Source organism: Perca fluviatilis, chromosome 12 (genome assembly GCF_010015445.1).
Source record: "Perca fluviatilis chromosome 12, GENO_Pfluv_1.0, whole genome shotgun sequence".
Classification (NCBI taxonomy): Eukaryota; Metazoa; Chordata; class Actinopteri; order Perciformes; family Percidae; genus Perca; species Perca fluviatilis.
In genome coordinates, this window is record NC_053123.1 from 7,649,155 (window position 1) to 7,793,333 (window position 144,179).

The 144,179-nt window shown below is 40.4% G+C and overlaps 1 long non-coding RNA gene across 1 annotated transcript; it reads left to right on the forward strand.

Annotated features, from left to right (window-relative positions):
* The first annotated feature begins 57,339 nt into the window (after positions 1-57,339).
* LOC120569329 lies at positions 57,340-109,132 on the forward strand. Its single transcript, XR_005640864.1, has 3 exons — positions 57,340-57,460; positions 82,234-82,335; positions 108,450-109,132. It is a non-coding gene; the product is annotated as an uncharacterized LOC120569329 (long non-coding RNA).
* The last annotated feature ends 35,047 nt before the right edge of the window (positions 109,133-144,179 follow it).

The window sequence follows — 144,179 nt, forward strand, 5'->3', positions numbered from 1 at the left end:
TAACTCGTATAACTTATGTCGTCAGTTAATTGTAGCATTGACCGGCATGAAATCGGCATATGTCAGACTGACCTGGCGGTCGCCGGTCATGACCGAGCACGTGAAAACCGGCCAATTCCGGTCGCCGGTCTATCAGTGCATCTCTAGTATGTATGTATACTTGGCCAATAAATCTGATATGATTCTGATATTCACTGCTCTGGAGGAGAGGCTTAGTGAGTTTGAGGCACGGCTCCGCACCATGGAATCAAAATCATATACTTCCGTAGCTAGCCAGCGCTCCGTAGCTGGTGCAGACCAACATACTGTAGCTTCTGTTAGCAGTCCCCCGGCAGGCCCCGAGCAGCCGGGCGAGTGGGTGACTGTCCGAAGGCAGCGTAGCACTAGCTCTAAACCGGGGAGCGCACGTGGCGACGGTCGCTCTAAACTGGAGCCTATGGCTTACCACCAACATCTTCGCCTTTCTAACAGTTTCTCCCCACTCAGTGATACACCCCCTGAGAAGCCAACTCTGGTTATTGGGAGCTCTATACTGCGGAACGTGAAGTTGGCGGCTCCAATAGCTGCGGTCGTGTGTGTCCCTGGGGCCAGAGCGGGCGATGTAGAATTCTATCTAAAGCTGCTGGCTAAAGATAACCGTAAATACAGTAAGATCATACTTCACGTAGGTGGTAATGATACCCGATTACGCAAATCAGACATCAATAAAATGAATGTTGAATCACTTTGTGCATATGCAAAGACTATGTCGGACACAGTAGTTTTCTCTGGACCCCAGCCAAACCTGATCAGCGATGACATGTACAGCCGCATGTCATCCTTCCATCGCTGGTTGTCGGGGTGGTGCCCAGCTAATGATGTGGGCTATGTAGATAACTGTAGGGATGGCAGAAGTGAAACTGACGTTCCGAAGTTTTGTCGAGATCCCGAAGCGCAGATGTTTTGAAACGCTGATCCAAAGCGTGATTCAAAACACCCATGTCATGTGACCAAGGCTAAATGAAGCATCGGAGTGTTTCAACAGGTGGCATGAATCAGTGTTTGATTGACAGGGTCGGGAACACACAATCGCACATCAGTATAAAAGTGAACGCATCTTGACCTCGTGGGTTTTTGTGAGAGGAGTTTGATTTTGAGATAGCGGATTTTTGGTGATATAGTGACATTCATAGTGCAATTTGTTTAGTTATATTTAGGCTTACATTTAAATTTACACATTGACTGATAGGCTAGAGACAGACAGAATATACATAGTGACACATTAACATATTGATAGGTAGATACATATATAGATACACAGATAGATAGAAAGAGAGATAGATAGAGATAGATATATATATATAAATAGATAGATGCTCCACAGAAGAGATGCCGTACATCTGTGGTGTGGGAGCATTTCCATTTGGAGACCCCAAATAAAGTGAGATGTATGTATTGTGATCGGCAGCTAGCCTTTTGCAACAATACATCATCCATGATGCGCCATTTGAGGAGCACTCATCCTGCCATCATCAACATCAACACCAGTAGAAACACAGGACAGTTTATGGGAACTTTTTGAAGATCGCATCCGTGAAACCCAGACGATGCACAATGCTACAGCCGATGCAAAGTGAAAAAAATACCTCAACGATGCGTTTTTCCCCAGAGCTCATGATCCCCTAACTTACTGGAAAGAGAGAAGTAATCTTCCCTCATTTGTATGTCCTTGCTAAAAAATATCCTTGCATGCCAGCAACAAGTGTCCCTTGTGAGAGGATTTTTTCAAAAGGCTGGAGAAATTCTGTAAAAAAAGAAGTAGGCTAAGTCCTTCCACAGCAGAGAAATTATTTTTGAATAAAAATCTATAAAAAAAAAGGAGACTTAGTGGCTTGATTTTTTATTAATATTCTTTTGTCATGACCAAAATAACATTATGCACAGTGAGGAGCCTACAGGTTACAAGCTTCACATATTAGAAAAATACAATAATAAAAAAAATTGCTCATTGTCAAGGTTGTTTCAGATCAACACCTGCAAGTGACCACTAGGTGTCATCGTTGAGACGGGTGTCGAATTGTTTCGAAACCTCAACACAATATGGCACATTTGCTTCAACTGTTTCATTGTTTCACGAAGCCTCGATCTGCCCACCACTAGATAACTGGAGGGCGTTCTGGGGAAAGCCTGGTCTGATTAGGAGAGACGGCATTCAACCCACTGTGGACCGAGCCTGTTGCCGCCGGGATTCTGGACGGCTGCTAGCCAGCTCGGGGACACTGGGCAGTGCTGGGACACTGGGCAACTCGGAGACACTGGGCAATGCTGGGACACTGGTCAACTCAGGGATACTGGGCTGCTCGAGAGATGGCATTCATCCCACTCTGGACCGAGCCTGTTGCAGTGTAGCAGGGAGGAGTAGGGAATGGTGGACCCAAGATGCAGAGGCAAGGCAGGTAGGCAGGCAGCAGGTTAGCAGTAGAGGATTTATTAAACAAGGAGTCCAAACAACAAAAAGGAGTCTAAAAAATCCAGCCGGTAAAACAAACAAAAGAGAGTAAAAAGAAGCAGGCAAAAACTAATGTCCAAAAGGAAGCAACAAAAGAACTGAATAACAAAAACAAAGGAAATGCAGAAACAGAAACTGACAAAACTCACGGACGAGAAGACAGGACTGAACACGGTTTGGTAACACACAAAATAATCTGACCCTGGACAAGGGGAACACCAAGACTAAATACAGAGGGTAATGAGATAACACAAGACAGGTGACACAAGGGCTGGGAAACACATTAGGCTGGGCAGCAGCAATCAAAAAAGGCGGGAAAACACAATACAGGAAGTAAAATAGACAAGACAAGACAGAAAACCAGAGACTTCAAAATAAAACAGTAATCCGAGCAAAATACAACACAGAAAACAGACTACCAAAATAAGACAAAACACCAAAACCATAACAGAGCTGCTCTCATATCAAGAAATCTGACCGAGTCTATTATCGGTCATAAATCATGACAACCCAAGGATGATATTAGTAATCAGAGGTGCAATGTTACGCGCTTCTCTGTGCTTCCATTGGAGCAGTCGCCCACTCATAGTCCCATAACCACGATGTCTGTCCCCCTCAGATCAGTTAAATCAAAAGTAAACAAAAGAGGCGCTATACTTAACAACCTAATTGGAATTAAAACTACCACTGCAATGATAGAACAGAATAGGAAAATTAGATGTGGGCTATTCAATATTAGATCTCTGTCTTCTAAAGCAGTATTAGTAAACAATTTGATATCAGATAATCAAATTGATCTATTCTGTCTTACTGAAACATGGCTGTGCAATGAAGAATATATTAGTCTAAATGAATCCACTTCTCCCAGCCATATTAATACTCAAATTCCACGAGGCTCTGGCCGAGGAGGGGAGTTGCAGCCATATTTGATTCAAGCCTGTTAATTAATCCTAAACCTAAACTAAATTATAACTTGTTTGAAAGCCTTGTTCTTAATCTTCAACATCCAACATGGAAAACATTACTGCCAATTATATTTGTTGTTTACCAAGCTCCAGGTCTGTTTTCTGAGTTTTTATCATGTGTAGTCCTTAAATCAGACAAAGTACTTCTTGTAGGTGATTTTAATATCCATGTTGACGTTGACAACGATAGCCTTAGTATTGCTTTCAACTCACTACTAGATTCAATTGGTTTCAGTCAGAGTGTGCATAAGGCCGCTCACTGTTTTAACCACACCCTCGACCTTGTACTGGCATATGGCATCGAAATTGAAGATTTAATAGTATTTCCGCAGAATCCTTTATTATCAGACCACTTTTTAATAACTTTCAAATTCTTACTACCCGACTATACAAAATTACTTTCTGCTACTCCCTGCTATGCCCTGCAGTACCCTGCTACGTCCAGCTACATCCTGCTACGCCCTGCTATGCCCTGCAGTGCCCTGCTATATCCTGCTATGCTCTGCAGCACCCTGCTACACCCTACAGTGCCTTGCTACGCCATGAATTACTACAACTACTATTTCCAGTCTTAGTTCCATTATCTTTATTGTGACTATAATTGCCACTGTTCATCACACCCCCAACCGGCACCGTCAGACACCGCCCACCAAGATCCTGGGTCTGTCCGAGGTTTCTGCCTAAAAGGAAATTTTCCTCACCACCCGAGGTTTCTCCCTAATAAGAAGTTTTTCCTCGCCACTGTCGCACTTAATGCTTGCTCTTGGGGGAATTACTGGAATTGTTGGGTCTTCGTAAATTATAGAGTGGGGTCTAGACCTACTCTATCGATAAAGTGTCTTGAGATTACTAATCTTGAAACCTATTTTTGTTATACTATACTGAAGTACAGTTCACAGAATTAATTGCGAAATTTCTCTATAAAACCTTAAAGAGTCTGGGCTTTTTGAGAAAACATTCGAAGCTGGAGCTCCAGAAGCCACCCCCTCGCTACGCCACCACTGTACATTAAACTTAAGTCATAGGAACTGGGTTGGCAATTGGCACGTGAGAAAAATATTACCATCCTGCCTCACAGCAGGCACTGCTGAGTAATGGGTTTGATCTGCGTGGGGCCAGGGTTTGCATGGTCTTCCTGTGTTTCTTCCGGGTGTTTCGGTTTCCTCCCACCCCCAAAACCATGTATGTTAGGTTAGTGCCCCTGTCAGTGCCCCATGACCAAAAAGGCTCTGGCAAACAGAGTGGAATTGGTCCCTGTGTGCCTGCCCCATGCTTCCATGTAGGCCTATACAGGATAGATTAAATGCAGATGGAGAATTTCATTTCTCCGTGAATAACAATAAAGGCACCTTTAACATTTAACCTTTATCTTACCAACACAGTACAGTATATACTGCCACAAGGAAGATTAGGAAAAAGGCAACAAACAATGCAGTGATACTATATAATATATTGTGTTTCACAATATACAACAATGATAACAGATATACAAGCAATAGTTTCATGTGAATAAATTCAACATTTTAATATCTATGAAATAAATAATAAATTCTTATCTTTCAAATACATAAATGCCCATCTAAAAGGAAATGATCTTCGCCACAGAAACTTCTCTAAAGTGGCACTGTAATTCCCTGTATTGAGAAAAAGTGTTGTGCACTAATGGCTCGTTGAAGGTGGGATCCTATGAGATACATTTTCCGAAGAGGTGGTTACATTTCCAGAATCGGATAGTGGCTTCATTGCTCATAATCACAGGGTAATTGCTTATGATTTATGACATATTTAGATCCAGTATACATTTAATAGATTACATACATATACATCAGGATACATACATTTCTAACCGGATTATCCTGGTTAGGGCCATGGTACTGTAGACTGCTGCACACATTGACTAACAGGCAGGGTACACATATTTTTGCAATAATGGGCCTCAGTATACCATAAATAAATGACAATCGGCTTAAGCTTGTAAAAATAATAAAAAATGTAAAAGCTTGTTCTCAACTGTTATACAATAGTGGAAATGAATTGATCTAGGTCGAAAGGTTAATGTTTTATACAAAGATGCTGTCCCCATTCAAAATGTGTCAAGAGAAACACCAATACTACCAAGAAGAAAAGAAAACAATGAGAAAAAGAGAAGACTAGCCATCTGAAACCACCATAGCTATTTTCACAGCCTCCACTCTGTCAAGCAAAGTGAACTTGAGCATCAAATATTGAGCACCTTTCTGAAGATGTCCTCGTGGGTATTTTTTGCCACCATTAGAACTGCCTAAGTGGCAAAGGTCAAAACACATTAAGAACCATGCCTGTCTTTATGCTGTCATTGCAAGTCTGCACAGTGAAGATTTTCTTTTGCGAAAATGCACCTGTCCCGTGTCCCATTGAATGTAAAAAGGATTACAATCCCTATGGGAATGAAACCTCAGTCTCTTCCTCTGCTTACCAGCTGTCAAAAGCTGAGGAAATCATTTATTCTGAGAGAGAAATGGGTCCTCAACTTAGTGTCGGAGACTCATGAGTTATTAAACAAAGATTCCATTGATTATTGATTGCAGATCCTTCCACACTTATATGTCTATAATGTCGCAAGAACTTTGGAAATACTGGGTCATTCAAGCTCTTGAGAGAGGCACTTTGATGTTTGGGGTGCCGCCTTCTTAGTAAGGCCGGCTAAACACTGGCTGCGTCGCATGAGCGTGTCAGCTGCGTGGCGTGTCCGTTTTTATTTCGGCTCCCATGTTAACAGGTTAGAGCTTACACACTGCCTGCGTGACACGCACGTCTCAGCCGAGCCGAAAATGCGTGCATGCTAGAAATAGAACCAACGGCTATTTTTCACGCGACACGCAAGCGTGTTGGAAGCGTTTCCAGGCAAAATAGAATAGGAAAAGATGTTTATATGATTTTGACACAAAAGCATATTAATAAATGACATGTTGATGTTCGAAAGTCTATAGGTTTTGATATAAATGCAGTTATAAATGTAATTAAAAAAATCGATTTTCTAATATTGCACCTGTCAATACAGAACGAAATATTTTTTGCTATTTTGCCGTCAATACTGCCGACGTTGGGAAACATACATGTGTCCAGAAAAGGCTAGCAGCAGCAGCACCGCGTCAGACATGTTTCTGGTGTGTAAAGACATAGAAAAATCCACGCAGCCACCACACAACAGAAACGCCACGCTCACGCCACGCAGGCAGTGTGTAGCCGGCCTAAGGCGTGAACGAACATTCAGGAGTTATTTGTTGAGATATTTCAGTCTGCACCAAAGTGGTGGACCAACAGACAAACCAACAGATAGTCCTACATTGCCATCCCCAGAGCAACGCCACTGGCTAAAAAAAACATGTTCAGAGTACAGTCTCATCTTTGGCTCAACAGAAAATGCTTCTTACCATTTTGCTAAGAAAGTGCAACTGCTTGGAGGCAGATCGACTGGCTCGGCCAGCGGGTAAACAGACACAGACACTGTGAGGTTTTGGAGATGTGCTTGAAGTGCCAGCTGGAGGCAGAGGGGGAATAGTTCCCTCCTGCCATGCCGGCTCAGACACCTGTTCGTAGCCAGATGAATTTGGATGAATTGGCTCAGGACAGGTTAAAGTGTACACACTCAGAGAGAGAGAGAAAGAGAGAGAGAGAGAGAGAGAGAGAGAGAGAGAGTGGCAGAGCAGGAAAAGAGCTATCTAGGGACAGTTACACGGCCACTCTCTCCATTTTCCATTCCACGGAGGTCCATGTATTTTATAGCCTATTCTGAATGTGTGTGAGGTACAATGAGGCTGAAATATCTACATAGCTGAATGGTGTGAATATAATAATGGTTTTTAGACTGTGTGAAACCTATGTGTGTCAATAAATGTGTAAAAATCCCATTTTCTCCCTGTGCCTGTGCTAGAAAGCCCTGTTAAAAGCCACTCAGGCAGCTCTGTGGCACATTTATTGGCACTGAGATTTTTGGCTTTACCAGAAGGCACTATAGACTAACGTCAAGGGTAATTCAACCTTGATTATAAAAGCCAAGTGCTTGTGATTTATTGTCCTGGGATTTCTGCAGATCAGGGTATCTTTAATGATCACAGTTATGATCACGTAAATTGATTAATTGACTGCAATCCAGAGGTTTCAGCTGAGTGAGGTGCTGTAGGAGAAAATAGTTTCAGTTGGGCTTTAAGGCCATCTTCTGCTCCTTAAAGGTATACTATGCAGTTTCCCTTTTTTGTCAAACAGCTACCCCTAGAGTTGCTGTGGAGTACTTGTATTTAACGTTACTACCGTAAATACCACTCACGCATAGGGTTGGGTACCGTTTGGATTTTTACGATTCCGATGCCGAACCGGTACTTTTAAAACAATTCCGATTCTTAACCGATTCCTAAACCGTTTCTTGAAAAACTGAAAAATGACATCAAAGAGAGGCTCTTTTATGGAGTTTTTTTTTTTATTATTATTGAAAATTATTTTAATTTAACAATATATTAACGTTTTAAAGTACTTAAATATATAATAAGTAAACCTAAGTCGAACACATAACTACAATAATTTAACAAATAACAGTTACACTATTAACAAGTGACAACAAAATAAATGTTGAGTTGGTATGCCAACCAGCTTCAAAGTTTAGCAGTTCTTTAGCAGAAAAATGACCATATTTGCCTTCTCTGGCAAGATACTACACCTCTCCTGACTTATGGCATGTACTGCACAGGAGAAAACTCTCTCAGACGGTGTCCAAGAGGTACAGGTAGGAGTTTGAAAGGGCAGACAATTTGGGGAGGCTGTCCTGCCTCCCCCACCACCAGGCTACAGGGTCTTGTCCTGAACAATAGACTAGCAGAGCAAGTGTAATATGTTTACTAGCGATCACGTGCAGTGAATGGTTAATATGCTTTATGTCTGTTTTGGTGAGCAGGAACATTTAAGATAGCTAGCTAACGGTAGACTACAGAGAATGCGTGGTATTTTTACGTCCATTTTGGAGCATGTACAAAAAGCCATCTATCAGCTATGATTGTAGAATGATGTCAGAGAATAGCGCGGATACGCGCTTCACACCGCGAGCAGGCACGTGTGCCACTCGGCAGATAAGGGAGAAAGAAAAAAAGAGTCTGCCGCTGTCCAGAGTGATAGAGGGAAAATATTTCAGTCGGAACTGAAATAAGGAACCGCAATTTGCGTAATCGGGTCCGAATACTACCGTTTGTAGGAACCGGTTCCATAGTGAAACCGGTTTCGGTACCCAACCCTACTCAAGCAGAGCTGTCTTTGCACTCACGGCCTGATCCCCTCCTCCCTGTAGGGACTGGTCTTATTATCAACAATGGATGAATCAACCACTTTTGTAAAAACTGACATACAACAAGCAAGCGCAACAACATACAACATAGAACGCAATGGACATTGTCAGTGAAATGCCAACCACCTTGGCAAGGTCCACATCTCTCTGCCATAAACCTTTCTGGTTTGACACCTGTTTTATCTGTATTGTCATAATTACATGATGTCACATTTAGCAGTGTCAGTAGTCATATTAGAGGACCTGAAACAATTTTAAAATATTAGCAGAACAGCTGTTAAGGACTTGTTGTCAGAGCAGCGCTGTACTGTGACAAACATAAAGAGGGATTGATTTCACATAACATTAAGGGTAAAATGAAAAAAAGTCTAAAGCAAAGCTGTGCATGACTAATATGAGATTATCATATTTAATCATATTCAAACTCCAGATTCATACAGATTAAGGCAGTATGATTTCAGGTCAAATTAGGGAAAACTATCTGTAGATGACTCAGCCGACAGGTCTGAACCACTGTGTAGTACTCATTCAGCAGTACCTGGCATGTGTCCACCCAGGGACCAAATGTGACAAGACTGCTGCTTTCCTGAAGCGATGACGCATGTTGAGGCTGGGAAATAGAACAGTGGTGTATCTTTAAGCCCACAGACTAGTAGAGGTCACCAGTCTGTGGGCTTACAGAAAAATAGGCATTGGTGTTTTGACCCACATAATATGTTGTCTGTGTTTCCCCTTAGGCACTCGATTAAGGTTGAAACCGCTCATAACCGCAACCTGAAGAGACAAAAGGTGGAATGGGTTGTGGAGGACTGTGAAAAACAAAGCACAGATGGGAGAACGCCGTCTCAGTATAAAGTCAGTAATTGGAGGCTGAGAGGAGTTAATCGGCCCGAGGTCTGGTCCTTCCGCCTGAACTTCAGTTATTATAATAACTCCATATAAACTTTAGGCAAAAAAAACTTCTGGTAAGAATAGCCAATTGCACCCTGGTGGAGCCTCTTGGTCTTTCATGAGTTGTGAGCTGCATTGTGGTCGCTTTAGTGCATATATTAGCCTTAGTCTTCCAATATTCTCACAAGGAATTGGGGGTGGAAGACTCAAATCTTTATTTTCCGCCTGATATTTGTTTTATGTACACTGATTATAAAAAGGCAGTGACTGACAAACCTCTGATAGCCCATATATCGTAATTAATGCTTGGAGACAGTCTTTTAAAAAAGTAAAACCGATTCCTCTATTGTTTTACTGAGGGCGGATTCTTATTTTAACACCAAACATGGACCTCAAGCACTTTCACATTGTTTCATTTTGTGCACACTGCAGTTTTTAGTTATTTAATGAGCTTTTTAGTTATTTAACGAGCATTGTTGGAGGTGCCTTAGGCCTACAATTTTCATTGCCAATGACTGCTTCTGTTATTGTTGTGCACATGATTAATGACCAGAGGACCTACCAGAGGATATAAGGTCAGCTGAGTCAGTGATCTCTTTTAAGTCCCTTCTTAAGACATACTTTTATCGGAGAGCCTTTCCTGATTTTATTTGAGCTTGAACCTCTAAGAACCGTCTTTTATTTTATAAACTGTTCTTTTCTACCCTGTACAGGTTGTTATACATCACATATTTTGTATTTGTTGTTTAAAAAAACGTGATGTTGTTATGTTTTGTTGTTTTGTGAAGCACTTTGTTACTTGGACTTTAAAGGGTGCTCTATAGATAAAGATTATTATTATTATTATTATTATTATTATTATTATTATTATTATTATTATTATTATTATTATAATGAAGAACCTGGAACCAAAGATTTTATAAAGCATGTATGATATTGTGTTTTTGTTTAGTTAAGGGACTCATTACTGTTCAGTAGTATTGATTGGTAGTAGAGTAGGTCTATAACTGATTTGTATGTAGAACTTGTGTATAGGTAGAACATGTAATATCTCAATGATTTGCATTATATATATATATATATATAAATAATATACTGTATATATTTCATTGAATATTATTTTCAATTAAATGTCTTGACAACTACTGGATGGATTGCAACGAACTTGCTACACACATTCATATCACCCCCTCAGGATGTTTTGGCCTCTCTTCGCTAGCTCCCAATGCAAGCTAGAGCTGATTTTATGGTTCTTCTTTTAACATACAAGGCCCTGCATGGACTCGCACCACTTTATTTAGCAGAGCTTATTAAACCATATACACCGGCACGCCCTCTCCGCTCCCTTGATGCTGGTCTCCTGGTCATTCCCCTGGTAAAATCAGTTAGAGCATTCTCCTACCGTGCCCCTCATCTATGATATGGACTCCCACTACATGTCAAAGAAGCTCACTCAGTTGACATTTTGAAATCTAGATTGAAAACCCACCTCTACTCATTATACTCCAGCCAACCGTAACACACCATCCTTTCTGCGTCCTTCACAATCCTTTTCACTCATTCTCTCATGTTGCTGGTTTTGTATTGTTTATATATTACTGCTCTAATGTGGTTCAATTGTTTTATTTCTGTTTCTTTAACTGCAAAGTGCACTGAGACCATGTTGAATGGTGATTTTACACTTTAAAAGTAAATTTGATTGATTGATTTGTAATAACTTTGGTGATGCCTAGCGCCATCATCAGGTCATTATTTCACCTTGTCCAATACTTTGGTTTGTGACCAAATACCTGCAAAAAGTAATGGCGTTCCTATCAGCCTCAGCTGTACTTTGTGTTCAGTGCTAATTACCAAATGTTAGCATGCTAACACGCTAAACTAAGTAGGTAGGCAAACAAAGTAAACATGGCCTGCTTAACATCAGCGTGTTAGCATCGTCATTGTGTAAGCATGTTAGCGTGCTGACAGTCACAGAGCCGCGAGCATGGCTGTAGTCTCTTTCGTTTCTTGTGGGGTAGGAAGAAAAAGAAGTAAAAGTAGTTTGCATTCATGGGTAATCTGTCCCATGAAGCAGTTAACCGCTACTCACCCTGGCAGCAGCTGTTTGGCCCCTGCATGTGATTCTTCACTCTGACAAGCAACGTATTGCATTTGCATATCACCCAAACATTTTAATTGCATTTCAATACTGTAGAAAGGGTTCACTTTAAATGCCACCATTTTGCAACTTAGATAGTTTTAAATAAATACATCAGTAAATAATACAAAATTCCCCACAGCTACATATTCAATCACCATGTTTGCTGCCGTTCACATGATTATAACTTTTTGCCTTTGGCTTTATAAGCCTCCAGTGACTCATTTCTACCATGCCACCAAATGCACACATATTCAAATGCAATGTTAAAGGATGAGACTCGCATGATTACATTGAGACATTAGTGTCGTTTAATTTTTTCCATTAGGGTTCACTAGGCAAGTGGGGAATTCCGAAGGCAACATAAAAGCTAATTTACTCAAACCATTAGGCATTGTATTATAATGGTAATATGCTCAAACATGTCTTCAACACTAATTTAAAACCGACCAGGCAGATTAAACAGAAATAACACCCATTGGCCAATACAAGTTGTACTGTATAATTAGCATGTTGAAATCCAGAAACAGATGGCACTTCTAACTGGTGTGTCTGTTCTTGTTAGTAAATGTAACCTCATCATGTTTGATTGAGCTGTCAATGGTCTCTGGGTTTCCAAAGCAGCAATAGGTCATCTTACTACTGTACTTTGCTGAATGACCACAAGTGTGGCAATGACCACCTTTAATACCTACAACAATGCAGTCGTGTTTTTTTGAAAATGAACAGTTTGCTTCTAAACTTGTAATCTCGACAGAATAATCTTAAAACATTGCAAAGCAGCATGCAACTTTCTTGAAAATGAGTGTTCAGCTAAGGGAACTGAACAAAAAAAACTAAATCTAACCTTATCTGTTGGAGATTCTTGTGACTACATGCTGTGATACAACATTCTTATGGCAATCCCTTTATCTGACACTAATAGATCTTTTACAAAAACCACTCCTGCCAAATGTGAGTGCAGAGACTGGCAGACACACTTTTACATGAGATTTTTACTCGGGAGACTTGACAAGATCCTGACAAAATTAGCTCTGTATTTCCTTTGCCCTTCTTCTACAAATCTAATTTGTGTGACAGCAGCGAGCGAGCTTGGATTTGTAATTAAACTATAGACTGGAATATAATTGGTATTGCCTTGCATGACAAGAATGTCAGCCTCAGCCATCCAAAGTGAGCAGGTGGATGGATCCCTATCTTATCATGTTTTTGCTAAACAAACCATCTAAAACAGGAAAGAGTCTGTCGATCTGAATATATATCCTTATTGATTTATTGCGTTATTGGATGTCACAAATAATAGATAATTAGTTATTAAATGGCATTAAGTAATCTCACTCCCTGTTTCCAAGCCATTCTCACTCCCAACTTGTCACATAGAGAAATAGCTGATCTCAATTCAAATCAAAGGGGCTTTATTGGCATGTGAAACAGACGTTAAGTTTAAGTAACAATTTACTGGCATAAAGTGTACAACAACAGTGCTGTGTACCATTGCAACACTGTAATCAAATATATACATGAAAAATAGGTCAAGTTTAACTAATACATACACATAAGCCTATATAAACAGATCGCTCTCTCTTCCTCTTTCACCCCATCTGAGGGAGTGTGTGTGGGGGGGGGGGGCTTGAAAATATTTATATCTACAAAAGGGGGGGCCCTGCAGAAAAACTTAGGGAACCACTGTGTTAAGTTATCTTCCCGTATATCTGTTTATGGCACTGAATTTAACACACAAAAAACTACTGACAACTGGAGTAAAATCACTTGCATGTGTCAGTGTACTTTGCCAATACAACTGGTTCTCATTTGGATTTAAATGTTTCTACCTGTGGGAAAAGGAATATCTTTGAGACTGACCAGACTGTTCATGTGGCATTACGTGGGATTATTTGCCTGCTACTTTCTTTCCTGTTTAAACATCTCTCAAGAGACTGAATTTATGTCACAAGGGATTTATTTGCAAGCATACAAGCTTAATGAATGCTTCCATCATTTGGTCATTCCACATTACACACTGTACCAATTATCAGCCTTATGGGACGTGTCTGAAAATAATAGTGACATAAAACTGACACTACCATCGTGCCTGCATTATTTTTTTCTTTAAAAATGTACCCAATTGTTGTTCTGACTGCCAATGATGCTGATGTTTAACTCAGGCGTTTCCCCTTTCCATGCTCTGCCCACCAAAGCTAAGTACTAACCCCAATGCCTGCCTCCAGGAGTGGGCCTCATCTCCTTATCCTGGGCAATATTCTCTCTCTTGCTTTAACTGAACATAAGTCAACATCTGTGGTGGTCCTACCTGGAAACTAGGTTCCTGGAGACATTGTTACCAGGTTCTCTGAGAGACCCAATCCACTCCAACAATAATGTGGTGAAGGGAATTGTGATAGGATATGAGAGGAACTCATGCAGAACCTCATGCATGATCTGTTTGGAGGAGACCACAAGAGCCAGGAAAGGGTTAGGGGGTTGCAGGCGAAAGGCTGGTGATGGGGGGAAAGCCAGAGCAGAACCAAAACACACTGGTTTGTCTTGAGATCACCAATAAAGAACTAGAGGCTGTAGGTAGGGAGAAGGGTATATGGGCTTATTTGCTTAGCATTCTACTACTGTGACCAGCCAGTTCTGGAACAGTGTGTGCTGCATGGTGGAATTATGTAAGGGTTAATGCCCGACAAGATGTCCATTGTCTGGTGTTAATGAACGACGGTGAGGCGTGAACCGTATGCCGAAGTCCATTAATACCTGACAATGGACACCTCGAAGGGCATTAACCCGCTTATACCATGGTCACTTGCCAAATAACATATTTTTAAAACATCAGTTTATATTTTAATTTGTTTTACAATCGAAATCTAAAGTTTATTCAAACAATAACTCTGTTTCCCTGGTTACGCCTGAGGGGTGGACTAATACCTGGAACAATCAGTCCCATCCTATAAGATTCTTATGCAATGCAATAGGAAAGACCTTAGATACGACTTGCCACCCTTAGCAACAGGAGATATTTATAGTCCGCTCTGCTTGTAGAACCCTTCAGCTGAGCTACGAGCCAGAAACGCTAACTCTATGCTAGCAAGATCCAAAGTCAATAACATTGTGTACAATTGGCAATCAGTAAAAATAATTTGACAGTATGTTGAACAACAAGACAAGCTAGCTATCCAGCCATGTCATTGTCCCCCAAACAATATAACGACTTTTACGAACAATGTTATCCACGATGTGTAACGTTACTGTCGGCTGCAGCCTGAAGTAGCGACCTGAACATTGAACGGGATGTGAGATAACGTTATTCGCTGTGAAACAAGGTCAGTTCAGAGGGGCAGTATAACTTACTTCTTGCAGCCTGTGTGTTAGCGCCATCCTGTGGTGTTCAGAGCCAGTGTTGGAAATAACAGATTCACATTTCCTTTTTGATTTAATGTAGCACATTCATTTAGAACAGTAAACAGTCAGTTTCACCAGAACTCCTTTATTAGGTGTCCTCCATCACTTTTTTATGGACACCCTGCAGCCAATCAGAATCGAGTATTCACCCAGACCATGGTATAAATCAAACTGTAGAAAATTCCCTAGAAACAGCCCTGGCTCTGGGATGAGCTGGAGGAAATTGCAAGGGAAAGGAACACAAGGCTGCTCTACTGCAACCCTGACCAGGACAAACAACATTAAAATGGATGGATGGATGGCTTGATGTCCTTTATTTAACTTTTGTGGCATTGGGTACACTGTTATGCAATACAATACAAAATATTGGTACATCTTGGCCAGAAGGTCCTTCTAACATGTACACAGACACAGCCACACTGCAACAAAAATCAGTCTCGCTACACAAGGCATTCTCAGTAATGGTTTTGTATATCTTACGGAAAGTTATGCACAACAATTTGTTAGGGTATCTTACAAATAACAGCGACCACCGACCAGTCACGTGACAAAGTTTAGACGACCGGACACATTACAGTTAAGTTTAGTGGGCGTTAAAATTACATTTAGCCGAAAAAGGGGACTGTGAGCGGGGTACCGGTCACCATGAGGTGACAGCGGCCGTTACAGGTTTAGCTGACAAGAGTTGACTGTCAGGCACCAAATCTACAAATTAGGATTAGAAAAAAATATTGGTTTGGGTTAAAACATAGGCCACCTTGAGTAGTTCTCCCGGGACATGAGCACCCGTTTTCCCCTTAACATCTGCCGGGACACAAACTTCTCTCTTAGCTTCACATCCCTGTATTTTAGGACCCACCTTCCACCCCAACCTTCTCCCTATGCGGCTCTTCAAGATCTTATAGAGCGATGTGGGGCTTACAGTAATAAATACGTGGCATACAGTGCTTTACATTTAATAGCTAAATTTACAAATGGTTCATTAAAACAGAGACACCTGCACAGTGAGTATAGCCAGAAATGCTCCATCATCCACAAAGAAAGCGACGATATGTGCAGATTCAAAGACTCTCAGTGGCTGTTGGTGCTAGATACAAAGATAAAAAAAAACACTGAGGAAAGTTACCAGCACACAGAGCTCCCTTACGCATCGTTGGCAATGCTCCTACTGCTCTGATTCCAGTGTTCAATTACCTTTCTTTTACGTTTACAAGGCAACATAATGTGTTTGATGTACTTCTAATTCAGTTCCAATTCTGTACCACTGTCTAATTTGTCATTGTCTTAAGAACCAGCCAGTCAATATATGAACACAATACATGGACAAAAGTTCAAAGGCAACCAAACACTACACCCTAGACCAGGGATCTTCAACAGGGGGTCCGGGACCCCTAGGGGTTCCTCAGAGTCAATGCAGGGGGGGGGGCTCCAAATTATTGTTAATTTTTGAAAGTTTTTTCAAAAATTTAAAAGTCTTAACATGAGTCCAACATATTATTAGCAAATATAACTCAACACTGATGATAGGCTTACTGGCCTATAGGTAAGGTAGTCACTAAGGCCATCCACAGATACAGTTCATCCCAAAGGATTCACTGTGCCACATGTATGTTTAACATTAAAACATGATTTATAAAATCAGGCAAACAATTATTAGGCTTTTTAATAGCTTAGGATTATATGCAAAAAAAAAGGTATGTATAAAGGCTTTTGGCTTTGAAGACCCCTGCCCTTGACGATGTTTTAACAGCCTAGACTCTTCTGGGAAGGATTTCAACCAGATTTTGGAACCTAGCTAAAGGGATTGGCTCCCATTTAGCCTCAAGAGCATTAGTGAGGTCAGCCACTGGTGTTAGGCAAAGAGGCCTGGCTCGCAGTCCAGTTCTTCCCAAAGAGGTGTGATGTGGTTACGATCAGGGTCCTGTGCAGCCCAGTCAAGTTCTTCCTCGCCAAACTGGAGAAAAAAACATGAACATGATTTTTTTCATGGATCTGGCTTTGTGCAACAAGGCAATGTCATGTTGAAACAGGGAAGGGTCTTACCCAAATGGTTGCCTCAAACTTGGAATTACAATATCGTAAAAAGTATTGTATGATGTGTATGTGTGCTCATAGCATTAAGATTTATCCTCATTGGAACTAACCATGAAAATCAAACCAGATAACAGATAAACACATACTGTAAGTCTATGTCTTAAATGTCTGCATACTTTTGACCATATAGAGTAAGTTACTAATTTACATTTTCAGTGAAGCTTTGTTTCTAGCCATTCAGCTTGCAATCTTAAAACTATATTTTTTAAATCAAGCATATATCAGCTCATGGTTTTTGATAGTATGACTGCACTGCCATTTGATGACAAATGTATCTAGGACATCAGAGACATTTTCCTTCTTAACTTTTCATTCTAATTTCAGAATGACCTGACAGTGTCACAAAGAGGTTGTTTGCTGTCTAATATAAGCCTTATGTGACTAATCCAAACCTTGTCATGTAGTGACAGTTACTATATTTGATGCTACCTGTGCCAATAGTTATTCATTATTTCTAGGATTGCTCTACAAGAATAAATAAAAATAAAAAACTAATACTAACTGAGCCTGGATTCTGCCTGTTAAAAGACATTATATCTATTTATCTGGAGTTGACATATTTCATTACCCTCTCTCCCTGCTCTGCAAATGGTTCATTTTCATTTATTGAACCAATGGCAAATGTGTCTAACTGGATGTGAGCTCATATGATTACAGAAGTAAAAATAGAAGGCAAAGTGTGAAGAGCAGATTTTTTTCTCTCTATTTTGTCACAGTCCCCCAGTTTTATCATTGTGGAAAACAGAAAATAATCATATTATTCAGAAGGATGCCTGCAAAACTACTGTGTGTGAGATGGAATGCTGTCGAAATAAAATACTGTATTATTCATGCCCTGGGCATATCAGTAATATCCTCAGTAGCTATGATTTTAAATATTCAATTAGGTAGAGGGAAAGGTTATTTTAGGTAACTTGGATAAATGGGCACACAAGATTTCTCCAAGCAAAATTGCAAATCACCATTTTTTCACATGGACTAGATAGACAAACACAAAGGGCCCTATTTTAACGATCTGAAACGCAAGTATCAAACACGAAACGCAAGTAGCTTTGTGGGCGGATCTCGGGCGCTGTTGCTATAATACCGGCGGGATAAATAACTCTTGCGCCCGACGAAAATCTGAAATGGGTTGGTCTGAATTAGCTAGGAGAGGAGACCGACGTTCTCGTCAGGGTCGTAAAAGACAGAGAAGTCACATTGTATGGGGATGGGAGAAACCCACCCAAATTAGCTTCCATTAAACAGGCGTGGGAGGAAATTGCCACAGTTGTTTCCACGGCTGGCATCCTCAGGACATCGCACCAGTGCCGCAAGCGCTACAACGATGCCAGAAGACAGGTGGCAACAAACGAACACACAGTACAACTGGAGGTGGATCTGCCTCTACTCAGGACATCGCTGTGTCCACCCTCTCCGCTTAAAGCATTGAGGGATTTGGAGGCTTGGAAATCGGCACCCAACCCCAAGGTACACTTATAAATCTAGTTCACATACATAGAGATTTGTCTTGAAAATCTTTCTAATCATTATTGACATGAAATAAATGTAACACAGCCATACAATAAATCAAAACAATGTAACGCAGCTTCGCAGGAAGAAGACCCTGGCCTCGGGAGCAGTGTGCACGGCCATGTTGGTCATCTTACTTTAAAAAAGTAATTAGTTACAGTTACAAATTACTTCTCCCAAAAAGTAATTGAGTTAGTAACTCAGTTACCACATTGTAAAAGTAATTAGTTACTCAGCAAAGTAACTGTGACATTATTTTTTATGTTCTATAACGCTATTACGTTCTATAACATCTTTAACATCAAAGATGTTTATATTAACTGATTGAAGAATAAAAACACTATATACAGTATCACATGTTGCTGACCCGAAAAATCGAGCGTTGCTTGTTTTAACAGAGTGGCTCCGTCTCCTTCGCTGGAGCTCACGCTAGCTGCATTTGGGCTTGGGGTTGGGTTGGCAGCGGCAACAAGTGTCGTGTTAGCATGTGTTGATGTGAGGTGCTTCATAAGATTGGAGTTGCTTGGGGCAGACGTAGATAAAGTCTTTTTTCCTGGGCATAGCGTGTATGTTACATAAACATTCTTGCCTTTAATTTCAATGAGCGAGAAGTAGTTCCGGTACTTCCAGTTCGAGAACGCTACCTTTTGAATTTCCCTGGCTCGTCGCTGTCTTGTGTTTAGTAGTAGTCAGAGCGTCCAGTCATATGCAACGGTGTCATCATCCCCACCCCTGCTCTCTCCAGGCAGCTGATGTCACCTCGCACTTCATTCGACCAAATTGTAGTAATGCGCCACTTTACATTCTCAGTAACTGAAAAAATAACGCCGTTAGTAACGTCGTTATACTTAAACGCCGTTACTCCCAACACTGGCGCACGGGCCAAGCAGTGCGCATGGGCCAGCTGAAGAGGGAGCAGCGCAACCACCAAGGTGCAGAGGAACCAGACCCACTACACGCAGCATCGTGAGACCGGAGGACCACCCGTTCCTGCAGCGAGCGGGAGCTGTCCGGGATGCGGCCAAGCAGAAATGCCCGTCTTGGGTGGCGATGTTGCTGCGGCCTCTCAGGCGCATCTCCTCAAGTCTGGAGAGTATTGCTGCAGCCATGGAGCATGGGCCTCCAAACGCAGCACCTCCTCCTGTTGTGCCCCTTCCTCCTCTCCTCACTCCATCTCCGTCCACCTGCTCCACCAGGAGCACATCGCGCGTTGCCACTCCCGGACCCTCACATGTCCAATCCCACTTATGAACATTAGTAATGTTCGTCAGAAAACTCTTTTAAAGGGTATCACTGTGGCTTAAGATGCATGCATGATTGATTCTGACATGGGATCGATAGTCGTAGATTAAAAGCAGATTAATGGGCCTTTAAAATGACATACAGGCAGTTACAAAAAAACAACAAAAGGTTTCATAATCACTGCTGCCGTTGCCTATATCTGTGTAACATAAAATACTTGTTTTTACTTCCCCAATTCTAACACAAAAAGAAAACAAAAAGAACACCAACTGGTTTAGGATTTTAAAAAAAGGGAAGGTAACTTCCGCCAAGAGCACAACTTACTTTTCTCTTGGAGATGGTCATTTTTCATCCACACGTTTGCTTTTATTTTCCCGGAGTGGTTAGACTAAAACCAATGCTTTATTTTTCAGTGATGTAAGTCCTGATCCACACAGGTTCACACTTTCACACCTGAAGGCTGCCCAGGACAACCACGGTCTGATCTGCGGACTAAATGGAGTGTTACTCAAAATGTCTGAGCACTTTCCATTACTTCCACTAGCCTGTGTGGACAAGTTGTAAGTAAGCATCTTTCCATCATGTTCAAATATCGATCCGTGTCCCTGGCTTCTCTTCGGAAACAGAGCGCCCCTTAACACACATTACCTATTTTTGCTGAGTCTGTGGTCATGAACTCTTCTGTGTATGTCTGTTTCTTGTTTGTAGATACACTTACTGTAAGTGAATATCCTAGCTCCTGGAGGAGAAATGCAGGACATGAAAAAAGAGCTTTGTTGGTTGAATTTCTCTTCAAATGAAAGCACCTAGAGTTCTCTGCAGTGAGCCGATTGTTCTTTACTACAAGGATGTGAGATGTAGGTAAGCTGCAGGAAGAGAAGCCTGTTGTCATCACTGTAAAATGTCTTAAATTACATATTTCTAAAGCACTAACATAAGGGAAAGAGAAACCTGAGAAAGCACAATGGCATTGTCATACAGTGTGTGTGATCTCTTTGGTTACAGCACAAATCCTTTTAGGGTAATGATGATTACGTGTATCCCTTACATACTTCTTGGATAGTCAGAAATTGTAGCGGTTTGTTTTTTGAAACAAAATAAGTCTCTAACTGGGCCAATGACTGCAACCAATGAGGATCACACAGATATAAAGTGGATATTAATCTTGTCATCTGATTTATTTGGACTCCAGGCAGATGGAATGGCAGACATTTGTGCAAGTGAGCAATTCTCATGCTGTTTGCAGTTTGTGGATTATTATATGACAGCACAGAATGTGTCTCTTGGATTTTACAGTGCATGCGACTCATCAGCAGAAACGCTGTTTTCATACATGTGCAGTACATTTTCTCCGTTTAAACGTACCTCTGAAACAGCTGCACATATATTGTTTTGACGGTGCATCAAACATGTCTGGACATTTGCATGGTGTCCAAGCGAAACTAAAAGAGTGTTCAGGCCTCCCTTTATGTCCATTACAGTAACCATTCATTGGATCAGTTCGGCACAACACGTCCTCACTCATACCTAAACGACAGAATAGGTGGATTGCCAATGACTCCCAAAACAACATATATGTTTCTAATTAACGCTGTGATCCGGCCGCACGGTGGCCGTTTTAAACACATGACCGTAACACGTGACCGCTCTGGCAGTTTTAATCACTTGATGGTTTTAGCGTAGCAGTTTTAAACCTTTGAAACACATATTTCACTTTGATAAAAGGAATTAGTTAAGTTTAGGCAACAAAAATACTTAGTTAGAGTTAGTAAAACATCAGGGATTGGGTTAAAATGACTAAAATTATGAGGTAATGACGTCACAGACTTTCACACAAACACAAACCCAATGAAAACATTGGAGCGATATAGGACGATGCAGGGTGAGACGAGGGCCAAGATATCTGGATTGTATAATCAAGCCAAACAAATGAGGACATATTTCGGCCTGGACAGTTATTGAATTTGGCTATTCACGAATTCTCAGAGTTAGATAAGTACGATTACCCCCTTCTCATCTCTTATACTGCGGTAAGGCTGTCTCACGGATTCAAGGTACATCAGCCCATCACAGAAAATGATACAGGTGAATGTTCCGTAATCCTACTGCTCTGAATAAGTGAATAACTGATTAATATATTCCTATTTACATGTTGTGTTTTGTAAGCTGTGGTGTATAAAAAAAAGCGTAACGCATGAGACACAGCCGTCTTCTAACCGGAACAAACCGGAACTATATTCTCAGGCGGAAGAATATAGTACTTGGGCGGAGTGATATGCTCGCGCAAAGCCTGTCTGAGAATATAGTTCCCAGTTTGTTTAATGTTAGAAGATGGCTGTGTCTCATGTTACGTTGTTTTTGTACACGCCGGACTCTACTAAATCACAACATGTAAATAGAAACATGTGTGGTTATTTTATCACTTTTGTCACAATTCGGAGCAGTAGGCTAGTTGGAACCAGTTACCTGCAGGATCTGTGCTGGGCTAAGCTAATGCTGGAGCCGTCAGACAGCGTTACAGCACGCACGGAGATGAGAAGGGTATGTATGGACTTGTCTTACTCTGGGGGTTACGGTGAATAAGCTAAATTCCCAATAAGTCGGCGTGTTCCTTTAAGGGAGAATTATTTGGTATGGCAAATCATGGATAAAGTTACTGTCAGAATGTGACTTTAGGCAGCTTTTCATTTTGATCCCAACTTTGCATGTTTTGGTTAATTGCCCAGTTTGAGTTTTAGCAGTGGGTGTATTTTGCATTTGGTTTTATAGGTAGATGTGTTGTATGTTTTAACATTATTATTAGCATTATTTGGTGGATTTGCTATGTTTTCTTAATTGTTTGTTGGACTGGGAATCAATGTTATAAAAAGCAGCTGTGATTGCCTGGACCACACCCCCTCCACATCTCAGGATTGGCCACATGATAGTATGATGTGCTTGTTAAAGATGGATGTGAAACCTGTGCAGATGAGAAGGAGGACAAAGAAAAAGAATCATGGGTGTGACCGACTGGAGGAGAGTTTGGTTTTTAGTACTTGTTATGCTGTACAGAAGTAGTCTGTTTTATTATAAATAAATTATTGAAGAATCATCCTGTGGAACACTTTTTTGCTGGTAAAACAGGACCTCACACAACCATGTGACATTACCAGCTGTGCAGCCCTCAGCCATCTCGAAATGGCCCCTCCAAGATGAGCAGGACCCTGGCTTGCCTCTACAGCACCACAGAACCTGAAATTCTGCTGTCGGACTCAGGAGAGGCACAGTGGAGGTGCCAGTTCTTTGAAGCCCTGGACTTAGTTGAAACAGAGCTAAGTTAAAGATTTGGTCAGGAGGGAATGAGAGTGGCTGCCAAGAGAGAAAGCATTCTCATCAATGCTGCCAACTGAAACTTTTCTGGACTGAATAAAGTTTAACTCTCAAAGTATCAGGAGAGATCACGCAAATGCAAACAAACCAGATGATGTGTCCTTTACAAATGCAGCTGACTTTACTGGGTGACCCGTCAATCTGCTCCGTCCCAGAGGTTGCTGAATTCCATTTAGTGCTGCATCCACAAACCAGTGGGCTGTTTAAATGGGTGATAGAATGATTATATAGGGTATTTCACACTGTTCCTTATGGTCTCCTAATGGGATATGTAACATTGGTTGGGCTGAAAATGGCTTGGTTGATGTTTTATTAACCCTTATGCATCCCTGTGTTTTGGCCCTATTTGTAACAAGAACTTTTCTTCCAAATATGGTATGCTCATGAATATTTAGATGAGCTGCGCGCTGATTAGTTGAGCGAATCCCCCATACACATACATTAGAGACGCGCGCTGATTGGTTGAGCCAATCCCCCATACACACACATTAGAGAAGCGACAGAATCTCATATTCCAAACACTGCAATGTTTCATTACCAAATTCACTTCTGAGACTTTTTTATGCAAGAAATCAACTATATAAAGCTCAAATATGGGCCATTTTACGAAAATGTATGGCTAATTGCAAATTTGATAAGACGTGTTGGACTTTAGGAGCTCCACACAGTCTGACGAGAAAGCGGCAGCCTGCTGGGCTCCATACCCAGGGCAAAGTCACCCTTTGTGGATACTGCACTACCGGGGCTCCGCGGCCGGCTGCCGGCATAACTATAATATATTTACAGTTTGAATTTCGTCACGGCAATTATATCACAGCTACCCCAAGGTCTTACAAAGCTAACGTTGTGTCCGTTTTCAACGTAAGGCATTTTTATGAACGTCAGGCATTTTGTTAGGAGGAGCAGCTAGCTAGCTATATGTCCCATTCAATACAATGGGAAAAGATCGCTGCTAGCTTGCTACACTTTTGGCATAACTATTGTAGCTATATTTACAGTTTGAATTTCGTTATATCACAGCTATCCCAAGGTCTTACAAAGCTAACAATGGTGTCAGATTTAAATTTAATTAATTTTTGTGAACACTAGCTAGGGGTTTCATTAGCTGTGACTGTCCCTTCAAACCTATGTGTACAGTTAGCTTCATTTTCGGCGTAATTCGAGTATATTTACAGTTTTAATTTCGTCACGCCACTTATACAACATCTACCTAAAGATCTTATAAAGCTAACAACGGTGTCCGATTTCAAGTTAATGAATATATGTGAACTGTAAGGGTTTCGTTAGCTGTGACTGTCCCTTCAATCCTAGCTATGTGTAGCTACAAATCACGGATAGTTAGCTTCATTTTCGGTGTAATTCGAGTATATTTACAATTTGAATTTCGTCACGCCATTTATACAACATCTACCTAAAGGTCTTATAAAGCTAACAACGGTGTCCGATTTCAAGTTAATGAATATTTGTGAACATTAAGGGTTTCGTTAGCTGTGACTGTCCCTTCAATCCTAGCTATGTGTAGCTACAAATCACAGATAGTTAGCTTCATTTTCGGCGTAATTCGAGTATATTTACAATTTGAATTTCGTCACGCCACTTATAACCTCTACCCCAAGGTCTTATAAAGCTAACAATGGTGTCCGATTTCAATTTTTGATTTTTTTGTGAATTTCAGAGGAATTCTAAGAGGAGGCTAGCTAGCACTCATTGATAGAGTTAGCTCCATCCAGCCGCAGGCTCTATCAATGAGACTCACGGACAAGAGGCGTTTATTTCACCGATCATTTCTTTAAATAACTCAACACATAATTACACACATTATAAGATTAACTGGAACCTGTGGTAAGAGATTGCTGGCGTAACAAGCTCGCTGACCACGCTCTCACTCACACACACGGGGCATTTAGCAGGAAGAGGGGAGCTGCAGGTCCTGTAGCTCTGTCCAGGCAGCGGCGTTTGGTAGTCCATTAACCCACAAAACGGTGACTTTGCGCAGGTATGGAGTGCCGTGGGCTGCCAGCCCTGACAGAGCTCAATCTACCTCACAGCAGGCCGGGGTCTGTGAAGGAAGGCAGGCCAGGCGGCGAGGCAGCTACACAGGCAGCACCGGCCGTTGAACTCCGACACACAGTCTGACAAAATTTGCAATTAGACATCAATGTTCGTAAAACGGCCCATATTTGACCTCAACATAGTTGATTTCTTGCATAAAAAAGTGTCAGAAGTGAATTTAATGGTAAAACAGCAGATGAACAATGTATACAATTTCTGAGATCTGCCCGACCTAGATTCAGAAGACTACCTGATCTCAGGTCAGTTGTGTAACCTATGCAAATGTTGGGGCGTGACAAAGAGAGAGACTAGAGCCAAATGAGGAGGAGCCGCCGAGTTGACGTCAACTAGGCGGCTTGTTGAGATTTGCCCGTTTTCAGAGGCAGCTTCAAATTGTGAGATTTGCAGAGGAAAGAGGTGTCAATGGGATTTAGAGGTTCTATGTATGTCCTAGTTACCCACTAAACTGTCATTATTCAACTATGACAAGGTAAAATCGGTTTTGCATTCTATCACCCCTTTAAAGAGGTTGAGACATTTGCTGAATTTTGTTTGTGTCTACCTGTGTGAGCTGCGTCATCACAAAGATCATGCTCTGCCCTCAAATGACAACCTATGGCTGCGAAGTACTATGAGCCAGAAAAGATTGACACATCTGGCTTTTATGCACATGCACACAACATTCTGGACAGACTGGATAAACCATCTCTTGTTAGGAGCTTAATAAGCAGCACATCTGAGCGCAAGCCCACATTCGGTGCCCTGTATATTCAAGATGTGGTTTTAATAATAACACTGCCTAATTTTTTACAGGCAGCAGTACAACGACACATACATACAAACACAAAATACATAAAAACATAAAACAACTGAAACAGCAAATCCCTCAAAGTAAACCACAATCCTAAACACATCAGGCAAAACATCTGCAGCCAGATGTAGCTGCCTCCAAGTCAATCAACATCTTCTTAAAAGCGACTTGTTCCATGCAGAGGGAGCAGCAAACTTAAATGCCTTTTTCCCCAGCTCAGTTCTAACCTTTGGAACAGACAGAAGGAAAAGATCCTGGGAACAAAGATTGTAAGTCCCGGTACTATTTACATTGATATAGGTCAGAAGGTAGGATGGAAGTAGACCTAACATAGCCTTGTATATGAAGATATGCCAGTGTTGAAGTCTCCGTGTTGATAAGGAAGGCCATCCAACACGTGCATACAGTTCACAATGGTGATTGAGGGCTTTCATACCAGTGATGAACCTCAGAGATCCATTGTATACAGTGTCCAGTGCATGTAAACTTTGAGATGAAGCATGCATGTATAAAGAAAGCGAATGATTCGAATGAAAGGCATGATTTGATTCTGAAATAAAATTTGAATCTTTTTGCTGAATATGAAGGGTAAAAAAAAGAGCACGGCTGGTTTGCATTTACTTACTTAATTACGTGTGTGTGTGTGTGTGTGTGTGTGTCCGTCCGTGTCCGAATAATGTGTGCCAGACAAAAGTACAACTTGATTAGATTATTTTGCTTTGAGGCCTTCGTTAACTGTAAAAACCAAAATGTGTCAGTTGTTATGAAAAGGTTACTTGATGTGCAACCATAGGTTACAGTCACAAAAACAACTGTTGCTTAGTTTGAGCTCTGATAGTAGTAATAGTAGTAGTAGTAGTAGTAGTAGTAGTAGTAGTATTAATAGTAGTAGTAGTAGTAGTAGTAATAATAGTAGCTTCAAGTGTTAGTTTTATTTACTGAGGGAACATCTTCAGCACCAAGGACAGTCCCAAGGCTATATTTTGTTGATACTGTGGTTTGTAACAGGCTGTTAACAGAGCTTTGAATGTTGGCCACAGATTATCATGCAACAGGTTTCTTTGTACAAAACATGGTAATAAAGTTTGCATTTGCGTTTGTTTCGTGCTTTGTGTGTGGCTTATCGCGGCCAGCCTCGTGGTCGGTTGTTGCAATGATGGTGACCGACATTACTTTAGAGCCACATATGCTGTAGTGCTCTATATTATTTTCAGATTTAACTATAAAAAATAAAAATAAATCTCTATCAGTTGTTTATACTTAAAATAAATATGCGCATGTGTGTGTAAACTGTTGCGCGCCTGCATATATCCAGGGCAGCAGGCACTGCTAAAAATACTTAATACTTAATGTCCTCCCAGACCCCGACATCCAAACATCAGTGAACAGTCAACTTGTGCAGGGCAATGTGTGAAGCAGGTTTCTACCTTTTTCATTCCACGAAGAAACAGAGGCTTGTGGTTTTGAAGAATGGCCCAATATCCTTTTTGCACACAGTTTTAAATCAGAACCATAGTTCTCACTATATTCGAGGCACTGAAGCTGTTCTGATATATATTGTCAAGTTTTTCCATTCTTTTATCCAAACCTGTAGTTCCCTGGTTACATGCTGGATGGTCAGCATATTGATTAGTTACAGTTTTAATAAAGGACTTTTTGACCAATCTGGAAGGAAAGCATCAGGAGACATAAGTAATAAAATGAATAGGGGCTCTATACAAATATAACAAACCCATCCATCACCACCTTTAAACAACATATCTTGTTTGTTTAATTCGTACTTCCTGGAGTGTTTAGGTCACTCAAAAAAACTATCACGCACATAACTCACAGTAAAAATCCCCATCTTTACACTTTCACTTTGTAAAACCATGTTTTTTTTACATGTCAGATTTATTAAACAAATTAAGTGTTAATTTGTGATGAATTAACTGTTAATTAGTGAGCCTTAGAGATGCAGCGAGACAGTATTTGTGGACGGAGCCAGGCAAGATGTTTCTCCATTTCCAGTTTTTGTGCTAACCTAAGCTAACCGACTGTAGCTTCACATTTAAATTTTTTAGCAAGATTCAAGAGATTTGTCACATCGTCAAGTAAATATCGTGAAATGCCGTTGTGTCAAACTCCTATGCAGTGCACAATGCAAGTAAATAAAATACCATTCTTTTTAACTTCACACTCCCAGATTTTATTTTTTCTAGAATCCCCAACTGACATCAAGTGACATCACTGGAGGACATTTATCAGACATCACCACAACGTTTTTCCACATATGCAGTAGAACTCCTACCTTGCACGAGATCACATGAAAATTGCCGGATCATGTATCGCAAAAAAATCCATCATGTCTTGTCAACCTCGTCTCGCATTGCCAGACCTTCCTCCACAGCACTGCGGAGGAGGGTCTGGCTAGTCCACACAGCCAATCACCAATCAGCGTCCGGTCAGGAGCTACTGACAGCTACGGGCGTGGTTTAGGTGTGTCACGTCCGTGACTGTTGATTCAAAACAGCAGTGGCGGACGTGATAGACAGATGGTTCATTACGCAAATAAGTTTATTTTTAAGATTCTATTCATTTAAAGTATTAGGCTTGTGTGAGTTATAATAATACATACAGTTTGTATGAAACCTGCTGTACTCCTTTCAGTGAGCAATTAAAAATGTAGAGACATTATTTTACATTCATGAACTGATAGTCATCAGTGAATTGTTTACGCTGTTCAATTTTGCACGTCAGACTTTGTAAAGCTTGAATTTGGTGTCAACCTTAAAGAATCTCCACTCCTCTATTGTACAGCGCTGAGCAGCAGCAGCATGTCATTTCTCTCTCAGCCAGAGACAGGCAGGAATATGGTGTGCCCATGCAGTTTCATCATCCAAAAAAACAATCTGTAGGGTATATTAATGATCCAGTGCTTGTCTGATGTTTTCAGCTCGAAGGTAAAAAGTGAGCACAAACTGCAATGACATGTTGCACTGTGCATTAACTGAGCCAAGCCTCCGAGGCGTTACATGGATCCTGTTAACAGAAGGAGCTGAATTTTAAACTTGACAATTGGAGCACCTTCTAATGGCTTTTTTGTGATTAACATTTTTTTATTTTTTTTATTTGTAACACATCTAATGGCTTTTTTGGAGTGGGACGTGTGTGTTTAAAGCAAGCAGGTGGCTTTTGTCCTGATGTCCTTTTTTTATTTTCAAGAACTATCCTGCTGCCCTCCAGCGTGTCTTTAAAGGCATCAGACAAGCAGAGCTAAAAATGACTGTCAATGACTTTGCAGTGGGTGAAGTGACTGGTGTTAACATCAATTTCTAACAGAAGCACCTCTATGCTGTTCGGACTTGGCTGTGTCAGGTATTAGATTAGCCTGCACGCCTAGCCCTTTAGACAAGAGAGTGTTTGCTCCCGCTGTAATGCTCTTATCTTCCTTTCTTTCCCTCTTCTAATCTGGACACCACAAGTAAGCGGTTCTGACAAGGGCTGTGCACAAATTGAATTTTTCTTCCCCTATCCCTTTCGATTTATAATTCCCTTTCTCGCCCGACGAGCAAACTCAATTTCTGACCCTTTAGACAAAAGGCTCAGATAAAGCAATTAGTTTGTGATTCTGTGTGAGCTCTCGGCCAACCTGAACGGGAGTGTGAAGCACTAAAAGCAGCACAAACGGGGGCGATGACGGTCACTGGCAGACACACTCTGCTCAACAGAGATGAACTCAGAGTCACTGGTAACAAAGAGGTAGGAAGGTAAACATAACTGTAGAGTCCAGACAACCCTTCCAATATGTCTGCAGGTCTTTGATCACTGCAATTTCCTCCTTTGACTTCTTCAAGCTTTCTTAGAATGCATCCAACAGGGTATTCTTTAATTTCACTGCTTTTTCAGACCATCAGGTGACAATTTATCTTTAAGGACTAAAAGGCAGGCTTATACTGTATTAGGTCAGTACTTTGAGATGAAATGCACAAAGCCAAGAGGTTGAATTTTCTTCCAAGTGAGACAATAGAGTCCAATAAGGCATGCACATAACGTCATCTTAGAACAGAGAGCATGAGAAGACATTCTTCTTCACTGTCACTTCTTTTACTCTTGATAACTACGTTGATATGCACATTTTATTGCTACTACTCGTTAGGCTTTCCATAATTTGGAATTTGGAATGATCTTACCTTTTGATGCCATATTTTTCCAGTATTTTAGTCTTTCTTCCAGCACTGTCATTTTCATTTGCTCTGTAATGTCCAGTCTTCCTTCTTTCCAAATAAGTACAGGCAATTTGAACTTTGGACAGTTTTTAAAGTCACCCTGGCCATATCTCCAGCGTAAGAATTCAATTTGGCCATTGCAAGAAAAAACTGAAAACCGTAAAGGAGGATTTAGAGTGGAATACATGGCATGGGAGATTCTTTAAGAAATATAGTTATCTCGCAGTCTGGCTGGGGAGATATGGACGAGGCAGAACTGATGAGGTTCTCAGTCATTATCCTCTCGGTGATAGCACGTTATACAGTATGAAACCTCTTATCACTATAATTGCCTTAAGGAAATACTTTGTTTTCCAATCAATTCTGTAGTTTCACAAAGGTATTCCTAATCATTTTGCTCTGAGATGATGTCACATTTTTATAAAGGCTATGTTTCAGTGATGGTAGAAAGGTTGATACTTGTATGGTGCTGTAAAACAATAAAATGTTTTGTTGTAAAAGTGGTGAAGTATGCTGTGCCATAAGCTAAATGACTTTGGTATTAAATATTGACATTTTTCTCACTGGCAGCATTCCCCTCTCCCTAACTGCTCACTGTGGTCTGGGGCAGCATCGGTGTCAATGTGCAGTCCAGTCAATAGGAAACCTCCATGCAGATGTTGGCAATTGAACCACACAGTGCAAATCCTGCTTGTTCTGTCCTATCTGCCCTGGCACAAATGAGAGTCAAAAGGATGGGCGGAGGGCCATGCTGTTTCCCCCTGCCAGAGATTCAGGCCTTGAACGGAGAGATATCATGAACCGAGGCACTGTGCGATGACCCATTTGCACAGATCCAAGAGCAACCGCCAATAATACACTGACCCGTGTATTCTGTGTACTTATTTGTGTGGTTAAAATGAGGCTATTCTTCATCTTTCCTGTTTGTCCTTTCACAATTTGAAGTTGCCATGCCCCTCACAGAAAGGCTATCCACATTGTGTAAACTGTTTGTGTTGCTCTGTGGCCCAGCAGTCTGTACACTGGGATTCTCCAGAGATGCAAGCTAAGACTGAATCACTATGTCAACTCAGCAGGGAGCTGGGGAGAGTACAATTGTCAAATCCCAGGCGTTGGAATATCAAGCCAGCAGTCAAACAGCACAATGCTCTGCTAGTCTGCTAGCTTGGTGTTTGCCCTCATAGCACACATACAGGTCACACTGGGACACTTGGAAATACAGTAACAAATGCAGTATCTACATTAACAATACTTGCCCGCTCAACTCTTTCAATCTTTCTTTGACAACCTTTCATCATTCTTTGTTGGGGTTATTTTAAATGTTGCATTAATGGCTCTATAGTATGAGTCATAAATACATACAAAGAAAATATTTTTCCTCCAAAGTCATTTTCCAACTTGTTTTTATACTTTGATGGATTACCTCGGGTGTGGGTGCCTAAAAGGACCCTTCTCACTCCTAATTAACTATTGGTGAATGAGTTGACATCACAAACATATCAAGGACATATATGTGTGTTATTGTTGTCAATTATATAAAGCTTTATTGCAGACCCAGGTCCATATAACACATAATACAGTATACATAGTATAAAAAGTATAAAAAAGACAAAATACAAAAATACATAATTACATATTAGCCTATAGCAATATTACAATAATACATAAAAATTGCATATTAACCTATAGGATATACAAACTATTGCACCAATGCTGTCTTAACCTAGAAGTGTATAACAGCTTTTCACAGGGCTGACTAAAGCTTCAATTATGTGGTTCTCTGACTTGTCCAGGCGACACATGAAACTAAACATCAATTGTCTTAAAGTGCCCATATTATGAAAAAAACACTTTTTCTGGGATTTGGGGTGTTATTTTGTGTCTCTGGTGCTTCCACAGACATAGAAACTTTGAAAAAAATCCATCCATGGTGTTTTGAGTGAGATACGGTTTCTGAATGTGTCCTGCCTTCAGTATCCGGGTGAGCTGTTCAAAATCGGCCCGGATTGTGACGTCACAATCCGAAACGAGCTGGCTAACCACAACCGTTAGCTCGTAGCGTTAACGTTAGCATGCGTTAGAGAAACAGCCTTTCTTTTACTGTCTCTAGAGTTAGCTAGCTGACATGATCTACATCTGAGCTACTGCGCATGTGTGAGTGCAATCAAAGATAGTACAGAAGAAGAAGAAAAGAGGTCTCACTCTGTAGCTAAAACAGAAACCAGGTGAAAAGAGGATCTGCAGCAGTGAGAGAGAGCTGTGCAGTACAACACAAATATGGTGTTTTTTGAAAATTAAACTATGTAAACCTATTCTGGTACAACCTTAAAATACAATTATGAACCTGAAAATGAGCATAATATGGGCGCTTTAAGAGTGCCTCACAAGTTGGCACGCTAGTGGACACAAACAAATGGCTGGCACTATGCCATCTAGGGACAGAGCAGCAGCCTAATTGCATCATTGTATGTACCTTGAGCCTCTGCATACTCTTTTTCTTATAATTAGACCACAATTGAGCAGTATATAGCGGTGTGATGTAGGTTTTAAACAGAGAGCACTTCACAGAGTCAGAGCACATGGAAAATTTCCTTATAAGCATGTTAGCTTGAGAGTAAAGTTTACAGCGCTGTCGGTAGAGGTCTTTGTCATCCGTCCAGTCATCAGATATGACATGACCTAAATATTTAATTTCCTCACACACAGCAAGAGGACTATCTGACAGATAAAAGGTCGGAAAAGTTGATTTCCAGTCCTCGTCGCTTCAAACTATCATTATGTGACTTTTCTTAGCATTAGACTTTATGTCATAATCAAGGCCATACTGAGAACACACCTTCAGCAACTGCTACAGCCCAGCACTATATGGACTAAACCTGAAGATCTTTGCCCGAATCCGATGGGTTCGGTCGGGTTCGGTCTTAATTTCTATTATTTTACACGGGCTCGGGCCGGGCTCGGGCTTGCGCTTCGGGTTGCATGATAAATGAGCGGTCAGCTGATGCGTTTCGATTAGCATGCAAATGGATCCTGAGGAGGTGAAACGGAGGCTGGTCTCTGGAGGACTTAGCCTGTTTCTTTGTTCCAACTTCCAAATGGCCTATAGCCTCCGTTAGTCATGAATAAATGATGTTAAAACATGTATAAATGACAATTTTTTTACGAAAGACAAAGGAGCTGTGTGCGTGCGGGGCAGTCTCTTTTCTTTCTCTCCCTTTTCCGCCGAGTGGTGCGTGTGCTCGCTCTCGGTGTGAAGCGCATGTCCGCGCTATTCTCCGACACTCTAATGACTGCTGATAGACGGCCTTTTGTACAGTCGGGCTGTAAACGGGTTCGGGCTTTTAAAAAGCTGTCAATCAAAATGTACTTGTCGGGCTCGGGCCAAACTCTGTCGGGCTCGGGCCTTTTCGGGCCGTACTTTTAAGGCCCGATTACAGCTCTAATATGGACAGAGCAGGACCAGATCGTCTGCATACATGAGATGATTAACAATAATGTTGCCCACAACACCGTTTTTTAACCTATTTAGCTGATTTGATAATTCATCCATATAAACATTAAATAAAAAAGGAGACAGAATTCCTCCTTGCCGCACTCCGTTACTAACACAAAATGGAGCAGATCCAACAATGTCCTATTTAACCTGAAACGTTTGATTAGGGGCACCTCCATCTAGCAATTTTACAAACAATCGTTCATGATTAATTCTATCAAATGCCTTTGACGCATCAATAAAACATAGGAATACAGATGAATTTAGGCTTGTGTACCTGGACACAATCTCTTTAAGAGCATAGATACACAGGTCAGTTCCATGTTTTCTTTTGAACCCAAACTGATTGTCAGTAGTAAGGACATACATTTCTAGCTTTGTTAACAGTATTTTCTCCAGCACTTTTGACAAGATACTGGCTAATGCAATTGGTCGATAATTGTCAATACTGTTGAGCTTACCAGCCTTGTCTTTAAGCACGGGTACTAACATTACAGACATAATAGCATTTGGCAGGACACCATGAAACAGACAACCATTAAAGCACATGGAGAGCAGAGGGCAGAACTTATGGCTGGCAATTGTAAGTAAGTAAGTAAGTAAAATTTATTTATAAAGCCTTTTTCACAGATAAAATAGGTAAAAACAAACAATATAAAAATGTATATACATATGTAAAATTAAAGTGACACTAATGAAAACCTATCAACCAAAAGCTTTCCTAAATAAACATGTTTTCAGATCCTTTTTAAAAGAGACAACCAAGTCTGCCAGACGCATGGACAGGGGCAGGGCGTTCCACAGTCTGGGAGCAACAGACTGAAAAGACAGGTCCCCTCTGGTATTATAACGAGTCTTAGGGACTACAAGCAGGTTCTGGCCAGAGAACCGAAGAGTCCAGCTAGAGGAATACGGTTTCAAAAGGTCCAGGATGTACTGTGGGGCCTGACCGTTTAAGGCTCTGAAAGTCAGCACTAAAATCTTAAAATCAATCCTGAATTTTACAGGGAGCCAATGGAGAGCCGACAAGACTGGAGTGATATTAGACCTTCGAGGGGCACCTGTTAAAAGTCTAGCAGCAGAATTTTGAACAATTTGCAGTTTGTTCAGCGCAGACTTATTCAGACAGATGAAAACAGAGTTGCAGTAGTCAAGTCTTGTTGATATAAAAGCGTGAATTATTATTTCCAGATCCTTCTTTGACAACATTTTGCGAATTTTAGAGATGTTCCTAAGATGATAAAAGCAATTTCGGACGAGCTGTTTTGAGTGTGTCTCCAAAGACATGGCCTGGTCAAACACAACCCCCAGGTTTCTGAGGCTGGATTTGACAGAGAATTGTGTCCATCAATGTTTATTTAGGAGATGGTTGTTTGTTATTTATTTATAAATCATGGGTTAAAAGTTGATAATCATTATTTAGCTTATTAACCATTAGCTAGCTTTCAAATATTAAACGAGCATTCATGTTATCTTAAGCTAGTAACTTAATATATATATATATATATATAAATATATATATATATATATATATATATATATATATATATATATATATATATATATACACACATTTCTTCTTTAAGTGTGTGTGTGTGTCCTCATATCTAAACGACACAACATCACAGTCGCAGCTTTAATCATGTTAACGTTGTGAAACGGTCGCAGTTTGGTTACATCAAGGCACCAAAACTATTTAGTTAAGTTTAGAAAAAGATTGTGGTTTGGACATTACTTCACTTCCAGTTACATATGTGATGCAGAACGTGACATATTTCCGTAAAGTAAAAAAAAAAAATTGGCATTTTATTTTCAAACGGGACTTGAACCCCAGTCTCCTGGATGAAAGTCGTGTATTTGTTTGACCCATTCACCACCCACACCTTTTACCTTTGTCACAATACTTCCCCGTTCGGGAGGCTACTGGAGGGCGCCCCCACTATAAATGTCAATATGATTCGCAATTACTGATTGAACGACCTATGCAAGCGTTTTTCAGGGGAGGACAGCCTCTCCAACTCTGAATAAAACCAGGTCATTCCTGAATGTGCCCTTACCAGTGTTAGCCAAAATTAGCAAGACAGCTAAAAATACGCACAGTAAGGTGAGACAGCTTTGGTACTACCAGGAGTTGCGTTTTTGTGTCTTTTGGCAAAGGCTAACTCAGATCATACTAGAGCCTGATGTGATATGTAAGTAAATGAATATTTTTTTAACATCTTTCTGGACCATAAAACAGAAGACAAGACAAAATACACGTGAATATGTAGAATAAATGTTAATATACGCAAGTCAAATGTGAATGAAAGTTCCAGTTTTCTCCGTGTTTGTAGCTACATGGTGAAATTGTCTGAGCTATCCTCAATCATTTGGCAGAATAAAAAATTCCCTCACCCACTTTGGTCTTTGGCTCCAGTGCTCCCTCTCTAAAACTCCATGAAGCATGCCAAGTCCATGTCCCTTTGCATTGAGGGCTGGCAGTGATGTAGTAAACAGTCGCCAAGCTCTTCACTCAGGGATTCAAAGGTTCTTCCTGTGAACTGCACCTTTTTAGCCTAGGTTTCAGATCCCCTCATTTTGCTTAAGTCATGTTCGGTCCCTACGGCTTTGTTCAAAGCAGAGGTAACCAGCATCGGCATGGATGCAGCTCTGTTCCTAGTCAAATGTGATATTTAATCAATGCTCTAAACACAAAAGGCTGACGCTGACATAGTGGTAGTGAACTTATCATTATGTAACACTTATTCCACAGAGACATTCAGACAGATGGTAAAACCTTCAACATGAATTCTGATATTCCCAAAGTTTAAAGCCAAACATACTTCATTCCTAATTTAAAATTGTAGTCTATTCAATTTCCCTTTTACTCTATTCAATTGGGAGCTGGGGGTTCACAATGTTGAGGAAGAGACAGGGTCGGACTGGGAACTAAATTTGCAGTATCTGATTGTCGTCAGCAGCTGCCTCCTCGTCTGCTTCTGTTCTCTACTGGAGTCAGTGTGATGCTGCCCATCTGCCCACACTATTTCCTTGTCTTCATTTTGCGACGGCGAACTGTTAATGTTTAACTGCAGGTAGCAGGATGTTGCATGGCACCGGCATCTGTAATGCTATTTTTGAAATTGAAGTTGGTTAACATTTTGCAGCATCTGCCTCGACAATTTATTTTTGGGTTTTCTCTCTGACCTTTTCCACTCCATCTTTTATACTTTTTTTTGGTCCTTTATCCATTTCATTTGTATTTTCGACTCAAACTCTGCCCTTTCTGTCTTGATTTCATTTGATTATTTCTGCTTGACTGACATTATACTGATGAATCCACTTGAAAGGGTGGGGGGACGTAACAGCGGTCGGTACCACTGCTCCTGCCTCATAGATAGCTATTGACAATTTTGGGACAGTGTAATAGCTAATCGGATGGGCTTTTCGGACATCAAGTGGGCTATTGCCGGCAGGTAAATTTTTTTCAGCACGATTTTTTCCTGCACATTGCTGGTGGTGATCTTGCGTCTTACTAGGTGGGCTGGCCCATCTGGCATTTTCCAGATTGCCAGTCCGAGCCTGGGAAGAGGTTTGGGTAAATTGCAACAGGGCTTCTTCAAATGTTGTGTGATATGAGGGCATGGACCTGTGCCTCCAGTGGCAAACATTGTGATATTCTTCAAATAAAAAAAATAAAAATACCAATTCCACTGCCTAGTTTCCTTCCTCTCACATGAAAGACAAGTGAAATCCAGTGGATACAGCATGGATTTTTCCACAGTCTCTCAACCACATCTATAAAGGGCTCGCTTGCGGTGCTGGCAGCGTTTAAGAGCCATTACTTTCTCATTCAGCACATGTTCCAAGGTTGTCAGACGGGATAATGAGGTTTTAGCATCCAATGACTCCCTTCAACACTGCTCTATTAGTTATGGAAAACATGCAGGTTATTGTCTTTACTGAAGGCCTTGCGTTACATTTTGGAAATTTAAAAATGTTCTTGCATGCTCAAGTATAAAAGAAAAAGTTGGGATAGATGTCCTCCCCTCTTCTTTCTCCTGATTTCAAGTCAACTCACGTGATTATGTGAATGCAGAATATGTAGTTGATATTTGGCATCCACACTCTGACCTTGTAACTCCCCACAAAGATACACTAACCTCAGCAAAGCAGGGATTGGGGAGTGACATTAGTAACTTCTCCCAAGGGGGAACTTAGAGCCTAGAGGTAGATGCTGGGGTCGAGATGGGGCTTATCAAATACCCTATGCAGCAGTGGCAGAAACTAATAACCGCATTAGCTATAGTATGTAGTTTATGTTGCCCCCACGAGGAATTCTAAGTAATGACAACAACACTGTTTGCGCATCCACATGATGCACCACCCCCACGCCTCCTCCACGCAGTTGCTAGTAGCCAAGTAGGACACGGAGGATTAAAAAACATAAAACTCTTTAGAAGAGGTAATTATCTTGTTCTTTTTATGTCCTCTTTGTCTCCGAAGCTAAACATTGCTGTCGTTCTTTCTACTCGAGCTGCTGCGCACGAAAGTCGCCGGACGACACCATTTTGTAAAACATAGCCATACTGAGAAATACAGAGAGAGTTTTATGGAGCTGGTAGGCTCAATTAGCTTTGTATCAGCTCATTTAGCAATGGCTTGAATATAACGAATGTTCAATATTAGTTAATATAGTACTAATATAAAATAGTTGCTCACTATAGCTTTTTTTTTAAATGAGACAGAAACAACATTAGACATGATTGCATTTATTGTAATGGTTATGATCTGATGGGGCCAGTCCGAAGCATGCACGATGGTAGACAAAGTGGGAGAGAAGGAGTATTGGCGGGCTTTTATGTAAGGAATTTTATGGCAGCGAGAAGAGAATATGTTTTCCTTTATGGTCCTTTTTGTATTGCTGTACTAACACATGTTATTTTGTGTGGAATGCTGTTGCAATTATTCAAAATCTGAAGTTAGTGAAAAGTTGGTCACAAAAGCATCAACATGAGATATTTGACTAAGAGAAAGAACACGTTTGAGTACTCTCTTGTTGCTGAATTTCAATATGTGTGTGGAGTATTTCTGACAGTGCTTGTGACAGGTCTTTAAGTTGAGCTGAGTAGTGTTTCATGCCCAGCTTTGCGCCTGGAATTTTAATGCTCTACTTAAAGGTTTACCTTGTATGTGCAAAAGCTCACCTACAAACACACATTGTGCACTGCATGACAACGTGGAGGTTAGCAAATGAAACAGGACATGAATTCATGATGTGATGCAAGGTCTTTTGACATCAATATTGCATAATAAAGGCTTAAAGCTAAAAGTACATCCCCTGCACACTAGCAGCCATCATAAACACAGTTTGCCTGTAGTGAGTTCTTTACTACTGGTGTCATCAAACATATGAGTGCTGATTCAAAATCCCTTTGGGGAGCAGAGACCTGCTGGAGGCGTCCTTAGACTGAGCAGTAATATTAGAGATTGGGAGAGTGCAGTACTAGATATAAACATTTGGCTGGCAATTTCTGCCTGAGTGACTTTCCTATTGGGAGCTTTAAAGGAGGAGTGTATGGGTAGTGCCAACTTTATCTTAAACATACAGTCTTATCAATAGGATAAAACGAACTGAGAAAAGTGTGAGTGGAAGGTCTTGTTATCGTTGCACAAGATAGTACAGAGTTGAGTTAGAGTTCAACTGAATGTGAGTCCACAGTCATCAAAAGGTTTGACGTAGGCAAACTGTGCTTGAGTGAACTTCCAGAGGATGCAATTACATTTGCTAAAGGAATCCGGCGGATGCCAGTTCATAAACAGCAAGTTTGCAGAATCTAGCTCTATTTCAGCAAAAGAAAACATCCATGATAAGATAAGAGAAAACATGTCTGCCCAGACGAGCAGTATGGAGAGAAAAAGATTTACATGCAAATTTTGGAGCTTAAGAATTAGTCTTAATATAAGAAACATTAAAATTAAGACTGTTATAGAAGCTCCATGATGTGAGATTATACATACAAAAACAGGTGCGTAAGTGTGCCGGATGTTTGGGATTGTGCTCAATGCTTTAAGTTAAAGAGGATGAGCGTCATTCAAATCAATGGCAATGGACTGCCAGTCCCATAGAAATAAAATGGATAGAAAGGCCACATCCTTCCAAATCAACATAGCAGAAGGGTCATAGCGGCCATACCGAGCTGCAATGGGCCGCTCTCCTCCCTGGAAGCTGCTACCATGGATGGATGTATAATAAGAACTGGATACATCGTCCGAGGCGGAGCCCCGTTCATTCCTATGAGAGTTGCTCAGTGGCGCATGAAGCCATCATGGAGCCAAAAATTACCCAGATGATCGACACAGCTTCCACATTGTGCGGCCCAAAGAGCAGGCCACTAGAGCCCTCTGCCAGCAGAGCCAGCTACTTCTGGTTTAGCGCACCGCTAACTTGAATGGGGGAATAAATCATTTAATTGTGTGGCTCTTGTAGACTTTCCAAATGTTCCAAATCGGACCGAATAGATCAAATTCTGCTAGTGAAACAAGTTATTTCGCGGGGGGTTTTGACGCTCAAAATAAATGCATCCACTGATTTACAGATGTGTCTTTCTCCATGTAAGTCTATAAGGGAAAAGTCTTTTTGGATCAGAGGGCATCACGTGATGGGCCGGGAGCTGCAACTCCACTGTTTGGCCACTATGTTCAATTTGCTAAAAGCTAGGCACACATCCTGGGAGACTGGCCGCAACTGACTGACACGTGTTGTCACCGTGACAACTTACAACAATCACCATTTTGTTTAGTACTATTCAAGTGACCATGGCAAACAGTTCAATGTCCTTTCTGTCATTTTATTTCCATGGCCAGTCCCCTGAACTGCTGCTTGAAATCATACTGTACTTTGCACTCGTTGATGATGCACCTGCAGTTTAAACAATTGTGTCTGGCAATTAAGTGATTGATTGTGAGTGCAAGAACTAGTCTTTGCTCCTGTAATCAAAGTAGACCAGCGTGTTTATCTTCAGTTTGCCTTGTAATTGCTTGGACTGTATGCAAATGGCTTCGGCATGACACTGTAACATTGCCTGTAATGCCTCTATTAATCTCATACCCATTGAGATTGTTGTTGGTACTAGATGAGACTGATGTGTGCTCTCTGTGCTCAATCATCAGATGATGTTTGTTAATTCCTGTTTGTTGTGTCTTGAAAGGCCGATTGCTTGAGCAGTGTTTCTGAGCTAACCAATTAACACTGTAGTAGTGGCTGATGAGAATGCAATGTAGAGCTGCTGACATTGGCAGTATAGACAAATGTTAGTGGTTGCCTGCACAGCAACTGCAGGAAATAAATGAATAAATAAAGTGCGTGTTTGCAAGCTACTTAAGGCAATCAACGGAGGCCTGCTTCTAAACTCCCAAAAAATAATCTTATCACTGCAACATATATACAACTAGGGCTGATTTTTCTGCCAGACACCATCAAAACTGCTCTATATTCTTATGCAAGGTTGAGAACATAGCTATGAATTGCCAGCAAAGAGTGAACATGAATCACAAAAGCTAAAGTTATAATAATAATAAAAACAATTCCAATAAAAAAAAGTGTCAGTACTTTCCTGTAAACTGAATTTTTTTTTTATACGACCAGGTTAATAGCAGCATCTACATATTGCACCTTCTATGATACTGTTAAATAAAGGAATACAAAAATAAATGAAAATTGCAAATTTTACAAATTTTTGTAAAGAATCTGTGATATGTAACATTATTCCAGCATTTGAACAGTTAATATAATAATAAAAAGATGAATAAAATGTTAAACCAAATGTTACACCAAACAGCAAACTAAACATTGCACATTTGATTAAGCATCGCATCCCTTCAAATCTCGGCATTGATTCAACAAGGTGCTGGAAGCATTCTTTAGAAATGTTGGCCCATATTGAGAGGATAGCATCTTGCAGTTGATGGAGACTTGTGGGATGCACATCCAGGGCACGAAGCTCCCGTTCCACCACATCCCAAAGATGTTCTATTGGGTTGAGATCTGGTGACTGTGGGGGTCATTTTAGTACAGTGAACTCATTGTCATGTTCAAGAAACCAATTTGAAATGATTGGAGCTTTATGACATGGTGCATTATCCTGCTGGAAGTAGCCATCAGAGGATGGGTACATGGTGGTCATAAAGGGATGGACATGGTCAGAAACAATGCACAGGTAGGCTGTGGCATTTAAATGATGCCCAATGGGTAGTAAGGGGCCTAAAGTGTGCCAAGAAAACATTCCCCACACCATTACACCACCACCACCAGCCTGCCCGGTGGTAACAAGGCATGACGGATACATGTTCTCATTCTGTTTTTGCCAAATTCTGACTCTACCATCTGAATGTCTCAACAGAAATCGAGACTCATCAGACCAGGCAACATTTTTCCAGTCTTCAAATATCCAATTTTGCTGAGCTTGTGCAACTTGTAGCCTCATTTTCCTATTTTTAGTGGAGATGAGTGGTACCCAGTGGGGTCTTCTGCTGGTGTAGCCCATCCGCATCAAGGTTGTGTGTGTTGTAGCTTCACAAATGCTTTGCTGCATACCTCGGTTGTAACAAGTGGTTATTTGAGTCAAAATTGATCTTCTATCAGCTGGAATCAGTCGGCCCATTCTCCTCTGACATCTAGCATCAACAAGGCATTTCTGCCCCCCAGGACTGCAGCATACTGGATATTTTTCCTTTTTTAGACCATTCTTTGTAAACCCTAGAAATGGTTGTGCGTGAAAATCCTAGTAACTGAGCACATTGTGAAATATTCAAACCAGCCCGTCTGGCACCAACAACCATGCCACGCTCAAAGTTGCTTTCTTTCCCATTCTGACATTAAGTATGGAGTTCAGGAGATGGACCACACCCCTAAATGCATTGAAGCAGCTGCCATGTGATTGGTTGATTAGATAATTGCATCAACGAGAAGTCTTACAGGTGTTCCTAATAATCCTAATGAATGTGTATTAATATATAAAACCGTAATATGTAACCCCCCCCCCAACGCTTTGCTGCGCTGAGCTTGGTGTTTACATGTTCGGAAGTGACGAGGTCAGAGCCCAGACGCCAAATATCAACTTTGTATAAATTCAGCATTTACATGACAGTCCATTCCACTTTAGTTGGCAAACTGTATTTACAGTAAATTCAAATAAAAAAAAAAAGGATTATAAATATTTAAAATTTAAAAACAAAGCAGTGATATACACATGGGTGGAAGTAAGAAATTACATTTACTCTGGTTACGATAACAAAGTTGTTTTTTGAGAGTTTTTTTTAGTATCCTACTTCACTAGATTTCAAGCGTATCTGTTACAGAAAGGCCAAAGTCAAATGAAAAAGACAAAAGATAAGCCAGCAGCTGCAACAGAGAAGAAGCTGCAGGTGTGTCTGCAGCCGCAGGAGGGCAGAGAAGCTCGAGACGAGAGGAGGCGCTCTGCACTCTGCTGACACTCTGGAAATGATACATGTTCTAAATGTTTACATTCACTGGATGAGTGTCAGGGGATGCGAGGGGTGAAAAATAGAAATCACACCCAGGCTGGGTGCGTTAAAATGTCTAAAAACAACTATACATATTTTGTTGAGTTGTGCACTTACATTATCCTAATTATTTCCAACAATTTAAACCCAGAGAAATCTGTGATTTGAATCAATTGGCAGCAAGGTGGCTCAGTGCTTATCACTGTGACTTCACAGCACAGCAAGTAGCCTGAGTGTTCGATCCCTGGCAGTGTTGTAATGTAACGGAGTACAAATACTTCGTTACTGTACTTAAGTAGAAATTTCACGTATCTGTACTTTACTTCGCTATTTAAATTTATGTCAACTTTCACTTTTACTCCACTACATTTCCTAGATAAAATGTATACTTTTACTCCGTTATATTTCCACTAAGCATCTTCGTTACTCGTTACTAAAGAATAAAATAACAATAAGGGAGGTTTGGCGAATCACTGCTCCTAGATTGCATTACGCACGCTCCGCACGCCGCGCGCTCTATTTCAGCGCTTGTTTGTTGCTAAAGGAGGAGGAGGACGCACAACTGAAACCTACGGTGGCCGACAGGGGCAAATGCCCTGCAACTTCAGGAAACACATGCAAATAGACAAAACACAAGCAAATTAAGAAAACAACTACATTAATTTGACAACACATGTGCAGCATTCAGCAAACGCGCTGCAAATACACACAACACAACCAAATATAAAACGTGCTGCATTTAAAAAACGATGCAAAAAGAAAAGCAAACCCCGAAAAAAGAAGCGATGCAAAAAGAAAAACAACTTCATTAATTTGACAACACATGCGCACGCATTCAGCAAACCGCGATGCAAATACACAACACAACCAAATACATAAACGCGATGCGAATAAAAAACGATGCAAAAAGAAAAGCACACAAACCCCGAAAACAAATGCAAAAGAAAAACGCTGCATCCAGATTTCACAACGGAAGTTCTCCAGACCTCTAGAGGGAACAGCTGATCAGCTGGATTTTCGACCCCTTTTCTGCCTTTTTATTAGAGTCGGGTATGGCTGCATAGTAAAAAGAGAACTCCTGTCTCATGTCCTTATTAATAACATAATATAATATTAGTAATATACAGTCTCTGCTCCCGTCTCAGCAGGGACGCTGGTGCCGTGCTTCGAGCTCGACCTTTCAAAATAAAAGCGCTGCGCGCGTGGCGTCGTTCCTTTGGTGTTTTGGATGTTTTTGAACTAAACAGTACGGCAATCATGCTAATGAATACAATAACTTTTTCAGGGATGTATTAAACAACTACATGCCAGCGCTAAGGCAAAGCAATTTTGTCTTTATTTGCAGGCCGGATTTAGGCTATTCAGTTTGATAAATCCCACGGTAAATTGGCTGGTTTACTAAACGGGGGGGACTATTTTAAATAGTCTATTTTTTGTATTTCAAGAGCGTATTGCTCCACAATATGAATACAGATTGGTCACTTATTTTGTTACCGAGGATTATTTACCGCCGATGGCGCAGATGAACTAACGCTACACTCGTTACTGTAATTAGGTAGCCTACAATAAAACCTCCATGATTAAAGAGTCAATACTTAAACCTACCTGTTCTACAGGCAGAAACATGTAGAAACCCATATTTCAGTCTGCGCTGTCCACTCTTGTCCACCGCGCTGTGAAAACCCAGCTCTACTCTGCAAACAGCGACTTTACAAACGAGCTAAAATGAAAGATGTCAGTTTGTAGTCTAACTGTTTATCTTAATTTGCAACCAATCTTGAACTTTGGACAAACTCTTGTAAACGTAGCTGCTGTCTAAACGAGCCATCCTCTCCGCTGGAGCGGTAAACCTATGGATGTATTATAAGACCAAAACAAATACATGTGGCTACTTAATATGCACGTGAATGACGTTCGTCAATCTTGATGATGTTGCTGGTTGTATTATTTAGCAACAGAATTGTCTTATTTCAAATTAGGCATACAGGACTAATCTGAGATCATTTTCTAGTTAAGTAGCCTATCTAGTAATCATTATGGATTTTCCATGTTTTTAGGGGTTTGCTTACACTAATACATGTAAAAAATATAGCATTAATTTAGTAAGAAAGTGAAAATATCAAACAAGAAGATGCTATTAGGTATACTTTTATTTTCTTTATTTGAAAGTCCGGCCCCTGGAGTGTCTGCTTAAAAAAATTCTGGCCCTTGGAAAAATTTTGTTGATGACCCCTGGTCTAGCTTTACTGCTAATGGCACAACATCCAGTGGCAGTGGCTAGCTGGATTAGAACCATTTTCTAAAGCTTCATAGTAGGTGCGGCATATATTTTCCTGCTTTTTTGTCCTTTTCCAATCACACCTATGATATTTCTTTCAGGGCCAGTAAAAATGTAGAAGGGGCCAGCAAAACTCTGATCTACTGGCCCGGGGCGGAGTGCCGGTAGGATTTTTTTTATGTTGAGCCCCGACCACCCCGACGATAGCGGTGAACTCGGTGAACAGGGTAGTGATGAAGATAACGTCATACACCCGTGGCCGTATTTGCAAGAAATGTTTCTGTACATTGATGTCAGCTCTAAAAATATGCTGTTTGTTCTTTGAACTTAAGATAATTGTGCCTGAAAAGTCCTAGAAAATAATGCGATTTTGATTTGATGAGTGAGATTAAGAAGATATGGGAACCCTAAATATGCTTTATGATTTACTATAAGAAAGCCACAATAAAGTTCACAATAAAAGTTCTAACCACTTGCTTTTAAAAAAAAACTTTTACTTTTACTTCAAATACTTAAGTACATTAAATATCAGAAAATTACTTTTGATACTTAAGTACAGTATATATCAGATACTTTAAGACTTTTACTTAAGTAATATTCTAAAAGGTAACTTTCACTTCTACCAAAGTCTTTTTCTAGTACGATACTTGTACTTTTACTCAAGTATTGCTTTCTAGTACTTTATACAACACTGATCCCTGGTCCCGGACCTTTTTGTGTGGAGTTTGCATGTTCTCAGGGGCGTAGCACAAAATTCTGGACCCTGTAGAAAGGCATTCTCCATGGGCCCCTCCCTGCATCCACAGCTATTCATTCTAGCATCTTTTTGGGCCCTTCTCACATGACGGCCCTAGGTACTCAGTCTCATTCCCACCCCCAGTCTGACACCCCTGCATGTTCTCAATGCGTGGGTTTTCCTTCGGGTGCAATTTTGGCTGAAATTGAGCCACCATAGCAGCCAACCATTCAGGTCCGTGCCAGAGCTGCCGCCTGCCCATCAGCAAATTAGCGAAGTCTCCCAGCGTTTTAGCTGGCCGATGTTAGCTTGCTTGCCCCCTAACCGGGCACCACAAATACAATCTAACTAATTACTTGGGAAACTGCAGCTATTTCATTAAAGGAATACAGGGTTATTCACCATCTCCTCTATATTTATATAGGTGGGCAAACGCATTTTTGTCTCATTGCATGCATTGTCTTAGACCGGCAGCACCATTGCTAGCTTAGTTTAGCGTAGTCAATGGAATCCTTTGTTGCTGTTTAGTATGTCATGAGTAAAAGTGAGCCAACAACAAAAAACTACCTAATTACTTCTTGTGGCCTGTGTATTCACAACGAGTACAAATAGCAATGCAGATTAAGACTAGACAATTTCCTAGGCAGATATGGATTTGGGACTGACATAAAAATTACGTAAATAAGCTTCACTAAACGTAATCTGAATAAAACATTACAGGTGCCCGGATAGCTCACTTGGTAGAGTGGGCACCCATATATATAGAGGTTTACTCCTCAACGCAGCGGGCCGGGTTCGACTCCGACCTGCGGCCCTTTGCTGCATGTCCCCTCTCTCTCCCCTTTCATGTCTACAGCTGTCCTGTCAAAAATAAAGGCTGAAAATGCCCTTAAAAACTTACCTTAAAAAACAACAACATTACAATACATTCTGGAAATGGTGGTTGTGTAACAATGATGACAACAACTCCCATAATCCAACACAACTTCACGACATCATCAAAAAGTCCTTTGAGAGTCGATTGAGAGACCCCTATCGAAACCCTTAACGGGAGAAAATTACATATTGTACGTTTAAGGACCATGTCCTTATGGGGTATGGTTAGCATTATTGTAAATCGCCATAGTTAAAAAAAAAGTTAATGTACCACGCTAAGTGACTCAAATGAAACACCTATGATGTTGCATTTTTTTCCATGCTGGGTCTGGCTAACATGCTAAAATGCTCATGGTGGGTCCTCCAGTGGTGGCTTTTGCTTTCAGGAACCTTTCCCCTCAGTGTGTGAGGCCTTTCTGCTGTTTGTGACAATAAACCCTGATGTGACTACAGAGTCTCATTCAGCTTAAAATGTTTTTTACAGAATGCTGTTCAGACAGGTGAGTACACAAAGCAAACTCATTAAACCCGCTCTCTAGATGACAACATCAAAAACATATGTGTTGCCTAGCAACAAAACGATGGGTGTATGTGGTGTGTAAAAATCTGTGCAGTCTCTTTTTTCTTTAATATGTGCATTTGTGGGAGTCGGAGTATGGAGTTTATAAATACATCTCTGTGCTGTCGGCCTTGCTGATGTTTTATTCTGCAGTTTTTTGTGTCAAGTGTCAATTTAAAGTGACATTATTTAACTTTTCACCATAAAATAACTGCTTCAAAATCATTTTGATGCTACCCTGACTTGTAATAGGGACAATGGTGCCTCTGTCATGCCTCAGTATGCAAGTTTGGTGGGTGGGTACAATCTTCTGAGAGAAGTGCTGTAACGCTCTAGCACTAGCCCTGATTTTGGTGAAACTGGATCCAGTTAGCCGTGCTGTGAGCTCGGATCACCAGGCGAGTGTTGAGGTTAGTTTGCGTTTGGACAGTGGTGGCCTTAAGGTTAGAGACGCGAGTGTGTGACCGGGAGGTCGTCGGTTCAAATCTGGGTGGGGAAAGTGAAAGAACATTGCTTGTCCCTCCCTCATTACCACGACTGAGGTGCCCTTGAGCAAGACACTTAACCCTAACCACTCCAGTGGAGCTGCTCAGTGGCCAGCAGATCAGACTGTGGTTGTACTGGGCAACTTCCAGGTGTGAATGTGGAACTGTGTGAATGTGATCTGGGCGTTGCAAAAGAGACGCTGCCTCTCAGTGAACATTCCCTGAATAAATAAAGGTTAAAAAAAAAAAAAAAACGTTTGCACTGCTAGCACAGGAGCTTTGGGTGTTTTGCTGTGTTTAGCTTAGGTTGTCGCTACTTTTTGATCATAAATAATGTAATCATAACAATTGCACCTGTACAACTGTCCATATTTACGAAGTGGTGTATAAATGAATTACACTACACAACAAACTGTAGGATGCCAAATACCTATAATATCAAAAGGTGCTTTAACTTATGTGGCTTAATAATGCTTGTTGCACCCGCTGCGGTGTCCATAGACTTGTATTTATTATCAGCCAGTTTTCTTAAATTAAATTTTCACTCTTTCTGGCCAATTCTACTAAGGCTACACTAACGAAAGCAGGTGTATAGCATCTAATGCATGCACAGGCTGCAAATGTCATCTATAGAAAAGGAATTGTTTTTTTTACATTGGGTCGTGTTGCTGGTGTTGTTCCAGTAGTGTATACATTTGATGCAATTCTTGTTATAGCCAAAAGGTTTTTTTTGTGTTTTTTTTAACAGTAGTGTCAATAACTGACCAACCTTTTTGCTTGTATTTGAGTAAGTAACTTTACTTGACTACCTAACTTTTACTTGACTACCATATTCTAGTACTCTTCTCACTTTTTATATACAGTACTGATATTCTAGTACTCTTCTCACTTTTTATATACAGTACTGTGTGCGATTACAGAGGCAAAAGTGCTTTCCATGTTATCACTGGAGGATTTGCAGCCATGTCTGCCCGTTCAGACCACCTTCTCATCACAAACACAAGCACTAAGAGCAGTTTTCAGGATTTCTTGGCAGAGGCCTAGCTTTGCTTTACCTCCCTTTTGTTCTATACAAATAGGTTACCTGTCAGAAAACGCAAAGTTAATGTTAGCGTTTTGAAGATAATGATCTACTATGGTTTCAGAATTGCTTTTCAGATAATACCAAATTCAAAGCAGGGTTTGGAAGTGCTACAAGGAATACAAAATAAATAAATAAATAAGTGGCAATAATGCAAGTAACACTAAATGCAGTGCTTTTGCTGATGGTGTGGTATGAAAGAGGCAAGTTCAGGATAAGTTGAAAGTTGTATCTCAAAGGTTATAAGAAGCATATTACTGCACCACACTGTATCTAGGTCAGGAGAATTTAAATTAATTCAGCAGTAAACTTTTGAGGAGATTGCAAACAATCCCTTCAGCATCTAAATCCCTATACATAAGAACAAAACTAGAATAATGGCCACGTATGGATGCACTACTCTCCACAAACTCTATCTATCTATCTATCTATCTATCTATCTATCTATCTATCTAAAACTAGAAAGTATGTGATATGTACAATATGTATTTTCTGTAAACTGCTTTGGCAACATGTTTTCTTTGCTCATGCCAATAAAGCAAATTGAATTGAAATTGATTGTGAGAGAGAGAGAGATTGATTGTGTGAGAGAGAGAGAGAGAGAGAGAGAGAGAGAGAGAGAGAGAGAGAGAGAGAGAGAGAGAGAAGTTGTCATGATCCTGGGCTCAGTTTCCTGTTTTATTTTGTAGGATCACTTCTCATGGGTCATGTCTTGTTTTACTTTTTGCCTTGTGTGTTTTCCCACCTTTGTGATTGCCTGCCCCGCCCTGATGTGTTTCACCTGTTCATCACCCCTCACCTGTCTCTCGTTACAACCCTGATTGCAATGTGTATTTAGTCTGTGTGCTCCCTTTGTCTGTTGTCAGTTGGTTGTCCCTCCCAGTGTAGGTTCTTCCTAGTGGATTTGCTGCTGAGTGTTTAGGTTTTCCAATGTGTTGGATTTTCTATCTATCTATCTATCTATCTATCTATCTATCTATCTATCTATCTATCTATCTATCTATCTATCTATCTATCTATCTATCTATCTATCTATCTATCTATCTATCTATCTATCTATCTATCTATCTATCTATCAAAACTAATAATAATCAATAACACTCAAATCTTAGATTGAGGCTGCTTTGTTTTAGTGTCGATACTTGCATGCAGAGTAGAGCAAGGGGCAATGTAACTTGTCAACGCTGAACAGGTGATGGCCATTAAAAACCGAGATGACTGCCTGTCAAGTTTCTCTCCACTCTGTTTCTGGATGTGGTGGTGGTGTTATTGATGGCTGTGTGGAGAGCTTTCCATAGTAGCAGGCATAGGTATGGACAGCTACGACAGGTTTTCCCACATGGATTTCACCTCATTATTCAGTAAGGCCTTTCTCTTAATTGGAGTTCCAGACACTGGCTGTTCCAGTGACACGAGTCACATACTCCTTTTTTCATGTGTTGGTTCTTGACTGCTTTAGGCAGAACCACCAATATTTTATTTTTTTTTTTTACAGATTTTTAATGTGCAGCTAGAGGTCACTATGAGTGCATGTAAATTGAGATGAACAAATAACTGCAATAATTATCAAATTTTAGTGGGACATTAAAATGTCATAAGAAGGCTCATTATAGAGACAAAAATGTTAATTGAACTGATCGCACATCAATTGCTTTTGTCCTCAGAGCCATCTGGTGGAGTTTAAATCAAAAAGCAATATAAAAAAAAGTTTACCTCTGTTATTCATCTCCACAAACTACCATTGCTTTTCCTGGGAACCAGACAAATCTGTGAGCTCAAGTTTTATTTGCTCTGGCAGATGCGTCTGGTCCCCTTCTGCTTTTGACAGATTTCCAGTGGCCTGAGACGTGCCCGGGCCAAGCAAAACCGTGTAATATGGAGCGTGTTTGAGGCATTTTCGAAAACAACCAAGGTGGCTGCAGCTTTTTGTGGAAGCCGTTATCACTTCAGTATTGAACAAACTGGACAGTATATTTTCACTAAAAGAAGTAAAACAACTGCACTGTGCAGAGTCCCGCCTTAATTTGTTGTCAAGGCAACAACATTTATATACCACATTTTATACAATGTGCGTGACACGAAACAGTGATTAGAGAGAGAGAAGCACTAAAAACCCAAGAGCTGAATCCTGGAAACAGTCCCCTCAGTCAGCTGATGGTGAAGCTAACTAATGAGGCTCCCATCAGCACTGGTTCAAAACAACACAACAGAACAAAACAGATTATGAATCATTCAAAAAATCAATATTTAGAACATTGGAAAAGTCAAACAAAAATGCAAAGTAGACTAAATTGTTATTTGACTCTTAGTAGAGAATATCAATTGGCTGAGTATCTGCACACTGTCAGAGATCTGAAGCAGAGACGGATCCTGACTAAATACAGGCTCAGTGACCACCAACTGGCCATAGAGCCAGGAAGACTTACGGTAGGTTTCCACACAGCGAAATTTCGCTTTGCTCTCATTGAGGTTAAATGGAGACGAAATTCGCCCTGATTGAGTGAGATGAGAGCGAATTGTATGGGATTAGTTTTGTGACTTTAATTCCAAGCAAAACTTCTCAAGTATCAAACAAAAAACACTAACTCAAGCAAAAAAATTGTCACCTCAAAGGTAAAACTTAAAACTTGCAAACAAAACATTTGTGTAATTGTAAACTATTGGTCTTTTATTTGTTTGATATTATGTCCTTTTTGTTTCTTTTTTTTTTTTTCTCAATGATCAGTCTTTTGCTCTCTCCATCACGTTTGCAGTCATGCTCCCAGCTTTCTCGTTTGCGCTCCCTGAGTTTTTGCTTGCGATTCTGACACAAACATCTCGTGTGGGCGGGTCTTATTGGGGTGCGTCCCCATTGGCTAATGAGAGTTAAGGGGAAAGTTTGAGTGACAGCTCAGCCTCAGTGCAGGTAAACTAACGTTAGAGACTCAGAGTCTGGTCTGGAGGACACACAAGCCACTCCACAGGGGATTCCTACAAGATGAATAAAGTGTAAGTATTATTAATATATATATTATCTGTGATCTACGTTGCAAGCATGGTTACTAGACATTTGTTGTTTTGTTGTGTTAAGTTACTAGCTAGCTAGCTAGTAAAGCTTTTTATGTTAGCTATAGCTACTGCAAACGTTATCTAAAACTTGTAGCCACCGGCTCCCTTACTGAGCTAATAATTTACCATGGGAATCATGTATTCTTCGTGAGGCCTTACTCAATGGAGCTGTATTAATTATCGTCTTCTCTCTGTAGAGACCTGCAGGACCAGAGCAGAGCTACGATGCTCTCCCAGGTAACCTTAGGTTAGTAACGTAGCTATATTATGGTCTATTAGGAAAAATTATTATCCAGCTAACTACTAATTGTTGTGGTTGCTATTGGCCTGATAATACACAATGCTAGGGTATTGGTTAAGTTGTACAATGTAGAAGCTGTGAATGTAATATATATAGGGTTCGACACATACATTAGATAATGTTCCATCTGTACACACTGTTCTTTCTTTGCACTACCGTAATATGGCAGATAACGGACGTATTTTTTGTATTTTTTTAGCGCTGTAAATGTCAACAATATTTTGAATTAATGCATAGTGTTACTACTGTCCAAACTATGTACTTTAACTAACACACCAGGCCCTTGACAAATACTTTGCTTAGTGATCCTTATGGTTTGATGTGATGTGCATATGTGTCCTGGTGGCTGGCCATATCTTACTTTACACATGTAGTCAACGTGGAGGTAGGAATCTAGAAAGTGTGATCAATAATATTCCAGAAATAAGTGTTCCAGTAGTGTTCAGAAAACTAGAAAAAAATTTCTAGAGTGCAGGCTTTATTACAATTATTTATTATTGAGCTAATTTCAAACACTTTTTTATCATCCAATAAGGTACTTCAAGCTTTACAATAAGAAGTCAAAGAAGTGAAGGACTACAGCCACATCCCAGCCCTTCAGAGAACTGTCCTGCAGAAAAGGCTGTCGTCCAGACTGGAGCGGTGGGCCATCAGTGAGCTCAGGAGACCAGATGATCCCAGGCGTCCAGGAGTTGTGTGTGATATTCCTGCACCACCCTCAGAAGTGTTGTTGCAGACACAAGTCAGCAGAGAAATACAGCTTGCCTTAGGTGAAACTGAATATGTGAAATGTATACATAACCCAATTACTCAGTATGTTTGTGTATTGTTGGTGATGAAAAACTGACCCTGACCTGTGATGTACTGCAAATAATGACTGACACTGAGTTCCAGCTTCTTCTACCACCGGAGCCCCAGCTAAATATGTTCAAATATCCATTATGCATGTGAAGTTTTATATTGGACTAAAAATAAAGCATAATAGTCTCAACCTTATTTCCCGTTTTATATAATGAACCAAACAGACAAGGGTGAATGTAATTTTTTTTTTTTTATATATATTATGTGCATTTTAAAATATAATTACAGTAAGACAATGTAAACACAAATTAAATTACAGGACAGTATACTGTAGTAGGATATATTGACATACAATGGACTAAGAAACTACAAGTACACCAATGAAAACTTAAGAAAAAGGTTATTGTAAGTGTTAATTGAGTATCTGAGCAAAATATGATCAATACATACGCTATTGGTCTATACCCTGGCTGTTTGAAGCCTTCGCACACAGTGTTTCCTCCACAGAGAGACTAAAGGCTCCTCTCCCTCTGCTGCTCCATGTCCTCCTGGTTGGTCTGCCTGCTGCCTGATGTGAGCTGTGATAGAAAATTATAACAAAGTTTCTTACACAAATCAAATGGTAACAAAGTTCTTACTGATAACTGAGGCTTCCAAGGTTGTGTGATTTACAATTAAAATAACTTGCTTTTAAGTAGCCATTAGCAAATGTGTAGGCTTTAAAAACACTATGAACATTTTCCTTATGCTGACCTGCTTGCAAATGCAACAGAAGACATGTAATTAGAGTTAGGATAGCCAGTCTTTGTCATAACTAGGAAAGTACAGATGAGCACAAAACTATAAAGATGAACCAGTTAAGCAGTGCTAACACTGCATTTGTACTGTACAGTATGTGTCGACCTCTAGATATAATACATTACATTCACAGCTTCTACATTGTACAACTTAACCAATACCCTAGCATTGTGTATTATCAGGCCAATAGCAGCCACAACAATTAGTAGTTAGCTGGATAATAATTTTTCCTAATAGACCATAATATAGCTACGTTACCTAAGGTTACCTGGGAGAGCATCGTAGCTCTGCTCGGGTCCTGCAGGTCTCTACAGAGAGAAGTAGCCTATAGCTAATGTTAAATGCTAACTTAAAAAAGCTTTACTAGCTAGCTAGCTAGTCACTTAACACAACGAAACAACAAATGTCTAGTAACCATGCTTGCAACGTAGATCACAGATAATATATATATTAATAATACTTACACTTTATTAATCTTGTAGGAATCCCCTGTGGAGTGGCTTGTGTGTCCTCCAGACCAGACTCTGAGTCTCTAACGTTAGTTTACCTGCACTGAGGCTGAGCTGTCACTCAAACTTTCCCCTTAACTCTCATTAGCCAATGGGGACGCACCCCTGTAAGACCCGCCCACGCAAGATATTTGTGTCAGAATCGCAAGCAAAAACTCAGGTAGCTCAAACGAGAAAGCTGGGAGCATGACTGCAAACGTGATGGAGAGAGCAAAAGACTGATCATTGAGAAAGAAGCAGAAGGAACTGTAAACAAAAGGACATAATATCAAACAATGAAAGACCAATAGTTTACAACTACACAAATGTTTTTTTTGCAAGTTTTAAGTTTTACCTTTGAGGTGACAATTTTTTTGCTTGAGTTAGTGTTTTTTGTTTGATACTTGAGAAGTTTTGCTTGGAATTAAAGTCACAAAACTAATCCCATACAATTCGCTCTCATCTCACTCAATCAGGGCAAATTTCGTCTCCATTCAACCTCAATGAGAGCAAAGCGAAATTTCGCTGTGTGGAAACCTACCGTAAGTCTTCCTGGCTCTATGGCCAGTTGGTGGTCACTGAGCCTGTATTTAGTCAGGATCTGTCTCTGCTTCAGATCTCTGACAGTGTGCAGATACTCAGCCAATTGATATTCTCTACTAAGAGTCAAATAACAATTTAGTCTACTTTGCGTTTTTGTTTGACTTTTCCAATGTTCTAAATATTGATTTTTTTAATGATTCATAATCTGTTTTGTTCTGTTGTGTTGTTTTGAACCAGTGCTGATGGGAGCCTCATTAGTTAGCTTCACCATCAGCTGACTGAGGGCACTTTGAGGTGACAATTTTTTTGCTTGAATGCCATAGAATTGCCGAGGGGAGCGAAATAAAGTTGACGAAAGTTTAACTTTATTCAAATGAGGACCACTCGAGGACCAATCAGGTCCGTGTGTTTGTGTTTGCAGGCAGGAGTTACAAAAAAAGTCTGACAAAGAAGAGAGGTTATCAGCGCCGTATCATGAAAATTTTGATGTGATTAAAATGTTTCTACACGAACATTGGTACTTCTATCAACACGAATTGTGTTTTATATGATACACAAACTTAGTTAGGGCACATACACCACTAAATAGATCACTGTATATGTTAGTTTAAACACTCAAACTTTTCAGCTAGCCGACAGGCTAATCGCTAGCATGTTCGGACATTGGATTTCATTGTAGCCTAGCCAGGCAGCTAGCTAGCTAGGCTACTTGTGCATTTGTTTGATTACATGTTTTGTTGGCGAACATTGACGCTTGTAGCAACACGGATTGTTGTTTATATGTCACACGAACTTAAACAGGGCAAACACACCACCAAATAGACCACTGGAGATAGTTTAAACACTCAAAATGATTCAGCTAGCCGACAGGTCAACCGCTAGCATGTTCGGACATTGCATTTCATTGTAAGCATAGCAAGGCAGCTAGGCTACATAGCCAGGTTACCAGAGCATTTATGAGCTAACATTTTACAAATGGTTTGCTGCTGCGTGTCGTTTTCGCGACCACGCCCCCGAGGCAAACTTTTGCTGGCCGAAATTCGCGAGGTGTTTTGCAGTGTAGAACCCTACCGTCAGGCAGACATGGCTGCCAGAGGAGCGTATATGTGATCACTGCTCAACAGGGGAGATAGAGACCGAGATACACTTCCTCCTCCACTGTGAAAAATTCTCTTCACTAAGAGACTTAGACTTTTGTAAAAAATAGCCAACAAAATAGCAAATTTCCCAATGTTAACATCAGAAAAGAAGCTGGTAGTCCTCCTAGGAGAAGGGACAGCAGCCCCAATGGCAGCTAAATATGTATCTGCCTGCCACAACCTGAGGGACTCACCACTATAAGATCCCAACATTACACTTTGGTTTAGGATTGTACAGTCATTATATTGTACAAAACTGTTAAGTATTAAATTGTGTTATGTAATTGTTTTGTAATGTAGTATGTTGTATGTTTATGACACTGTATAGATTATATGTGACACCTACTGTATGTATTTAATATGTGATATGTACTATATGTATTTTCTGTAAATTGCTTTGGCAACATGTTTTCTTTGCTCATGCCACTAAAGCAAATTGAATTGAAATTAATTGTGAGAGAGAGAGAGAGAGAGAGAGAGAGAGAGAGAAGTTGTCATGATCCTGGGCTCAGTTTCCTGTTTTATTTTGTAGGATCACTTCTCATGGGTCATGTCTTGTTTTACTTTTTGCCTTGTGTGTTTTCCCACCTTTGTGATTGCCTGCCCCGCCCTGATGTGTTTCACCTGTTCATCACCCCTCACCTGTCTCTCGTTACAACCCTGATTGCAATGTGTATTTAGTCTGTGTGCTCCCTTTGTCTGTTGTCAGTTGGTTGTCCCTCCCAGTGTAGGTTCTTCCTAGTGGATTTGCTGCTGAGTGTTTAGGTTTTCCAATGTGTTGGATTTTGCTTTGGGTCTTCCTGTTTGCCAGATTGCTAGTACCTGCCTGCCTCTGGACACTCTCTGCTGTAAGTCATTTTTCCTTAATGCATGTCCATGATCATCCTGCTACCTTTTTATCTTACCAGTCTGCATTTCCAAACCTGCTATTCCTAAATCCATAACCGATGTAGGGGGGGAAGGACGCACGCACGCACGCACGCACGCACGCACGCACGCACGCACGCACGCACGCACGCACGCACGCACGCAGAAACTAGCCAGCCTGAGAGAACCGGTAGGTCTGAAGTTTCCTTTTTAAAGACATGCTGTAATTTGCTGGTACTACTATGGTATGATCTGCACACGGCCGGACCGGTCACTGGTCGCTTGGCGGGAAATCACATGTTCATAAGGCCACTTAGAAATTGAAAATGAGTTGAGAGGCTCCAGACTAATTTGCATTTCCCATTTGGTCAGGCTAAGCATTGCTGTGTTGAACACAGAGAATACCTTTTACACCCAGTTTCATGAAGTAGATCATTTATTATGTGTAGTGGTAAGTGCAGTGTGTTGTGCATCATCCTGCCTCTGTTGTGTTTGTCATCTATAATTTAAAATTACGAGGATGAGAATGTGGATTATTTAATAAAGTATGCATACGATACAGAGGAGACTGGGGGGCCAAAACTAGAACAGCATTTTTATTCTGTTTGCATGTGGTAAATCTTCATTGCGATGTGGAGTTTTTGGCTTCCCTTATATGAACGCCATTTGCAACACCTGCAGGGTAACTTGAGCAGGTAAATGAAAGTCCCATTTAGCAGGCTTGAAAGACCATGGTTGTTGTAACCTTCAAGTGCAAATGCGTTGCCATTCTTGTGATGGACTCTCGCCACACCACTGGGAGGAACTAAATCACCTATTGGTGTTAGACACGATGTAACGAGGGAGCGTGATCATTCACGTGGAACACATGCCTCTGTGCGTAGCTGATGTGAGAAAGTGGCTTGTACATGTCATCTGTCTTCCACCACAGGGATACGCAAGCAATTCACTGGTCTATTGCTTGTAACCTTGCCTATAGGCTACAGAGTATTTGTCCTGGGTGCATTACTCAAGACCGTACCGAACATGAAAGCATTTAATTTAGGAGACCTTTCATATATTTGCGGCAAACCTTTCCCACTTGAGTTATGCTGACAGAGTATATCGCGTACTAATTGCACCAGTTGTTGGTTTAAAACCATAAAGTGTGTGTGTGAGATCCTAATGTGGCAAATATCTATGATTAGCAGAGAGCAACCTTTTTGTTGTTCGGTCATACAATCCAAGACTCTAGAAAGTGCACTGTTGCTCACTGAAAATGTAACGGTGGGACTGTTCGTAAACTCTTAACAAGAAAAATATACTCCAAAGAGGTATTTGTATTAAATTACGCAGGTGTTGAGTTGAAGCTGTTGTAGTCTTGCAGTGCGAGACCTTCCTCCACAGCGCTGCGTAGGAGGGTCTGGCTAGTCCACACAACATTGGAGGAAAAATGTGTTGTGGTTTATTGGCATTTCTTCAAACCAATCGCCATCGTCTTGGGTGGTGCTAAGCAATGCATGGAGCAATGGCGCCTCTGCAAAATAGCCTTGGGAAGGGACTTGTTTTGGGGGAACATGTGTACATTCAAAAGTTGTTTTAGTCGCGCAACAGAAAACTCAGGACAGAGTCAGGCTAGCTGTCTGGATTTACCCTGCAGAGATCTGAGAAGCAGTCAACCAGTCCTCATGAATCGACCAGGAAACAGAGCAATCCTGGGGGCTGTGTCCCAAAAGCAGAATTTATAAATCTAGGGGCCACCTTTTATAAAACCTGTTACGCAAGAAAAGGTTGCATGAAGCCGGGTGAAATTTTCTGTCGCAACATTCCAAGCAAAAGTTGGGATTTATAAAGAATTTCCATGCGTTAAAAATGTGCCCAGTTTTCCGCAACCTTTTGACCATGCGTGTGATCGTGCATAATGCTCACAAGGTTTTGTGGACTGTTTTAGTGAACTCCGATGGTATCCCCGTTTTCCGACTCAAACGATCGCGTTCTTTCCAAGCAGACCCAGAACCCCCCGGCGCCAAGCGAGGTGCTGCTATCGACGGGGACAGGCAGGGGATACTCCTCGCACACCTTGCAGCAGACACTAAAGGAGACTTTTAGCGTGAATAAGAATGACAAAGGTGTCTGTGTCACAGGGGTAAATGGCAAATATGAACCATAAATGATGTGTATATATCATTGGTAATTGAGCTAAATCTCACCACACAAGGGTTAAGGCTTCCAAACAGGATTTTGTTTTGACGTTCTACCTCCATTAGAGCACATCGATCTCGCAATCACTGAATCATGTCTCCCCCACAGTTTCATGATTGGTCATCAAGGGCTTCTTTACAAAGCTGCTATATTCATTGATTGAACATGGACCTTATTAAGACAAATATGGGACGCAAGGTGTTATAAATCAGAATTTTGTTTTTGCGTACGAAAATTCTGACTTTGGCGCATAAAATCTTTCAGAATAGAATCTACGAACAGTTTTATAAATGAGACTCCAGGATAACCAATAAAGTGAGGCTTGACCTAGTATAATCTGTGTAGCCTGGCTTGGTGCGTTTCACGGAGGCAAAGCCAGGCTGAGGAGGAGTGAATATCTATCTGAAGAAAGCTAAATTGTTACTCGCACTGGGTCTTCTATAGGTGTATACGTCTTTTCTCCCTACACCTGAAATATTTGGGTCTATTGCAGCAGACTCCACCATTTTTTTTTTATATGACCCACAGTAACGTGTGACCCAAACACACTGACGTCCAGTATAAATGCTACGTGTTCTAATAGGAATAATACAACTTGATGTTACAAATAGAGGGCAGAGAGTCGGTGGTACCATTTTAAATAATTGCTGTTGTAAACCGCTAAGCAAGGTGACCTTATTTTAATCATTCAGGCAGAGATGGGAAAGACTCAAGTGGGGTAGATGGTTTTAACTCTTAACCATAAGTTATTTTGAAAGTATTCAAGTAAACCACCTAGCTCAGCATACTCTTTTATCCCCCTTAGTGTGTGAGTTGTCTGACTTCTAAGCAGAGTTAACAGACCAAAGCCTCTCATTACTGTGGAGGACATTTATCCAGGGTTAGCAAAATCTTTATTTAGACACTAAACAGTCAAATGCTATTTGTTCATATCTACTAATGGAACATGGTTTTGCACCTGAGAATATATTGCATGTTTGTGTAAAAAATATCAGAAGGGAACGGAAATTTACACCAAAAGCTGCCGCAACTGATTTATCAACACCGACTGCCGGAGAGGAAGCTGTCAGAAATGTAATGTATTGGGAAAGCCAGACATACAATCTGTAATCCAGAGGAAGAGACGGGTCAAAAAAAAAGAGATGATCATAAATGTTTGTCTTTGGTAATATTTCAAATCAAATTCAGACAACAAACTATACAGTAAAGAATATTGCAGCACATTTAAATATGCTTACAAGGTAACATTACAGGAGCTGTCTGTGTCGGTTTTCCTCAGTGGCCTCGTAATTGTGATTTATTCCTTCTTATTGCCAGTAAAACTGTACAAGTCACTGCCTTCCTGGTCAGTGACTGATAGAAACCTGTCCTACCACTCACACTTATTAGTTCAGGAGGACTTTCATTGGTGTATCCACTTAGAGCGCAAAGAGAAATCAGCGTTTGTAATGAAGACAGACCTCTACTTAATTTGTCAAAGTTGATATCCATTGACATTGTGCAAATTCAAAGAACTAATGTATAAAAGGTAGCCCTAATAAAGAGCTACCTTTAGTGTCCAGTTATCTTTTTGCGCAGAGAATCGAGCAAACGTAATTTGATAATAATGCAAAACAATTCACGTGTTTAATTATATCCCTTACAACAGTTAAGGCTTGTAATTTGACTTAACCCTTGTGTTGACTTCGGGTCAAATTGACCCGTTTTTTCATTTTTTTGTTCTATATAAGAAAATATGGGACGTAGAAATAAGTGCTGAAAATGTGTAGAAGAAAAATTTAACCATTGTAAAACGTTGGAAAAAAACAAACTGGAAAAAGGCGTGAAACGTCAGTTGTATTTTTTTTTTTTTCTTCTTTTCTTCAAGTTTGACGGGAAGACGACACAAGGGTTAAATATTTATTTACATTTTAGCTGCCGAAGCTCCGCTGCTCTTTATCGGTCTCTGCTCACTCAGTGTGAGAGGGGGAGGGGCCAGCGGCTAGAGCAGCAAAAGCCAATGTGTGCTTCTTTCACCGCCAATATCTTTTGAGTTTCTTATCCAAACAACGTCAAACTTGGCACTGCACTTACTCGTGCCCATAGCAAGACACCTGTAAATGTATGAAATCCATCGGACTAACCGTTCGAGAGATATGCACTTAAACACACACACACACACAGACCGAGAGCTGTTCCTGCAATTTATAGATGGATAGATATTTGCTCAAAGCATTTTAAATAAAGTTTTATGTTGCAGTTTGAAATATTCCAAAAACTTAATTTGACTTAAAGATTTTCATTTTCACTATAAATGTTACAAATATCGATTTATCCAGTTCATTAACTACTAATGATAAGTATCTGTATCAGCCTTGAAAACCAGGATCGGTCAATCCCTACTTATTATACTGCATTTGTGGCATAATCAATCACCCCACAAACAGTTTTTATTTTCACATACCCTTTAAGAGTTTCCACAATGTGGAGACAGATATTGAAGCAACAGTTTGACTGACACGTTGGAGCAGTTGGACGTGTCACTGGGTAATGTACTCCTTGATATTCCAGCCAAGAAGCAGTCAATTGTTTTTGTTTTTTTTCTTTTTAGAGATCAATGAAATTCAACCGATGCCTGATTAGTTTGCCAACAGGGTGCTATCAAGTTTGCTGGACAGACTGTGATTAGTTTTGCTGTGCTTCCAACTCTTGGCAGCCTTAATCACAATGATGAAGTGAATTCAAGAAAGATTTTGCTATGCTCTGTTGATGGTGGCGGTCCTTGAAACGGTGTACTGCTCAATGGGTGTTTATGATCTTGGATGCAAAATTTGCCCAACAGTGTTTTGTGCCTACAGGATGTGTTCCTTCAGTTTGGAATAGTAGTTAAAATGTCTATCACATTATTGACATCTCAATTTTGAAAGACCCTCTTTAGGATAAGATACAATGGATGATAACAAGTTATGTCTCAGCTATTCATTCATCACTGCTGTTCCAACCTGTGTTGATGTTGACTGGCTTTAAACCTGTTTAAGACTGCTGCAGGTTTCAAATGAAGGGCAGTAGTAGAAGTATTTAGCCACTTTCTACAGCAGTACAGTTGTGTTCAGAATAATAGCAGTCCAACATCACTAACCTCATAAATCCACTTCTTTAGAAGTGATATTTCTACATGGCAAATAATTTCCTAGTAAGTTTTGAGTCATAGAAAACCAACAGTCAAGACATGCATGCTGCTCATTCTGTGTAATTGAAAGGGGTAGAGTCAAAATAATAGCAGTGTTGTGTTCAATTAGTGAGGTGATTGATTCTGTGAAGACACAGGCGTCAATTATGGCCCATATTGAAGGAAGGAAGCAAATGTTGTGCATGCTGGTTATAGTGCATTTCACACTGAAATACTACAAAATGGGTCGTTTCCAGTCATTGCTCTAAGAACAGTGGACTTCGATTTAAAAAGTTGATTGGAGAGGGGAAAATGTATAAAGAATTGCCAAAAACTATAGGCTGCTCAGCTAAAATGATTTCAAATGCCTTGAAATGGCATCCAAAACCTGAACTACGTGGGGAAAAAACGGTCAACTACCATTCGACTGGATCGAAGAATAGCCAAATTGGCAAATGCTCAACCAATGATCAGCTCCAGGAACATCAAAGAAGACTTAAAGTTACCTGTGAGTACTGTTACAATCAGAAGAAAGCTATGTGAAGCAAAGCTATCAGCTAGAAGCCTCCGCAAAGTCCCATTGCTGATAAAGACATGTACTGAATAGGTTGAAATTTGCCAAAGGACAAATTGACTGGCCAAAGGAGAAATCTGTGGACTGATGAGAGCAAAATTGTTCTTTTTGGGTCTAGGGGCCGCAGACAAGTTTGTCCGACGACCCCCATGCACTGAAGTCAAGCCACAGTACTGTGAAGACGGTAAAGCATGGTGGTGCAAAAATCCTGTTATGGGGATGTTTCTCATACTGTGGTGTTTGGCCTTTTTATCGCATACCATGGATCATGGATCAGTTTCAATACATCAAAATATTTGAAGAGGTCATGTTGCCTTATGCTGAAGAGGAAATTCCTTTTGAAACGGGTCTTTCAACAAGACAATGACCGAAAACACACCAGTGCAAGAGCAAAGTCTTGGCTCCAGATGAACAAGCTTGATGTTATGGAGTGGCCAGCCCAATCCCCAGACCTCAATCCCATAGGTGACATCAAAAATGCAGTTTCTGAGGCAAAACCCAGTAATGCAGAGGAACTGTGGAATGTAGTTCAGTCGTCCAGGGCTGGAATACCTGTTCACAGGTGCCAGAAGTTGATCGACTCCATGCAGCACAGATGTGAAGCAGTTCTCAGAAATAATGGTTATGCAACTAAATATTATTGCAGTGATTCAAAGTCAAGCAAATCCTTGAGAAATTTTTCAGTTTATACAGTAAATGTTTAAGTTTGTAAAGAAAAATGCAAATACTGCTTTATTTTTTTTGAACAGACTAATATTCCTTTTTCTTAAAGTGATGGTTCGGAGTAATTCACGCTAGGGTCCTTTGCACCATGACCTTGAGCCAAACACCCCCCCAGAAGCTTTTTTCACCTGGGTCTAACATTGGGCGAGTAAGCGTAGAGTAGCGTTAGCCGCTGAATAGCTTAGCGCGTGGCTAATGGACCCACGTTTATCTCTTAAATGACCCCACTAATAATGCCCGAAATGATACCATAGATAGATAGATAGATAGATAGATAGATAGATAGATAGATAGATAGATAGATAGATAGATAGATAGATAGATAGATAGATAGATAGATAGATAGTGTTTGAATTGTTAGACCCAGGTGAAAAAAGCTTCTGGGGGGGTGTTTGGCTCGAGGTCATGGTGCAAAGGACCCTAGGGTAAATTACTCCGAACCATCACTTTAACTTTCTGTAAAGGTATAACACAAACTTGATCAATTTTGGTCATGTTTTGATTTGGAATTGACTGTGCAGTGTTCCCAATGCATTGATATTATGGAATTTAAAAGCTATTCTAAGGATTTTGAGCATTATTCACTTTTTTTTAAACACACTATTTTGAACAAAATGTACATCCTAGGTATGAAAATGGGCATTATAGTTCGCTGCAATACAGTTGGAAAAGGTTCTGGTTTTAACCAGTTTGAATAAATATTTCAAAGATGTTTTTTATTTTTTTTCCATGACTACTGCAATGGTCTCAACAATGCTACACATTTGTGTTAAAGCATATAGATAAAATAGTATAAATATTTCAACTTAAAAAATGTCTAATTGTTTTATTAGTATAGTGTGGGAAATGGCTCTAAATGATTTCTAGCCCTTGTGTTGTCCTTCGGGTCCCAGTGACCCGAAGGACAACACAAGGATTATGTACTTCCGTTTACTTTGTTGAGAATTGCTCTCTAAACAAGGGTTAATACAGCACCTTAGTTCTTGTTTGTACAGCATTTTGGTCAGCTTAAACTGTGTCTAGAACTGTGTTCTAGAAATAAACTTTACTTACTTTACAAGAAACAGGGTTTAGAGAGCAATTCTCAACAAAGTAAACGGAAGTACATAATCCTTGTGTTGTCCTTCGGCTCACTGGGACCCAAAGGACAACACAAGGGTTATAAAACCTCGTCAGCAGCCGTTGCTAGGACGGAGACGCCAGCCAGAATTCAGCAGGTTTTGCCTTTTGTAATTGGGAACAAAACACTGCACCATAGTTGAAGTGCATCTTCTAAATGTATTGGTCAGGTTTCTTAAGAATACTCCACCAGTTTAGCATGCACCTGGCCACCTACATTACCCACAATGCAACTCTACCAGTTTGGTCAGAGATTGGGGTGTGCTATGCTAGTAGTGGCTAATGTAGCCTCGCGCCACTTGACTCAAGCAGAGATGAGGAGTGGGCTGCAGAGGTCTGATAAGCTCACTTTTTTTTTTTTTTTTTTTTTTTTTTTTTTTCACTACCCCAGACTGTTTTTCATTTTCAAACTTTTCTTCAGTTGTGAGTGTTAACCTCAACTAATGCTCACCACCTTCACACAGCTTCCTCTAGAGACCCAAAAGGGCTTTATACAACTTTATTCTCATATGCTGTAGTACCCCCAAACACCTGTAAATAGACTTTTGATTTGTAACATCTGTGGTGCTTCCCTTTTAAGCTGGCAATGGTGTGCTTTTTCTTCTATTTTTATCAACAGTCTTGTCTTTCACTAGTTATCAAAAACACATATTTTCCAACATGTTTGCTCATCTTATGTGTTTATAATTCAATCCGGAAGGTTCTATGCCCCAACCTGACGTGCCAGATGGTTTGAACACAGAACTATCTGAGAAGCCATCATCCATGTTTGGAAAAGGGCAGGCACATTTAAAAAAATAAATAAATAAAAAAAATAACTGCCAGGTGGATGAACTATCTGTATATCAAGTCTGCCATTGTTGTTTTTAACAAACCGCCACAGCCGACATAAACCTAAACCACGGCTGTAGCGGTAATTACTTAAAGCCTGAAAAATAGATTTCCGTGTGATATGTAGTCCCACGATTCTAGTGATACTGCAGAAAACCAGCTGCCTGCAAGGTAATATATGCTCATCCAAGCTGTGACAATGCATCTATTAGAAAACTCACATTGAACCCTGAACTCCTGAAACTTACTTATTCCACTTCACTATTGTATTCCTGTTTGGCTTGTTGCTTCATTTGGCAGAACTTGGCTCAGCAGTAGGGCTACTTTACCATCCAGCAATACCCACAAATCCCCAGATATCCGTTTAAGCGCACTGATGATATTTTAAAAGGGACAGTTTGGTGGAAAAACAAGAGTGTATTGACGCACCAAAGGTCAGGGGATGTAACTTCAGGCAGATTAATCAAGCAGGAAAAAGGAAAAGATGGTAGCAGAGAGGACAACAGGCATTGAAATGAGCACCTGCTTTGATATGCACATTGTGTCTGGTCATTAGAACAGGTTACAGACAACAGAAAATCCTTCAATTATCTAGACACGCGTATCCTTTAGAGGGTCGCAGGGGGCTGGAGCCGATCCAAACTGACATTGGTTGGGAGGCGGAGCACACCGTGGACCGGTCGCCAATCAATCAGGGTTGACACAAAATTCACTCTGAATTACATATGAGCCATTTAGAGTGGCTAATTAACCTAAGCTGCATGTCTTTGGACTGTGGGAGGAAACTGCACAACCAGACAAAACCCACGCTGGTAAAGGGAGAGCATACAAACTCCACAGATAAAAGCCCAATCGGAAACACAAAATCAGTTATAAATAAGAAATAATGCATAAAAGTAGCCAAAATAGTGGTTAAAAACGGATGATAAATGATTTTATTTTTTACTCAAACTGTGGGGAAATCCTGTAATATTAGATTTTCCATGTTCTTCATGATATTGTCCGCTGAGGATTAAATGTCAGCGTTGTGCCCCCGGCTTTAATGTCTTCATTTGCATTGTTGGAGACCTTACCCTCTGCATCATTGATTGGACCGGACAGAAAATCCTCCTTAAAGGAAAACATCTGGTGACTTGGCTTCCTAACGTCAGAGCTCTGGAAACATGCCTAAAATTTTCCTATTGGAATGTTGAAGACAAGTATTGATGGTTTGAGCAAACTATATTTTAATTTCCTTAAGCACGTTAACACCGTGGCCAATTTTAACTTTCTCCCTCCTAGTTTTAATAGTTTAGGGGATATAATTGAATGCTAACTATGGCCCATCGGCTCAACTGTCACTGAAAGCCTGAGAGATAATGTTGGCTGTTTTCGCTCACATAGTGTGTGGCCCTTCCACTGACTGAGAGAAACCAGTTTGAAGAGTTGCAGAACTGGTCCCTGATGTCTTTATCTTAACACTAATTCAATGCGCCCTTCACATTCTACATCTTTTCTTCCTGCGGGCTGTTTGTTATTCTGCTCATGTAGGACTCTGCATCTGCTTCTGCTTCTCTTTTCCTGAAGCCGGGTCTGACCCCCAACTTCCAATCTGTCCCTCTTGTCTCTGCCTTCCTTGTCTCAAGGTCTCATTTCCGAGCCAAGGTGGAAGTCCTAATAAAGCCTTTACCATTCCAATGAGCAATACCTTCATTTGATCATTTCAAAAAAATGTTGTGGGTTCTTCTGAGGGACTTTTGTTCAATTTATATTGTACTTTGTAAGGGGGAGATTTGTTTTAAGTAATAGTGCTGTATGGAAGCAAAGAGGCTATAATTGGAATTTCATAAGAAATTCTAATTTATGAATCTTAAAAAAAACCTTTAAAAGTAAGCCTCAAATCCGTTATCAGTTGAGCTTTATTCAGTAGGAGTTACATTTCACAATTAGGATTTAAGTTGCTTATACAATTCAAACCCCTGTGGCCTCTCTGTACTTCCACAGTGGTGACTCCTCACTGTTCTTTCTTCGAGGCAGAATAAGAACTCTGACGATACTACAAAAAAAAAAAAAAAAAAAGACTGCAAGAAAATTGCTGTTTTTGGAAGGGTGGAAGGTCTCAGCACCCCCACTACCTTCATCTGTGGAATTTGTTCCTGTTGCGTCACTTTGTGCCCAACAAGAACCATTTGTTTTCCTTTTAGTTCACTCCTTTTGCAGAAACACCCAGCTTCACACATGTACACACAGCTGGCCTGTCCAACCACAGTGTGATCTCTTGGCCACTGAGCAGCACCACTGGAGCATATATGGATTAATGGCCTTGCTAAGGGCCCACAGCAGGGGGCATGAGGCAGGGGAAAGTTCTAATCTTTAACTTTTGTTTTTTAACCTTTTAGGCCAGTACCTCCTTTCCACACAGCAATGCTTAAGCTTTCCTACACAGCAGCGTGATAATGTATTCCTCAGCTTCCAAGTTTGTACAGTGAAGTGTTTGAGTACAGCAGGCATCCTCAGGATGTCTTCTGAGCTCCAGCAAAGCTCCTCGCCACCACAGAGAACAGGGTTTAGTTCCAGGTGGCAGTACCTCCAGCTTGGTCATGCATAATGAGTGAATGAGCAGCAAAATTGCACCGCCCCACCTGATTTGCATAAACTCAAGCGCAGATGTACCACTGCTCCCACCTCAACACCAGAGGGTTTAGTAATGGAAATTACGAAAAAAGGTGCAAGCCAATAGCATGGTGTTATAAAGCATATGTGATACCAGTGACTTTGTGTTGTCATGAAGACTGATGCCAATGTGAAAGTCCATATCATGCCAATGTCATAATTTGTCCTGTGCTTCCTTTTGATTAATGGGGACAACCTAATGGGGAAATGTCAAAGACTTACACTGTCATTCAAGTAGCTACATGTCTCAAGATTCGGTCTACTTTTGGTATTTTAGCCACGTTAGCAGCATGGCTGTAGGGGTCACAATGGCGGCCTCCCGGTCAGCCCTACACTTTGGTTTAAGCGGACATATATTAACTGTTTCATAGATTGACTGACATGTATTTTGACAGATGTCTGTGGTCCCCAGAGGATGACTCCTACTGAATTTGGTGATCCTCTGACTTTTCCTGTAGCGCTACCATGAGGTTCACATTTGGTTCTGAGTGAAACATCTTAACTATAAGAGGGACCGCCATGAAATTTGATGCAGACATTCCTTCGCCTTCAGAAATAATTGCAACAGTTATTAGTGATCCCTTAACTATTCTTTGAGTGCCACCGTCAGGTCAAATTATGCAGTACTTTGGTCTATGACCTAATAATTGCACAACTGCTGACATTCAGACCAATCTTGGCTGTATATTGTTTAGTGCCAACTAGCAAATGTTACCATGCAAAAACCATAAACTGATGTGCAGCCTAACGGAGCTAATAGCATTGCTGTAGCCTTTTAATCTTGTTTTTAGACGTTAGTTTGAAAATATCAGTAAAACTGCACATCTGGATCTGTCCAGTGCTTGCAGACAGAAGTAGCGGAAAAGTCCTAATTCTGATGCATAAAGTATTTACAGCATTTGTTGAAGACGGCTTCACCTTCAAGTAAACACACTGTTATATATATATATATATATATATATATATATATATATATATATATATATATATATATATATATATATATATATATATATATATATATATATATATATATATATATATATATATATATATATATATATATATATATATATATATATATATATATATACTGTACAGAATTCTCCTAAAAACTGACTGGCAAAGAGAATTAGTAATGAATCCATCCAAAATGACCTTGTAGCCTGCAGCTAGGAACTGATGTTTTAAACATCCAGACCCTATCTGACATCGCCCTGCTTTGTTTGAAGTTGTCTCACCTGCTGTTAAAACAACCATCTGTGCTGCTCATCACTGTAGGACACACTCCTGGCTGGCTGTCAAAATGGTTTCAGTGTGTCAGGGGAAAAAGAGCAGAATCACCTGTATGTTCACTGGATTGGTTTCATGTCCACACATGTGTGTAATGGGAATAAGCGTGAGTACATTTTACAAGATAGGTGAGAGCATCAGATTATTACTGGTTAATTTCCAATTGAAGTGCGTGCATGCATTTGGGCAGTTTAAGCAAGTGAACTGAAATAATCAATAGAATAGAGGTTTGTCATTTGCTCAGTTACAGGGCTGTACAAGTAGAGTCAGCTCTACAAGCAAATATGAGAAACAATATATAGAGCTATATAAAATAGAAGAACAATACAAAAGAGAAAACGTCTAAGATAAATAAAGTTATAGTTGCAAAAGTGCACCGGAAACATCCACTTCTCATCCACGGAAGATGTCCAGCAGTGCCATCAGCTCAGAACTGGCAGAAACCAGTGGGACCCAGGTACACCCATCTACTGTCTGGAGAAGTCTGCAGCCAAAAAGCCATACCTCCCACACAGAAACAAGGCCAAGTGTCTCAACTATACAAGAAACATAGGAATTGGGGTGCAGCAAAATGGCAACAGGTGCTCTGGTCTGATCAGTCAAAAGTTGAAATATTTGGCTGTCGCATAAGAGCCCTGATCTCAGCATCATCAAGTCTGTCTGGGATAACATGAAGAAACAGAAGGATTTGAGGAAGCCTACATCCATAGAATATCTGTGGTTAGTTCTCTTGGAATAACCTACCAGCAGAGTTCCTTTTTAAAATTTTTTGCAAGTGTACCTGTAAGAATTGATGCAGTCTTGAAAGCAAAGGGTGGTCACACCAAATTTTGATTTAAATTTCTCTTCTGTTCATCCATTGCATTTTGTTAATTGATGAAAATAAACTTTTTCATTTGTGAAAGCATTCTTAGTTTACAGCATTTTTTCATACCTGCCTAAAAGTTTTGCACAGTTATCTATCTATCGAACTGGCACACATACGCATCCCTACACACACAAAAGGACAAAAGATTATCAATCAAGCGACGTATGCATTATTCATCCAGTTGGTGCTGAGTTTACAGAAAACAAGAAAATTAGCACAGTCCCAAAATATTCAGCCATACTGATAAAAGTGCAATAAAAGACATCAAACATACTGACAATGAAGGACGAGGAGAAAAAGGAATATAATTTTCCTCGAGATGCGTCTAAGTCTCTCTATAAATGTTTTTATGGCTTTAATACAAAAAACCACAACTGGTCTTCAGACTTTTCAGACTTTAAGACAATGTCCAATAACAACAGAGATGTTTTGACAGGTTGTCAAATTTCTCCCAAGGGGAGTATCTATTAAAAGTCTACTGTATAGCATTGATCTCACATCCGAAACCACAGTTCTACACAAGCTCAATAGCAACACACTAAAGCTTATTACCAAAAAGCATATTTTTACATTAGATTCAACTTTATTGTCATTGTGCAGAGTACAAGTACAAAGACAGCGAAATGCAGTTTGCATCCAACCAGAAGTGCCAAAAAAGCAGAAAAGTGATATACAAAGTATAGACAGGTGGTGCATAGGCAGGACAAGAAATGTATAGCAGTGTTATAAGAGCAGAATAAATATAGCTATGTAATATGAACAACATGTACATATATGTGCGATGTAGTAGCAATGACATAATAGTAAGACATAATATAGATATATGCAGTGTATTAACAGAATATATAAGAAAAAGAATAAATATGGATCTACTGAATGAACCGTATGTACAGCTATGTGCAGTGTGGTAACATAAGAGTAGTAAGAATAAGTGTGCAGGATGAATAGTAATCAGGGCAGTAGAATATGGCTATGTATAGGTGTAAATAAATAGAACCGTATGGGTAGGTTAGTGCAAATTGCCCGGGGGGGGGCTTAGTAGGTTAAATTGTCATCGGGATATAAAGCAAGAGTTCAATAGGGTGACGGCTTCCTCTGAACCTGCTGGTATGGGTTTAGAGACACCTGAGACGCCTCCCGGACAGGAGTGGGGTGAACAGGCTGTGGTTGGGGTGAGAACAGTCTTTGATGATGCTGTGCGCCTTACGCGAGCATCGCTTGCCCTGGATGGCCCCGGGAGTGAGGAACCGGTGATGCGTTGGGCAGTTTTCACCACCCTCTGCAGTGCTTTCCGGTCATGGGCAGAGCAGTTGCCATACCAAACTGTGACACAGTTGTACTGAGTTCTATCTATCTATCTACCGGACTGTCAGTTTTTCAAGCTATGTGCACTATCTTAAAATGTGTATGATTACTGTAACTGTGCAAATGATTTACTTTTGTTCTTACAATTGTATAGTGTTCTACAGCATACGATATAACTACAAATGCTTCAAAGTGACTTTAAAATTGTACATTTATGAATACCTACTTATGTGCATAAAGCTGTGTTATAAAGAGTTTTGAAGGCTTCATTATTTCTTCAATAGGCTTTACAAGAGCAGTTAGAACTGTTCACAAAGTTGGCACCTGTCATGTCTGACATTGCATCACAGATTGCCCTTGAATGGCTGAGTAACTCTCCAAGATATAAAAACACCTGTGAATGAGCCTCACAAACCAGTAAAGCGTGGACTGAACATGAACAGAACTGTGCTGCTATTTTGGTGATGTAGAACGCCAATTCCCTTGATCAGCAACGAGGCTAATGCAGCGTTGCTTAAACTATGAGGACGGTAGGGCTGCACGATATTAGGAAAATATTTAACTGATTATTTTTGCGACAATGCGCTTGCGATAACCCTAGAGTTCGCCCCCTAACAACAAATGGAACTATTTGTCATTATGAGCTGCTTGCACAATCTACCTATACAGTAATTTCTGGTATGAATGATAACCTACTAACACAGCTACAGTATGTGGTCCAAATAGTAGTCCAACATATCAATCATCTGACACTGTTTTTAATGAGTCATCCTACCTTGATTCTACTGAAGCTCAACAGGCGGCAGCTTTGGCCTGAAGCACAGACAAATGCAGAAACGGGAGGGGTTATATTGAAATCACTATAATCTCTCCTTTTACCTAGTAATTTACTGCAGGTAAATAATCAGAGGAGCTCCAAGTTCACTTACTGGATTTCCATGTTTCCGAGATAAGTTTGTTTTTCTATTTCAGGAAAATCTATCTACAGGAGACAGAGCAAACAGTTTGGGTGTTAGAGCAGCAGAGGGAGATAAGGGTGAGGAAAGTAGTCAATGGGTTATTTTACATACGAATACAAACTGTTGGTTGACTCCTTCTCTGCAGTCCTTTTTATAATCCAGATGTTCCAAACATTATTACTTACCCGGCTAGCTGTGTGATACTTAAATGTGTCACACGCGAGGATGCTTGTTTATATTGACTGCGAGGTATTGGTAATTCTTCTTTAGCCACGTAAATGGTTCATTATTAGAATCCATTCTAATCGCAATGAATTTTAAGATAAGTGCAGCTGCAAAAAAGCAAGCCGCACATTTTTAGGAGCACCTTTTTAAGCCTATGGGGGAGGGGGAGGGTTTGATACTTGAACTGCATGGAGTGCAAAATGTAGGCAACAGAAGAAATCAAAGTGATGCTAGAACAGCCTTTGAGCTGTTTTGACACCAGCACAGCCAATACTGAAACCAACTGGCTCTGTCAGCATTAAAGACTTTAATGCAAAAGTTTTGTTTACCTTTTTAAAATCCGGTAAGATTTCTAGAACACATTTCATAAACAAAAGCTATTTGAAGTTCTTTACATCATGTTTTACAATAAACCTACATACACACATAAAAAACAGAAACCACAAAACCTGCAAAAAATAATTTTTAAGGTCCAATCAAAGTAAAGTTTTTTTTTTTTTTTTTTTTTTTTTACCTGGATTTAAAAGTGGTTGAAGTATTTCTATCTTTTGACAATGTGTTCCAGCTCCCGTACGTCACCGTAACTATGCTGCTTCTCCATGTTTTAATGCTAAAAATAGCCCTCTACCTGATGACCTGAGAGGTTAAGAGGGTTCATGTGCTAAAAGATAGATATGTATTTTGGTCCTAAGCCATTGAGAGATTTATAGACAAACTGCAGTACTTTAAACTCTATTGTGGTGTGATGTGTGCACTTGTTTTGCTCTTTGTTAGGACTCAAAATGAGTTTTCTGAAAGTTTTTTGGGGGAGACTTAAGAGAAAACCATTACACTAATCTAAACTGCTGGAAATGAAAGCATGGATTGTTATCTCTAAATCCTGTCTGGAAACAAATCCTTTGATTCCTGCTATGTTTTTTAAGATGGTAGGTAGGTATGTAATTGATTTGACATGGCTGTGTAATCTTGGACTCAAGTTACTTTAACAGTCGAGATGAGCGCTCTCAAGTGCAAATATCCTGGTTTTGAGTGAGGCAGTCTTCTGTAACGGTCTGCACACTGCATCGATGTGGATGAGCACAGAGGCATGGTGTTGTCCAAGGCACTGCTGTCAGTAGTCAGTAAGGTGCTGTTTGGGAACTGAAGGAAGTTGCAAGTCCATATCATAATCATAAATTATGCTCCCAATGAACATTCAAACTCCAAAACATATCCTACCCAAAGATTTAGTTGTGACACGGAACCACTTTATAAGCCCTGGAAAAGTAGCCAAAATTATAATCTTTAAAAAAATTTTTTTTAAATTTTAAATTTAATTTGCATAATGCACACAATTCCTGGGAAATATATTTTTTGATTAGCAGTTTTTACTGATAATTTACATAAATGCACACAATTTCTAGGAAATGTTTTTTTTTATCGACCAGTTTTTACTGATAACACTTTTAAACAGCATGTTAAAGTTATTTGCTTTCCAACCCTGAGCATTCAATCAGTTGTTCATTGCAAGTAGTCAAATTACAGCTGAAGAGATATTATAGATATAATGTAAACAATATCAAATAGATTTGTTCAGGTGTTATGCTTTTCTTTTTTTTTTCTTTTTTTTTTTTTCTTTCTGTAAAAGTGTGGGAGCCAACATCCAACGCTTTTATTCCACTTTGGTCTGGGAGGAATGCAATTAATCCTGCATCGATCAGACCTTCATTTAGCCAAGGCTAGGTAGTTTGTAATATTTGTGCTTTGCCGTGTTCTCATTCTTGCACTCAATTCATTTTTGATCAATATGCTATTAAAGGCCCTGTTCCTGAGGCAGGACTATTTTTTTTTTTTTTTGGGAGGTCTGGTAGCTTCGGTGTGGGGCATGACTGTTTTGTAAAGGTCCTCGGGTGTTGGATGACTGACACGAGGGTGAAGAGAAAATTAGTTTGCATCCAGGTAAGCAAGAGTGATGTAAAGCACCGGGTGTCAAGTTGAAGTTATCGATTCCTGTTATACCTGTCGCTCAGTGGCCTTTGGGTGGTGGGAGGTGAAAAATGAGTCACCCTGAGGTGAAAGTGGTCTGTTTCAGGGTAGAGCGAAGGACTGAGATCAGTGCTAAGTGAAATGCTCAGAAGCAGAAACAAATTAGACCCTTTCTTTCTTTCGTTCTTTCTTCACAAGGGTCTATCATTGATCCCTAAATGAAGTTCACCAATGTGGGTGGAATAAGTACGACCATTACAAATGAATCTATTGTAAGTACACTTCCTCATTTCCTATCAACATGTTTTATTCTAATAATAATTCCCTCCCCAGCCAAACCGTTCAGACTGGGCTGTACTTAAAATAGAACCTCCTTTTAAAATTCTACACATCTACTCAATTTCAGCTCTAATATTACAATAATAATAAATTAGTCATTATACCATTCATCAACCATTTGCATTAGTGTTAATTAATTATTAAGATCTTGTGAATAAGTTTCCAAAAGTAACATGTAATACCAGTTGAAGATGATTAATTTTCATTCACAGGGCACTAGGATTGTATCAGGCGCCGATGTTAGGAAGCAGTGGGATTTTTATAAAGAGAATGCAATATTTAATTTATCTCTTTAGGGAAAAGTGTCTCTTGTTAATCCAAATAAAGGCAAGAGTGCAGTAATCCCCTAACGGGGATACTTGTACCCCAGGGGCTTCTAATGCAGGGGGTACAGCCAATGATTGTGAAGTATCTTATTGGAATTGAATTTTGTTTTTAAATTTGCGATTTGATTATTATTATTTTTTTTTTTTTTTTAAGTATATGTCCACCACTGAAGTAGGTAGTAATACCTGAACACCATGTTAACTTGAGAATTAGCTTAAAAGCTAGTTACAGAGAAGTTGAAACCGTTGGTTAGAAATAGTGGAAACGGTTCAACTAGCTGGCAGTGATGGAAACCGTTTGCTAAAGTTAATGGATGAATGGTTGAAGCAGTAAAATGGAATGGATAAACAGTTTAAATTAGCCAAAAATAATGGACAAATTGTTTTAAGTTAAAGAAAATAATGCGTACAGGGTTGAAATTGGCTAAAAGTAAAGAATAAAATGGTTTGAATTAGCTAGAGAATATGATAGATGGTTGAAATGATAGCTAAAAGTAATGAATAATTGGCTAAAAGTAATGGGTAAATGGTTGAAACGTCCAGCTTCTGTTACACAAAGTTACAAAACATTGACAGAATGATATGCCAATTGTATTTTTTGCTGAACAACTGCTAAACGACAACCAATTTTAAATCGACTAAAATGAACACATTTGGAACATGACGGGTGGTAAAGAGATACTTGACCTCATCTGTAATGTGGGTACATTAAACCGAAAAGGCCTGGGAACCACTGACCTACAGTACTGCTCAGCCCTACCAGACTCTGTGCATATATCGAATATAAGGCACAAATTCAATGCCTGGGATGTGCTTGTTTGTTGTGTGTATGTGTGTAACTTTCACCACAGGCTATGACTCATCAAACATGTTTGACTATGTAGTAAATAGTCATTAAGCTATGTTCGATTGGCAAAAATTTCTAGAAAGCTCCCACCATCACTGAGTTTGCACATTTGTTTTTTTAGTGTCCATAATTTTAGAGATTGCCTATAAGAGACGACCCATAAATGAATAATACAGCACAGATTTCTATGATTTATTCACTACACACACACACACACACACACACACACACACACACACACACACACACACAATAAAAACACACAACACATTAACACACACACCCCTTATCTCTGCACCTCCTCCTGGAAAAGACTGAAATGTTCATATTAGTCCAGCCTTTAAGCTACACAGGACTTAGGAGCAACACCAATCAGGAATGTGTTATTCACTTGAGGACTGAATCCTCTGATAGCATGCTCTCTAAAGTCAGTCTGGTCACACAATCTTTCTTCAGTCCTCTACATTTGCCCTACCATCAAACAGAGCAAAAGAGTGTGCCTCATCACTTTGGGGAAATGCAGGTTTTTGCAGCACTCCTGTGGTCGGCGGGTACATTTTCCAAGGGAGACGGTGAATGTGATTGAGGTGTCAGCAGCTGGCATCTTTGGATTACAGAGATTGTGGGAGCAGCAGTTGGTGCCACAGCCGGTAATGGAAGTCTCATTTTCCTTGATGTAGAAAGGCGAGACCTGTCTGATCGCCCTCAGCTTGATAAAAGGCTGGCTCGGATGCTTGGGGATTCGGCAACAAATATAAATATTCTGTCACCAAAACTAGGACATTTCTAATTGAAACCAGAGTTGCATGTCTACAAATTTTTTTAATTATCTTTTCAACTAAGCAAAAACATGGCTTATATCACTGTTTTCCTCAGGTAGAATTTAGAAAATTCCCTGTCAGTGACAACAGATTTCTTGGTTTGTGAGGAATTCTCGTTTAGAATTAGTTGCATGTGCTCTACACACACAAAACAAGCCAGATTGTAAAACAACTGACAATTATGTACTTTTATTCTAAAATTACCAGATGCCCGAACCACCTCAACTGGCTCCTTTTGACGTGAAGGAGCAGCGGCTCTACTCCGAGCTCCTCACGGATGACTGTGCTTCTCACCCTATCTCTAAGGGAGACCCCAGCCACCCTCCTGATCCTGGATCTTGTTCTTTCGGTCAGGACCATAGGTGAGGGTAGAAATGAAAACTGACCGATAGATCGAGAGCTTTGCCTTCTGGCTCAGCTCTCTTTTCGTCACAACTGTGCGATATATTGAATGTAATATCGCACCCGCTGCATTGATTCCACGACCAATCTCCCGCTCCAAGACCCCAAGGTATTTGAACTCCTTCACTTGGGGTAAGGACTCATTCCCTACCTGGAGAAGGCACTCCATCAGTTTCCTGCTGAGAACCGTGGCCTCAGATTTAGAGGTGCTTATCCTCATCCCAGCCGCTTCGCACTCGGCTGCGAACCGATCCAGTGAGTGCTGAAGGTCACGGGCCGATGATGCCATCAGGACCACATCATGTGTAAAGAGCAGCGATGAGATCCCCAGCACACCAAACTGCAACCCCTGCCCACCCTGACTATGCCTCGATATCCTGTCCATAAATACTATAAACAGGATTGGAGGCCAACCCTCACCTGAAACGAGTCCGATTTACTGCCGAGAACCCGGACACAGCTCTCGCTTTTGGTAATACAGAGATTGGATGGCCCTGAGAAGGGACCCCCCTCACCCCATACTCCCGCAGCACCTCCCACAGTATCTCCCGGGGGACCCAGGCATGCGCCTTCTCCAGATCCACAAAAAACATGTAGACCGGGTGGGCATACTCCCAGGCTCCCTCCAGGATCCTTGTGAGAGTGAAGATCTGATCCGTTGTTCCACAACCAGGACGGAATCTGCATTGTTCCTCTTCAACCCGAGTTTGACTATCGGCCGAACCCTCCTTTCCAGCACCTTGGAGTAGACTTTACCAGGGAGGCTAAGAAGTGTGATACCCCTGTAATTGGTACACACCCTCTGGTCCCCCTTTTTGAACAGGGGAACCACCAACCCAGTCTGACGACAATCCCCCATCATCCTCCAGCTCTGCCTCTACCATAGAGGGCGTATTAGCTGGATTTAGGAGTTCATCAAAGTGCTCCTTCCACCGCCCTATTACCTCCTCAGTTGAGGTCAACAGCGTCCCATCCTTACTATACACAGCTTGGATGGTTACCGTTTTCCCCTCCTGAGGTGGCGAACAATTTTCCAGAAGCTCCTTGGTCCCGACCAAAAGTCCTTCTCCATGTTTTCTCCGAACTTCTCCCACACCCGCTGCTTTGCCTCTTTCATGGCAGAGGATGCAGCCCTTCGGTACCTTGCAACTGCCTCCGGAGTCCTCTGGGAAAATTTGATGAAACCTAATTGAGAATGCAGTTTTGTTGTACGTAGTATGGGAACACAGGGCTGTAATATCCTATTGATGCTTGAATACAAAGAGTTAAAGCTTCACCCCATGACAATTATGAACCACAGCCTCAAATGAGCTGCTCTCAAACTAGAGCTTAAAGGTCCCATGGCATGAAAATTTCACTTTATGAGGTTTTTTAACATTAATGAGTTCCCCCAGCCTGCCTATGTTCCCCAATTGGCTTGAAATGGCGATAGGTGTAAACCGAGCCCTGGGTATCCTGCTCTGCCTTTGAGAAAATGAAAGCTCAGATGAGCTATTCTGGAATCTTGCTTGTTATGAGGTCATAACAAGCAAGGTTACCTCCCCTTTCTCGGCTTTGCCCGCCCAGAGGATTTGGCACACCCATGAGAGAGAGACATCATGGCTTTCAAACGAGAAAAGTGGCAGTTGGTCAAGGCCACACCCCCACCCTCCACCTTGCCCCTCCCTCTCTCCTCCTCAATAGCTACAGACACAGAAATGGCATGTTCTGAGGAAAGCTCATTGTGGGACTGCCTCTAGTGGCTGTAATTCTGCACCAAGGCTGAATTTCGGGAAAGAGACTTCAGATACAGTATTAGGGGACCACTAAGGTCTATATGAAAGAGACTTCAGATACAGTATTAGGGGACCACTAAGGTCTATATAAAAGAGACTTCATATACAGTATTAGGAGACCACTAAGGTCTATATAAAAGAGACTTCAGATACAGTATTAGGGGACCACTAAGGTCTATATAAAAGAGACTTCAGATACAGTATTAGGGGACCACTAAGGTCTATATAAAAGAGACTTCAGATACAGTATTAGGGGACCACTAAGGTCTATATAAAAGAGACTTCAGATACAGTATTAGGGGACCACTAAGGTCTATATAAAAGCATCCAAAGAGCACCACGTCATCGGACCTTTTAATAAATACCAACCAACATGTGACTGGGTATGTGTGTGACATGGTGACGACATGGTGACGGCCACTTCAGAGTTATCAGACACGTTATAAATGTGTTTTATACACTTAATATATATGTCTGTGTGTTCCCTAGCTGCTCTCTTGTCCCTTTCCACAAAGTATCCCACTCAGACATGCCTTCAGGCAAATGGCATGCAATATTTACTTAAAAACTGTGAACATTACTGTGAAAAAGAACTAGGAAAAACAGCTGTTTCTTACCTCGCCATCTATCTCTTAATTCAAGTTAACTGAAGCAGGAGGATGAGACACTCATTTGTCCTACCTGTCATCAAGCTGTTGAATTGTAAATACTAGATCAGATCTGCTAGACGTGTTGACGTAGTTAGGTTAAGGCATGAGGAGTGGGAATTAGTTAGGGTTAGAGTAAGAATAACGGTAAGCCAATCGGAGGCAGAATAAGGTCTAAACAAGGTGGGCCACGATGCACGTCCTGTGATGTCAACACGTCTAGCAAATCCGATCGAACGTCTAACCTGTTGAATGGGCAACAAAAGTACACAGACTGACCACTTAATGGTAAACGTTTATTCTCTTATTTTGCAGCTGTATATAATGTTGTTCACAATGTTAAAGTTAATGCAACTCTTTGGTGTGTTTTCGGTTTGTATTCTGATTCCACCTCATTGCTGTTGGTCTCAAAAATGTAGCTGCATTTGAAGCTTTTTAATAACTGATCACATGGACGCAGAAAAAGCTTTTAACCACGGTTATTCAGTGTGCAACGTATATACCACAGTGGTATTTCACTGCTGATAACCATGGCAACAACACAGATGTGTCATGCTACATTACAAGTTAACTCTTACTTGTGAAATGGACCTAACCATGAGTTAAACTGACTAAAGACAAACTAATAAAAATGGAGATGGTTTTAACATAACCTCTCCTTTTACCTTTTGTAATGTGATGCTATATTTTATTTATATATATAATTTCTTTTTTCCATAAACATGATGCATCAATAAAAGCAACGCCACTCTTTTTGTGTCAATTATTTCTTTGTTGTGCATTATAGCTTGTTTAAGTTGTTAAAGTGCTTTTTCCATGAGGTGTTTAGGTTATTTTTCAACCTCTTCTAAGTTTGTGTGCAGTTTGCCAGTGACAATGAGTACACAGGCTTGAGTTTTTGCACTGGAGGTGCCAATTAGCTCTTGGAGACGGCAAAAGAGCACGAGTTGGCTCAGCAGAGCTGCTCCAGCAGAACCTCTCTGCCTCCTTCTCACTTTGTCTCACGCTATTTTTCCTTCCTCCTCTCCTCTTAGTATCTGCCCGTTTTTCTGTCACCTTATTTCTTGCTCCATTCCTGCCAACCCATTGCTTATTTTTCTCTGTCATTTCTTTTTCGTATTGCCCATCTTTTCCACTCTTTCTCCTTTTTGCCTCTGCTCTTGCTTTGTCATTTTGTGTGGGCCCTAGCTGTCTTATTATAGCACTCTGCTTCCAGCAGACTTCTTCTTTTCTCTTTCTTCCTCTGTACCCCCCCCCCCCTCTTCCTCCTCTGTCTCACCACTCTCTCCTCATTCAGCTTCTTTCCCTTTCATGTTCTTTTCTTACTGTCCTTCATGCTGCTTCCCTGTTTTATTTCTACAAAAATTCAACCAGTCAAAAGGTCTCATTTAATTCTTAGTTATAGTTACGTTAAGATCAATTGTCTTGTGTCAAGCAAGGTGACAGCGTTCAATAACTCTTTAATCTCTTTTTAAAGAAATCCTTTCACTTAATGAAATCATCCACATGGAGTGGACAGTCAGAAGAGGATATGTGTGCCATGCACTCTCTTTATTTGGGATGAAACTGACATTTTTGAGGAATGACTTTCACTCCGGTCTCACTTTATGACTTATCCTGTATTAATTTTCTGAAATTGTTAGCCCTGTCACTTCATGGCTAGCTGAGTGTCCTGGTAAGATTTCCACCTGGGAGTCTGTCCAGTAAATCAATCAGAGTCCTTCAAATCTGGCATATGTCTTCTTGTCTTCCAGAACCGGACTCAGAAAATTGACGTCCTTGGGAGCTATTCAGTCAACATAACTGACACATCGAGACGGGGGTGTGCCGGTGAAGTGCTCTGGCTGATTCTACAGGTAAAGTGCTCTTTGATGACATGATTATTTGATCTTTAGTTTGGCTTCGGACCTGTGCAGACAATATATGGGTGTGATTGCTCTCCTCACAGGCGTATATAGTTGTAAAACAACACAATGATTATCTAGTCTCTGTCAAGATTTGGTTATAACTCTGGACTAATGCAGAATGGGAAACATCGGATTGACATTGACTCTTGATTCAATATTGCATTTAAAATGATTAGCTGTGCATACTGGGCAATATAGATGCACATCTCTCGGTTATTTACAACGATCAAGCATTTAGCCAAGCCATAGTGTAAATAGTGTTTTATATTTGAAAATATACAAAAGGAATCTGAGGGAGCCCATTTGAATGGGCCAGATGCAGCTGATGAATAAAAGTAGTAATTGTTTGTAGCGGTGTGATATACTGGGGTGTCAGGTGTGACTGTGTGGCCATGGCAAAAGGTTTACAAGGCTCACGGGTCAGACAGAGGGGCCCTTTGGGGTAATTTCTACATTGAGCAAATCTCCTTCTGGATACTTAATAGTTAAAAGATCCCCTCCACACATCGTTTAAGACATATGAACATATGCTTTTAGTGATACTTTCCACATAAGAAAGTCCAATTACCTCATTCCTTCTCAGTGTACAGTATGTGCACTGGAGGTTTCAAGTTTCCACTCTTGTACAATGTACTGTGGTTTTGGCCTTTTGTACAATTTGAACTGCACAAAACAAATTGCGGTGTTTCAGCTTGAACACCACTCCTTGCATATTAAAATGTCCCTTGTGTTTTAAAGTACAATTCCCTTTACATATCCCCAACCACATCAACAAAGGTGGGCCATTGCATTAATTCAATAAGCCCCAAATATGCTTGCTTATTTATGTTAATGTTTCACATTTTCACACATCTTTTGGGGATGAGCGTTTCTGAGTTTCCCTTTCTTGCCTGCAGACGGCAGGATTGTGGGACGCATGTCATTCATCTCGGTTGGGGAGTACATTTCAAAAACTAAATGGATGTTCATTCCCTCTGATCCCTTCATGGCATTAAATATAAGCACCTTTCTGCAATTCACTGAAAGCATCCAGGCAAGTAATGGAGCAGCTAGTGAGTCACAGGTTGTTGGTTAAAATTAAAAACATTCTGCGGTCTTTGTCATAGTGGCTTAATCTGCACAGACAGAGACTTTTGACTGGAATGCACATAATTTAGTAAGGTATTATAAAGCAAACTGAAGCTTTTAACTAACACAGTAAAAAATGATAAAATAACATTAAATCATAAATTCAGCCAGATAAAAGTAGACTATATACTTTTAAATATAATAGTTGTTTTCCCTGTATCATATCATAAGATAATCGATTATTTTATGAATGGAAGTTGTCGTTGAAGGCATGTCTCTGACACGGATAATTATCTAGTTCTTTTTGGTTGGCTAAGATAGGTCAGATGTATCCGGTTATAGTGTTCGGTTCCTCAAAAGTAATGCACCTGACAATCAGAATCAAGAAATCCAAGTGGCCATAGTAACTCAATATAAACACTGAAGTTGATTTACACTTAAGACTCACAGAAAAAGTACTTTAAAAGAAATAAATCAAATATAAGGATAATAATAATCCCTACAAAGTTATATTTACCATGGCATTTTAGTAAGTTGAGCATCAATATTGGACCATTGCAATTTAGTGTGACAAAAAGTATCACAACATTGATTTTTTATTTTTTTATATATATATATATATATATATATATATATATATATATATATATATATATATATATATATATATATATATATATATATAACATTACATGGTGTACCCCACCTTTCACCCAGTGTGTGCTGGTATAGACCTGAGCACCTGCAGCCCTGAAGAGGATAAGTGGTTTTGAAAATGGATGGATGGACTTTGTTAGAAATGTTTTTTTTTGGATTGAGAGTAAAATCCATTCAGACACATTAGTTTACTTAGTGCTGTCCTTCATCGTTGAACAGTCCAGTGTTTGTGGCAGGGGGAATATTTTGTTCCAGAAAATAAGTTTTGAAAGCACGAAATCTCAGTAATTGGCAAAAAAACAAAACTGAGTTGCTACTGATCAACAACCCACACACATTTATGCTAGTCATTTTGAATGATGGGTCATTACAAACTGCATTTGTTGGCCTCTGCATAATTGTATTATATGTCACCGCTTATTGAACTGCTGAAGTATAAGAATGCTATGCTGTGTAGAAGAAACTGCTTGAGACTTAATGCCACTTCCAACGGTGATGTCCACAGACTTCCCTTCACTGTTGGTATGTGTCAGCCAAAGTGAAAGTGTTTGGCAAATAGCAAATTGTTACCAACAAGCAAAGATAATGCTGACTGCATGGAGCATACAGTAACTTGTAGCCTATTTTGCTACGGATCCCAAAATTTTGTAAATTCTTGAAGAGTGTAGATTATAGACTTGTTTACAGAGAGACATTATTGGGTTTTATGACTTTGCTGTTGTAAACATAGCTGCTAAAACCCTAACCCTAATTTCAAAGTCTAAAAATAATTTGTAGACTATGGTTGCATTTGTGAAACACAATGTACCCCTGGCCAAGCAGCAGCAGGGGCAGCGATCACACTGAAATCCATCACAGTCTGTCTCTCTGTCCCTCATCTTCAGTCACATTCCCTATTCCCCAGGCCCTGTCGTTGCCATTTTCCATCCATCCACCAGATGCCCTCAGACTTTTCTTTCCTTTCCCCAATACCTGGCTGCCCCACCCATCTACACACCTGTTCCCACTTTTCCTCATCAGCCCTGCAGATACCTGACCTTCCCCGCCCAGCAGCATCTCATTCCCTCATCAGCCTTTCATCTCATTTACCGGCTGCAGTTCTGTCCATTCCCTGCCAGACCATCGAAGTTGCCACGTGCTTATTGCCTTTTGCTTTCTAGCATCTGTATTGTTAATTGACAGACTAAACCTGAAACCTGCCCGGAAGCCCACATATACCTTCATTCAGTCACTGAACTGATCCTGTCTGCCTGCTTTGTCTGCATTTTGGGTCCAATCCCTGTTCCCTAGATTCACTGCATCATGACTTTTAGACGTTATTCACAACACTTTATATGGACATCACGCTTACAGAAAAACAGAAGTACAAACATAACCGAATGACAAAGTGGCACTGATGGGTTTTATATGGGTGTTTTTGTTTAGGGCTGCTATGGCTGCAGGCACAAGGCTTTTGCCATAGCGAGCTCTCTTGCACCTCAGGGTCCTGTACCTGCGTCCGGAGGGCAGAATGGTGAAATGGCGGTTGAGTGTGTGTGTGTGTTGTCCTGTGCTGTCGTGGTTGCTATGCGTGTGACGGCCTTGAAATTGAGCTCTGAGAGTGTGGGTGTGGGGAGAGCGATTCATTTGGCAGCAATGTCGGTTACACGTATGAGTTTGACCGGGTTTGTGACAGAAAGCATATGTTAGAAACCACTGGAACAGTAGAGCAGGATGGGCGGGACAATACTCTGGTACAACAGTGGGAGGAGAGAAAGGGCGACAAAGAGTCCTTTTGATAGAAGTGCATCGCCAACGGAAGTTTGCAGTCTTGCAATTAAAAAAAAAAAAAAAAAAAAAAAAAAAAAAAATCACTTGTTCAGATATTATTAAAGCTAAATCGTTCAGCCGTAACAGCAGGTGCCATTAGTTAATTTAACTATCAAAGGGGTTACTTTCAGTGCATGAAGGGCCACAAAAACTCTCTGCTCTGCTTGGTCTGTTGTTGCTGTAATCCCTGACGTCAAACATATGAGATGAAAAGCCATGGCTCCAACTCAAGGGGTTCTATCGGTCAGATAAAATGAAGGGGAAATCCAATAACTGTTGTCGTGGTTACCCCTGAATTTGATCTGTGGCTGGTCAGCTCATGGTAGTAATTTAATTTCAAATGTCTGTGTGGGTCTCATGCTTTGTGTTTTTAAATGTACTATAAAGACACTATCTGAAGTATAAGTGAATATATGGTTTTCTCAGTTTGGTGATGTTCTGATCTGAAATACCACCATTTTTTTGTATTCCTCCAATGAGAAGAGGAAACGACAGTCGAACCCTTAAAATTTTACTGCATCCTTTTTTACAGCTCTTATCGCTGGCCTTTCATTCAGTGTTGTCTAATAGCCGTGAAAATGTGATTACACTTCAATATCATTTTTCAAAGAAATTTAATTTTGAGATCAAAGCTGACAAGATAAAGAAATAAATTGGACTGTTTTATCACTCTTATCTGGGCACTTCATCTATACACCACACTCAAAACCAACTTATGTCAAGATTTAGTTAAAAATGGAATTTGACTGAATTTTCTCTGCTTCTTAAATTAACATCCAAAAAAAGATAAATCCGTATTGGCAAGCTGTGCTGCAGGTCTGTCACTTTTTCAGATTAGACTTGTTTTGTCATGACTACTCATGTGACAAGAACAAAGCAAAAAAAAAATAAACCAGATGGGACTTAAATCTTAAGCGCAAACTTCTTTTGTAGTTTGTTTTAATCAATTAAGGTCATTCAGTTTCTTTCTAAACTTGCACATTGTAAATTAAAAGAAAAACATATCACCTCCCAATTAAGATGAGAAGGGAAGCTTTCTGGACGTCCAAAAGAAGAATCTTATAAGTGACGTATACATCATCTTCACTAGTCTCGCATTGCCAGACCTATCTCCACAGTACTGTGGATTAAGGTCTAGCTACACCACACATACATTCCTGGATAGGAATAAAAAAACACTCTGGGTTGTTTGCATTCATTTAAACCAATCACAATCCTCTTGGGCGGTGCTAAGCTCTGGACGCAGCGAGTGTGGCTCTGTAAAATGGTCTCGGGAAGGAACTTGTTATGGTGGAACATTTGCACCCTGCAAAAGAAAACTCCACATAAATATGAAATGATTTGTTCACACATTACACTAAGGTGAGCTATTTAAATTAGCTGGATACATGGTTAAAAGCCATTTGCTCTTACCAGTGTATCGCCGTGTGTACTTCGTCCATAGCAATCCCCACCAGTCGGTCCCAAAACGTTAACCTATTCTTCTGTAAATCTTTACAATCATTCCCGGAAAGAACCAAGGAGGCCTACTTGTTGCATGATCCACATTTTCTTCAGAATATGTCATTTTCTTCAGAATATGTAATTTTCTTCAGAACATGTCAGTTTCTTCAGAACATGTCAGTTTCTTCAGAACATGTCATTTTCAGCGTGTAGCTTGCTGGCTCAAATTCCAAACTTCTGGCGGTCGCCGGATGCTCCGGCAATTATCTAGTAAATGAATCCTCGTCCATCCAGACTGTCTTTACGGATCCCCTAATGGGATTTTTTTAACAGTGTGAAACATTAAGAAAGGAGAAAATATTAAGGTTCTCCTTTTTTGGTGTTTTGTTTTGCTTCTTCACATGTGGTGGCTTTACATGCTCTCCGTCTTGATGCCATTTCAAGGCAAACAGCTCATCAAGATAAGTGACAAACGCTGGCAACTTGACCAACAGAAGGGAGAAGGGCACTTTTTAAAATGCCATTTCAGCCCTAAGGCAAAAAAGCTGCATATTGCTTCAAGCAAAAGGCAGTTGCTTGTGTTGGAGTGCCACATGGCAATGGGAGGAATAGGCACAATCTTATATTTGCTATGCTCCGTGATTGATTCCCATGCGGTACACAGATTGCATAATGAAGCTGGACCGTGAAAAACCCACAGATGTTATTGTAAGCCACACTGCCAGTGGTTGGCAGAAAAGCCCGCTGCTTGAATGGTGCTACAATGTGTGTTTTGTGTGTGGGTGTGGGCATGAGGGAGAGGAAGAGAGAGAAAGAGAGAGTGCCAGTGGGAGCCTACTGGTATCAACGTGCCATGCCATGTGTTGGTAGGACGGGGGGTAGATGAAGTGTGTAGGCAGACAATCTGTGTAGAACCTTATATCTGTGTTTACCTTTCTCCCACCTCCTATGTGTGCAATGCTTAGATAAGTGCATGTTACATTTTGAGAAGGGAATACTTTAGATGTTAGTTTATTTAAAAGGGGCCATGCAAAGCGCAAACACTGTTGCCAACTTTCTCACAAGTTTAAGCAACTTTATTTCGACCTTTTAGGGGAAAATTGAGAGATATTGTAGTCTCACATTGCAGCTTTAACTTGCTATTGTACCGTATGTGTGTACAATCACAAACTTCTGGCGCTGAAAGATTTCAAACTTACCTGAAAACGGAGAGAACTAGTAAAAGTGAGGGAATGAATAAAGACACAATGTTGATTGGTCTCTAGTATCTTTCTGAAGTACACCTTTGTTTAAAACCATTCTTAAGTGAAAATTCCCATCTGTATTAATCTCATATGTAGTGTTAGTGTTATGTAGTGTATTTGTTATAAGATTTTACTGTACTTATAATGCAGTAGATTTTAAATTGCTTTCAGCAACTAAATCATTCATTTCAGCATTCTGGTAATGTGTGTGGGCATGTTTGTGAATGTGCGTAAGAGAGAGTGAGCTATGGATAATTTGGCCCATCTGCATCCACACACGATTGGAAATTTTGAGCATCTTTTTAATTAGGTGTTTACCGAGCAGTGCAGCCATTTGTGAGCTGAAGCGTTAGATCTGCTTGGCGGTCTATCCCGAGTTCAGCTGCAGTATGTTTTAGACAGCGCTGACAGCTTGTTATCCGAACAGCTCCTATCTAATCTCCCAGCTCGCTTCTTATCAGTGTGAAATCTTGCTGTATTTAATCCTCCATACCTGACTACATTCTCAGCAGGAGATATAGCACAGTGCACATAATTCTGCATTTTAACACATTTCATGTGGATCTGATTTTTAACTTCAGATGAAAGTTAAAACCACTTCACATCGCAATTTTATTCATAGCGCTGTGTCACTGATTCACCAGCACAGCCGATGTGGCTGAACATTTCCAATAACTCCAGGGGTGTTGAACAATAATACTACCTTATTTTGTTGGAGAGCTTCTTTGTGTTCCACTGTGGTCCGTGATTTATTTTCATGAATGTTTCAAAAACCGTTGTTAATTCAACTCTGGAATGTTTAGTAGGATTTCCCAAACTGAACAAATACCGCACATATAAACACAAAGCTGCTACTTCGCTAGCTCAATCGTCATAACTAAAATACTGTATCTGCTGAAAAACATTTTTTTTTCCATGGCAACAAAGTGGCTCTTTTAATTTTTTGCATTTTAGGCCTTTATTTGACAGGACAGCTTATACATGAAATGGGGAAGAGAGAAAGGTGGGATGACCTGCAGCAAAGGGCCGCAGGTTCGGTTCCGACCTGCGGCCCTTTGCTGCGGTGAAGACTGAGCCTCTGTATATGGGTGCACACCAGGGGCGATTCTAGGGTCAGAGCTTTAGGGGTGCTGAGCACCCAATGAGCCCCACTGCCACCACCCACCCTCTTTTCACACAAAAACCAAAAATATGTCTATTGAAAAATAACTTTATAATTTTAACATTGGTTTAACTAACTCCAACATTTTCAGAGCACCAGCTTAATTGTGAGAGTTCAGACAGACAGCCCCCTGTAACAAACACAAAACCTTCTTCACTCAGCTGGTTTTCCTGGTCGCCGCACTTTATTATGAAGAAATGTGGTGAAAAATAATGTTACAAAAAGTAAATGTAATATAGGCTACTTAATGCCAATAAGTTAGTATAGGAGTATGAGTAGTTACTGTTTTGCTTGCCACTATTCTCTATATGTCAATTTATTGTTGTTGTTTCCTCACCTGGTTCTTCCTGCATGCTCTCCCTCTCCCCTTCTCCATCTCCCTCTCTTTCCCTTGGCACTGACAATCATACACACATATATTTTAAGCAGGAGAGTTGAGGTCAGTTTGTCATGTCACAAAAATGTTATGGAGACCATTTACAGATTCTAAGGATATGATCAAAAGGCACACAGAGGAGGGTCATTTTAAATGTCTTTATTATTATTATTATTATTATTGGGCTTAGAAACTTTTTTTAAATCACAAATTCCTTTCACAAGAGAAGCTGTATTCTCCATTGTGGGTTTGAAATAAATAAAAAAAAATAAAAGCAGGGGACCATTGCCTAGATACAACAGATAGCTGGTTTGCATTATCTGTTACTTTAGCTTGACACTTTTCAGAAGAACAAAAAAAACAAGACAGAGGTCATTATGGACTGTCCCTAGTCTCTCTCCTGAATCTGTCTTTTTTCTTTTAAAGAACTGTTGTATGTCCATTGCTCACTGGCAGGCCCACACACACACACACACACACACACACACACACACACACACACACACACACACACACACACACACACACACACACACACACACACACACACACACACACACACACACACACACACACACACAGGTACTCACCGATATGGTGTGTGAGACACAGCTTTGGATCAACTTAGCTAGTTGATTCACAACACTACATAACGGGTTGTCACTCTGCGTGTGTTTCGCGCTGGATGACGGTGGTGCTGAGCGGTGCAGGTACAGAGGAGAAGTAGAAGAAGAGAAGAGGATCATACCATTTGCTGAGCGGGGATGTTTTCATTTTCATCCTTAACACATACATTTTAAACCACAAACTACGGAGTATGTTTTGGACATTATTTAACCTTGTCAAAGACGAACAAAAATGTTAGAATAACAACATTTCTTACTCCAAGTTTTAGGGGTGCTGAGCTCCTTTTTAGGGGTGCTATATTATATAAAACGCAGCGCTTTCAAGCCTGGGTGTGGAGCTCTGTAGCCGGCGTCACGTGACCAGCCGGCAATTGCCTAGTTTCGTAGGATAAAATAAGAATTGTGTACATACATTTTGGTACTATATCGTTTTATGAGAATGCGTTGTCCACTGTGGTTCCTGATTTATTTTTATGAATACAAATGTTTCAATAACATTTGTTGATTCAACTCTGGAATGTTGACATGGAAATGGCAGAGTGATATTTTTTGTGATGAGCCTGCCGAGCTCTGGGTGTGATGTCATGCTGATTTGAGCACATTCTAAATGTCTAGTTGACCAATCAGATTGTCTGTCTGGTTGGAACTACTTGTTGTACAATGTTATTTTTCTACAAACAGTCCCTGGTTATTGTCTCTATAATTAAAGGGTATTATCGTGTCTAGACAGAAATTGTATGTGCGCCATTAAATCAAGCTTCAAAGCAAAGGTTGAATGCTGGACAATGCTCAAATGAATGTGATTCACAGAGTCACTATAGCCCTGAAAGCATCTGATGATACCGTGCCATTAGCTATAATCAGACCTGTGCAGGTACATGGGTGCTGACTGCGCTGTGCAGGTGATACAGATTGAAAAAGCAAGATCCAAAGGCTGTAGTGATAGGAATTTTTCCATTTTGCCACTAGTTATTGTATTGTACATTTATTAACGTGTACAACTGTTATAAGTGCTCTTATTATTGTAAAGTGATCGTGTTGTAAGATGTCATTATTTTGGTTGCAGTGTTGACCATATCAATTTCACAACCAGTCAGATAATCATAGTGCTGTGGCATAAAGCATGAGGTTTTTTTTCTTTACTTAAGAGTGAAATGAGTGAACAAAGCTACTTTTTCTTCAAAATCCTTCAAAGTGGAATAGGCGGCAAGGTATATGACCTTATCAAATGTATGTACAAGCACAACCAATGTGCTGTGAAAATTAAGAATCAAAGAACAGAATATTTTACTCAAGGACGCGGTGTGAAGCAAGGATGCTGTAGAAGTCCTGCATTATTCAACCTGTACATAAATGAACTTGCAGAACAGTTGGACCGATCAGCAGCTCCAGGCCTCACACTCTTAGACACAGAGATTAAATACCTACTTTATGCAGATTACCTTATTTTGTTGTCCCCAACCAGAGATGGTCTTCAACATAACTTGTACATCCTGGAACAATACTGCCATACCTGGGCATTGCAGGTCAATTTCAAGAAAACTCAAATTATGATCTTTCAAAAAAATGACAGATGTCTTGAAACCTAAACACCATTTTACTTTGAATAACACCCAAATTAAACACACACAAAAGTATACTTACCTTGGTCTAACCATATCTGCATCAGGGAATTTCAATAAAGCCATACATTCCCTCAAAGAAAAAGCATGCAGGGCAATGCATGCATTAAAAACCAAGCTGTTCAGCATTAACATTCCAATTACAATCTGGACTAACCTATTTGATAGTGTAATTGTACTATATGGAAATTTTGGGCCCGATAGAGAACCTACACACTGAATTCTGTAGAAGAATTCTAAACGTTCAAAGGAAAACCCCAAATAACGCCTGTCCGGCAGAACTGGGACGTTTCCCATTACTGCTAAATATACAGAAACGAGCTATTACGTTTTGGACACATCTTAATTTACGCCAAAAACACACACTTCATTTCAAAGCACTAAAAGAGCTGAATCCTGAAAACAGTCCCCTCAGTCAGCTGATGGTGAAGCTAACTAATGAGGCTCCCATCAGCACTGGTTCAAAATAACACAACAGAACAAAACTGATTATGAATCATTCAAAAGATCAATATTTAGAACATTGGAAAAGTCAAACAAAAACGCAAAGTAGACTAAATTGTTATTTGACTCTTAGTAGAGAATATCAATTGGCTGAGTATCTGCACACTGTCAGAGATCTGAAGCAGAGATGGATCCTGACTAAATACAGGCTCAGTGACCACCAACTGGCCGTAGAGCCAGGAAGACTCAGGCAGACATGGCTGCCAGAGGAGCGTATATGTGATCACTGCTCAACAGGGGAGATAGAGACCGAGATACACTTCCTCCTCCACTGTGAAAAATTTGCAGAAGTTATGATAAGAGGAATTCATGGGCCAAAAAGTTTCAGAAATGTTATAGCCGGAATCCTACCGGACCTGCCTATTATTTGAAAAATGGGACCCGGACCCATGGAGAACTGAGAAATGTCGGTGTGCGTGTTATAGGGAAATGAAGCAAACCTACATCGGAATCAGGCACCACTTTTTATGTCTGTTCTGTTTTATTCAAGAGTTTTGACCTTCTGTTCAAAGGTTTTACAAATGGCTCATTGGAGTTCACAGCCTGACAGCATACGAGCGTCCAATGAACCATGCTGCATATTTAACAGGATCCACCAGCCGGCAACATCTCTGCTATAAACTACACTCTCGTTGAGCCATTCAGTCACTCTCAGCTGCAGGTCTGAGTGTACAGACAGCCTCGATTATACGCACCATTGGACAATCCGCAGCATTTCAGACACTGCTACTAATGATAATGAAGGACCAAGCACTCCTGTCTCCCATTTCAAGCCCCTTGCCTAATACTCTTTAACTTGCAAACATTCTTGTCCCTACATTTTCTCCAGATCAGCCCAGGAGTTTCTTAGAATGCATGATTATTCACTCTTAACCCTTTTGTAATGGGTTAGAAAGCTGCACACATTTTTTTGTGTTAGCGGGTCAAATTTGACCCGTGATTTATCTCAGCCCAAAATACTCATAAAACAATGATTATTATCCAATATTGTTTTTCACCTCATAGTTAACTTATTATGTATTCATTTAAATGTACACTCTTTTAAATGTTTTCTGGCACCATGAACCTTTGATCTTAAAATCTTGTTTAACGAAAATGCTTAACCCTTGTGTTGTCCTTCGGGTCCCAGTGACCCGAAGGACAACACAAGGATTATGTACTTCCCTTTACTTTGTTGAGAATTGCTCTCTAAACAAAGGTTAATACAGCACCTTAGTTCTTGTTTGTACAGCATTTTGGTCAGCTTAAACTGTGTTTAAATGTGTTCTAGAAATAAACTTTACTTACTTACTTTACAAGAAACAGGGTTTAGAGAGCAATTCTCAACAAAGTAAAGGGAAGTACATAATCCTTGTGTGGTCCTTCGGGTCACTGGGACCCGAAGGACCACACAAGGGTTAAATTCACTCATATTTTCAATATTGAGTAGAATGGGTAATTATTATTATCGGACTATAATAGACTAATATTAGAACACACCTCCAAAATTATTTGCATGTGGGGTTTTTTTCAACTTAATATTAACCATAGTGACATCTGTGGTGTTACGGGTATAGATTTAGGTTAGGAAAAAGATAAGTCTTTTAACAATAATCCACATATAATGAAGAGGATGGTCCAAGTGACCCAGATGCTCAAAAAGAGTTATTTAAATAAAAAAATAATTGACATTTAATGGTCATCAATCCTTTATCACACCCAAGGCAAAGCACCAACTGAGAACAGCAACCCAACATGGAAGGGTGTATGCTGGATGAGGATCGACAAAACACACCTGGATGCTAACATGGGGCTGTGGCTTCTTGCTGGGGTGTACAGATCCTGGAATGAGGCTACAGCTTATGGAATGCTGAGTCATGCCAGAGTATATTGCATGCTACCATGTCACTTTGGAATTTTATGTGTCATCCTCTGTTTCAAGAGTTATCTGCTTTCACATTTGGGAAGTGTTGCTTGCTTTGTGAATGACAAACTTTCTCCTATTAGGGATATTGGGACAAATGAAGCTCAGCGTAAATTCTTTCAGGAAGACTTCTAAACTTCATCCACATCACTCTCTTCCTAAAACTGATCAGCTGTTTCGAGGCGTTCACTTTTCAGTTAAACCAACCAGAATTGGCCATGAATTCCACGAGCTAATCACAGGATGGCATCTCTGCTTTAATCCTGTTCTTCTCTCTGCTGCTGTCAGTTGTCTTTTCAGGCAAGCGTTCAACCCTCCTCCTCCCCTTTCACCTCCAGTCATCGTCACCCACGGCACCTTATAAAATAATTTTTATAACGATGCAGTATAATCTCCAAAGACTCTGTACATTTCATATTATGCATATGTACAAATAAACCTTTGCATATTTGCAACGAAGTCTCTCCTGATTGAAATAGGTGGAACACTTGCCATACATGTAGCCTCATTTCAGGATCTGTACACCCCAGCAAGAAGTAACAGCCCCATGTAAGCTAGCCTTTGCTTTTCTCCAGCAAGAAGAGAAGCACTCAACAATCAGAATGGGTCACTTGAGGGCACGGTTGCACGTTTGCCGTCTGACTAATAAGAACGGTGAGATGATTTGTGGACTGATTATGTAAAGTGAACATTGCACTGAATGTTGCATTGTTCCTGTTGGTTTTCTAACATTCATGTACTGCATTTGCTAGCATGTAATGTGTTGCTATATGTGGTTTTTGGAGAATGATCTGTATAGGCTTATACTGTGTGTATATATTAGTTATACTTAACCTTTTTTTCATTAATATTTGATTGCAATGTTACACAGCTCTGTTTAGACTTAATGCTAGATCGTTTTTTTTATTTGACAATTGCTTTGCCAATAAAGAGAGAGACGATTAGACTGAGAGATTGTTAGTCAGCTCTTGCATTGAATTGTAGTCACCACTACCAGGCCCCTATCCAGGATTTTAGCAATACCATGGTCAAACCGTAGTAGCTTATTATTTTTTTTTTTTGCTTTTTCATACAACTGGAAATTAAATTAAGCTCAATCTTTTAAATAATTTAATGATTATAACAGCAATGGGAGAACTCTTTCTTTACTCATAACATTACAATACAATAATATTTATTGTCTCCCTGAGGATACATTTGTATTGGGCATTTGAGAGAACACACCACGTATCTGTATACATGTACTAACAAACTACAGTTAACATTCAGTAACACACACAGAACATACACCTACAGTACACACCAAGCATATTAAAGGGGGAAGGTACACCACAGTAAAAAACAAATGATCCAAAAACCTATTTGAGAAACATTTATACATGATTTTTGACATGAAATGATGAAGCCATATTCATTATTAAATAATGAAAAAAAAAAGTATTTCTGATTCTGATCTGATTCTTTTCAAAGAAAGGGGCAGAGTCTAGAATTAACCCACACTGAGAGGCTTACATTTATGTTAAAAATAACATGTTGGCAAAGGTGTATCATCAAAGAGAGAAAAACTCCAGAATGAGTGAGAGCATGCCATAGATCCAGAGTATGTAAAGTAATTTTTCAACCCTGACTTATTTCACTTCATTTCACTTATTTATTTTCAACTATTTAGTAATGACTACCAATAGTTTATCCATGCTCAGTTTTTAATTTGGGGTTTTGGTTTTTGCTAACTGATTTGGTTGCCACTGTGACAGTGACAAAATATTATATATATTTTTAAAGCATATCAGATCATTTGTGTGTTATTTTGTTTGTGCTTTATATCAATAAGGTTTTTTAGAAGTGAATCATCCATAAACCATCTAATCTGCAAGCAAGACGTATTTACAACTATGCTTCTCTAACTAACTGGCTTAGCTGCGTGCAATCAGTTATGCATGCTAGCACAATTGTCTCATCAACTCACAGCGCACCCTAACACCCTTGCATATTAACTGTGGCTATCAAAACCAATCCCATTCACAGATTATGCTATCAATGAATATTGCATCTTAGTCAGTGAAGTGGATAAGATCCTTAGGCGGGGACCATGATAAGGACCATCAGTTATGGAAATGAGATGTACAGTAAAGACACTGGCACTCTTGACAAATCGCATACCTGGTTGCTATTAGAAACCACCTGGAGATGAAAGGACCATGTCGTAGTTGCTGAATAGGGGACCTGCTGGTGTTGCACGCCTGTACTGGCACTGACCCTGAGCACACTAAGCCCCATGGACTGATCCACTTCAATTAGCTAATTGCTGTTGACGGTAATTCACTCGTCTGTGTCACTAGAGAAGTACATCATGTAGATATGGTTAAGTGATTAGGCCAAGATCATTAAAACTATGAACTGGACAATATGGCAATGTATGATAGGCCTCATAGATTGTATTTTTAGAGCATCAGAACAGTCCATCACTGCACAAACCCGAACTCCAAAGAACAAATCAAGTTGTTTAAAAGTATTTTCATTGGTCTGTGGATCTTGGGTAGCCTGATCGACTTGCTGAAGAAATTTGAGATAAATCAAGCAATTTAGAGGTCTGCAACCAAGCCAGGAGTTGGGCAGGCTGTATGCCAATCTGGAAAGTATCATTATTAAAGGTCCTATGACATGGTGCTCTTTGGATGCTTTTATATAGACCTTAGTGGTCCCCTAATACTGTATCTGAAGTCTCTTTCCCGAAATTCAGCTTTGGTGCAGAAATACAGCCACTAGAGCCAGTCCTACAATGAGCTTTTCTTAGTATGTGCCATTTCTGTGTCTGTAGCTATTGAGGAGGAGAGTGGGAGGGGCAAGGTGGGGGGGGGGGCCTTGACCAACTGCTACTTTTCTCGTTTGAAAGCCATGATGTCTCTCTCTCATGGGTGGGCCAAATTCTGTGGGTGGGCAAAGCAGAGAAAGGGGAGGTAACCTTGCTTGTTATGATCTCATAACAAGCAGATTCCAAAACGGCTCATCTGAGCTTTCATTTTCTCAAAGGCAGAGCAGGATACCCAGGGCTTGGTTTACACCTATCGCCATTTCTAGCCACTGGGGGACCATAGAAAGACTGGGGGAACTCATATTAATGTTAAAAAACCTCATAAAGTGAAATTTTCATGCCGTGGGACCTTTAAGGCCTCGCTTCAAATGACCTGGGTTGTGCAATGTGTCGTTCAACTGCGTCTAAAGGTAAAAGTATAAATACCTGTTCCGAATGGCCACACTCAAGGCAAAAAGCCTGGCGAGAGGTGAGACGCGATTACTGTAACTCAGTGTTTTTCAACCTTTTTTGAGCCACGGCACATTTTTTACATTTAAAAAACTCCCGCGGCACACCACCAACCAAAAATGTGACAAAATGACACATTGTAGCCTAATTAGATCAGAATCAGCATTTTTCCTTTTTAAAAATGTATCCATCGCTTTTGCAGGCTTATATCGATGATCTCGGCCCTACTGCTTACATCCTGTCACTGCGGGATGCGCATGAAAGGTGGCAGCGGGGCTCCAGACAATTTTTTTTCACTAGGAGCACAGTGGCCCCCATCTGAAAATTGTAGGGGCATAACCAGAAAATGTAGGGGCACACACCATAAATCAACATGCTAACCAAATATTCACATTTCTACTAATTTCCACTGTATTACTAATAAATACTTTGATAATAGATGCAGAAATTACAATGTGCTGTTTCAAATTCAGTGTCACTTTTGAAGATGCAACATATAAGGTAAACTGACAGCCCCATCGCTGTCATGACAGTAAAAAAAATCATATATATATATTTTAATTGTTTATTGTATTTGTATATTATTTTTTAGCCTGTTTTATTTTCATCATGACATCATTTAATTGCTCTTTAATGTTTCATGTAAAGCACTTTGAATTGCCTTGTTGCTGAAAGGTGCTGTAGAAATAAAGTTGCCTTGCCTTACAACCTCAGCCTGTCAGTCAGTCACCAGGGCATAGAAACCACTGTTGTGCCTGGCTGCTCATCTCCGAGGAAGTATGTTAAAATCAACAGCACCGCGACCGCTTTCGGCTCGCCATTAATATCATATCGCAGCAAACGCTGTCTGCGAGAAGTTATGAAAAAATGTAACCCCACTTGAAACCACTTTAAAGGCATTTCCGTGACTCACTGTGACTTCAACAAAACTGCAGAGCCGACGTTTGCATCGTCTGCAGCTCTGCGTGTGTGTGAGTGTATGTGTTTGTGTCAGAGCTCTGCTCTCTGTGAATTTTCAGAGAGGACAGATAAGATTGCGCTCTCAGGTACAGAAATTTCAACATTTAACGTGTAAAAAAAGGGGGCAAATTTACTGGTCGCACATGTGCGACTGGATGTAAAATTCAGTCGCACACTCTCAAATTTTGGTCGCAGTCTGGAGCCCTGCTGGCAGTAATTCTATTGTCTTAAATCAACAAGGTCATTGCGCTATACTGCCACCTACTGATACAGAATAGTATTTCATTTCTCTGCCAGTCATCATATTGCAGGCACAGATGCACAAGAATGGAAAATTATTTGCAGTAGCTCAATAAAAAAATTTGTTGGACCAATGAAGTAAAATCGGATAATTTCTGGTTGATTTTCAACCACTGTAGTGTGCCGAGGCACAGTGGTTGAAAATCAATGCTGTAACTGTACAAATTGAATTAAGTGTCATGTCTAGCTCCTGCTCTTAATGAAATGTTTTTGTTTCTCGTCTTTTTCAGTTATATTTTGTCACTTCCGGTTTCATTTTGTTTTTTACCTACTTGTCTCGTTTGAGGTTTAGGGTTACTTCGGGTCTTTGTCTGCCTTGCTGCCATGTGTGATTACCTGTCCCCGCCATAATGTGTTCCCCCTGTGTCTAATGTCTCCCCTGCCCCAGCGTATATGTACATACCCTTAGTCCTTAGACTTGCCAGAATGTCCACTGTGTGAGCATTCCAGCCTGGTTCCTAGTGAGTGTTTCCCAGTGTTGGTTTATGCCTTTTGCTGTATCCCTGACTTTGATCTCTGCCAAGTGATTTTGACACCTTCGCCTGTGAGTATTTGAACTTGGTTCAAATAGACAACTTGCCTGTGACTCATGCATTTTGGAGTCAATTTCCTCAGTGTGTGTGCGCTCAAACCTGACAATAACACCTATATTTTCGTACAATCTTTCCTTGAAGACATTTTTCATGTTGCAATTGGCTGTATACACAAGACGCTGTGATTTAAAATAAATAAATAAAAGAAACTGAAACCCCAGTCAAACCAGAATTTCAAATGGCACCATTTTGCCACAATCGGTGGATTTACTCACTGGGGCACTGGGTGAGTATTTTTTTGTGTCAAGTTCAATTTTGGTGAACTTTGACATGTATATTTGTCATTGACTAATAGCAAACCACATTGAGAGAGCTTACCTTTGAGGGAACAGAGAGCCAGACAGTTCAAAATGGAGGAAGCTATTAGCTTATTAGCTGTGTTTGTATTTGAGCCTCTTCTGTCAGATTATAAACTGCTGCTCAAAAGAGGAATACTGCAGACAGTTGTGAGACAGAAATTGATGGTAAAAATACTCTTTGGAAAAAAACATATTGTCATGTTAATAGCGAACAAGCTAACAGTTTTTTTCCCCGCTCTTCAATAACTCTTTATTGAATGAAACGATGTACAAAAGAGGTGTTCAGTAGACGTATGAATAAATGTTTAACACTGAGTGGTGAACTGCCTGTTCTGAATCACCATTGTCACTGACTGAATTAGTATCGTGTAGCAGTGGAGCTCCCCTCATAATGACTGAAACCACTGTTGTCAGCTCAGCCGTGACACACATACAGTACTTTCTCATTAAAAGCTCATTAAAAGACAGCAGAAAACACAAAACACAGTAATCACCGGGTTTTCCACTAGTGCATACAATGTCCAACTGGGTGAAAATAGTAGCCAGACGGGGAGGGGGTTAAAGGGAGCTCCAAAGTTAAAATATCATCAAACAATCATCTTTGACCTTTGTCATAAAAGCAGACTTTCCCTTTAAATATCTCAAAAACTATACAGTACAATGGACATAGTCGGGACATCCTGAACAGGAATCCATTGTAGATTTCCGCTAACCTATTAAGGAATTTTTTTAAATGAAATTTCCAATTATGAATGGGTTATTATGTAATTTATTTAAATTGTTTGGTATTTAAACTTTGGAGCTCCCTTTTTTAAATAAAAAAAAACAGTACAGTTGAATAACTTTTTTGAAAACAAATGTTCTTAATTTGAATTCATATGTGCAATATATTATGTGTAAAATATTGTTCTTTCTTCGTCCTTTTTTGGCTGCTCAAAGCACCCGTACACAACAAATAGACGAGGTGGCTAGCTTGACCGTTTTTTTTTGACAGCTCACTTAAACTGTAGCAGGCGAGGATAAATGTCGAGACTCTCATGTTTTAATGTCTGCAACTTATGGAAAACTCTGTAATCAAAATGTGCTTACCAGTGCGAATAAATGGCAGCTGGATTATTAACCTTATAAACAGTGCATGGCTAGTTATGTAGGTACTGAGCTGAATGTATCAGATTTTAATCAGCCACCGACTGAATGTACAGTACTACTGAACTGAAAGGAAGTCTGAATCAGCACTGAATGTTGCAGCCATATAAGCAGTAAGGTAAAGTGCTTTTAAGCAGAAATTTGAACAAAGTGCATAGTTGGAGACTACGAATCTCTAAATTTAAATGAGCATAACGATTGAAATCTGCGAAGATTCGTTATTTACATGTATACCTCTTCACAACGCTAAAAGCAAATGGCACAGCACGGAGAAAATAGAAATAATGTCCTTAGGCTATTGTGACTGATATGCAGTCCTGCAATTAATCATGACCTCACTAAACCTGTAGAAAGACACCATTTGTGAAAACGCCTGGATGAATTTTGCTGTGCCACTTTCTGGTGTGACTGGGTCTTGAGACAAGGGTTAAAACTCTGCCAACTTTGCACCTCTGCACACCGGCCCAACCACTGTGCGAGGTGTTTATGTAAGATTGTTAGTTTTGAAAAGTACTAAAATTGTCGGACACAGACCCTGTTTCTGACGTAGACAAGGTGTGTGTAGAGGAGCTTTCAGATGCGGTTTGGTCCGACATACTCTTCACATGACGTCCTTATACTTATATCAAGTCTCCGTAAAAATTTACATTTTATCAAGTTACACACCCTTTGAAACTAAGTAAATCAACTTTGGAACTTCTCTGGGATAAGTGGAACTTTTTTAATAAGGTGTGAAACAAATCTGTCTAAGTCACCTTGTGACATGTAAACACATGGGGAAAATAGAGCCTCCTCCCGCTTTTCTCTTTCTCCATGCTCTTTTATCCATCAGGTGTTATGGCAAGCCATCTCGGCTGCATGCTCGGCTTCTTTCAACCCCCAGCAGCCTTTCATCTCGCCTGGAAAAGTGTGCGCTCCCATGTTTATCCCTGATCCAAGGAGTATGAAGAATCAGGGTACAGCACAGGGGTATAAGGGGGAGGAGGATGCACAGCGTCAGACAAAGAGTTGGGTAGATCTGAAGGCAGTCTTTAACTGACAAAGGCCCCAGCTTACCGCATATCTGTGACATTAAGGATTAGCGGCTGAGAGACAGTGCTCTGCCTGCTCTGGTTAATCTCTCCCCTCCCAACATCCCTCACTCAGCCTCATTCAACTCATCTCACACTCTCTCGCCAGACGCTTCCTCTGCCCCAACTTTAATTAGTTTTAGCGCGGATTGAAGGAAAAGTTGGTGCTTTCTTCAGGTGATAAAACAGTAACTGCCACTGAGCTTAGTCAGGGTTAACAGAGTTGAGGTCAAGTGTGGACTCCTGGGAGTTTAGATCCGACTGCAGAGGAAAGGTCTGAGGAGGGAAACCAGAGGCCAAGAAAAACGCTGATGAAGAGAGACTGAAATTGGCTGCCTTTCATGTACAGTACAGGCCAAAGGTTTGGACACACCTTCTCATTCAATGCGTTTCTTTATTTTCATGACTATTTACATTGTAGATTCTCACTGAAGGCATCACAACTATGAATGAACACATATGGAATCATGTACTTAACAAAAAAGTGTGAAATAACTGAAAACATGTCTTATATTTTAGATTCCTCAAAGTAGCCACCCTTTGCTTTTTTTGATAACTCTGTAAACCCTTGGGGTTCTCTCAATGAGCTTCATGAGGTAGTCACCTGCAATGGTTTTCACTTCACAGGTGTGCTTTGTCAGGGTTAATTAGTGGAATTTTTTCCCTTATTAATAAAAAACTTTGAGGAATCTAAAATATAAGACATGTTTTCAGTTATTTCTGAACAGTACATAATTCCATATGTGTTCATTCATAGTTTTGATGCCTTCAGTGAGAATCTACAATGTAAATAGTCATGAAAATAAAGAAAACACATTTGAATGAGAAGGTGTGTCCAAACTTTTGGCCTGTACTGTATGCCTGTATCATTCTGTTGATATGGGACATTGACAAAAAGGCGCCTAGCACATTTCTATCAAAGCAACGTATTCTCACGAACAGGTTCGTACGATATCGTACAAACATTTTTGCACACCAATACGTACAGTGGTGGTTACTCAAGTACTGTACTTAAGTACAAATTTGAGGTACTTTACTTGAGTCGTTAATTTCCATGCCACTTTCTAATTCTACTCCGCTACATTTCAAAGATAAATATTGTACTTGTTACTCCACTTCATTAATCTTTAGTTACTTTATAAATTAAGATTTTGTAGTTTTTAAAATGATATGTTTTATTATTAATTTAACTACCCAACAATATATAGACCTACAAGTCCTGCTGAAATGATTGGCCGATTAAATTAAAAAAAGAGTTGATTGACAGAACTGTTTGGATCATTTCCAGTTTCTAAAATGTGAGGATTTTTCTGCAATGAGTACTTTGTCTAAGTACATTGTCCTGATATACTTGCATACTTTTACTTAAGTAACATTTTCAATGCAGGACTTTTACTTGTTACAGAGTATTTTTACAATGTGGTATTAGTACTTTTACTTCAGTAAAGGATCTGAATACTTCTTCCACCACTGGAATACATTATGATATCTTACCAAATAAGGCAAGCACTGGCTGGTCATGTGACGCCGGCTACAGAGCTCTGTGAGATGTCGCTGAATCAGCATCACTTAGTAGTTGAGTTGAGTTTCCCCAAGAATAGGTTACTGGTTGGCGGCTACAGAGCTCCGTGAGATGTCGCCGGATCAGCGGCAGTTGCTAGTTGAGTTTACCAGATAGGAGGTGACTTTGAGCCGGGTACTAGGCACTGCAAGATACCAGTCAAGAAGTGGGTGTCATGCAGCGATGACCGTTCAATTTAGGTACCAAAACGACTAGTTACATTTAGGAAAAAGATTGTGGTTTGGATTAAAACGCTCCCATTGAACACGCATTTCCTGGGTGTAGTCTTTGGTGTCCCCCAGGAAGCTAACTCCGCTCTGCGGCTTGAAAGTGCTGTGTTTTATGACCCACCCATCCACCCCGACCTCCTCCCTACGCGGTCCACGGTGTTTTTATGCAGCGGCAGTCACTGTAGTGCTTTCAGCAATGCTTATGAATTACAGTGCCTTATCGTGTGTTACATTTGAACTCGGAAGTCGGATTCCGGGGTCAAAGTTCGAAACACGGTCCTGTCCAACGTCTATCTGTGGACATGTTTTTACACTTTCAACTCAGGTGTGACGTCATTCCCAGCTTTGGCTTCCGAGTTCCAAGGTAAATGGAACGCACTAATACTTGACGTAGCTTTTTGTACGAATGGTTCATTAGAATAGATTAATCAAACATAATCACAGGAGAAGAGTATTTCTTACCACTTAAATAAGGTTTGGTGGTTTTGCTGGTAAACTACACATTTTAAAATGTAACTTACGGTTTTAAACATCAAAGTACATGTGTTTTTATACTCAAAAAATATGTCCAACTTATTGTTTCACTTTTGAAGGATCTGCTCAACGAGATGAGCAATGTTTTTTTATAAAATAGCCATCTGGACATAGCTCCCTATTCATTAATTATGCAAACGAGTGCTAATCAGAAATAATGGGCTTCTTAATTACAGTGCCAACAACGAAGCTAGAACAGGTGACCAGAAGCGGCTTGGCACCTGGACGTTCCACCGCATGCAGTTTGCACCAACATACCACAAATTGACATAATGAGGTTGACAAACTGTCAGCGATTAATGAATGGCACTGAAAATCAAGTTAATTGTCTCACGTGTCCTCAGGGTGCTGCATTTCATCTTTTCAAGGTGTCACTCTCTTAGTAAAAACTGGCATTATCAAGTGCATCTCATTTAAATGGTACCTCGTGCAGTGCAGCCATCACACCTTTTTTTGTATTTTTATTAGCAGCAGTGTTGTTGGTTACTGCCGAGTAGCATTATTTAACAACCGTTTAGCTAATGCTGCAATTACTAATCACATGTACCTGTTGTGGCTTTTTTTCCTAACTTTAATTAATACAAGCACACATGGTTGGAGCTCACCATGCTTTCTATTCACAGATAATTGCACATTGTTTGTACAATAGTTAATTAGTACCCAGTCCACTGGTAACAATCAAATCAACCCACCTACAACAACTATCGATACAATTTCCTGTGCATGACTTTACATAAGTATTAGATAACCCCACATGCACTTATAGGCATACATACTAATATAAATATGTAGTGCTAATATGAACATATGCAGCACATCTGTAAAAAAAAACATTTTACTGTATCACCAGCCGAACATGATTATTATTTTTGTTATGATTACTTATCATTTTCTTTCTTTCTTATCACTTGTCACTTTATTCGATTGTTCCTTAATTTTGTCCATTTTTTTAATACACTTTTTTTTTCTCTTCATGTTATGAATTGCTGAATAGTTGTAGGGAACCCAACATGATACCCCCCTGAGGGTTGTCCTTTTTTATTTAATGTCTCTTAATTGTATCACAGTTATATTTTTAACATGTGCTAAATAAAGCTAATCAAATCTATTATACATGTATACAGGTACTTCGGGGAAAAGAAATCAGTAAAAGTAATGGGATGCATTAGGCCAGAAAGGTATTACGATTTGACAAAGTACTGTAATGTTTCAGTATTAAGCTCCGTGACCAGCTTCATTGAGCAATGGAATAGTTGTGAAGTTGTGAAGAAAATGGAGTGGAAGCACTACTGGGTCTTTGTGGTGATCACATACAGTCCATATTTGTATTTTCAATTCAGCCTTGTGATATATTCTCCATTTCAACATTTGTTCTGTTTTCTTCACAAAGGACATGCTACACACACACACACACACACACACACACACACACAAATTACTGTAACAAATGCCACCTCAGATACGGCAATTAATCAAGACGTATATTTTAATTTGTGGCCCTCAGCATGGGTGGGAAAGTTTTTGTGTGTGTGTGTGTGTGTGTGTGTGTGTGTGTGTGTGTGTGTGTGTGTGTGTGTGTGTGTGTGTGTGTGTGTGTGTGTGTGTGTGTGTGTGTGTGTGTGTGTGTGTGTGTGTGTGTGTTATTGGTGCAAATACACAAGTGGCCACTCTGGTAGTTTCACTCTGGAGACCTGGGCAGCCAAGTGCTACTGTCTCTTGGAGTGGATGAGGTAATCCTTCAAATGCTGGCTGAAGACAAACCTAGGTGGATTTGAATTCACAGCAGACCTTAAATGAAGTTCATGCAAAGCTTAAAAGGGCAGCGTTTTCACAAGAAGGGATATGGACAAGTTGGTAAACTGTATAAAAACAGATTACATTTTCAGCACAGTCTGATAAAATACGTTAAGACTTATTGTAGAAGCAATTACTCTTTTTTCTCTTGGTTTATAATACTTTCAATGCATGATACAAAGTGGCCTCTTCATAGCCTCTATTTATTTATACATTTTTCATAGTGATTTCTCACTTTGTTTTCAACCTCAGAGAAATCCGTAAAACTGTTTTGTTTCATGCACTTCCACATTGGCTCAACCCAAAGGTTGCCACTTGGTTTCCTAGCAATCGATTCACACATTGCTAAAGTCTTTGCTAGTTAGGACATTCCTTTAGTTTTAATGGTAAAAAACGGATTTGGTAATAGCAAGTCTAAAATAGGTAGTAGTCACTAAGAACTTATGAAGGACTTGACACACAAACTGGGTGATGGACCCACCCAATCCAGAAGCTGAGTGAATGCACTCAGTTACTGACCATTACTAGTCAGCTGAAAAATGGACTCCTAAATCAGTACAGCAATGCCAGGTGTTGGCAGGTACGAGTCTATTTGGGCTGCTGCATTAGCATTGTTCAGGAGCGCTGTAAATGAGCATAAGGTAGAAGGAATCTGAGGCACTCTTGAGGCTAATGTTTAAAAACCCTTAATATCTATCTATCTTAATATAAGTCATGAAAACATGCCTACGCATGTATTAGCCATTAAGGCCATCATCAGGGCAAGTACAAAATGGTTGCCTTTGGTCTCTGTGATCACATGGTCAATATTTTAGGCCTTTTATTACATAGGATAGCTAAAGACAGGAAAGGGGGTAGAGAGAAGGGGGATGACATGCAGCAAAGGCCCACAGGTTGGACTCAAACCAGGGCCACTGCGACAATGACCAAGCCCCAGCACATGGGGCGCACAATTAACCAGGTGAGCCACCAGGGCACCACATGAATATGAACATTACCCTATCGAGTGCCTCAGATTAACTTCAACCTTTTTCAACTAGTAAGATTCCCAAACTGAGGTACACTTTCTACACACCTGAGCCGCACTCCATGCAGACTCCACTGTGACTGAGCTTAAGGTAGACTTAAGACAGGTTGTAGAAGGGCAAATTGTTGGATTGATTGATGATCCTTTTTAGTTGTTCAAACAGAAGTGTCTGGGGCTATTCCAGTACCAGACCTCTTTTAACTAAAACACGGCTGATTACTACTAAGGGAGCATTAGCGATAGTATAATTATTTTTACACTGTCTTAGCTACAGCATGACGCACGTGACCAGAATGAAATTATGGATACACATGGTGCAGAACAGTATCAAGTTGTTTTCCTTCCTGCAAATGCTTCCCACGTCTTTGACAAACAAGAAAAAAAAATGTGAGAAACAAATTCAAAACACAGAGATATCCTTTCTTTTTGACAACAAATATGTATTTATTTTATGATGCATGTATCAAAGAGATCACCTTTCACATACCTGGGAATGTTTAATTTGAGAGAGTCTAGCTTGTGAGCATCGAAGCTAATATCTGGATCGGTTCTTTTTGCATTCAGGGACAAAGCCATCCTATCAATCTGTGTCCCACTGCCAGTGCAGAGCTAATTAAGTGTCACTTTGAATATCGCAGCGTGCTATCTGCTTTGAAGAAAACTCCTAGACAAGGAGGGAGTGCAGAATGGGGTGCCATTGTACTCCGGCATCATCCACATCATCAATCTTGATTTTCGAGTTTAAGGGGAGGCGAAGGGAGACATTGACAATGATTTCTAGACTGTGTTTTTTCACCTGTGTGTCCTCAGGGATGAGCCCCCCTTTATGGTAAATAATCTTAGTGTTTAATCTATTCCAATTTGTGTTTGCAGGATATCTACGGAGACCAGCAATGAACAAGATTGCAATAAAAGATCACAACCTCCGAGATTAGGCTAAATCATGAGTCATGTCACGTCTCTTGATCTCAATAGGCTACTCTTACTGCCTGTCTACTTTCATTTAGACTACATTAGCATGTTAGTTTCTCTCCGTGAATACATTAAAATCCACACACTGCTCTTACATCATGGTTGATTTTTCATCCAGATTTAGCATATCTATCTCCTGATCACAAATATCCCTGCAAGAATGAATTATGTACCAGAGGACTTAAACCCATGAAAGAAACATGACAACAAAATAAGGCAATGGCCTAGAATAAATGGGGTTGCAGAACCTAAAATATTTTTTTCTTTATTTTTATTATTAGCAGATTTAAATTGTTAACTAATAATCATGTAACGGTTGACAGAGGCACATTTAAATGCACTGTAGTCTACTAACGTGTAGCTGTATAAATACATGATGTATGCAAATAATGTCATGAAAAAAATAAGAATTTACAAATGTTTTGTTTCATGATTAACGAATGAATGTGTTTTGCAGTCCATACCAGTAATTCAAACTTAAATCTGTCTATGTATCTCTCACACTATCTTTCACTTAGACTTCACAAAATATACACTGTGAATCAGTGGTGGAAGAAGTATTCAGTGCAAAACTGTAAAAATACTCTGTTACAAGTAAAGGTCCTACATTGAAAATGTTACTTAAAGGTCACTATGAGTTCCTGCATGGTTTCAGCGCAATTTCATTTTTGTCTCAAATCATAGGCATCTCTCCTTGATCCGCTAGCTGCCTGCCCCCTGAATACACTGTCAAAAAGCCCAGTCTTGGGAGACAACACAGGGGTCGTAAACGTCAAACAAACACTAGGGGCACAGGCTGTGTACCGAAATACAACACCACGTTCCAGCCAATCACCGACAAGATGGTTGGGGGAGAGGGTGGGCGTTAATGACAGTTATGGCATTTTTCCATTACATGGTACCTTCTCGACTCGCCTCGACTTTTTTTTTAGTACCACCTCCATCGAGGTTCCAAGCGAGCTGAGGCGATACCAAAAGGTGACGTGAAAACCTGCAGACTACTGATTGGTCAGAGAGAATCGTCACTAATCACTGCGTCATCATTGCTAGCGACAGACGTCAAAACCGCCATTTTGAAATAGTTCAGCCAGCGGTGTTTTTTTGCTACCTCCAGCTTCTTTTGAAACAAAATTTGTCTTCTGGCTGTGGCAACAACCACATGCCAAGAGTCAAAAACAACACACCTTCGACATTCTGTGTGTGTGGCCACGCTCTCCTCAGGCATGAGGCGGTACTAAATCTGCAATGGAAAAAGGAGGACGGGGCACCGCGGTCGAGCCGAGTAGAGTCGAGCAGGTACCATGTAATGGAAAAAATCCATTAGTCAGTTAGTCATGAAAGTTACGGAAACATGGGGGGAGGGGTGAGCTTGCTCTGTTTTGTTTGAAATTTACTTGGAACATCAACAGAAGTGACGTCATGCAGGAACTCATAGTGCACCTTTTAGTAAAAGTATGTAAGTATCATCAGGAAAATGTACTTTATGTATTAAAAGTACTCACTGCAGAAAAATCCTCACATTTTAGCAACTGTAAACGATCCAAATAGTTATGTCAGTTAAATACGTGTTTAATCATTTTAGCTGTACTTGAAGGCCTATATATTTTTATTTATAATAAAAAACATTGTATTTTATACTACCTGTGTTTTGTGTGCAAAAATCTTAATCCGTAAAGTAACTAGTAGCTAAAGCTGTCAGATTAATGTAGTGGAATAAAAAGTACAATATTTCTCTCTGAAATGTAGCGGAGTAGAAGTAGAAAGTGGCATGAAAAGAAAAGTAAAGTACAAGTACCTCAAATTTGTACTTGTGCTTGAGTAAATGTATTTAGTTACATTCCACCACTGCTGTGAATCGTGCAACACAGCTAATAAGCTATGCTAGCTCCCTCTGGTTCACACTCTGCAGCTCTGAGTCCCTTTTAAAGATCTGCACTGTCAAGAAGGCTTACTATTGGTCAATGGGGAGGTTTCCCACTACCTTGCCTAACTATTACTCAACTGTGGAGCTTACTGCACGGTGGCTCAAAGTCAATATAGGACAAGATAAATTAAATCCACACTTCACAAATGTTAACTTCCCCATGACCACAGGTAAATACGTGAAGACATATGTATGTATATACTTTACATGAGAGTATAGAAGGGTGACTTTTGACATTATGCAAATCAAAGCCTTATCTCTTAAGCCATCGATCACAGGAATTAGTAACCTTCATCAGACACACACACACACACACACACACACACACACACACACACACACACACACACACGATAACATCTGATTAGCTTAAGAGGGCCTCCTACTTTGCCTGTAATTAATTCAACAGCACTTGGAGGGGAAGTAGTCCCGTTAAAGCCGAATCTTCTGCACCATTTAACCGGATAATGGCAGATTTTTATGATGTTTTTATTAAAGGGCGACCTTGGCTTTCAAGGTGTTGGCAGCTGCTGTAGTGAGCTGAGACAGGGAGTGACCAAATAACGTGAGGTGTCAACTTCTTTTTGATGGAGCCAATGATTCAGAAAATTCCTTGTCACTTCACTTCGTTAAGTCTACGTCACGCAAAGAATAATACCACAAACAAATTACAGAATAGTACCCCTGGGTCCTACTCTGCCTCACATAATATAGAGCAGCATGAATAACTGAGACTTTTTGCAGGGTTCAAGCTTTGAATCATTCAAATGAGGACAAGGGTGCACACATTTAGAAAGTGCTGTTAGCAAATGGACTGTATTTATAAAACGCTATTCTAGTCTTAACGACAACTCAAAGCGCTTTTTACATGTTACAGGCACCATTCACACACATTCATACACTGCTGCCGAGGCTTCCATACAAGGTGCCACCTGCTCATCAGATAAACATTCACACACCGATGGCGCAGGGATTCTGGGTTCTGTGTCTTGCCCAAGGACACTTCAACATGGGATTGCAGGGTCAGGGAACAAACCCCCGGCCTTCCAATTAGTAGGCAACCACTCAACCACATGAGCCACAGCCGCCCCTGACACACTCTGTCAAAGTGACAGAAGTATTTGTGAACAAAAGAAAAAGGGGGGGGGGGGGCTTAAGATAGTTCAGACCCTGCCAACTTTGACCCCTTCACTAGCCTGCTATATAATCACTGGGTCAAAATAAAACAAATTAATTTACACTTAGCCAAATAAAAAAACTGATTGAACCTGATGTCGCCTTGAAAAACTAAAACAGATTGCAATCAGGGTTGACCTTCCTCCAGTCCAGAGGGTGGTAATGAAGCAATCAATATTCAAGTTGTAATTACAACTGGGAAACTCTGACTTTTCTGAAAACTCTAATAGATTCAACTTAGCACTTAATAATACGAAAGTATTTTATTGGGATACTGTAATATTGTTCAAGCTATAGTGTGTAGTTTCTGTCGCCCCCAAAACTGTTGGCGCGTCCACATAATACAATACGCGCCCCCACCCCTCGTCCACGCAGTTGCTAGTAGCCAAAGAGGACACGGAGGATTAAAAAAACGATGGACTCTTCAGAAGAGGTCATTATCTTCACTCGAGTTTCTGCACGGGAAAGTCGCCGGACGCCACAATGTTCTGAACATAGTCATACTGATATATACAGAGAGAGTTGTGTGGAGCTGAGATTCTTAATTAGCTCTGTAGCAACTCATTTGGCAATGGCTTGAATGTAACGGACGTTCATTAATATCAAAAAGTTACGCACTAAAGCTTTAATGCTCAGTATTTTTAACTCTCATGACCAACTCTGTAATGTTACAACCATCGAAAACTGTTCAATGAAGCTGTTAACTTTGGAATCTTTCCCATCTCTACCATCCATCCCATATTGCATGGCATAATGCACTTGGAGCTGTTTGGCAACTGCCAAAAACACCATAAGAAGTGCGTGTAGGCAATTTAGTTACAACAACACTTTAGCTTGTTAGCTAACAACTATCCACAAGCTTGGATGAATTGTATTTATGTACTATGAACGAGTCAAAAGTTGTATTGCCTTCACTGGCTCTCACTCACATTGCTCCCTTATCCATTCAGAACAATGCCCTCTCATCCACACAGGTCATTTAAATACCACATTACTAATTGGGAACAGACCCTGTAAAGGCTATCTCCACAGATGGCTTTCTGACGCATTTACACTTGGGAGGAATAAATATAACGTAATCATCTTGAAAAGATGAGGCATTTACACTTTTTCAACATCTGTCTCTGGATTATAATTTGTCTGATTTTTTTTAGACAATAGAGAAATGACAGGAAATGTGGGAAGATATAGAGAATTGCATGCAACAAATGTCTCCGATCGGAATCAAATCAGAGATGATGCAATTCATGGTCAGCGTTAAATCCCTAAACCACGGGGCGCCCAACATATTGGCTGTGTCGATATCATACAGCGATCGGATCTGCCCAAGATGCATGTGTGACATACTGTATAAGACGAGGGAAAAAATACATGCACCACTTTCCAAGCAGAAAGCATTTAGTTAAAAGAATGTGCCATGATAATACTACATGTTTAAGTTGATGTCCCGTTAAGACATTTAATCACCAGCTAAATACATTTTTTGCCAAGGGCTGCATAGCTCAACTGTGCTGACTGTGCCAGAGTGTGTGACCGTAAGATCTAATATCGAATTTTCCCTTTTGATGATAACAAAGGCTATGCCCCTAACAAGTGTAACCTTAATGATATTGAATACTATTTCAACAACTTTCTTCGCTCTTTCCCTGGCCTTACCACATACCATTGTAAGTCTTCAGCAACTTCAGAATAAAGACAGCAACTTTACACCTCTCTGGCAAGTAGCCAGTAGGAAATGTTCAAGTCATCCGTGGTGAGTAAAAGTTAAGCTGACTTTAGTGCTGCCAAGCAGACATGTGGCTCCAGCTTCCAAGATCACGGTGACAGTTCCTGGTCCGCGGAGAGTCGGGGCGAGAGCAGGCAGCGTATCTGTGGGAGAGAAGAGGAGGACTAGAACTCCTGAGACAGTTGACGCTAAAGTCTAGTGTATAGTACTGCATGAAGTTCATATCTTGCTACCTTGATAATGCGTATTTGTGAGCGTGTGAACACTGTTGCGGTTACAACACCCTTAATATAGCCTCACAAACAACCGGTTATAAAGCCTTGAATGCAAATGATTAGCAATAGCAAATTCAAGGTAACAGCTAACAGAGTTATAAACAGTATATCTCTAAACCAATTTTTAATCATTTTCATGGCATTTGGAATCCCACATTATTTAAACATGACATATATCAATCATGCTCTATAGCTTCACCACTCATTCTACTCATACAACCTGCAGTCCTCACTTAAAAATAAAAAGGGACCTACCGAGACTTTTCTGCTCGGCTTGTTAGCCAGCTTTCATTGACCTGGGGCAATTCATAAGATAGGCGCCCCAATAGGCCCGGCTCAGGGTCTCCTGTGCCTGACTACCTGCCATCTCACGCATGAGTGTCCCTACGTGATTCCTCGCTAGATCTGCTCCCCTGAGATGCACTGACAGGTCATCTTTCACAGGGAGCCACTTGACTGTCAGCTGGAAATCAATTGGGGAAGATGTTGGCTGCCTCATGCGTGGTGACACATGGTCCAGAGCGACTCAGTGTGTTCCAAAACCTTGTTTTATCAAAGGCTGTCCAGTCTGTTGGCGGCCAGTGACTATATGTAGAGTCAGGTATAGCATTGGGAACTATCAGTGTGTGTGTGTGTGTGTGTGTGTGTGTGTGTGTGTCTGTGTGTCTTGACTTGCAGCCAAGGAGATATTTTAAACCATACTTAGAGAAAAAAATATGATCGTTTCAGGAGAGCATTAAGGACAGAGACATGAAGAGAGAGATGTTGTGGCAGGAACACGGTCAAGAAGCAAATTAGACATAAACTCACATTTATGCAGTGCAGTAAACACCTGGTCAAGGGAGAGAGATGCATATTCAAAAATGTAGGACAGGGTGGAAATGTTGCATTGCTTTAAAAGGAAACAATTTTATGTGAGACTTCAGCTGCGGGTGTATTAAATACATAATTTTCCATTCTCAGACAGCCCGCTGAGAAATGTAATGTGCCAGGGGCAGTGCAAACTTTTACTGGCCCTGGCACATTACGTAGCAAAATCCGTCAATCTTGACCCATTACGTCCTGAGAGACAAAACTCTGTCTCCTGTCCTTTCTCCGAGAGACCCTCCACTAGCAGTAACACAGGATCACTATGCTGCAACAGTCACACAGATCATTGTAACTGAGTGAAGTGCCTTGGATTATTGTGATTTTGAGTAACATCATTCAGAGGTGATGTTTTGTGGACTGTGCTTCTTGCTTCCTAAGAATATCCCCTTTGCTCAGATTGATACAGTCCACTTCCACAAACATCCATGCCAGTTAACAATTTACCATTTTTTTATCTGATAGAATCTGCCAGCAATTCAGCCTACAAATTAGAAGGACCCATTACTAAGACAACTTTTTTTCATGCGTTGCCCTGAGGGAAAGAAGGTTGGCATCGCTCCAAATTATCAGTTTGTGTGCTTGCCTGTATAGTTGTGGAGAGCGTAAGCCTCCTTGCTTGTTGATGTAAGCCACTACAGTTGTGTTGTCCATTCTGAACAGGACATGAGTATTTTCTACATATGGTAGAAAATGCCTCAGAGCTAGGAAAACTGCCATGAGCTCGAGGACATTGATATGAACTGAGCGTAGGTTTGCATTCCATTGGCCATTCACAGATCTCCCTTCGTGGGTGGCACCCCATCCCCACAGAGACACATCATTGGTAATCACCTTCCTGGCGCATATCGTGCCCAGTGGCACTCCCTGTATCAGGAATTGTGGCCATTTCCATGGACACAGTGTCATCGCGCAGTCCACTGATATAAAGATACGGCGGCGTGAGTGAACTGGAGGATCTAAACCGAGTGTCGTTACCCAGCTTTGAAATCCCCTTATATATAGCCTGCCTAGAGGAAGAGCAACCAGTGCTGATGCCATCAGACCCAGAAGTCTGTGGCAATCCCGTAATGTCACATATTTTCCCCTGCAAAACAGAGCGAGACATTCTGAATTGAACTTGAACCCCAGCAATTACAGGTGTGTTTTTAGGTGTTTGGTATGTGTGGCTGCTTCCTGCTGCGAACTCGCAGCCAGGAGGCAGTCGTCCAAGCACTTTGCCAGACGGATTCCATTCGTCCTGAGCGGTCCCCTCGCTGCTTCCGTGCATTTGATGAAAACAGGGGGGCTTCAAGTTCAACTTAAAGAAAAGTGTACTGACTCCTACCCAATCAATTCATTTTATCGGGCTGTCCATAGGCTCTTCACAGTGAGAGCTCGCTTTTCGCAAGACAGGACAGAGGCGATGCGCGCATGTCTCGCTATGTTTTGCAGGGGAAAATATGTGACATTACGGGATTGCCACAGACTTCTGGGTCTGATGGCATCAGCACTGGTCACAGGGGCCAAAGGCCAAAGGGCAGGACTAAGTACTCGTATGCCACCCCTCTGTAGGCAAATCTGAGATATTTCCTGTGAGGGGCGTAAATCCGCAGATGAAAATATGCATTGGCTAGGTCCAGGCTGGTGAACCAATCCCATTGCTGCCCTCTTGTGGCGAGCAGCATTACTGCGCCGTGGCAGTCGCGAGTATGTGTAAAGGCTGCCCCGCTAAGGGGCTCATGAGGCTGTTTATGTTTTTCATGTTTTGCAACACATAATTTTTTGAAGGAGGAGCTGGACTTTTTCGTGGTGGGAGAGGCTGGATAATTTGAGCCAACGCGCTCTCTCCTGCGTCACCATGGTGCTCATCACCCTTCCCGAGGCTTGCACTGTGCAGCGGTGCAGACGGAGGCATAGGTCCGTCACAACGCACATCTCGTCCCACAGCACGAGGTCCATGGTACCAGCCATCTCATCCTGGAGCTCAGCCTGATACGCCATCAGCATAGATGATGCGTTAAGAGCCCGCACTCCGAGGGCTACAGACTTGTATGCCTTGTCGGTCATGGATGACTGGAACCCATCTGTCTTCGACGGGAAGCTAGGAGCAGACGGAGTCATGAGGGCCTTCTGGCTGGGGTGAAGGTGGTGAGCAACCAACAGCTCCACAGGTGGCAGCTTGGATAGCCCCTTCTCATCCATGGCTACTCAGTCCAGCGTAGCTCCCCCCTGAACCGGGCACTTTGACAAAAAGGGCTTCGGTCAGGTGAGGGTAGCTTCTTCCAGACATTCAGGGAATAGGGGGAGTAGTTGCTTCTCTGCACTCTTCACCCTGGGCAGGCGCTTGCCTTCGTACCGGGAACCGGTCTTCTCAGGTGGAGCGCTGGGCCATGGCATTCCCAGCTTTTCAGCAGCACGTTTGGACACTTCGTGAAGGCTCGTGCCGATAACCGGGGAACCACCATCGACGCCTCTCACATCCTCTGTGCTCAGGGCGTGTGGGGTCTTGGGCATCGCTGCCCCTGAGGCCAGCAGGAACGGATCATCCTCGTCGTCGTACGAGAGGATGTTGTCCGACTCGTCGAGAGAATCCAGTTCGGCATCGAGAGTGTTCTCGCAACCCACGCGCATGCAGCTGTACTCAAGCAGCGGAGCTACTTCGTCCATCTGCTCAGCCCAGTCTGCACTTGTAGTAGCTGAGGCTTCTTGGGTTTGACCGTCTGATGTGGTGAGCTCTGCCAGCAAGGGGTCTGTGTCAGTCAAACTAGCAAGGCGAGCAAGCCGACGATGGAGACTTTTCATGAGCAGTCGAGCGCAGTGAGCACAAGAGCTCGTCGGGTCCAGCGCTTCCTGGGCATGTTTCAGCCCCAAACAGTCATTGCAACAGGGGTGAGTATCCCTCACGGAGATATTATTCCTGCACGAGCACACCCGCCCTAGCATGCCTTGAAAGAGAACTGGTCCTGGTCCAGGGGTTGGTACCAAAATTACGGCCAAGATTATCTGGTAATCTGAGCGATTTACAGATATAAATCCTAAACTTCCTGAGCTGTTCGCAGCGGCATCTAATTTCAAACATCTTTGATATTTAGGAGTTAAAATGTTGGCTTATTAGTTGGATTATTGTGAATATGATTATGTAAGTACTTTCACAAGTCAATGAGAGAGAGTCCCAGAGCAGCTGACGGATAACAAGAGACGGAATCAGTTAAACTTGTGTTGAGCGCGTCTCTCCAACCATTTTTTTTAACGCACACTCGTTTTGCTTTTTTTTTTTTGTCACTGCAAAGCATTATAAACGCTACAGCAAGTTGTCGCACTACGTCAGTCTCCATTTTGGTTACATCTGCTTCCCTACCAGATCACATGAGAGAGATCACAACAGTTGGTGCATTGCCCCCTCCGGCACGATAATCTTATTATTTTCAAATCTTGTAATGCATGCATGTTTGAGATCAGAGAGAAGAACATCCGTGAAGATTGTCCTTATGTGCGTGTTTCTAAATCTGTTTTGGATTTTAAAAGTCCTGTAGTCTGAGCGCGGTTTTAGCAACGGGTCGGTTGAATCTATAATAAATCTTTTAAGGTTTTATCATATACACAAGCTTATTAACTATATAACATTTGTAAAGTAGCAGGATCCATTTGGAAATTCACATACATATTACACACTGAAAAAAGATGTGGAGCACTGTTATTCGATGCTGGATTCTGTAAATCTGCTCATCCGTCAGCAATGTACACAAACTATATTGACTGTGAGCCTGCAAGGCCCAGTCCTGGCAAGTTGCTGCTGAGAAATGAAATCTGTAAAGCGGCTGTGTGCTTGAAGCACTAAAGTTTTTTAAACCACACCAGTGCCTTTGTCACAGAAGTTTGGATGTAATTGATGTGATGCACTTTATAGCTTATTTGTTGTGCGTGTGTGTGTGTGTGTGTGTGCATGTGTGCGCCTGTGTCTGTGTGTTACACCGAGGAAAGTATTTCTGTGTGAGACATAATTTGACCGAGGATAATGCCCCACAGATTAATCAATTAGATGGAGGTTTGCATTGGCCTTTATTTGGCTCACACCACTGGCAACAGCTCAATTTCTGAGAAGTAAAATTGAATGAGCAATGTGGTTTACGCTTTCTGTCATTACTATTTGTACTGTAGATGAAATAAGTATTAGCATATGGATGACAGGGGTAGTATCTGTGCTTAAAACTGAAGCTACACATTGTAGAAGTAGCAGGGTTTTGGATGTTTTAAGCCTTTAATTTGGTTGTAAATGTAAGCAGAATTTGCCTCAACATCTCAGCTCAATGATACCTAAAGATAAACATACTCAAGCATTATTCATACACACACACTGGTGAATTATTTCTACATTGCATCAGAACAATTATGCAGTTTCTTTTAAATGTATTGAGTGTTACATATATTCCAGAACTACCAAAATCGATCGAGTAATGTAAGTTTGTAAAGTTGCATTATAGGCTTTGCTTTTGTTGATAGCACAAGTGGTAAAACTAACATCAAAATAGTGGTCATATGTTACATAGCTACTGTAATATCTACAGTGTGTGCATGTGGAAGTTTAGAAAGCTACATAAGTGTTTCGTAATTAAATCTCCAATCCTTGGCATTCTGTAGGCTCTGTGTGAATGTTTCTGTTTTCTATTAAAGCTCCTTTACTCCCCACAAAGATTGCAAGCAGTAATCTATTTTACATCCCCTCTTAAGATTTGGAACACATTACTTTGGTCAACAAAGCTGACTGTAATTTTCTACAGAGCAAGTTAATGGAGACACTGCACACACTGATACAATGCTTGTTCCTTAGCCAAGTAATAAAGCAATTTACAGCAAACCCACACGTAATTGCCACATGCCAAGATGGCCTGAATGAAGAATACAATGTATAAAGTGTGTTTGGATAATTTATCTTTTGACTTAGTCACTGTTAAATGATGTCCGTGATAAGTCGCTTTCATAAAATTGTAGATATTGCACAAGTCCTTCCTTTCTTTATATTCTAATTTAGACACTTAAGAGATATTGTTAAACATTTGAATTAATATGTAGTGACTTTTTATGATTGCTAGGCAAATCATCACTTGATATGTGAGGAAATTCATGGATTGGTAAGTCTGGTGGATGGTGCTCACGTTTGCGTTGAATTGGTTTCCACCTTCTTCCTTGTTCCAGTGCTGGATAGTTGGTTGCTTTGTAGCCAATTGCCTTAAAGTAGATCGCTTGTATGTTTGATATTCAAAGGGGCTGTACTTGATATTCAGAACATTAATATAACCATAAACACATATTTGCTATGTAAAGATATAGTTAAGTAATGGCGTCCTGAGCAGAGAATGAAGTCACACTCCCTCTGTGTGTGCTGTAATGTGAGCTTCTCTGTTCTTTGTTTTGATAGCCAGTCCAACCGCTTGGATTTTAGTGCATGTGAGCGCATCGGTATCAGACGACAAGGGCCGTGACAAAGCATCTGTATTTAACAAGTTGGGGAATGGTCTGTGAGAGCCGTATAGAGGCAATCCCAGCCCACCTTTTTTTTCAAAATATTGAGTACAGCCCCCTTTAAGAGATCTATACTGTGTGATTGTGACACTGTTGAAGGGCCAACAGCTGAAAGTATTTTTCTCTGTGTACGCCATTCATTGTTTTCGGGGCAGTGACTAGGGGTTTCACAATTCTCTAAATTCAAGATTTTATGACTTTGGATTTTAAGGTCACGATTCGATTTTAAGGTTTGATAAATTTTTTGATTTAAAAAGACAAATTCAGCAGTGACAGCAATGCTACAATAAAAGCCATTCGATGGCAGAAGCGTACTTTAGTAGTTTGAGTTTCTCAAAGTTTACAAGATGCACTTGAATGCACCATGAGTTTAACAAGGTGCACCTTAGCGCTCCATAAGGTCCCGTCGGAGCCCATAGGCATTACCGTTCGTTGTTTGTTTACATAACTCAGGGGAAGACAAAATGTTGCCATGCAGGTTTTTTCAGGGAAGGAGGAATATTTTACAGTTCAGTTGTTTCTCTGTCATCTCTGACTCCGGCTGTGGCCATGGTGTCTGGAAAAGTGCAGCTGCAGGCTGTTGGTAAGCTAATGTGTGTGTTTGGCTGCATGCTGCCAGCGGGACAACGATGTGTCGTCAGTTTTTTTTTTTCGGATTTGCGCAAGTAGACGGCCGTGGAGAGAAAAAGAAATCCTGTGGGAATCGCCGATCCTGCATTTGATTTCAATTTCAAAAATAAAAAGCTCATTTCGATCAATTTACCATTTAAAATCAAAATGGGGACACTCCTAGTGACACGTATCACTTTTTGTGCTTATTGAAAATTGAATGCACAGTAATATAGTGCTGAAGCCTGTTGTAAACCTGTTGAAAACCTTTAATTGAAGCTGTTTGTTTGCTGTTGGTCTGTTGTAGACAACACAGCAGCCATCAAGTACAATCAACACTGAGGATCACCAAGTTCAGTGTTTTCTTTGAGACAAACTTCTACATCGCAATATTAAACACTTAACATGCTGAGACATCTGAGGACCAGGTCCTCATAGGGTCAGCTCTGTGTAGTGTTTGCCAATTCGTATTCACCAGGTGCTTGGCAGGTTGGCAGGTATCTCACCATTAGTATCAACATTTAAAGTGATTAAAGGGTGTTATATCGCATTAGGGTTCAGCAAGTGACGGACAGTCTAATTGGCAGTCTTTCTTGACCAGGACCCTGTAAACAGCTGCACGTATCAATTACACGCCAGTGGACATGACTTCAAAGAGCTGCCAAGTGAACAGGAAAAACGAAGAGTCCGCATTTCTCCCAAGGCAGAACCGTGGTGTAATTGGGGATGCTTCACATCTTCACGTTTGCTTGTTTTGGATGAAATTCTGTTGACTAAAGGCTGCATATCAATCCTTAGTGTAGTAAAGGCTGCAATTTTAGAGGAAACTGTAACTTCTTACATCATTAAAGGCCCCTTTTTGTCTCTTACAAAGCATTACTAAATTAGCTGAATAATTGTAAAACCAGTATAGCTTTTTTTCGTAGTAAGTATATAGTCCATATTGCAGATTTGAGGCGGTTAAAACTTAGTTATCCTGCTTCATAAAGACAAGCCCCAGGTCCAAGCTGTAAATAGTAAAAGCTATTCATTCATTCAAGCTATTCAAAGATGAATTATTTATTCTTAATTACGTTTTTAAAATATTGTATATGACAGCGGTCGTAAGGGAAATGGGCTTTAATATTTCAATTTCATGGACACCCACTTCCTAAATTGCCTGATTTGAAACTTGAACCTTGTTCAGCAGCTACATGAAGGCTCAATATCACCTCATAGTATAATAATCACTGGTCCCTATGTGTAAGGACTTTGCATCTTCTCCCCTTATTTCTTCCTAAATTACAAAGTAAAGGATAAGGCTGGTGATATTCTAACTGTCAACACATACCACAAAAAGACCAAAACAAACAGTGAACAAGTTTTTCCAAAGCCTGATATAGCTTATGCCTCTGTGGCATAGAACTCCATTACTATTCATTGAAAGTTGGACTAACACAGTGTTGGTCTTTTTATGGGATGTGTTGACAAAAAGAAAACACTGATTGCAGCCTTTTGTTTTAAGAAAGACAGATGGAGACTGAAAACAAGAAGACTCTCTCAACTAATATTGTCACGTTATTGAGACGGATTCTGGGCAGCACACTCACTCCGTTGGCAGAGAAAATGAATACAGTTCATATGAAACAATTTTTTTGAAATAAGGTTTGGGACAGGCCTGTAACAGCGTCACACTTGTGACCCGGCGCTATGGGGATAGGTCTGGCAATGCGAGACTGGTGGTAATGTAGCTGAAATGATCACCTAAATTGCTTCTTATATATCCTCCATGAACAGGTTAATTACAGTCAACTTATCCAGGGGGATTATTTTAGGTAGCTCAAAGGACTTTAGCAGCACTATAATGATACAAAATAGTGCTGCAAATAGTGTTTGCCAAACATTGTAATACATTTTGTCACATTATGTTTTCAAGTGTTTCTTTTTAGTTTATCGTTTTCTCATTTCCGTTTTGGAAAACAAAGGCATTATCTACAAAATGAACAGTGCAACAAATCAATCAATCAATCAATCAATCAATCAATCAATCAACATTTATTTATATTGCACTTTAAGCAAGCAGTAGGTATCTAAAGTGCTTTACATCAAGAACCAAGAATAAAACATCCAATAAAAAGAATTAAACATACAATGTAGTACAATCAGAAAAGGTTACATAGAAACAGGAGGAGGAAAGGGAAATTGTCACACCACTACTACGTACTAAAAGCCATTCTAAATAAATATGTTTAGAGTTTTGATCTAAAAAGAGCTTCATCTGCAGCAGATCACTTTGTTTCTCAGCTGGCCTGCATGTTACCCAGGGTTTTTTTCCTTTCGGTTTAAACCCTACAGTTACAGTGAGCTAGTTCTTCTGTCTCTCAATCCCCTAATGTTAAAGTAGACCTATTATGCTTTTCCATATTTTCTGTCATATACAATATATAATGTTAAAATGTTGGATGTCGATATTAAATGAGGCCAACGTTTCAAATAATGAGGTAAACGTTATTTCTTACAAAGTACTTGTAATTCAGAAGAGGCTTTTGAGAATGATTTCACATTCTAACAGATGAGATCCATCTGCACCTCTCTTCAGGAAATATTTATTGCTGTCTGTAGATAAGGTAAATGTTTTTCAGACATGCATGTTTATGTTTAAAACTTATGAATTGCAGGCAAGATCTCCCAGATACATTTAACGTTTTTCAAATATTCACTCGCATTCAATTAGGCAAAATAATTATTTCCATTTGCCTTTTTGTCGTTTATCAAGACATCAAGTTTTTGTCAAATATATATGTATTTCTGTTTGCCTTGTCTTTTTACTTGCTTTGTTATTACTATTTTTTGATACATATATACATTTTGTGTGTGTTATTTTTCTCTGTTGGTTTGTTGAATTCCCCGCCCTATACCCCCAGTCCCACGCCTTCGTTATGTTGTATTATGTTATGTTATGTACAGCAGTGCAAATGTACTGTTTGTGTGCTTATGTGCTGAGGTGTTTTTTCCTGTTCCCACACTGTTCTTATTTTTATGAGGATAGTCTGAGAGACGCTTTTTTGTTTCCCTCTCCTCTCCTCATGTCGTGCTGTATCTGTCCCTGCGAGAGTTAGGAGAGAGTTGAGATGGCGCCGCATATGGTGACTCGGTGTGTTTGTACATGTTGCTTTAATGTGACATGCACCTACGATACCAAGACACATTCCTTGTGTGTGTAAACATACTTGGCAATAAAGCTTTTCTGATTCTGATTCTGATCACTAGTAGGTTAGACTACTGCAATCCACTTTTACTGGTCTCCAAAAAAACATATAAAGAATGCAGAACTCTGCTGCTAGACTTTTAACTAAGACCAAGAAGAGAGAACACATCACCCCTGTGTTAGCTGAACTGCACTGGCTCCCTGTTTCCTATAGAATTGATTTTAAGGTTATGTTAAATTACTTATAAAGCTCTAAATGGCATAGCACCTTCATATATCTCTGAGATTTTAGTATCTTATCAACCACAAAGGAAACTTAGATCTTCCAATGCTAATATTTTAATTGTACCCAAAGTGCTCCATAAGCAAAATGGAGAAGCTGCTTTTATCCAATATGCACCAAAGCTATGGAACACCCTGCTTCTGTACATCAGACAGGTGAGTACATTGAACATCTTTTAAAAAGACCTGAAAACATACCTGTACATGAGAGCTTTAAATTAACTAATTTTATCTTGTAAGACTAGTCTTTCGGATTCTTCTACACTGGACTGCTGCTATTAGAGCTGCAGCCAGCCAGAAGCAGATGGATTCCCCCTATTAAGTTGGGTTCTGCTGGTTCTCTGCTTCTTCCGGGAATATGGGAGTTTTTCCTTTTTTCCTTGCCACTGCTGCAATATGGCATGGCTTGTAGGGGGTTAAGGGTTAAGGCTGCCAATTTTCCGGTCGTTGTGCTCCTTTAATGTCTGTATATAAATTAAAATGTAATATTATTTTTATTTTTATTTTCTTCTCTATTATTGTGTTAAATGTTCCAAATGTAAAGCACTTTGAGCTGAATTCTGTGCATGAAATGTGCTATATAAATAAAGCTTATTATTATTATTATCATCATTATTACAAGAAAGTTTTAAAACACCATGAGGGTAAAAAAGGAAACACAAGCAGCACTGAACTGCCTGGGAGATTGTGTAATAGCTGAATGTTTGCTGCAACAACAAAGCACTCGCTATGTCTCGCTTTTCTCGTCTTTTCTTTCTTTCTCTCCTGTGAAATCTGATGGAAAAACATTAATTGTGAAATATATAGTCTACTTGCTCTTTGTTGAGGGGTTTAGGAACATAACAGGAGGTCACACAAATGAGCCGTTTCATTTCTGTTCGTCTCTGACCTCGACATACACAATCAATGAAGCAATATGATGATGTGTCAACAACAGAGGATGAAATACTTTATTCACTTTTTTTCAGATTGGGTTAGTTATATAAAATGTATTCCTTAAAGCTACATTGTGTAAGAATTTCTCCCATGTAGCGGTTAAATTGTATATGACAACCAACTGAATGTTACTTTCTAGCCCCTCCCATTCTGTTCGCATTTTAAGTCCTACAGTGGCCGAACCCGAAATTAGCTCCTAGTATCTCCATCATTTACATGCAGCTATTCCAGCCACTCCATTATTAACTTTGGCCTTGTTGCTTTGCCTGTCGCGTTGTCATTTTAATTCTCTTTTTCGCTTCCCTGGCGAGTAATCTCCCCTTGGCATTCATCACGGTGCGGGGTGCCAATGAGTGTAAAAGGGCGAAAGGCGGAGGTATGTCCCTCTTTGGCTAATGTATTTTAAAGATGGAGGCACAACATGCCGGCAGTCATTCGAGCGACTCGCTCGTATGTATTCTGAAAGATTCTGAATGGCAGATTCTACGCATACGAGAATACTTTGATTAGTTGGTGGAAGTAATTACATATGAATGAGAACATATTTGTGAAAGAACAAAAGTTTTTTTTGCTAAGAATCAACTCAAAAAGTTACACAATGAAGGTTTAAGTAAACATTAATTCACTCTAAAAATGATGAGTTGGACATTGGACCACTTCCTGTACATCATTTTATTCAGCTCTGAAAAATCCTGACCTCCTCACATCAATGGCACTGTTTTAAAAAAAATGTATCCTTGAACATAAGCAGAAGATGTTTTGTTGGGTTCCTCAGAAGTTTCATTTCTTTTTACCATTGAAGATAATGCATGTTACCCTTGGGGCATGTTATTCACAAGTCTAATCAAAAGACTTGGGGACGGCTTTATCAGTTCCTACAAATGTATTAACATGATAAATACCATTTTCGTACAATGTGTGTAACCCTAACCCTGTTTAAATGCTGTACACATAGCAGATACAGCAGATCTCACCTTAAAAGGTGCAATATACCGAATTCAGCACTCCGTGGCATAGGTTTCGATAAAGATCGATCTGTGTTGGTCTCTTCGCCTTGTATTGGTTTACTGCCGTGGTTTTGTACTGAGGCGACAGCTCTATCAAACTATACAATATTTAAAGTAAGTGAATTGAAGGTGATACTTCAGTTTTTCTCCCAGAAATTAGTACACATGACAAATTCATAGATAGTTCCCCGGAATGATTGAACCACTTGGAAAAATGGTAGAGAGCTCTTGAGAAAGTGAAGAGGCGGCAGTGCTTCTACCAGGGGAATCATTTGCTTTATTGTTACCTCGCTCATGTAGGATTCTCGTAGGGTACAGATTTGATCATTGGCAAATTATCAAAGATGTTTTATCAATATTAATAAAGTTATGAATATGGTTATTAATAACTTTATCAAATCGACAAACAATCAAAACGGGGCACCACCCTGCTAGTCAGGGACCAATAATCAAACTGTGGAACAGTCTCATTTCTGTGGTAATCCTTTAAAAAGGAAATAAAGGAAGGGGTGAATCCAAGCACGGACCTGATTGACCAGCAATTATTACAACAAGTACACAAATAATCACAAGCAACTGCTAATTAAGTATAATAAGGTTTATTAACTTCACAATTATCAGTAGCTAAACAATAATCCTTCAATAATAAACTCATATCTTTTACCATATCACAACCAAAACAAAGCAAAAACAAAGCAGCATGTGTCATGGACACGTCTCTGTGTGTGTGTGTGTGTGTGTGTGTGTGTGTGTGTGTGTGTGTGTGTGTGTGTGTGTGTGTGTGTGTGTGTGTGTGTGTGTGTGTGTGTGTGTGTGTGTGCGAAGGAGGAGGGGCAGTGTCAAATTGTATTCTAACACAAAAGCCAAACTGGCTACTCCTGTGAGCTGCACAAAACTATTTAGCCTCAAGAGGGCGGTAGTGGTGCTGCGTGCACGGGGAGGAGCTGAAGAAGCCGAGGGGGTTGCTAGGCAACGCGAACGCTTAGCCTAGTATGCTAGGTCATGTGTTAGGATCTGTACAAGGTGATGCCGACTCCACGTGTGAAGCTAGCCTACCGCGTTAGCTCGGGAGATACGCGGCTAGCCTGTGTCGTGTGTGTGTGTGTGTGTGTGTGTGTGTATGTTAGTAAGAGGAGAAAGAGAAGAAGGGAAGAAAAGACACACTCTGATCTCAGTTATCGATAATGACCCAGTTCCCCTCAGCTACTCAGGTCTGGGCTAACGTGTAGTTAGGACAGCTTGAGACTTCTGGTTTTGCTGAGGAAAACGTCACTCCAGTAGCTAGCAGCTGATTTTCGCGATTCTATCGCAGACAGTAATTAAAACTCCTGAAAGGAGTGAGTAGCAGATAGCAATTACGGTTTTAACCCAGCTACTTTAACACAACATAAATCAACGAGTATAATGATCAATTTATACATTCACAGAACAGATTAATAACCAGATATGGCCCATACATGATTACAATCAGATCACATTAATGGCAACAGCGGTAGCGAACCCTTTGCTCATTAGTAACAAACCAAAACGCACTAGTTCTAATATCTGCCCAGAACTGTGTAAAAGCCTCCTTACTTTATGCGTTGTTTGTCAGTTAAGTCTCTCGCCAGAGCTTAACGATCCGTTTCGTCCGAAGCAGAGGGGACGAGACGTGATCCAGGTCGACCAAACCAGAAACAGAACGTAGTCCTTTTCTTGAATCCAGGCTGATTAAGCCCGCTGCAGATGAAGGAATACTTCGGCCAGTATTCCCTCGGATCCCCTCTGTATATCAGGCCGATATAAACTTTGTACCAGCTCGAAACTCGACCAGCGAGGTGATGCTGGTTAGCTAGCCCGGACTAGTGCCTCCTTTCAGCAACCGGGGGTTACCGTGAAAGCGAAGAAAGCACAAACGCCGAAAGCTTTTATCGTTCCCTCGCCTCCTAGTGGCGGTGTGGTGCATTCAAAGACCCGACGGCCAATGGGAAAACTACAACCTGGTCACAGGTGTGAAGCAGTTCTTTGTCTCACCACCAGTCTGCCTTGTCCCACACGTGTTGAATGCACTTTCTCCATCTTGCGAAGTGGCGGCTTTTTAGGAGTTTCGTGAAACTGGCTTTGGAATTCACATGTAGGCCAAGATCCTTTGTCCTGCCTCCCCTGTGTCTCTGCAGTCAACTCAATCTGAGCCAAATCACTGTTTAACCAGCTTCTTGGTCCCCAACACTCACGTCGGTAGAAAACCCCCCCCCACCAAATCTATATCTTGGAAAAACAATATCCTTAGTGATGACAGGGAGGAAGTGGGGAAACCACAAAAGCTAAACATTTTCACCCACGGCATGTAAACAAAGAGGCGTGCCAGAGCGAACGGAGAAGAGAGAGAGAGAGAAAACCGGAGAGAGAGGGGGCGATAACATCCACGGCTCCGTGGTTAATCTAACGTTACTGATCGGGCCAGTCAGATCATACAAATTAAAGGAACACGCCGACTTATTGGGAATTTATCTTATTCACTGTAACCCCCAGAGTTAGACAAGTCCATACATACCCTTCTCATCTCAATGCGTGCTGTAACGCTGTGTGACGGCTCCAGCAGCAGCAGGCCAGCTCATAACATGCAGGTAACTGGTTCCAGTAATCCTACTGCTCCCAATAAGTGACAAAATAACGCCAACATGTTCCTATTTCCATGTTGTGATTTGTAGAGTCACAGCATGTACAAAAAACAACGTAACATGACACACAGCCATCTTCTAACTGTAAACAAACCGGGAACTTTATTCTCAGACAGGCTTGCTGCAAAGCATATCACTCCGCCAAAGTAGCAGAAGTAGCCGAGCTTCGCCTTCTGAGAATATAGTTCCCAGTTTGTTTACGGTTAGAAGATGGCTGTGTGTCATGTGACCTTGTTATTTGTACATGCTGTGACTATACAAATCACAACATGTAAATAGGAACATGTTGGCGTTATTTTGTCACTTATTCGGAGCAGTAGGCTAGTTGGAACCAGTTACCTCCAGGATCTGTGCTAGGCTAAGCTAATGCTGGAGCCATCAGACAGAGTTACAGCACGCACTGAGATGAGAAGGGTATGTATGGACTAGCCTAACTCTGGGGGGTATGGTGAATAAGCTAAAGTCCCAATAAGTCGGCGTGTTCCTTTAACATTCTGATTAATAGCACGTGGGTGAAATAATACACAATCAATGTGGAAAATATTAATAACGTTCTCTAAAATGTGAACATATCAGAGCTGCTGTCGGACAGACAGCTTCATTTGTATGTGTTCTCGAGAATCAGCTGCTTAACTTCATTAGGAATATTTCAGAAGCTTAAGGTCTAGTTCTGTTTCCTCTGTCAAGTTTATAACAATAGTTAGTTACAGGAACAAAAGGCGCACATTGGGGAGTTTGAGGAGTGGAATACAGCAGTAAGCAATGTGCTTGTAAAGATGATAAAGCAGACACGCCACATCCAAGACAAACTAACTAACCTTAAAGCAAGATAAGTGGAGAAATAATATCCTCATTTTTTAAACCAAGGACACTGAAGGAATCTTTATTACCAGCTACCAGCTCTTAAAAACAGAACTGAAGGAGCCAGCCCACAGATCCAGCACACCCACAGAGCCCTCTGACAAACACTGATTTCAGGTCAAGGATCAATAGTTAGTTAAAAGTTTAAAACCAAGGACATTTTTTTTTGACAAAAGTGTGGCAGAAGATACAGGTGGACATATGTGGACATTCAGAAGGAACTGAAAGTAAAGAGGATCTGGTTTCATATTGCATTCACAAAAATACGAATCCATTTGAACCAAGAGTGTAAAGAGTTATGATAATGCCAGTGTGTGGCAGCACAAGGCATTGTGTATGTACAGTATACACCAAACAAGTGGAAGAAGGATTTGCAGAGTTTCTGGATGGCAACCATTGAAAAGCAGGCACTGTGTAGGCACAATGCTCGAGGGAATACAAAAGGAGAGCCTGATACCAGTAGAAAGAGGTAACATGATTCTACGACAAAAATACTGATGTCGGTCCAGTGAGTCCAGTGAATAACATGGTGGAGATGTGAGCAGTGAGAAACTATGAATTAACTCAGTAAGGGTAATATGGGCTACACTTAGATGATTAGATTAATTAGACCGTGATGTTTAGCTCTTGACTCACTATTGGAGCTTACTAAAAGTCAGTGACTTTATTTATTTCAATCCGTTATATGCCGTCTGAGTGACCGTGATGTACTTGTGTTGGTCATGTCTAGGCTGAGGGTAACTCTGTTTAATGGGCATATTTTAATCATATATAAAAAGTGGTGGTGGGGGAGGGGGGAGATCTCCAACCCTAACCCTAGATACCCTAACCCTAGATACAACTTAAGAGAAACAAAAAAGAGTAAAGTGTGTAAGGCTCCAATTGGAAAGGATGGGAATGGTATACGTTTGGAGTCCTAACCCTCTTGATTCATTACTCTCCAACTCATAATGTTCACCCAAGGATACTGTTTTTTTGAATATGGTTGATATAGAGTGAATAAGTGCAGATGTATCAGATCACAACGCCTTGTATTTAAAAATAATATTGAAAAAAAGAAAATCTGGAGAGTTGATGTGACAATATTTAACAATTACGGATTAGTGGGAAACATGAAAAGGAAATCAGAAAGTATATAGATGAAAATAACGACAAGTTGACCAAACCATCATTTCAGATGCCTAGCAGGTGGTCATTTGTGCAAAGCTAATAGTTAAAACCACATTATTACTGTATTACTCAATTGTCCCCTTGCAACATGATATACTTACAGCAGACATTACAAGGGATGAGATAAACGAAGCAATACATTAATTAAAGAATAAATCCCCAGGGAGTGATGGCTACCCTACAGATGTTTAAGGAGGAGTCGGTGTGATTACTCCAGACCTCTTTTAATTGGACTCTCATATAAAATATCATCATGGGCAGGAGCAATACATTCAGTCATTCCAAATGGATCATGATAGGTGTACAAGCTGTTGACCAATTTCAATACTTAAAGTCTATTATAAATTGTATCATGTCAGTTGTGGTATCCTAGCTGTAATAATAAGTTATAGGAGATGCTTATCTGTAAGCAATATCGTTGATATTTACCTATCAAGAATAATAGTTAATTTCCTTACCTTGTTTGAGAAGGTATCTGCTAATAAGGGATGTTCCAGCAGGAGGCGCTATTACATTCTGAATTCTGAGTCAGAGTATGTTCAGCAGTCAGAATGACAACACACAGACCGGAAAAGTTGTTGAAAGCCAGAGACATGTGAGCAGTGTTGTAATGTAACAAAGTACAAATACTTCGCAACTGTACTTAAGTAGAATTTTCATGTATCTGTACTTTACTTCATTACTACAAAATAAAATCTGTGGAAAAAAAACAGGTTTGGCGAATCATTGCTCCTAAATTGGCAAGATTCCTCCATTCCAGTTGGTGACCTAATGCCGGTTTGTTGCCAAGCGGCAAAACCCATAGGCCAAAACTAAAGAAGAAGAGGAGGAAGGATAATGACTGATAGTGTCATGGAAGCACCTGGTGCAGGCTCTGCTGCCGTGGTAACAGACGATGAGCAGCGGTGATGAAGAGAACGTTACACACTTTTGGCCATAAAGTTCATAATCAAAGTTTTTTTTTTACTTTTACTTCTAATACTTAAGTACATTTAATATCAGAACATTACCTTTGTTACTTAAGTACTGTAAATATCAGATACTTTAACTTTTACTCAAGTAATATTCTAAAAGGAGACTTTAACTTCTACCAAAGTCATTTTCTAATAAGATACTTTACTTTTACTCAAGTATTGCTTACAAGTACTTTATACAAGACTGCATGTGAGAGTAACTTGCAAAGAACTCATTTTATATTAAACTTGCAAACATTTTTGGATGTTGCGGACATTCAGTTCTTCTATAGACAATACAATGTCAGTTATCTCCAAAAGATGAAATACATAGCACAACTATTAGAGGTCATCAACCCCAGGACAAAGTGTGGATCATTTGACGTAGATCTTTGTTGTTTTTTTAAATGTACTTTATCTCGGTAATTTCTCTGAGGAAAGTGTAATGGAAGAGACAGATACTTAGTTAAAATCTTTAAAAGAAAACTTCCACACAAAAAAAAAAGCTATTACAGGGAACTGGGTGAAGGGAGCGCCACCGACAAAAGACCAATGGCAATATTTGTTGAAGAAATCTTCTTAATGGAAAAACTGAGTCATCTTAAGACTACAAAAGAAAAATGTAAGTTGTACAAGATTTAAATTGGCGACATCAGAACGGAGATGCAAATAAAATTCATCAACAGACATTTAAGTGATGTTTTTTCTTAGCCTAGAAATCAAGACGCACCCTATCGGCAGCAAATGTGGGTCTGGCTTGTCAGGCTAGTTTTTCCTTACTGTCATGTTGCAAATCTTTTACCAACAACGTTGGGGGAAAAAAAAAATATTTAAGCAAAACCATGATGTTTCCCTAACCTTAGCCAACCTTTTGAGTAGCACAGAATGACAAATGAAATTCAGGAAATAAACACTGGTCTCCAGTGACAAAATCCTCTGCTTTGCACACACAACCATCCACCCCGTCCTCCTATCTACTACTTCTGAGCAGTGAAACTATAACTAATTCCAGGAAGGAATTACATTTCTTCCTAAACGTATCTGGCAAAGCGTATAAGTAGTATATAAATGTATTTGGTGAGAGACAGGATTTTTTCCAGCCTACTGTATACAGCTTTTGAAGATGATCTCATGCAACTGCCTCGCTGTGTGTGCAGTCACCTGCCTGTCATCCTTGAGGGAGCCAGCGGCTGGCACTTCCACCAGTGTGGATGATGCTTACAGTGGCTATGACATTGAGACAATATGTGTGTGAGTGTGTGAGCATTAGTGCATGGGTAAATCCTCCCTCACACTCTCCTTTTGGCACTTTTTTGTTAGTGCCATCATAAACATTCAAGTCAAGCACTTTACGTTTGTAAATTGGGTAAACTTTTAATGAATGTCAATGATTTACATGCCCACATATAACACATGTACAAAATATGCACACTTTTAAAGATGGGATAGAATGCTGTATTTAATGTATTATTCTAGCTCCTGTCCGTTGCGTTTACACGCTGTCAATTCAAATCTGTGACAAGCAGCGATGTAGCACCTGCAGATGATATTTTTTTAAGCATATTTCCAGGAGAATGTGTATTGGATGCCGGCGGCACTTCTGCCCACTGAGCTCCTAGTTTGCTGCAGAATCCAAAACCTTCCAGCCACATTACTATGCACAGCAACAGATTGGCAGGAAGCCAAGGCACATTGAAAATGTGTTAGTCTTAGCAAATTGAGGTTGAGTGGGGCTGTCTGGCAATAACGCTAGAATCAAGATATTTCCTTTCCTCTTTTTCGCTACCAATTATCCTCAGTACCATCTCTGATTTGTATCTATTCCTGCTCCCATCAGCCTCTCCCCTCTCTCTCTCACACAGAAAACTTGTCATTGGTATGTGGGTGTTTTGGTTTCAGTACACTGTGGGTGTGAATTCTAATAGGTGAAACTGTATCCAGTGAGTCTAAAATGGGCACTGTTATGCGTTTGTTGCGATGAAAATGATGAACTAACCAAAATTCAGTGGTGGAAGAAGTACTCAGATATTTTACCTAAATAAAGGTAGGTACAAGTAAAAGTTCTGAATTCAAAAGTTGATCTTAAGTAAATGTACATAAGTATCGGCACCAAAATATACTTGAAGTCCCAAAAGTAAAAGAACTCACTATGCAGAATGGCCCATTTCATAATAATGTATATCGTATTACTCGATTATAACTATAGATGCATCAATGTGTTAACTTTTATGTTGCAGCAGGTATAGGTGGAGCCTTTCTAATCTATAATAAAACATTACAATGTATTAGTTGATGTACATTTTTATTAATACTCGAAATCTAGAAAAAACTAGTAAAGTATAAAATTACAATACTTGTAAAGTGCAAGTACATCAGGTGTGTAAATGTAGTTACATTCCACCGCTGTCTCCACTTGTCTCGACTGTATTGTATCATTCATCTGAATTGGTTATTTTTCTGTTTTAAGTAACAGATCAGTTTCACAACTTGTTTGATTGAAAACTTTTTTTTTTTTTTTTTTTTTTTTTTTTTTTTTTTTTTTTTTTTTTGTTTTATGAGTACCTTTAGTGGCAACACATCCAAACTGGTAAAAGAGGGGTTATAGAGCTCAAGGCCACGTCCACACGTACCAAAATGATCTTTTTTTTTACCCGTCTTCCCTGAATTCGTTTCAAGAATAGTTGCGTCCAAACGAATCCATTTGTAAATGACTCAACACTAGGGTGACCAGATTTCCCGGAGCTAAAACCAGGACACTTTGCACGTGACTGTAGTGCTCATGCACGCACACGCTTTTTAACGTGAACATGTGCCAGCCCAGGTCAGACATATACACAGACAGTAACTTCATTATTTTGATCGTAGGCTCCTCATCTAATAATAACAGTGTTTTTTCCTGTAAAATTAACAAAATTGCAGCAACAGCCTTTTTCAGTTTAGTGTGAGATTTATGTTGAGAGATTTTTTCTAAAAAAGATTCTTTGAAGTGTTATTTATTCCAATAACACCAAAAGAATTAAAATGATTTATTGAAAATTTTGAGCACAACCACTTCATTTCCTGCATTCTGGTGATTTTTTTATGCACATATTTCTACCTTTTTCTGAATCAATGTATACTGCAACCTGCAAATATCTGTAGCCTAGGCATCATTTACTCCTCCCTCCTGTTTGGCGTCTTTTGGTGAGGAATTAACCTCCTTAAATGTGCAAATGACAATTATTCACCTCAATGATACATTCATTCATTTTAATTTATAATAGACCCCTGGACTGTAATATTTCAGATGTGTTTGAGCAAGATTTCTGCTCATGTCCCAAACTTTGTGCACATTCAAAGTACAGTATATCTGTGTTCTCTGTGATTTGGAGGAGACGATGAGTCGTGACATTTTAAGAAAAATAAAGTTAGGTTAGTAGGCTATTACAAGAATAAAGTCACTATATTTCAGAAACTAATCTATACCTGCACCATAGTCTGCTGCTGTGCATTACGTGATTGCTCTGCTGACACGGTAGATTTCAGACCTTCTGACAGACACAGAGCCCCGTTTGGGTCTCTGGTCTCTGAATGAGACAAAGAGTTTATCTAGAGAAGTAACTGAACGCTGCTCTACATCGGAGGTGGAAAACGGCAACACATCTACCGCAGCATGCCCACAGCTGAGCTCGTCCATAAACCTGAAGCTGCGCTGCATTTTACAGCGAGAGTGGACACAAGCAGGTCTGTTTCAGAGCTCCGTATGTCTGAGTCTGAACCGTAGACTGGAAAAGTCACGTCACAGGAACTTCAAACTAAATCATTAGCATTGCGCTCCTAAACTTTGTGTTGATGGCATCAGTGTATTACACTGATTTGGCTAGGATTCCTCCCAAAACGTCACCCGGCTTTCCTCACGGAGAGACGGTTGCTAGGTGATAGCAAAGCCGGTCTACGGAAAGCCGTTCCACTCCCTATTCAGCCCCATTGTACCGAATTTGGTTGCAGTTCCACCAGAGTTCCACTGGGGGTGATCGCGGTCCAGTGCAAAATGAATGGGACTCTATGGAGCTAGATGGCTAAATGTGTCTCTTTCACCCGATTGTCGTTGAGAAACCTCAGATTTGATTGTAGTTTTTGCAAGTTCAACATGGGTTATAGGTCGAAAGTTGAATGAACGAGTACTTATGTCCTTTTGATTTCTTACAGGGGGAGTCGTTGTTGCCCATAACACGCTAGCATTCTGCTAATGGATGCTGATTGGTCAGTGAAGGTCTGATTACGATCGGAGATCCCGCTTGACGGCATCCGAAGCAGAGCCTGAATATCAGAGTGAATATTTCGGTGTAGTCTTTAAAACATTAGCAAACCTCTTTCTAGCACATGTATTAACAGGGAGAGCCGAACCTGTTAGCTGTGTTGTCGATGCCTCGAGAGAACAAAGGAAGCGACTCAGAGCTTCCCGTAAAGCAGTATCTCCGGCCGTATATGTGTATGACGTCATTGACATTTTAAAATGCTTTTTAGAACAAAAAAACGACTTTAAAAAAATCTAACATCCAGCAGTGTGTATTTTCTTAGCCTCCCCTTTTGAATGCAACATTCAAATTACTAGACAAAAAATTATATCCTGAGAAAAGTGGATTTTGAGGGGTATAGCTCCATAGAGTCCCATTCATTCTGCACTGGCCTGTGAGCGCCCCCTATATGGAACTCTGCTGGAACTGCAACCAGTTCAGAAGCCGGAAGTAACGAGGGAGTGGAACTTCTTCCTATATTAGAAATTCTTTGGTGATAGCAACAAATACAGCATGGTCGGACCCTGCACGTAGCTGCCCGTTCTATTCGCCTCAGAAAAATAAACTGGACAAAGTTACATTAAACTCAAAAAATTCGGGGCTGAAGACCAGGCAAAATCGGCTGACTCCGCTCCTGGTGTAAACCGGGACATTTTAGCATCCCGACAGGCTTTTGTCGGGACTCGGGACAAACAATTGAAAATCGGGACTGTCCTGGTCAAACCGGGACGTCTGGTCACCCTACTCAATACGCTACTTCATATTCCAGGCCTATAGGCGGCGCTGTTTCTGCTACAGAAATTCACAAAAAAACGGAGCAGAAGAGCATAGTCACTTCCATTTCCCATCATAACCATTGACATATATATAATCATAACATGACTAGATTATAACGTTCTCTTAATACATCCGTGACTATAATAACTTTCACCACTGCTCATTTTATAAAGGCCGCCGCAAGAAAACGTGTCTTTGTTTACATTGTATAATGTGCTGTTGGATTGCTTTTTATTTTGCATGATTGCAGCGCGCTAGCAGCGAGCTAACGCTAGCGCGCTAACGTTAGCTAGCTCTAACATCGGCAGTCAAACAAACATCCATGATCCATGAATGATGTCTTTTTGATAATCTATACGTTTTTCTTGCAGTAGCCTTTCTACAATAAGCCGTGGTAAAAGTTACTATAATAAGAGTTGATAAGCAGACAGATTAGTTAGCTAGTTGATAAGTTGTCTACTTCCACTTTATAAACAGATAGCCATAGCAGCTAACGTTAACGTTACTTCGCTGCTGGAGTGGTCATCTACTTTAGCGTTCAGCTACTTTAGCGATGTTTAACGTTAGCTACATAACGTTAGCAATATATCTTGTGTAGAATCCAGAGGGAAGGGTCAGGGAGCAGAGACACAGTATTTAGATGAAGTGAGCTGGTTTGACCATGGAGATGGGATATGCTCGCTTAGCTTCACCGCAGTCGTGTGTGTCAGCGGCCGCGGGTAACAGAGGGTGTAAAAGAGGGGTGTGGTGATGACATCATCGATACAGATTCGTATTCACCGTCCAAACAAGAGCCGTTTTCGGATTTTTTCACCCTGAGACCAGGTTTCAAAAAAGTGCGTTTTCAGGCAGTGCGTTTACAGGATTCGTTTGGACGGTCGGCCCAAACGATGCAAAACATGTGTGGACTGGTAACAGTTCATTCCGTGGTGGTGGTACGGAATGTGTGAAAATTCCGTGTGGCCACCACGGAAAACAATGCCAATGTAAAGTCAATGAGAAGATGACGTAGCACGGTAGTGAGCAGTATGTAAGGCCGGAATTCCACATCAGGACATTGGTTGGGGTGGTGGATGGGTAAAACACAGGACTTTCACCCAGGAGACTGGAGTTTGTGTCCCACATGTGGAGTTTGTCAGTTTTTTTTTTTTTTTATAAGCATGTCCCGCATGTGTCACAGAACCGTAAGCCCACCCACGACCTTTTCCTGAACCCAACCGTTGAAAGAACGTTTCCGTGTGGATGGCCCTTAAGGCTGGCAGCTTTTACCTGTCTGGACATTTTCAGAGCTTTGAACTGCCCCATGGAACCGCTAGGTGTGTTAAGCCTCTTGATGAAGGCCAGCAGGAGTGTGTGTGGCTTTTATGAGTTACTTGACATGTGGTCAGTGTGCAGAAACGATCAGCAAGTGCAGTGGCTTGCAGTTGATGAGGAGAACTGGTACTGTGAAAATAGTTGATTTGTCTTCTGTGCCCACTCCTCTGGGGGAGCATTGTAAGTTTCCCCTAGTGATGTCATCATGGTCATTCGATGACACCATCAGGGTTGGGGATGACACAGTTAAAGCAAAAAGATTGCGTTGCAAACTGGGGGCGTGGAGTTCAAAAGACATGGGTGTTTACCAGTCAAAGTCAACTTCTAACTAAATTTGCGTTATGGGAAATGTAGGATCCAGGATTTTTGCAGCATGCCCCGTCCTGCTTTGATTTTGACAGTTATTTTGTCTCACGTGTGTCCTTCAGCATCATGGCAGTGAAATAGTGAATTGCTGGAGCACTACTTTCCCAACTCATAAAATACTGACGCTTGGTCAGTGTCTCTCAGTGTTGGATACCGACGCAGAAATCACCCTTCAGCGTCTGTATGGAACGCACCGGGCAGAGCAGCAACTCGACTGTGGCGCTGCAAGATGACGTAGTATTAAGAGAGACAATGGTAGCGAGTAGTATGAAAGACAGAAAATCTGCGTAAGGAGGGTGGTTGGGGTGGTGGATGGGTCAAACAACACAGGACTTTCACCCAAGTGACTGGGGTTCATGCCCCGTTGGTGTCCTGTGTGTCACGTATACGTACATTTTATAACGATCTTTTCCTAAACCTAACCATCCCGTTCATGTGCCGCATGTCAGTTAAATGTACGTCCCGACCGAGAGCGTCAAATAGTGACGCCAAGAGTCCCGGCCAAGCTCGTCTAAATATCACGCCAAAGGGCTAGACGCTATAGGAGACTTTTTGCATCAGTAACTAACGCCATGGGCACCTGACTTGATGCGCTGGGAGTGAGAATGTGTTTGACTTCAACACATTCCATTCTTCATGTGTTCCTCGATCCACCCTGATGGTGAGCACCAGGCAGCACACACTTGGTTATTGTTCAGGATTTGTCACAGACTGGGCTTCAACTGCCAAAAATATATGCACAGTAAATTAATGAAACAGATATAGATCAGTATCAGTATTATATCACTTGGTTCAAACTGTCAGCAAATAGAAATCCATATAAAATTATAAATACATTCAAAACACTTTCTGTGGGGTTTTAGTGCCTGTGTTGCAAAGTCCTTACATAGAGTACATAGAGAATACTTCAAGTGTTTTCCGGTTTCATTATTCAGTTGCATTCAGTTGCATTTTTAGCAGTTTCATTTCACCTTTCCTGCTTATTGTTTGCACTCTACAAAACACTACCACGGCCCTACAGGGTTGGGTAGCTAATCAACTTTCTAACTCTAGATTTAATGGAAGGTTTGATAAATATGTATGAAGTTATGCTTCACATTCCTAATCAAATCAGTGTGCACAACAGAGAGCATTAGATGGGGTGGTGCATAATCTATTTGCACACATTTTACTTTTAGAGAAAGGGTTCACTTAAATCAAATATTCATTGGATGTATAAGTAGTCTTAAACTGAAATAGAGTGTCCTTTGTTAAACACAGAATAAAGATTATGGTTTACATTACTCAAAACTTTTATTCCTTTAACTTTTGGCTCCCAAGTGGTATGTATTTCTCTTTTATTACTTTCAAATTGCAACAGTGCAGCGAGTTTATTTCAAATGATCGGCTTTCCATTTGGAAATCAACCTTTATACAATTGTGATGATGCAATGTCTTAGTACCTAGATAGCTCTATTTTGAATGTAACATAATAATCTAGCAGCTGGTAGTGGAATCACCAGCTGTTAGTAACAATAAACAGGAGAGTATAAAAGGCACACATACAAAGGTACCTACCAGAAAAGTCAATGCACATGCGCTCTGGCATTTGCACATCCCCAAACACACACATGACCTCCGTCACCCTCACATTTTGGCAGAAACGTCTGCACCTCATGAGACATTAGGATGTGACGCGACTGATACAGCATTATTCGCTACATTTGCCGGGTAGCGGCAGGTGTTGATGTCTTCCCAGTAAGCAGATGATGTTTGTTCAGTCTTAGCTAATGTTGTGTCAACATTTTTCTAAAAGGTCACATCTCACTTTCAAAATACGGAGTGAGGTCTAAAGCATCCATGTGAAGCATGAAGCAAACGGGAGATTATTTAATTGTTTTCTTTTGAAGAAAATGATTGTCACCATAAAATAAAGATACATCATAGATTACTTAAATTATTGCTATCATAGGGCTACATTCTGAATAATTTGTCCCTAAGGTTTTTTCATGACGTAAAAGCTGAAGGTTATAAATAAGGTGGAACAGAAGTCCCACTCCCCAGCCACATCCTCTAGCCCACACATGTCAAACACAAGGCCCACGGGCCAAACCCGGACCCTCGTAGAGTTTGATCCGGCCCGCATATCGGTTTAGGTTCACAATAAATCTTGGCCCACCTAGTTTTTGTTGCTTTTTCTAAAAGTTTTTGTCACTTTTGCCGATGGTTTTTGGCGCTTGTTTCGATGTTTTTTTGCTGCTTTTTCCTGCGCGTGTTGCTTTTTTTCAACCTTTGTTGGCACTTTATTCTATGATGGCTAAGGATAGTGTTTTGTTGACCAAACTGTAATTGAGAAAATGTTATAAGCATGCAATAAAACAGTCAAAGATATTTTGACTTTTTCAAAATCAAAGTATGTCAAGAAACTAAACATGTCTGGCCCTTGATGTGATTCTCATTTTCCAATGTGGCCCTTAGTGAACCTGAGTTTGACTACTGACCATTCTGCAGAGATGTTTACCATTAATATTGTAATATGTTGAAGAAAAAAAACTATATTTCCTCATTCATGCCATGTCCTCCTCAAATTTGGAAATACTAATGTTACATTTTTCGGCAAGATAACGTTTACGTTTTTTGTCCAAAGTGAGCCTAATTATCTTAGCTTTGTTTAGCCTAGCAGCAGCAACGATACTCTGAAAGCAGTGAATTGCAAAGTGAATTGCATCCCCATTCTCAGAAATGTTACCTTTTCATTCCACTGGAGTTTTCAGGCATGGTAAGGAAAGTTTCATTACCCACTAATAAAGCGATTAGTTACAAATTAAAACCACATTCATAAGGAGTGCCTTATTGGAAAGTGGTACGCTCAATCCTATGATAGAAAGAAACCACTGTGCCAAATCAACACAAGACACAATTTGTAAGTTGAATTTACCTGTCAGCTCTATCCTGCAGGCTTCTTACTTACTTGTTTCCTGTCAGTTGTCAACACACAGACTTTTAGACATGGCTGTTGAAAAAAAATCAACCCATGCCAGTCACCGTTGTGTAATTTTGCAACATGCCAACAGGTCTCTCTCTCTCTCATCAGCAGACTCTGAAACAAGCAAAGCCCTGGGTAGTTGGGTTTTTGCCAAGCATGCAACATGAGTGTCATTTTTACAATGCGGCTTGACATCACAGTCCCACCGCAACACTGCAATTTGTGAGATAAAGGCGGTCCATGGTGCTCTGAAAGGGAAAAGGGCACATTAACAATAAGGACACTGCTCTGCCTGTTTAGCTCAGCTTGAAAGTTTGTTAAATTTAGTTTGAACATCCAGGGAAGGTGGCAAGTTGCTTTCCATTCCCGGTAATGATGTGGATCAACAAATTCAGCCAAAATGGAGGACAATTATGGTCAGGCTCAAGACTCCCAGCAGGTTTTTGAGAGATGCATTTTTTTCTGCTTCCTGCTGTGTCACAGGAACAAGGCTTTCTTGTTACAGTCACACAACGGTTGCTTTATTGGATTTCAACTTTTAATAGGTGCACAGAGACAGGAGATGGTAGAGTAAGGGAAGGTCAAAGAGAGATGGGTAAAGTAGAGTAGATGCTAAAAAAAAAAAAAAACCCAGAGGGAGTGAATGTCCAACTCTATCATCAGACAAGAACGCTGGAAGATATTGTTAAGTGTAATGTCAACACTTCCACAACATCTCCCATGGCAACTAAGGTTAAGGTCAGGGTTACATTGTGGTTATGGCAAGGCAAGTGTGCTTTAGCACCTTCCAACAACAAAGCAATTGAAAGTGCTTTACACAAGACATAAAAAGGCATTATGACTGGATATAATAAAAACAGAAGGTGATATAATAATAGACATATAAATAGGACATTAAAAACTAAAGTTAACTAAGTTGACTAAGTTAAGATTGAATAACAGGAAAATATAAGTTACAGCGTAGCTACAGTGCAGTGCAAAACATGAATAAATGAGGGATAAATGAGAAAGGCAGGGGAGACAGAACATTTAAAGGTTCAAATTAAAAGAACTGAGAGTTGAATCAGTATTCCATACATGGGTTGGATGGTTTAGACATGTAGATGTTGAACAGAAAAGGCCTGAGCACAGAGCCTTGGGGAACTCTTATGTTTTTTTTTTATTCACTCAGATGTTTAATTAGCCATTGATGCAAAGATTTAAAGCAGTTTAGCACTGTGCCATAAAGTGCCACCAAGTTTTCCAGTCTGTGTAGTAATATGTTAAGGCTAACCATGTTGAATGCAACACTGAGATCCAATAATACTAAGACTGTTGTATTTCAGTACATGTCATTCACAACCTTAACAAGAGGCTCAGAACTGTGGTGAAGTTGAAATCCTGGCTGGAAAAAGTGTAGTAAGGTCTGTGAGAAAACACACGTCTCCAGCATGAAAGTCAGACACACTACACACCCGACCTCCACATGCCTGCTTTCTGTATTGTGTATTGCACATGAGCTACCATTAAAAATCTAAGATGTATGTTCAAAGAAAACAAAACTGCAATTCTAAGCTTTATAGGCTGCAGCAACTTCTAGTCTATTGATCATGGTGCTAAGAGTTTTTTTGGAAGACAAGAGTCCAGATCAATTTTAATGACGACTTAGATTAGGTCAGACCTTCTTTTGGTCATAAAAGTAACGATTCACACCGTACCAGTCAGGCACAACGCTAAATCACATTCTGTTTCTTTAACTACCCTCCAACATGCTTTTTAAGTGCTTTATGAACAATATATCCAAACTAACAAACATATTGAAAGAAACAAGAATTAAAATCAATGGCCATTAGGAAACTTTTTTCAGATAATTTCCAATCATGTCAGAGGAACTTTGTAGCTCCAAACGGCACACCACTGTATCTAGAGTAGCCTACATGTCCAAATGTTCACCTTTAGCAGTTGCATTAACACGGAGTATCGACATAACTTTAGAACAGATAAGCAGCCACTACGTTCCACTGTATTTCCTTATTAGTATTCTATGTGCATGGTGTTTGTTGTGTCTCCTATCAATATGAGGTGTGGGTAACATGCGTGGCACAGATCCAATTCTGTATAGCAGCAAAGCTGGCAGAGAAATCGGAATATTGACTCTCTATAATTTACATGAGTGACTTTAGTGACAACCATGATTGCATGCTAAACACCGATTAATAAGTAAAGATGTCGGCAAACAAATACAATACAGGACCAGCCAGACTAACAGCACAGTCATGGCAGATCGTTTATGGGGATATAACTGAAACACATGCTTCGAGTTGTGTGTCTGTATATAATCTTCAATTGGCAGCTGTCAGAACAATCATCTGACCGATCAAATTTTTGTCTGGTGCATTTTGCGCACTTAAAAAAACAGTCCTCATGAGTTTTTCTGGGCGCTTTACAGAGATGCAATTTCATCTACAGTGGCATAACATATGAGAAACAGCAGATCTCTACTGCAAGGTTGTGGTGGTGTAATTGGAATAAGTGGACTGTACTCGCGGCAGAGGGCTTGATTGACATACCAGGGATAGCATTTTGACAAGTTAGTCAATATAGCTCCCCACCACACACTGACGTATTCCATTTATAGAGTATCCTCCCTGTCACTTAAATGCATGCTATATGACAGTGTGGACAGTTGTAGCTTTTTTAAGTTGAAAATTAAAAAAAAAAAAGAATGAGGCAGTAAAAGAGGCAGTTCAGTTGCAGTTTATATGTTGTGCACCCATGTGGCTTAAAGTGAGTGCAAAAGTTTTCTGCTTCAAGCATC